Source organism: Nerophis ophidion, linkage group LG03 (genome assembly GCF_033978795.1).
Source record: "Nerophis ophidion isolate RoL-2023_Sa linkage group LG03, RoL_Noph_v1.0, whole genome shotgun sequence".
In the NCBI taxonomy this organism is placed as follows: domain Eukaryota; kingdom Metazoa; phylum Chordata; class Actinopteri; order Syngnathiformes; family Syngnathidae; genus Nerophis; species Nerophis ophidion.
The window spans coordinates 4,251,986-4,385,705 of NC_084613.1; the positions used below are offsets into that span (position 1 = coordinate 4,251,986).

The window sequence follows — 133,720 nt, forward strand, 5'->3', positions numbered from 1 at the left end:
CTGGTCTAAAAAGGAGATCTATTTAAAGGCTAGAGTATACAGATGAGTTTTAAGGTGAGACTTAAATGCTTCTACTGAGGTGGCATCTCGAACTGTTACCGGGAGGGCATTCCAGAGTACTGGAGCCCGAACGGAAAACACTCTATAGCCCGCAGACTTTTTTTGGGCTCTAGGAATCACTAATAAGCCGGAGTCCTTTGAAGGCAGATTCTTGCCGGGACATATGGTACAATACAATCGGCAAGATAGGCAACTTAAGTCCTTCAACAGTCCGGGGTCTCCGCTGTCATATTTTACGCTTCATAATGCGCCACACATTTTTCATGGGAGACAGGTCCGGACTACAGGCAGGCCAGTCTAGTACCCGCACTCTTTTACCATGAAGCCAAGCTGTTGTAACACGTGGCTTGGCATTGTCTTGCTGAAATAAGCAGGGGCGTCCATGATAACGTTGCTTAGATGACAACATATGTTGCTCCAAAACCTGTATGGACCTTTCAGCATTAATGGTGCCTTCACAGATGTGTAAGTTACCCATGCCTTGGGCACTAATGCACCCCCATACCATCACACATGCTGGCTTTTACACTTTACACCTATACCACCACAACGACCGGGACGGCGGAAGAAGGCATCCCCACATCCATGTGGGGTTAGTTATGGGGAAATAACGACCCAAGACCGCAACGGTGGAACAGGCGGAGGATGATTGAAAACCCTATGGAGCGTTACAACGGCTGGATGGTAGAAGAAGGCTGCAGCAGAAAAGGGTCCCCAGTCATCTTGGACTCCATGCCACTGGACCGTGACCCGGATCCGTCAAGGATGGTGTGGTGACTGTCTGTGCACCAGTCTCCCCACGTTAAACTAAATCAGACATAAAAGGATACCCCCCTACCAGGAGGATCATCATACTGGCTCCAAGTGGCCGCCGATGATAATGGTGTTCGGGTGTGTGGGACCCGTTTTCATTTTTTATTAAAAGAAAAATGATACAATTAATTAATTTTTCAAACTGTGTATATGTTGGTCCGGATGGTTTTTTTCCTCTTTGTTCCGGAGGACACCGCGTCCACAGTTTCCAAAAACAATTTGAAATGTGGACTCGTCAGAACACTTTTCCACTTTGCATCAGTCCATCTTAGATGAGCTCGGGCCCAGAGAAGCCGGCGGCGTTTCCGGGTGTTGTTGATAAATGGCTTTGTTGAAAGAACAGTTTTCAAAAGCTAACAATCAGTCACTAACGTCCACATTGTGGCTTTTTATCGAGTGACACTCCCTTATTAGCTTTGAGTACCTTAAAGCTGAATTTACCCCAGGGATCAATAAAGTACTTTCTATTCTATTCTATTCTATTCTATTCCAAAGGTATAGTTGAAGGTGGGTGCCATGATTGGCTATAAAAACAGCTTCACAAAAAATGCTCAGTCTTTCACAAGAAAGGATGGGGCGAGGTACACCCCTTTGTCCACAACTGTGTGAGCAAATAGTCAAACAGTTTAAGAACAACCTTTCTCAAAGTGCAATTGTAGGAAATTTAGGGATTTCAACATCTACGCTCCATAATATCATCAAAAGGTTCAGAGAACCTGGAGAAATCACTCCACGTAATGAAACCAACATTGAATGACCGTGACCTTCCATTCCTCAGACGGCACTGTATCAAAAACCAACACAAATCTCTAAAGGATATCACCACATGGGCCCAGGAACACTTCATAAAACCACTGTCACTAAATACAGTTGGTCGCTACATCTGTAAGTGCAAGTTAAAGCTCTACTATGCAAAGCGAAAGCCATTTATCAACAACATCCAGAAATGCCGCCGGCTTCTCTGGGCCCGAGATCATCTAAGATGGACTGATGCAAAGTGGAAAAGTGTTCTGTGGTCTGACGAGTCCACATTTCAAATTGTTTTTGGAAATATTCGACATCGTGTCATCCGGACCAAAGGGGGAAGCGAACCATCCAGACTGTGAAGGCACCATTAATGCTGAAAGGTACATACAGGTTTTGGAACAACATATGCTGCCCTATAAGTGCCGTCTTTTTCATGGACGCCCCTGCTTATTTCAGCAAGACAATACCAAGCCACATTCAGCACGTGTTACAACAGCGTGGCTTCGTAAAAAAAAAGAGTGCGGGTACTTTCCTGGCCCGCCTGCAGTCCAGACCTGTCTCCCATGGAAAATGTGTGGCGCATTATGAAGCGTAAAATACGACAGCGGAGACCCCGGACTGTTGAAGGACTGAAGCTCTACATAAAACAAGAATGGAAAAGAATTCCACTTTCAAAGCTTCAACAATTAGTTTCCTCAGTTCCCAAACGTTTATTGAGTGTTGTTAAAAGAAAAGGTGATGTAACACAGTGGTGAACATGCCCTTTCCCAACTACTTTGGCACGTGTCGCAGCCATGAAATTCTAAGTTAATTATTTTTTGCAAAAAAAAATAAAAATATCTTGTCTTTGTAGTGAATTCAACTGAATATGGCTTGAAAAGGATTTGCAAATCATTGTATTTCATTTATATTTACATCTAACACAATTTCCCAACTCATATGTAAAAAAGCACTATACAAGTGTAACCCATTTACCTTTTATCAGGGCATCCAATGGATCACAACTGGACTGTTTTGGTGTGTCTTAGAAGATGTTTTGCCTCTCACCTGAGTAGGTGTCATCAGTTCATGCTCATAGACTGGGATTAGTCAGAACCGGTCCAGCGGCTGGTGCCAATACCCCAACTATTCATAGTCCAAAATACAGAAAGGTGATCCTGGGTAAGGATGGTTTCGCCCTATTGCAGTGAGAAAAACAACTTTGATGACAGCAACACAAAACCTCAGTGCCAACAAGGGCGTGGCACACAATACCTCAGCGCCAACGAGGGGAAACCACACCCTCTCATTGGTGGCTGATTTGATTTTTTCTCTTTGTAGCTTTGATGTAAGCTACATGGCGACATGGGTCTAAAAGAGGCCTGGGCAATTATTTTGACTCAGGGGCCAAATTTAGATACAAAAAATGTGTCTGGGGGCCGGTATATCTATTTTTAGGAACACTAACACTGTCATGTGTGTGTGATCATGTTTTGTTTTAGTCATGTTCCTGTTTTTGGCACTTCCTTGTTTATTTTGTATCCATGACTACCCATTAGTTTTCACCTGTCCTCATGTCACGCACCTGTCTCACCTTTTGCACTCGCAGACCTGTTTTCTCTGATCATTGTCACTGCTATTTAAGCCAGTCTGTTTCTGTTGTTCGTCCTGGCGACAAAACATGATCACACAGACATGACAAATACAAAACCTCACAATAATGTCTGATTGAATGCTAAAAACGTTATGACAGACCGCCTTAAAAAACGTAATGGAATTTTAAAATATTCTATGAAGGATAAAACACTGAATATTGACACACACACTTTCAATCGACACATTTCTCAACCAAGTAAAACGCAACAAAAATGCAACAAAAAGTTAAATTTGAACGCGAAGGGCACAAAATAAATGTTTAGAACAGGGGTCTCAAACTCAATTTAGCTAGGAACCACTGGATGCACAGTCTGGGTGACGCTGGGCCGCAAGAAAAGATCTCTTTAAAAAAAATGTGCAACGTTCTGGGTTGCCTACCCCTGCATTAGTGGAAAAGCGGCAAATAGTGTGAGAGTCCAGTCCATAGTGGATCTAACATAATAATGTGAGAGTCCAGTCCATAGTGGATCTAACATAATAGTGAGAGTCCAGTCCATAGTGGATCTAACATAATAGTGTGAGAGTCCAGTCCATAGTGGATCTAACATAATAGTGAGAGTCCAGTCCATAGTGGATCTAACATAATAGGGAGAGTCCAGTCCATAGTGGATCTAACATAATAGTGTGAGAGTCCAGTCCATAGTGGATCTAACATAATAGTGAGAGTCCAGTCCATAGTGGATCTAACATAATAGGGAGAGTCCAGTCCATAGTGGATCTTACATAATAGTGTGAGAGTCCAGTCCATAGTGGATCTAACATAATAGTGAGAGTCCAGTCCATAGTGGATCTAACATAATAGGGAGAGTCCAGTCCATAGTGGATCTAACATAATAGTGTGAGAGTCCAGTCCATAGTGGATCTAACATAATAGTGAGAGTCCAGTCCATAGTGGATCTAACATAATAGTGAGAGTTCAGTCCATAGTGGATCCAACATAATGGTGTGAGAGTCCAGTCCATAGTGGATCTAACATAATAGGGAGAGTCCAGTCCATAGTGGATCTAACATAATAGTGTGAGAGTCCAGTCCATAGTGGATCTAACATAATAGTGAGAGTCCAGTCCATAGTGGATCTAACATAATAGGGAGAGTCCAGTCCATAGTGGATCTTACATAATAGTGTGAGAGTCCAGTCCATAGTGGATCTAACATAATAGTGAGAGTCCAGTCCATAGTGGATCTAACATAATAGGGAGAGTCCAGTCCATAGTGGATCTAACATAATAGTGTGAGAGTCCAGTCCATAGTGGATCTAACATAATAGTGAGAGTCCAGTCCATAGTGGATCCAACATAATGGTGTGAGAGTCCAGTCCATAGTGGATCTAACATAATAGGGAGAGTCCAGTCCATAGTGGATCTAACATAATAGTGTGAGAGTCCAGTCCATAGTGGATCTAACATAATAGTGAGAGTCCAGTCCATAGTGGATCTAACATAATAGTGAGAGTCCAGTCCATAGTGGATCTAACATAATAATGTGAGAGTCCAGTCCATAGTGGATCCAACATAATAGGGAGAGTCCAGTCCATAGTGGATCTAACATAATAGTGTGAGAGTCCAGTCCATAGTGGATCTAACATAATAGTGAGAGTCCAGTCCATAGTGCACCTAACATAATAGTGAGAGTCCAGTCCATAGTGGATCTAACATAATAGTAAGAGTCCAGTCCATAGTGGATCTAACATAATAGTGTGAGAGTCCAGTCCATAGTGGATCTAACATAATAGTGAGAGTCCAGTCCATAGTGCACCTAACATAATAGTGAGAGTCCAGTCCATAGTGGATCTAACATAATAGTAAGAGTCCAGTCCATAGTGGATCTAACATAATAGTGATAGTCCAGTCCATAGTGGCTCTAATAGTAAGAGTCCAGTCCATAGTGGATCTAACATAATAGTGATAGTCCAGTCCATAGTGGATCTAACATAATAGTGATAGTCCAGTCCATAGTGGCTCTAACATAATAGTGTGAGTCCAGTCCATAGTGGGGCCAGCAGGAGACCACCCCGAGCGGAGACGGGTCAGCAGCACAGAGAGTAGTGTGTATATATTTAATTTTATTGAATATGATCAAAATCAAGAGTGAGATGACTAATTCCGTGTTATTATTGGCGTGGGCCCCGGCTCCTTCTGTAGTTAAAAAGTTGTGTCCTGCAGTCAAAGAGATGAAGAACCCCTGCAAATGGAAACTAGACTTTGGCTACAATCTGACATATCACCCCGCCTGCTGCCCAACTGTAACTGAGATCGGCTCCAGCGAGCCCGAAGGGAATAAGCGGTAGACAATGGATGGATGTTTACTAATGTGCATTAATGTCCTATCACAAATGGTAATATACATCTATTAACAAGTCGTCGGTGTGTTTAGGCCAAAGTTAAGTTGGAGAAAATGTTTCTATGTGGCTCGGTAGCAAATGGGTCAGGTCCTTGGACCGGTGGTTGGGGACCACTGGACTAGACTACATTCACGCTCACATTATTTGGGTTAATTCGTCAGAACAATCATGTCAAAACCACAACAGTCATGGCGCCTTTGGTCCAGTTAGCCAAGCTTTCTTTATGCAGGACTCTGAGCCAAGTAGGTCGTGGTTGCCCCCTGGTGGCCAGATGGTGATTATTGGCTTTTAAATATCCTTGCGTTTATATTAAATGAATACATTTTTGACATATATTCGCCCTCAAAATGTCACATTTAGTCAAATCAAAAATATAAAACAAGTTACATTGAGATTGTGACGAACCCCAAGATGCAGAGAAGGCGGCAGGCATTGTGCAGGTAAACATTATTTCCTTTAACACTAAAACAATAACAAACAAAAGGCGCGCACAAGGCGGAGAACAAACTTAGCTATGAACAAAAACTAGCACAAAGGCTAGAAACAAAAACACTTACTGAGACACGAAGGAACTATGACATGAGCAGAGTGAAGAGAAGTAGACACAGCTGCAAGGATAATTACTGATGACATTGACAGGCAGTGGTGACGATAATCCAGCACTGACAGGAGGGGAAGGCAGCTTTAAATAGTTACTGGCTGATTGACACCAGGTGTGGCCAGGTGTCAATCAGCCACAGCTAGGGAGACACAGCACTCAGGGAGACAAACAGGAAACAGACCAAATAAGGAAACAAAGGCAGGAAAAACTAAAACATATGTATTGTACTCTGCAATCTACTAATAAAAGTTTCAATCCATCAAAAACAAACAAAAAAAAAAAGGATATCAATTTAAGGGCTTTTGTACTCTTTGTAGTGGATGTCCCTTATGGGACATTATGTAGACCAGGAGTCACCAACGCGGTCGCCCGTAAGGACCAGATGAGTCGCCCGCTGGCCTGTTCTAAAAATAGCTCAAATAGCAGCACTTACCAGTGAGCTGCCTCTATTTTTTAAATTGTATTTATTTACTAGCAAGCTGGTCTCGCTTTGCTGGACATTTTTAATTCTAAGAGAGACAAAACTCAAATAGAATTTGAAAATCCAAGAAAATATTTGAAAGACTTGGTCTTCACTTGTTTAAATAAATTATTTTATTTTTTACTTTGCTTCTTATAACTTTCAGAAAGTGAAGTATATTTATATAGCGCTTTTCTCAAGTGACTCAAAGCGCTTTACATAGTGAAACCCAATATCTAAGTTACATTTAAAGCAGTGTGGGTGGCACTGGGAGCAGGTGAGTAAAGTGTCTTGCCCAAGGACACAACGGCAGTGACTAGAATGGTGGAGGCGGGAATTGAACCTGCAACCCTCAAGTTGCTGGCACGGCCACTCTACCAACTGAGCTATGCCGCCCCCCAATTCAGACAATTTTAGAGAAAAAATACAACCTTAAAAATGATTTTAGGATTTTTAAACACATACCTTTTTACCTTTTAAATTCCTTCCTCTTCTTTCCTGACAATTTAAATCAATGTTCAAGTAAAAAAAAATGTTAATTGTAAAGAATAATAAATTTTAATTTCATTCTTCACTTTAGCTTCTGTTTTTTCGACAAAGATTTGTGAAATATTTCTTCAAACTTATTATGATTAAAGTTAAAAAAAATTATTCTGGCAAATTTAGAAAATCTTTAGAATCAAATTTAAATCTTATTTCAAAGTTTTTTAAATTTCTTTAGTCCTGGAAAATCTAGAAGAAATATTGATTCGTCTTTGTTAGAAATATAACTCGGTCCAATTTGTTATATATTCTAACAAAATGCAGATTGGATTTTAACCTATTTAAAACATGTCATCAAAATTCTAAAATTAATCTTAATCAGGAAAAATTACTAATGATGTTCCATAAATCCATCCATCCATCATCTTCCGCTTATCCGAGGTCGGGTCGCGGGGGCAGCAGCCTAAGCAGGGAAACCCAGACTTCCCTCTCCCCAGCCACTTCGTCTAGCTCTTCCCGGGGGATCCCGAGGCGTTCCCAGGCCAGCCGGGAGACATAGTCTTCCCAACGTGTCCTGGGTCTTCCCCGTGGATGTTCCATAAATTCCATTAAAAAAAAAAAAAAATAATAATAATGTTCTATAAATTATTTTTTTATTTTTTTCAAAATGATTCAAATTAGCTACTTTTTCTCTTTTTTTCCCTGTTGAATTTGGAATTTTAAAAAGTCGAAATTGAAGATAAACTATGTTTCAAAATGTAATTTTCTTTTTTTTCCTGTTTTCTCCTCTTTTAAACCGTTCAATTGTTTTTTTCTACCAAAAAACTTCCGTAAAAGGAAAAAAAATGTACGACGGAATGACAGACAGAAATACCCATTTTTTAAAAATATATATTATTTATTAAAGGTAAATTGAGCAAATCGGCTATTTCTGGCAATTTATTTAAGTGTGTATCAAACTGGTAGCCCTTTGCATTAATCAGTACCCAAGAAGTAGCTCTTGGTGACCCCTGGTCTACACTGAAGTGGACAGCTGGGTGTGTCACTGATTTCTACATTCTTAATGATTCTCCAAGGTTTGATTGATAATTGTAGGCCTCTAAGCCAATTAGAAGATGTAGGCCTTACGTTCATAAATCGACATTCTGAAAATAGCACTTTAGATCCAGTCTGGATACAAAGCTTTGCACAGTACTGAATCTGCACTTTTAAAGGCTTTTTAATGACTTGCTTTTAATGTCTGATTCTGGCAGCTCTGCCATTTTAGTGCTTTTAGATCTTCCAGCTGCCTTTGACACAGTCGACCACACAATTCTTTTAGAGCGCCTGAGAGACTGTGTGGGTGTCAGGTGGACTGCGTTACAGTGGTTCAGATCTTACCTGTCTGAGAGGTCCTTCTCTGTCAGGCTGGGGGACGCCACCTCCTCTTTACTGTGGTGTCCCCCAGGGGTCTATTTTAGGCCCCATCCTGTTCGCTCCTTATCTCCTCCCTTTTGGAGATATTTTTAAGAAACATGGAGTGTTTTATCACTTTTATGCAGATGACTGCCAAATTTATATGCCGATTTCAAAAAGCCACGGCCCCCTGACACCCTTCTTAACTGTCTATGTGACGTCAAGGCTTGGTTAGCACAGAATTTTTAAATAATGAATGAGGGAAAAACGGAAATTTTAGTCTTTGGTCCGGCCCTCACTGACTTGGGACCATTGCAAAATGATGTGCGTCCCAAAGTCACCAGCCTTGGCGTCACTATAGGCAGCCATTTTAAACTAGACAAACAAGTCAATGGCGTTTTAAAATCCTGTTTTTATCACCTTCGTCTTTTAGTGAAGGTTAAACCGTTTTTATCTTTTAACCTTTTTGAACAAGTGGTGCATGCTTTTATTTGAAGTGGCCTGGACTACTGCAATGCACTTTATGCTGGCATTAGCCAAGAAGCTCTCTCCCGGTTGCAGTTAGTCCAGAAGGCGGCAGCAGGACTTTTAACAGGGGCCAGGAAAGGCCAGCATATAACCCCAATTCTTCAGAGTTTGCACTGGCTCCCTGTTCGTTTTAGAATTGATTTTAAAACATTGCTGTTTGTTTTTAAATCTTTACATGGACTGGCACCTCAATAGAATAGAATAGAGTTTTATTGTCATTATTGCAATGAACAGGTTCAAAGAACAACGAAATTGGAGCAGCTCCTCCTAAGGTGCATATACAACATGGTAGTATAAATTTAAAAAAAAATAAATAAATAAATAAATAAATAAAAAATAAATTAAAAAAAAAAGATAGAGATGACAGATGTATATATGTATATGTATCCACACAGATGCATATCTGCATGCATATGAATACATATACACACATACATAAAACATTATTTCACATTGTAGTCCAAAAAAATAGAAAAACATTTAAACATTACACATGAGGACATGATGGACACATGGACACTCAGTGCCTGTTTAGTGCTACTATGGCTCTTGGGTAAAAGCTATTTTTTAGTCTATTGGTGCTCGCTTTTAGCACCCTGTAGCGTCTGCCTGAGGGTAGCAGTTCCAGGTGGCTGTGCCCGGGGTGGAATGGGTCTTTCAGGATGCTCTGTGCTTTCCTGAGACAGCGGGAGCTGTACAGGTCAGCCAGGGAGGGGAGGGGGCATCCGATTAACTTCTGGGCGGTCTTTATGACTCTCTGGAGCGCCGTTCTCTCTGCGGCCGTGCAGCTGCTGAACCACACGCAGATGCAGTAGGTCAGGATGCTCTCAATGGAGCACCGGTAGAAGGACACCAGCAGTTCCTGTGAGAGGTGGTTGTTCCTGAGTATTCTCAAGTGCAGACCTCATCCAAATTTACATTCCTGCGCCCGCTCTGAGGTCCGAGAGCCAGTTCCAGCTCGTGGTGCCCAAGACCAGACTTAAGACCAGGGGAAACAGGGCCTTCTCTGTGGTCGGCCCTAAGCTCTGGAACACTCTGCACCTCCATGTTCAAACTGCTTCCACAGTGGAGTGTTTTAAGTCTCGTCTTAAGACCCACTTTTATTCTTTGGCTTTTAACACTACGTGAGTTGTGTGGTCCTCTGTTGTCCTGTGTTTTTTATACACTTTGATTTCTACTTTACTGTTTTAATTGATTTTACCCTTTAAAATAGTTTTTAATCATATTTGTTTTATATTGTTTTTATTGGTTTTATATTTATTAATTTTTTGTTTTTATTCAGTCATTGGTGGAGCATAATATATATATTTTTATTTTTATTTTTTATTTATTTTTATTTTTTTTTACAATTGTTTTTAACATGGCTGTGCAGCACTTTGGAAACATTATTGTTTAAACCAGGGACGCAGTGGGAGAGTGGCCGTGCGCAACCCGAGGGTCCCTGGTTCAAATCCCACCTAGAACCAACCTCGTCACGTCCGTTGTGTCCTGAGCAAGACACTTCACCCTTGCTCCTGATGGATGCTGGTTGGCGCCTTGCATGGCAGCTCCCTCCATCAGTGTGTGAATGCGTGTGTGAATGTGGAAGTAGTGTCAAAGCGCTTTGAGTACTTTGAAGGTAGAAAAGCGCTATACAAGTACAACCCATTTATCATTTATTTATAAATGTGCTATATAAATAGAGTGGATTGGATTGGATTGGATTCTGTAGAAGAAAGATTTGCCGGGCGGACATAAACAGGCTGATCGACCACTTTAAAACACTCTTTACCTCTAACAACAAAAAAAGCTGTGAAAACGGTGATGCTGTGTTCCAAATTCAAGTTATTTAATGAATCTGAATGAGCCAATGTTTTTGCACCTGGTTTATTTTATATATATATTTATATATATAGTACTCTTTTTGTTAGTTTGAATTCACAACCGCCTGGTGCTGTTTTGTACTGTTTTTATACTGTTTTGTAAGGTTTTATACTGTTGTTGAACCATTTTGATTATTGTTTCTCATCCGTTTGTTATTGTTGAAATATATAAATAAACTTGAAAAAAAAAAAATTAGACAGGCTGACCCAACGACGCGTCCTGATGACGTCACGCGTGAATTAAAGTTGGACAGTCGGGTTCTTGCAGTACTCAAAGAAAAAGGACAACAAAGCGCACTTTAAACAATTAAAACAACGACTGTGCTTAATTGGCGACATTTTATCCAGCGAAGTGAAGATACTTGTCGACAGGTTGACCAGGTCTGTCCATCGAAAGGTATGTTTGTGTTGTGTTTGCTTGATGGCTAATTTCCTTTTTTCCTTCAATTAGCTGTTTAATATAAGCGCTTTTATTTAATATAAGCGCTTTTATTACATGTGTTACATGTCAAGTATACGAGCTATGACATCTTAAACGTGTTTATATAGGAATGTATTTCTGAATGTTGTGTACCAAGTCGAACGGGCAAGGAGATTTGGCCAATCAGCTGGCGTCTTTTATGAACGTCAGACCAAGACGACCAATCACATTGACTTATTCAATATTTTCAACCAATCAGCTTGGCTGTTACTTCGGCACGCCCCGACAACAGACGCTTACATTAAAAATGTTATCCGGGTGTTACCATTTAGTGGTCAAACTGTACGGAGTCTACGGCAATCTATTAATAAAAGTTTAAATCAATTAAAAAACCCAAATCGCACACTGTAGCATCAAAACATTATTATGAACTTGTGCGGCGTCGATTTGAAAAGGTAGATTCCGATTCTATGAAAAAGATATGTCAGAAGTGGGATTCGAACCCACGCCTCCAGGGGAGACTGCGACCTGAACGCAGCGCCTTAGACCGCTCGGCCATCCTGACTGTGCGGTTCAGAGCTCGCAAATTGGCTAAAATCCGTTTAACAAGTTGTGGAATTGGACTGGTATATATGTACACATTCCTACAGTATTCTCTATTGCAGGGGTCAGCAACCTTTTTGAAAGCAAGAGCTACTTCTTGGGTATTAATTAATGCCAAGGGCTACCAGTTTGATACACACTTAAATAAATTGCCAGAAATAGACAATTTAATATATAAATCTCTATATATAAAAAATGGGTATTTCTGTCTGTCATTCCGTCGTACATTTTTTTTCCTTTTACGGAAGGTTTTTTGTAGAGAATAAATGATGAAAAAAACACTTAATTGAACGATTTAAAAGAGGAGAAAACACGAAAAAAAGAAGAAAATTAAATTTTGATATTAAAAATTTAAATTTTTAATATCGACTCTTTAAAATTCAAAATTCAACTGAAAAAAATGGAGGGAAAGACTAGCTAATTCGAGTCTTTTTTTTTTTAATAAAAAAAAGAATTTATGGAACATCATTAGTAAATATTCCTGATTAAGATTAATTTTAGAATTTTGATGACATGTTTTAAATAGGTTAAAATCCAATCTGCACTTTGTTAGAATATATAACAAATTGGACCAAGTTATATTTCCAACAAAGACAAATCATTATTTCTTCTAGATTTTCCACAACAAAAAATTTAAAAGAAATTCAAAATACTTTGAAATAAGATTTAAATTTTGAAACATAGTTTATCTTTAATATCGACTCTTTAAAATTCAAAATTCAACCGGAAAAAATTAAGGGAAAAACTATCTAATCCGAATCTTTTTTTTTTTTTAAATAAAAAAAAGAATTTATGGAACATCATTAGTAATTTTTCCTTATTAAGATTAATTTTAGTATTTTGATGACATGTTTTAAATAGGTTAAAATCCAATCCCACTTTGTTAGAATATATAACAAATTGGACACAATCATTATTTCTTCTAGATTTTCCAGAACAAAAAATTTAAAAGAAATTCAAAAGACTTTGAAATAAGATTTAAATTTTGAAACATAGTTTATCTTTAATATCGACTCTTTAAAATTCAAAATTCAACCGGAAAAAATGAAGGGAAAAACTAGCTAATTCGAATCTCTTTTAAAAAAATGAAAAAAAGAATTTATGGAACATTATTAGTAATTTTTCCTTATTAAGATTAATTTTAGTATTTTGATGACATGTTTTAAATAGGTTAAAATCCAATCTGCACTTTGTTAGAATATATAACAAATTGGACCAAGCTATATTTCTAACAAAGACAAATCATTATTTCTTCTAGATTTTCCAGAACAAAAAATGTAAAAGAAATTCAAAAGACTTTGAAATAAGATTTAAATTTTGAAACATAGTTTATCTTCAATTTGGACTCTTTAGAATTCAAAATTCAACCGTAAAAAATGGAGGGGAAGACTAGCTAATTCGAGTCTTTTTTTTTTTTTAATAAAAAAAAGAATTTATGGAACATAATTAGTAATTTTTCCTTATTAAGATTAATTTTTAGTATTTTGATGACATGTTTTAAATAGGTTAAAATCCAATATGCACTTTGTTAAAATATATAACAAATTGGACCAAGCTATATTTCCAACAAAGACAAATCATTATTTCTTCTAGATTTTCCACAACAAAACATTTAAAAGAAATTCAAAAGACTTTGAAATAAGATTTAAATTTTGAAACATAGTTTATCTTCAATTTCGACTCTATAAAATTCAAAATTCAACCGGAAAAAATGAAGGGAAAAACTATCTAATCCGAATCTTTTTTTTAAAAAATAAAAAAAAGAATTTATGGAACATCATTAGTAATTTTTCCTTATTAAGATTAATTTTTAGTATTTTGATGACATGTTTTAAATAGGTTAAAATCCAATCCCACTTTGTTAGAATATATAACAAATTGGACAAAATTATTATTTCTTCTAGATTTTCCAGAACAAAAAATTTAAAAGAAATTCAAAAGACTTTGAAATAAGATTTAAATTTTGAAACATAGTTTATCTTTAATATCGACTCTTTAAAATTCAAAATTCAACCGGAAAAAATGAAGGGAAAAACTAGCTAATTCGAATCTCTTTTAAAAAAATGAAAAAAAGAATTTATGGAACATTATTAGTCATTTTTCCTTATTAAGATTAATTTTAGTATTTTGATGACATGTTTTAAATAGGTTAAAATCCAATCTGCACTTTGTTAGAATATATAAAAAATTGGACCAAGCTATATTTCTAACAAAGACAAATCATTATTTCTTCTAGATTTTCCAGAACAAAAAATTTAAAAGAAATTCAAAAGACTTTGAAATAAGATTTAAATTTGATTCTAAAGATTTTCTAGATTTGCCAGAAAATTTGTTTTGAATTTTAATCAAAATAAGTTTGAAGAAATATTTCACAAATATTTTTCTTTGAAAAAACAGAAGCTAAAACGAAGAATTCAATTAAAATGTATTTATTATTCTTTACAATAAAATAAAAAAACAATACCTGAACATTGATTTAAATGGTCAGGAAAGAAGAGGAAGGAATTTAAAAGGTAAAAAGGTATATGTGTTTAAAAATCCTAAAATCATTTTTAAGGCTGTATTTTTTCTATAAAATTGTCTTTCTGAAAGTTATAAGAAGCAAAGTAAAAAAATAAATGAATTTATTTAAACAAGTGAAGACCAAGTCTTTCAAATATTTTCTTGGATTTTCAAATTCTATTTGAGTTTTGTCTCTCTTAGAATTAAAAATGTCGAGCAAAGCGAGACCAGCTTGCTTGTAAATAAATACAATTTAAAAAATAGAGGCAGCTCACTGGTAAGTGCTGCTATTTGAGCTATTTTTAGAACAGGCACTGCGTTGACGACCCCTGCTCTATTGTTATGAAGTGTTCTGAAATATTGATCATAATTCCATCTGGCTTGTGTTTTTTATGGTAAACATTCCTCAAAGCTGGCGCTATGTCGCCATTCTTTGACAGTGAGATCACCATGTTAGAAAATTGCCTCGCCTTAAAAAAACAAAAAAAACTAAACGATAGAATGGGTGTATTAATAAAGCAAAACAAACAATAAGCATGCAGAAATAGGGAGTCACTGAATGAATTAAACTCATATGTCCATCTGTTAGTTATATTTCAATATCCATATAAATAGAAAAAATTTGAATGCAGATGTACACGAGACCAGGCGCCATCTTTAATGCAACTGCCAGAACCGTTCAAAGGAATCGAATTGTGTACTTTGCTTCCCATAAAGCTCCGTGTTTGACCTTTGGCAGTTGTTACATAAAACATTCCAGCGGTCTTCCCGTCAGTTGGAGCACTGAACCTTCCTCTTTTGTCGTCGGCTACCACACAAAACAGTAAGTTGCCAAATATCTATGCAGGAAGTTAGTGTTTTTTTTTTAAATGTGAGATTTGACAGCTGCTAATAGCTAGGCTGACCATATTGGGAAATCCCAAAAAAGAGGAGACGTACATGCGTGCCAAGGCGGGACTAGGAGAACATTTGCAAATTATGCTTGAACTTGCTTAATAGATACTCTAGATCAGGGGTGCCCACACTTTTTCTGCAGGCGAGCTACTTTTCAATTGACCAACTCGAGGGGATCTACCTCATTTATATATATCATTTATATTTATTTATTTATGAAAGAGACATTTTTGTAAACAAGTTAAATGTGTTTAATGATAATACAAGCATGTGTAACACATATAGATGTCTTTCTTTCACGAAGACAAGAATATAAGTTGGTGTATTACCTGATTCTGATGACTTGCATTGATTGGAATCAGACAGTAATGATGATAACGCCCACATTTTCAAATGGAGGAGAAAAAAAAGTTGTCCTTTCTGTACAATACCACATGAAAGTGGTTGGTTTTTGGCATCTAATTCATCCAGCTTCCATACACTTTACAAGAAAAACATTGGCGGCAAATTCCGTAGCTTGCTTGATTGACATTCACGGCACCCGAGGGTCTTGTGAGATGACGCTGGCTGCTGCCAGTTCATTATTATGAAAAAATGACAGAGAGGAAGGCGAGAAACACTTTTTATTTCAACAGACTTTCGCGCCGTCCCTTCCGTCAAAACTCTAAAGGCCGACTGCACATTTCCTATCTTCACAATAAAAGCCCTGCTTCATGCTGCCTGCGCTAACAAGTGATGTGCACGCCAGCTTTCTGAGGGATCGCTTGTGCACGCCAGTTTTCCGAGACTCTGTATTTAGTTAGCGCAGGCAGCATGAAGCAGGGCTTTTATTGTGAAGATAGGAAATGTGCAGTCGGCCTTTAGAGTTTTGAAGGAAGGTACGGCGCGAGAGTCTGTTGAAATAAAAAGTGTTTTCTCGCCTTCCTCTCGGTCATATTTTCATAATAATGATCTTGCAGCAGCCAGCGTCATCTCACAAGACCCTCCGGTACCGTGAATGTCATTTAAGTGACGTCTTGGTGAAGATTGATGATCACTCATTTTTAGGTCTAGTTTTTTTAAAAGCCTGGCTGGAGATCGACTGACACACCCCCCGCGGTCGACTGGTAGCTCGCGATCGACGTAATGGGCACCCCTGCTCTAGATGGATAGATAGATAGATAGATAGATAGATAGATAGATAGATAGGTAGGTGGATGGATGGATGGATGGATGGATGGATGGATGGATGGATAGATAGATAGAAATCCCGTTTCCATATGAGTTGGGAAATTGTGTTAGATGTAAATATAAACAGAATACAATGATTTGCAAATCCTTTTCAACCCATATTCAGTTGAATATGCTACAAAGACAACATATTTGATGTTCAAACTGATTTTTTTTTTTTTGTTGCAAATAATCATTAACTTTAGATGCTTTTGATGCCAGCAACACCTGTGATGAGGTGGCGACTTGTCCAGGGTGTACTCCGCCTTCCGCCCGATTGTAGCTGAGATAGGCGCCAGCGCCCCCCGCCACCCCAAAAGGGAATAAGCGGTAGAAAAATGGATGGATGCCAGCAACACGTGACAAAGAAGTTGGGAAAGGTGGCAATAAATACTGATAAAGTTGAGGAATGCTCATAAAACACTTATTTGGAACATCCCACAGGTGTGCAGGCTAATTGGGAACAGGTGGGTGCTAGATAGATATTACTTTATTGATTCCTTCAGGAGAGTTCCCTCAGGAAAATTACAATTCCAGCAGCAATGTACATAATTGAGGTATAATTACCTTTTACCATTAATAAATTAGTCTATATATATTAAATAATGGGGGTCTATTTTATTGATGGAACAGCGTTAAACTCGCAGCACTTGCAGCGAGCTAATTTGTCCAAAAGATGGCGCCGTAGCACAAACCACAACACACATCTTCAGTGTCTATGTGGGGGTTTTATGAAAACTATTTGTTGAATACAAAACATGGCCGGTGGTGATGAAAAATCTATTTAATAGCTGCGTTGTGTTAAAGGGGAACATTATCAGCAGACCTATGTAAGCGTCAATATATACCTTGATGGTGCAGAAAAAAGACCATATATTTTTTTAACCGATTTCCGAACTCTAAATGGGTGAATTTTGGCGAATTAAACGCCTTTCTGTTTATCGCTCTGGAGGCGATGACGTCAGAATGTGACGTTGCCGAGGTAACACACCCACCATTTTCATTTTCAACACATTACAAACACCGGGTCTCAGCTCTGTTATTTTCCGTTTTTTGGACTATTTTTTGGAACCTTGGAGACATCATGCCTCGTGAGTGTGTTGTCGGAGGGTGTAACAACACTAACAGGGAGGGATTCAAGTTGCACCACTGGCCCCAAGATGCCAAAGTGTCTGCCGCCAAACCCCCATTGAATGTGCCAGAGTGTCTCCACATTTGACCGGCGATGCTAAGGCAGACATGGCACAGAGATGTATGGATAACCTGCAGATGCATTTGCAACGATAGTCAACGAAATCACAAAGGTGAGTTTCGTTGATGTTGACTGCCAGCTAATCGATGCTAACATGCTACGCTAATCGATGCTAACATGCTATTTACCGGCGGTGCTAAAGCAGACATGGCACAGAGATGTATGGATAACCTGCAGATGCATTTGCAACGATAGTCAACGGAATCACAAAGGTGAGTTTCGTTGATGTTGACTGCCAGCTAATCGATGCTAACATGCTATGCTAATCGATGCTAACATGCTATTTACCGTCGGTGCTAAAGCAGACATGGCACAGAGATGTATGGATAACCTGCAGATGCATTTGCAACCATAGTCAACGGAATCACAAAGGTGAGTTTCGTTGATGTTGACTGCCAGCTAATCGATGCTAACATGCTACGCTAATCGATGCTAACATGCTATTTACCGGCGGTGCTAAAGCCGACATGGCACAGAGATGTATGGATAACCTGTAGATGCATTTGCAACTATATTACGTTTCCTTCCACCCACATTTAATGCGAAACAAACACTTACCAATCGACGGATTTAAGTTGCTCCAGTGTCAAAAGATGCGAAAGTCCTGATCGTTTGGTCCGCACATTTTACCGGCGATGCGAACGCAGCTATTCGGCCATGCTATGGCTATGAATTCGCTCAATAGCTTCAGTTTCTTCTTAAATAAATGATAAATGGGTTGTACTTGTATAGCGCTTTTCTACCTTCAAGGTACTCAAAGCGCTTTGACACTACTTCCACATTTACCCATTCACACACACATTCACACACTGATGGAGGGAGCTGCCATGCAAGGCGCCAACCAGCACACATCAGGAGCAAGGGTGAAGTGTCTTGCTCAGGACACAACGGACGTGACGAGGTTGGTACTAGGTGGGAATTGAACCAGGGACGCTCGGGTTGCGCACGGCCACTCTCCCCACTGCGCCACGCCGTCCCTCTTCAATACTTTCATGCTCCAACCATCTGTTTCAATACATGCATAATCTGTTGAATCGCTTAAGTCGCTGAAATCCGAGTTTGAATCCGAGCTAATGTCGCTATATCTTGCTGTGGTATTCCCATTGTTTGTTTACATTGGCAGCACTGTGTGACGTCACAGGGAAATGGCCAGTGTCTTCGCAGAGAGCGAAAATAAGGCACTTTAAAGCTTTATTTAGGGATATTCCGAGACCGGTAAAATTTTGAAAAAATCTTCAAAAAATACAACAAGCCACTGGGAACTGATTTTTATCGTTTTTAACCCTTTTGAAATTGTGATAATGTTCCCCTTTAAAGCATAGGAAAAAAATAGCAGCATCCATTCATCCATTTTCTACCGCTTATTCCCTTTTGGGGTCGCGGGGGGCGTTGGCGCCTATCTCAGCTACAATCGGGCGGAAGGCGGGGTACACCCTGGACAAGTCGCCACCTCATCGCAGGGCCAACACAGATAAACAGACAACATTCACACACTAGGGACCATTTAGTGTTGCCAATCAACCTATCCCCAGGTGCATGTCTTTGGAGGTGGGAGGAAGTACCCGGAGGGAACCCACGCATTCACGGGGAGAACATGCAAACTCCACACAGAAAGATGCCGAGCCTAGGCTTGAACCCAGGACTGCAGGACCTTCGTATTGTGAGGCAGACGCACTAACCCCTCTGCCACCGTGAAGCCCAAAAATAGCAGCATATCAGTCAATCAATCAATGTTTACTTATATAGCCCTAAATCACTAGTGTCTCAAAGGGCTGCACAAACCACTACGACATCCTCGGTAGGCCCACATAAGGGCAAGGAAAACTCACACCCAGTGGAACGTCGGTGACAATGATGACTATGAGAACCTTGGAGAGGAGGAAAGCAATGAATGTCGAGCGGGTCTAACATGATACTGTGAAAGTTCAATCCATAATGGATCCAACACAGTCGCGAGAGTCCAGTCCAAAGCGGATCCAACACAGCAGCGAGAGTCCCGTTCACAGCGGAGCCAGCAGGAAACCATCCCAAGCGGAGGCGGATCAGCAGCGCAGAGATGTCCCCAGCCGATACACAGGCGAGCAGTACATGGCCACCGGATCGGACCGGACCCCCTCCACAAAGGAGAGTGGGACATAGAAGAAAAAGAAAAGAAACGGCAGATCAACTGGTCTAAAAAGGGAGTCTATTTAAAGGCCAGAGTATACAAATGAGTTTTAAGGTGAGACTTAAATGCTTCTACTGAGGTGGCATCTCGGACTGTTACCGGGAGGGCATTCCAGAGTACTGGAGCCCGAAATGAAAAAGCTCTATAGCCCGCAGACTTTTTTTGGGCTTTGGGGATCACATATAGTCCGTAATAGTATGCAGTTTAACGTATGTTCGAAAACAAAGTTCTTAGTAAAGCCCCAACTCTGTTCAACCAGTCAGCAGTCGACAGCCCAGCCCAGCCCGTCTAAGCCGGATCTTTTTAAAAGTCCCACCTCTCTGGCAGGAACTAAAAATAGTACCCATGGAACGAAATCTGCCCCGGGTATTTTTAGGTGGATATGCAGAGGGGGACTTTATTTAACCGATTAAATGGGACATGCTTTTACAGCTGGTTTGATCCACATTTGTATGGCTTTTTTATTAGGAGCACAGTGTAAATTTTAGGGTTCAAAACTGCGCTCCTTTTGTTTTTAAACACTTGCACAGAAGTGTGTGGAAATTGCTGGCAGTGTCGAACCCTGTCCCGAAGCCAAACAAAGGTGCAATGATGGCTTGGCGGTAATAATTATCAAGCAACATACTTACAAGAGAGAAGAACTAGTTGCATTGCGGTGAAGATATCTGGGATTGGCAGCGTGATCGAGTTGGACAGTGACCAAGTTATTGTGCAAGAGTTTCTTTTATTCTGTTCTGATATACAAACCCTGTTTCCTTATTAGTTGGGAAATTGTGTTAGATGTAAATATAAACAGAATACAATGATTTGCAAATCCTTTTCAACCCATATTCAGTTGAATATGCTACAAAGACAACATATTTGATGTTCAAACTCATAAACTTTGTTTTTTTTCTTGCAAATAATAATCATTTTAGAATTTCATGGCTGAAACACGTGCCAAAGTAGTTGGGAAAGGGCATGTTCACCACTGTGTTACATCACCTTTTCTTTTTTTGTGCAAATAATCATTAACTTTAGAATTTGATGCCAGCAATACGTGACAAAAAAGTTGGGAAAGGTGGCAATAAATACTGATAAAGTTGAGGAATGCTCATCAAACACTTATTTGGAACATCCCACAGGTGTGCAGGCTAATTGGGAACAGGTGGGTGCCATGATTGGCTATAAAAACAGCTTCCCAAAAAATGCTCAGTCTTTCACAAGAAAGGATGGGGCGAGGTACACCCCTTTGTCCACAACTGTGTGAGCAAATAGTCAAACAGTTTAAGAACAACCTTTCTCAAAGTGACATTGCAAGAAATTTAGGGATTTCAACATCTACGCTCCATAATATCATCAAAAGGTTCAGAGAATCTGGAGAAATCACTCCACGTAAGCGGCATGGCCGGAAACCCACATTGAATGACCGTGACCTTCGATCCCTCAGACGGCACTGTATCAAAAACCGACATCGATCTCTAAAGGATATCACCACATGGGCTCAGGAACACTTCATAAAACCACTGTCACGAAATACAGTTGGTCGCTACATCTGTAAGTACAAGTTAAAGCTATACTATGCAAAGATAAATCTGTTTATCAACAACATCCAGAAGCGCCGCCGGCTTCTCTGGGCCCAAAATCATCTAAGATGGACTGATGCAAAGTGGGAAAGTGTTCTGTGGTCTGACGAGTCCACATTTCAAATTGTTTTTGGAAGTATTCGACATTGTGTCATTCAGACCAAAAGGGAAGCGAACCATCCAGACTGTTATCGACGCAAAGTGTAAAAGCCAGCATGTGTGATGGTATGGGGGTGCATTAGTGCCCAAGGCATGGGTAACTTACACATCTGTGAAGGCACCATTAATGCTGAAAGGTACATACAGTTTTTGGAACAACATATGCTGCCATCTTTTTCATGGACGCCCCTGCTTATTTCAGCAAGACAATGCCAAGCCACATTCAGCACGTGTTACAACAGCGTGGCTCATAAAAAAAGAGTGCGGGTACTTTCCTGGCCCGCCTGCAGTCCAGACCTGTCTCCCATGGAAAATGTGTGGCGCATTATGAAGCGTAAAATAGGACAGCGGAGATCCTGGACTGTTGAAGGACTGAAGCTCTACATAAAACAAGAATGGGAAAGAATTCCACTTTCAAAGCTTCAACAATTAGTTTCCTCAGTTCCCAAACGTTTATTGAGTGTTGTTAAAAGAAAAGGTGATGTAACACAGTGGTGAACATGCCCTTTCCCAACTACTTTGGCACGTGTTTCAGCCATGAAATTCTAACTTAATTATTTTTTGCAAAGAAAAATAAAAATATGTTGTCTTTGTAGCATATTCAACTGAATATGGGTTGAAAAGGATTTGCAAATCATTGTATTCTGTTTATATTTACATCTAACACAATTTCCCAACTCATATGTAAACGGAGTTTGTAAAAAAGCACTATACAAGGGTAACCCATTTACCTTTTATCAGGGCATCCAATGGATCACAACTGGACTGTTTTGGTGTGTCTTAGAAGACGTTTCGCCTCTCACCTGAGTAGGTGTCATCAGTTCATGCTCATAGACTGGGATTAGTCAGAACCGGTCCAGCGGCTGGTGCCAATACCCCAACTATTCATAGTCCAAAATTCAGAAAGGTGTGCCTGGGTAAGGATGGTTTCGCCCTATTGCAGTGAGAAAAACAAAATACGACAGCGGAGACCCCGGACTGTTGAAGGACTGAAGCTCTACATAAAACAAGAATGGGAAAGAATTCCACTTTCAAAGCTTCAACAATTAGTTTCCTCAGTTCCCAAACGTTTATTGAGCGTTGTTAAAAGAAAAGGTGATGTAACACAGTGGTGAACATGCCCTTTCCCAACTACTTTGGCACGTGTTTCAGCCATGAAATTCTAAAATGATTATTATTTGCAAGAAAAAAAACAAAGTTTATGAGTTTGAACATCAAATATGTTGTCTTTGTAGCATATTCAACTGAATATGGCTTGAAAAGGATTTGCAAATCATTGTATTCTGTTTATATTTACATCTAACACAATTCCCCAACTCATATGGAAACGGGGTTTGTAAATATTTGTACCATGAATTGATTAACGTGGACCCCGACTTAAACAAGTTGAAAAACTCATTCGGGTGTTGCCATTTAGTGGTCAAATGTACGGAATATGTACTGTACTGTGCAATCTACTAATAAAAGTTTGAATTAATCAATCAATAAGAGAATCACTGGACGAACTGGCAAGCGATGCCAAGGATTCGAGGATGTGGTTGTGGCTTCTGCAGCCCTTTAAGACCTTCGTAACTAAGGGCTATGCACATAAAATATGATTTACAGCCTGGTAACCTGTCCTATACCGGTTTTTGGATTCCCCTCCCTAACTAAACAGCAGGTCTACAAAAAGGTGTGGAGGTGTTTCATGCAATGCACATTGTATTGTCCTGTCAAAACCTTCCCCTCCGGTGTTGAGTTTGCAAGACTACAATAGCAAGTTAAGGTAATTCCCATTCATATTGAGTATAATGTTCCTAAACCTTGTGCTGTCAAGTTGTTGCTGTTTGTCTCGCTTTACTCTCAATATGTCGTTTACTTCAATGTGCTTCATTTACCTTTTTATAGCCTCCTTTTATTTTTTAGATACTGTACACGCATGTTAAGTGTTTTTGCTTGGTTGAGTTTGTTCGAGCCCTAATGTCTTGCTGGGTGTGATGGTCGAGTCGTTTTCTCACTTGGACCCAGTTGCTCACTTTTTTTAGTGTTGATGTAACATCACTGAACATATAGACTGTGGTGCCCTAAAAGTTTCTACAAACCCCGTTTCCATATGAGTTGGGAAATTGTGTTAGATGTAAATATAAACAGAATACAATGATTTGCAAATCTTTTTCAAGCCATATTCAGTTGAATATGCTACAAAGACAACATATTTGATAATCAAACTCATAAACTTTATGTTTTTTTTTGCAAATAATAATTAACTTAGAATTTCATGGCTGCAACACGTGCCAAAGTAGTTGGGAAAGGGCATGTTCACCACTGTGTTACATCACCTTTTCTTTTAACAACACTCAATAAATGTTTGGGAACTGAGGAAACTAATTGTTGAAGCTTTGAAAGCGGAATTCTTTCCCATTCTTGTTTTATGTAGAGCTTCAGTCGTTCAACAGTCCGGGGTCTCCGCTGTCCTATTTTACGTTTCATAATGCACCACACATTTTCCATGGGAGACAGGTCTGGACTGCAGGCGGGCCAGGAAAGTACCCGCACTCTTTTTTTTACGAAGCCACGCTGTTGTAACACGTACTGAATGTGGCTTGGCATTGTCTTGCTGAAATAAGCAGGGGCGTCCATGAAAAAGACGGCGCTTAGATGGCAGCATATGTTGTTCCAAAACCTGTATGTACCTTTCAGCATTAATGGTGCCTTCACAGATGTGTAAGTTACCCATGCATTGGGCACTAATGCACCCCCATACCATCACACATGCTGGCTTTTCAACTTTGCGTCGATAACAGTCTGGATGGTTCGCTTCCCCTTTGGTCCGGATGACACAATATTTCCAAAAACAATCTGAAATGTGGACTTGTCAGACCACAGAACACTTTTCCACTTTGCTTCAGTCCATCTTAGATGATCTCGGGCCCAGAGAAGCCGGCGGCGTTTCTGGATGTTGTTGATAAATGGCTTTCGTTATGCATAACAGAGCTTCAACTTGCACTTACAGATGTAGCAACAAACTGTATTTAGTGACGGTGGTTTTCTGAAGTGTTCCTGAGCCCATGTGGTGATATCCTTTAGAGATTGATGTCGGTTTTTGATACAGTGCCGAAGGTCAGGGTCATTCAATGTTGGTTTCCGGCCTTGCCGCTTACGTGGACTGATTTCTCCAGATTCTCTGAACCTTTTGATGATATTATGGAGCGTAGATGTTGAAATCCCTAAATTTCTTGCAATGTCACTTTGAGAAAGGTTGTTCTTAAACTGTTTGACTATTTGCTCACGCAGTTGTGGACAAAGGGGTGTACCTCGCCCCATCCTTTCTTGTGAAAGACTGAGCCTTTTTTGGGAAGCTGTTTTTATAGCCAATCATGGCACCCACCTGTTCCCAATTAGCCTGCACACCCGTGGGATGTTCCACATAAGTGTTTGATGAGCACTCCTCAACTTTATCAGTATTTATTGCCACCTTTCCCAACCTCTTTGTCACGTGTTGCTGGCATCCATCCATCCATCAAATTTCTATCGCTTATTCCCTTTTGGGGTCGCAGGGGGGCGCTGGCGCCTATGTCAGCTACAATCGGGCGGAAGGCGGCGTACACCCTGGACAAGTCGCCACCTCATGGCAGGTGTTGCTGGCATCAAAAGCATCTAAAGTTCATGATTATTTGCAACAACAAAAAAAAATTAATCAGTTTGAACATCAAATATGTTGTCTTTGTAGCATATTCAACTGAATATGGCTTGAAAAGGATTTGCAAATCATTGTATTCTGTTTATATTTACATCTAACACAATTTCCCAACTCATATGGAAACAGGGTTTGTATCTATCTATCTATCTATCTATCTATCTATCTATCTATCTATCTATCTATCTATCTATCTATCTATCTATCTATCTATCTATCTATTTGTCTGTCTCTATGTATCTGTCTTCATACAACATACTTAGTGTGTTTGATGTCAAACAGGAGAGACAACAATATTTTAAAGAAAAGAATGTGTTGACATGTAGGCTTGCATTCTTCTTTCGATGTTGCGACATGACGCCGCCTTACGAGCCCTCTTTGTGTCCAGCGTCTCTCGCCGTTGCGGGTTACCCGGGTCACGCCCATGAGGGGATCATTGTAAGTAAACATGGAGACAACTGGAGGAAGAACTAAGTGAACCCCCACAAACAGCAGAGGCGGAGTCCCAGGACAAACTCCCACTCAAACGAGGAGTAGCTCGTCAGTCTGGCTTTATTTTGGGTTCAAAGCGACGGATTCAGAGCAGAAAACGGCCATATGCAAAGTATGCAAGAAAAGTGTGCCGACGCTAACACAAACATCTTCTTCTATTAAGGTTAATGACTCCAGAGACTACAACTGTTTGCACTTGAGAAACCAAAAGTATTGGTTTAAATTTCATTGTGTTACGGCGCACGCACAGTCTGTTTCTCCCTCATCTGCTGTGAGCTGCACAGGACACGCCCCCGAGCTTGCCGCAGCCGTAGACAATTTGCTATCAGCGCACCTGGGTCTAATCAGACAAGCAGCATAAGGAGCAGTGGACCCAAGGGTCCTTGCAGGAACTTAGTTTCTCAACGGTGTAAATACCCTCCGTCGCCCGGAAAGTGAGCTGTGCGTCTCACTTCTCCCTGGATCTCCCTCTGGACTCTGACCGTGTCCCTCGTACCTCAACTACTCGCCGACGCCTCTCTCTGCCCCATTGACCTCGCGCAAATCTCGGATCCCTTCTGCGTTGCCCTCTTTGGTTTAGTCTGCTCGGTTGGTAGAGTGGCCGTGCCAGCAACTTGAGGGTTTCAGGTTCGATTCCCGCTTGTGCCATCCTAGTTACTGCCGTTGTGTCCTTGGGCAAGACACTTTACCCACCTGCTCCCAGTGCCACCCACACTGGTTTAAATGTAACTTAGATATTGGGTGTCACTATGTAAAGCGCTTTGAGTCACTTGAGAAAAGTGCTATATAAATATAAGTCACTTCACTTCATTCAACATTTACGGTAACACTCAACAGCTAATCTACACACATAGTCACACACATACACTCTTGAATTTTGTCACACACCATTCTATAGTTTATTAGTATTTTTTTGTAGTATTATTATATATATATATATATATATATATATATATATATATATATATATATATATATATATATATATATTGACTATAAAGATAATAAATTATTGTACATTACTTCTCCTGGTGTCTGTTGCCGTCATCTCCCCTCAGCAACATTAACACATTGTAATCTACTACTGTTCTGACTGCACTAAAGGCTAACATTTTTTATTAAAATTGTTTACATCTGATACCAAAAGTATGTGTTCATTTTTAGTTCTGATCCAGCGTTCTGCGGAGAAACTTCAATCAATCAATCAATGTTTATTTATATAGCCCCAAATCACAAATGTCTCAAAGGACTGCACAAATCATTACGACTACGACATCCTCGGAAGAACCCACAAAAGGGCAAGGAAAACTCACACCCAGTGGGCAGGGAGAATTCACATCCAGTGGGACGCCAGTGACAATGCTGACTATGAGAAACCTTGGAGAGGACCTCAGATGTGGGCAACCCCCCCCTCTAGGGGACCGAAAGCAATGGATGTGGAGCGGGTCTAACATGATACTGTGAAAGTTCAATCCATAGTGGCTCCAACACAGCCGCGAGAGTTCAGTTCAAAGCGGATCCAAGACAGCAGCGAGAGTCCCGTCCACAGGAAACCATCTCAAGCGGAGGCGGATCAGCAGCGTAGAGATGTCCCCAACCGATACACAGGCGAGCGGTCCATCCTGGGTCTCGACTCTGGACAGCCAGTACTTCATCGGATAGGACCCCCTCCACAAGGGAGGGGGGGACATAGGAGAAAGAAAAGAAGCGGCAGATCAACTGGTCTAAAAAGGAGGTCTATTTAAAGGCTAGAATATACAGATGAGTTTTAAGGTGAGACTTAAATGCTTCTACTGAGGTGGCATCTCGAACTGTTACCGGGAGGGCATTCCAGAGTACTGGAGCCCGAACGGAAAACGCTCTATAGCCCGCAGACTTTTTTTGGGCTCTAGGAATCACTAATAAGCCGGAGTCTTTTGAAGGCAGATTTCTTGCCGGGACATATGGTACAATACAATCGGCAAGATAGGCTGGAGCTAGACCGTGTAGTATTTTATACGTAAGTAGTAAAACCTTAAAGTCACATCTTAAGTGCACAGGAAGCCAGTGCAGGCTTGAATACTTGAACACTTGTACAACTTTTTCTGTTCAGAATGGTGTCCACTCCTCCAAACAACTTCTCCTGGGTGGACCCGGGCAAAGTGGCCGCACTGGCCCTGCCCCGGATGACTGCAGAGTACCAGTATCTGCTGGACAACGGCATCCGACATCTGGTCTGCCTTTGTGAGCGCAAGCCCAACAACTACGACACGTGTCCACGGTTGCAGCTGCACCACATCAAGATCCCAGACTTCACTGCTCCTTCGCCCAGTCAGATTGACAAATTCCTCTCCATTGTGGAAGACGCCAACGCCAAGGGAGAAGTATGTCATATTCCATCCCTGACTACTTTTTTTGAAAAAATATGTTATATGTGTGTGTGTGTGTGTGTATGTATGTACAGTGGGTGCAAAAAAGTATTTAGTCAGCCACCAATTGTGCAAGTTCTCCCACTTAAAATGATGACAAAGTTCTGTAATTTTCATCATAGGTACTCTTCAACTGTGAGAGACAGAATGTAAAAAAACAGTCCAGGAAATCCCATCGTAGGAATTTTAAATAATTTATTTGTGAAATATGGTGGAAAATAAGTATTTGGTCAAGCATTCAAAGCTCTCACTGATGGAAGGAGTTTTTTTTGCTCAAAATCTCACGATACATGGCCCCATTCATTCTTTCCTTAACACGGATCAATCGTCCTGTCCCCTTAGCAGAAAAACAGCCCCAAAGCATGATGTTTCCACCCCCATGCTTCACAGTAGGTGTGGTGTTCTTGGGATGCAGCTCATTATTCTCCTCCCACTTAAAATGATGACTGAGGTCTGTAATTTTCATCATAGGTACACTTCAACTGTGAGAGGCAGAATGTGAAAAAAAATCCAGGAATTTTAAAGAATTTATTTGTAAAATATGGTGGGAAATAAGTATTTGGTCGAGCATTCAAAGCGCTCTTTGATGGAAGGAGGTTTTGGCTCCAAATCTCACGATACATGGCCCCATTCATTCTTTCCTTAACACGGATACAATCGTCCTGTCCCCTTAGCAGAAAAACAGCCCCAAAGCATGATGTTTCCACCCCCATGCTTCACAGTAGGTATGGTGTTCTTGGGATGCAGCTCATTATTCTTCTCCCACTTAAAATGATGACTGAGGTCTGTAATTTTCATCATAGGTACACTTCAACTGTGAGAGACAGAATGTGAAAAAAAATCCAGGAATTTTAAAGAATTTATTTGTAAAATCTGGTGGAAAATAAGTATTTGGTCGAGCATTCAAAGCGCTCTTTGATGGAAGGAGGTTTTGGCTCCAAATCTCACGATACATGGCCCCATTCATTCTTTCCTTAACACGGATCAGTCATCCTGTCCCCTTAGCAGAAAAACAGCCCCAAAGTATGATGTTTCCACCCCCATGCTTCACAGTAGGTGTGGTGTTCTTGGGATGCAGCTCAGTATTCTTCTCCCACTTCAAATGATGACAGAGGTCTGTCATTTTCATCATAGGTACACTTCAACTGTGAGAGGCAGAATGTGAAAAAAAATCCAGGAATTTTAAAGAATTTATTTGTAAAATATGGTGGAAAATAAGTATTTGGTCGAGCATTCAAAGCGCTCTTTGATGGAAGGAGGTTTTGGCTCCAAATCTCACGATACATGGCCCCATTCATTCTTTCCTTAACACGGATCAGTCGTCCTGTCCCCTTAGCAGAAAAACAGCCCCAAAGCATGATGTTTCCACCCCCATGCTTCACAGTAGGTATGGTGTTCTTGGGATGCAACTCAGTATTCTTCTCCCACTTAAAATGATGACAGAGGTCTGTAATTTTCTTCATAGGTACACTTCAACTGTGAGAGGCAGAATGTGAAAAAAAATCCAGGAATTTTAAAGAATTTATTTGTAAAATATGGTGGAAAATAAGTATTTGGTCAAGCATTCAAAGCTCTCACTGATGGAAGGAGGTTTTGGCTCCAAATCTCACGATACATGGCCCCATTCATTCTTTCCTTAACACGGATCAATCGTCCTGTCCCCTTAGCAGAAAAAACTGTGACGTCTCGGTGGCATTATGGTGACAAGTTGTTCTCTCAGCGGAAGATGGGACACAGCGTGAGGGTAAGGATAAGAATTTATTTATATAATGAAAAAAAACCTAAGACCAAAAACACTTGCACAAAGGCACTAACATAAAAAACCAACAGAACTAGCTTGGGAGCTAGAAAGAACAAAGGGCGCTAGCGTGGAAGCTAGGGACATAAACAAACAAAATAGCACATAAGCTAACAAGTATACAAAAATAGATTTAGCACAATGTTGGAAGAGCGGCGTCAGAGACTGAATGTCGAATAAAGGCGGCCATATATAGGGAGATAAATAATCAAGGGCAGGTGTGCGTGATCACACGGGAGGCAGGTGACACAACTGCGTTGCTAGGACAACAGAAAGAAACCAGGAAGTGCCACAAAGAACTGAGGAAGACAAACACTAGACACAATGTGATACCAAACTGAACCAAAACAAAGAATATGCCATGATCCAAGACGTGGATCATGACAAAAGCATGATGTTTCCACCCCCATGCTTCACAGTAGGTGTGGTGTTCTTGGGATGCAACTCAGTATTCTTATTCCTCCAAACACCACGAGTTGAGTTTATACCAAAAAGTTCTATTTTGGTTTCATCTGACCACATGACATTCTCCCAATCCTCTGCTGTATCATCCATGTATCCATTTTGGTATAAACTCAACTGGTGGTGTTTGGAGGAAGAAGAATACTGAGTTGCATCCCAAGAACACCACACCTACTGTGAAGCATGGGGGTGGAAACATCATGCTTTGGGGCTGTTTTTCTGCTAAGGGGACAGGACGATTGATCCGTGTTAAGGAAAGAATGAATGGGGCCATGTATCCTGAGATTTGGAGCCAAAACCTCCTTCCATCAGTGAGAGCTTTGAATGGTTGATCAAATACTTATTTTCCATCTTAATTTACAAATAAATTCTTTAAAATTCCTACAATGTGAATTCCTGGATTTTTTTTTCACATTCTGTCTCTCACAGTTGAAGTGTACCTATGATGAAAATTACAGACCTCAGTCATCATTTTAAGTGGGAGAACTTGCACAATCGCTGGCTGACTAAATACTTTTTTGCCCCACTGTATATATATTTATAGGGGTGTAACGGTACACAAAAAGTTTGGTTCGGTATGTACATCGGTTTAGTGGTCACAGTTCGGTTCATTTTCGGTACAGTAAGAAAACAACAAAATATTAATTTTTTGGGTTATTTATTCACCAAATTTGTAAACAATTGTTTTATCCCTTAAAGGGGAACATTATCAGCAGACCTATGTAAGCGTCAATATATACCTTGATGGTGCAGAAAAAAGACCATCTTTTTTTTTAACCGATTTCCGAACTCTAAATGGGTAAATTTTGGCAAATTAAACGCCTTTCTGTTTATCGCGCTGGAGGCGATGACGTCAGAACGTGACGTCGCCGAGGTAACACACCCGCCATTTTCATTTTCAACACATTACAAACACCGGGTCTCAGCTCTGTTATTTTCCGTTTTTTTGACTATTTTTTGGAACCTTGGAGACATCATGCCTCGTCGGTGTGTTGTCGGAGGGTGTAACAACACTAACAGGGAGGGATTCAAGTTGCACCACTGGCCCCAAGATGCCAAAGTGTCGTGTTGTCGGAGGGTGTAACAACACTAACAGGGAGGGATTCAAGTTGCACCACTGGCAAGAAATCTGCCGCCAGACCCCCATCGAATGTACCAAAGTGTCTCCACATTTGAGCGGCGATGCTAAGACAGACATGGCACAGAGATGTATGGATAACCTGCAGATGCATTTGCAACCATTAAGTCAACTAAATCACAAAGGTGAGTTTTGTTGATGTTGTTGACTTATGTGCTAATCAGACATATTTGGTCGCAGCATGACTGCCAGCTAATTGATGCTAACATCGATGCTAACATGCTATTTACGCTAGCTGTATGTACATTTGAAACTAGATACCCACATTTAATGCGAAACAAACACTTACCAATCGACGTATTTAAGTTGCTCCAGTGTCACAAGATGCGAAAGTCCTGATCGTTTGGTCCGCACATTTTACCGGCGATGCTAACAAGGCAGCCATGCTATGGGCCACTTCATTAGGGACACCCACGCTATGGCCGAATAGCGTCAATAGCTTCAATTTCTTCTTCAATTTCGTTTTCGCTATCTGCCTCCATACTCCGACCATCTGTTTCAATACATGCGTAATCTGTTGAATCGCTTAAGCCGCTGAAATCCGAGTCTGAATCCGAGCTAATGTCGCTATATCTTGCTGTGGTAACCGCCATGTTTGTTTGTATTGGCAGCACTGTGTGACGTCACAGTGGTTTTGAAGACAGCGAAAATAAGGCACTTTAAAGCTTTATTTAAAGATATTCCGGGACCGTTAAAATTTTGAAAAAAACTTCAAAAAATACAACAAGCCACTGGGAACTGATTTTTATTGTTTTTAACCCTTTTGAAATTGTGATAATGTTCCCCTTTTAACATTGGGAACACTATAAGAATTCTGCCTGATACCTGTTTCTAATCATTTGGATGGGTTGCCAGATACTTTTGGCAATATAGCGTATGTCCGCACACACACACAGTTTGAGAGGAAACTAAATTAAAAAAAAACGGCATGTTTGCATGAAGGTCTCTGGAGAGATTTAAGACGTTACAGACGAGTGAAAATGTTGTTCCTTCCCAGGCTGTGGCCGCCCACTGCATGCACGGCCACGGCAGGACTGGGACCATGCTGGCCTGCTACCTGGTCAAGACCATGAGGATCTCCGGCATCGAAGCCATCGAGGAGATCCGCCGACTGCGCCAAGGCTCCATAGAAACCAACGACCAGGAAAAAGCGGTGGTACAGTTTTATCAACGCAATAAATAGTTTAGTGTTTGAGGGCTAAAGTTTACATCCAAAAGTCATATTTTAACAATACATCAAGGACGGGGAGGAAAAATTGATGCTAAAATCCAATGTTGGCTACTTTGCATAAACCTAAACCTAAACAGACGCTGTCGCTCCGTAAACATCAGCTTCCTGCTCAATACTTTTTTTTTTTTTCATGTCTCATCTTCTCAGGAAAGCACTAGATCAGGGGTAGGGAACCTATGGCTCTAGAGCCAGATGTGGCTCTTTTGATGACCGCATCTGGCTCTCGGATAAATCTTAGCTGACATTGCTTGACACGATAATCAGGAATAATTTTTCTGGCAATCACAGTGCTAAAAATAACGTGCAAAATATAAAACATTCTCATGCATTTAAACCCATCCGTCCGTTTTTCTACCACACCTGTTCAAGAAGTCGCGTTAATGGTAGGAAGTATTTTATGTCACAATGGGGGCGTCGTTCCCCCAGGAAGGTTGACGGACTACTCGGGACATGGCATTTAGGTAAAAACATGATTTAATTTAAACCAAAAAAAAAGATACAAACAAAAATCGCTCACAGTGGAGGCACAACTTGAGCTAAGGAACAAAGCTAACGCAAAAACAGACTATGAACATAAATCAAACAAAACTTACTTGGCATGGCATGAAGCACAAAACTATGGCAAGGCATGAAACAAGTCAGGACAGAGTAAGAAAAGATCACATTGACGCCAGGGCGACTGACTGGCAAAGACGAGCTTAAATACTGCCTCTGATTAGTGCTCGGGAAGCAGGTGAGCGGGCATTTTGTCCACCAGAGACAGGTGGACATAATGAGTCACCAAGGAAACCAGACAAGGGAGTGGGAAAAAAACAGGAACTTAAAGAGTCCAAAGGACAAACAGCACATAGCCAAACAAAAACATGATCAACAGACATGACGTTTGATTTATTATTGGTTAGCTTCAAAATAACAATGTTATTAAAAAGAATAAGAGACTTATTATACTCTAAAAATGTTGGTCTTACTTAAAAATTAGTTGTATTCAGTGTTAAAAAATATGATATGGCTCTCACGGAAATACATTTTTGAAATATTTGACTTTCATGGCTCTCTCAGCCAAAAAGGTTCCCGACCCCTGATCTAGCGGGTGACTTTTCAAATGACGCTACGTATTAGCAGTGCTGCTACTTTTTGTAGCAACGCTTTTGCCGCATAAATGTTGAACATATTCCCACTTGGAGCCAAACCGCCGCCGGACGATGGACCCCCTGCTGTTTTTCTTGGGAATGAATTCTTCCTCCTTTTGTTACCACCTTCTTTCTCTCGTATTACCACCGTTAGCATCTCAGCTAACGTTACCATGCCGCTACCTGTCTGCTTTGCGGGAGCGTGCGACGTTGCACACGTTAAAGTATGTAAGAAGGTGAACTTGTTTTAAGTCTCTGTGAGAAGGAGAGACAAGAATGAGCGAGAAGAGCCTGTAGTGTAATGCCCGCAGCTAAAAGCAACTGCGTGAGAAGGTATACTCCAATATCACCATATAGTCATTTTCTGTATCGCACAGAGACAAACCCGCGTTTTTTCGTAGCCACAAATGTGAAATTAATCTCCTTTATTCTTCTCATTAATGGCGGCAAGGATTTTTGTCTGGATTTTTCTGGAGCGGTTCTTCTTGAACACAGGAGTCAAACTCAAGGCCCGGCCAGCCACACATTTTATTTGGCCCTGGAAACCCTGCACATGATATGTGTCAATAAAGTACTGTAACCATTCTTACAAAATGTATTCTTTCTTTAAAAAAATATATGTACTCCATGTAATCGCCAAATGAAGTTAACTTAAATATTGTGTAATTATGCAAAAATATGCTATCAAACATTCAAACCCATCCATCCATTTTCTACCGCTTATTCCCTTTGGGGTGTCACGACTAGGACTTGGGCGTGGATTGTTTTCCTAAGGCAAAGGAAAGTTGGCACGGCAAGACGTGAATGTAAATACACACTTTATTTTAACATTAACAAACTACAAAAAAAGAAAGCAAACAAAAGGCGCGCACAATGGCGGAGAACAAACTTGACTAATGAAAAACAAAAGACTAGCACAAAGGCAATTAACTATGAACACGAAACAAAAACACGTACTGTGGCATGGCATGAAGCATGAACTACAATAAACAGGAATCTCATGGGTAGCAGAGGTAGATAGACCGTGTAAAAGAGGTGATGTTGCCAGGACGAAGAACAGAAACAGACAGGCTTAAATAATATTGTGGTGATTAGTGAAAACAGGTGTGAGACATGAGGTCAGGTGAAAACTAATGGGTAGTCATGGTGACAAAACAAACCAGGAAGTGCAAAAACAAGGAACTGAGTGGCCAAAAAACAAATACAACATGACTAAAACAAAACATGATCACATAAACATGACATGGGGTCGCGGGGGGCTACAATCGGGCGGAAGGTGCGGTACACCCTGGACAAGTCGCCATCTCATCGCAGGGCAACATTCAAACCATTTAAAAAAAAATAGAAATAAATACTAGTAATAATGATTTCAAAGCAAGTTATCCATCAAAGTGTACAATGGAAAAGTAGCAATAGATTTCCATAGTCAAATTGTGAAATTTACTGAGATTTTTAGAGCATTTTTCCATAAATTGAAAAAAAAAAAAAAAAATGTTTACTGTAATAAACTGTGGTGCCATTTTGGCATCTACAGTAATACACCCAAAAAAATCTGTAGTTGTTTATATACGGTAAAAAAAAACAAAAAAAACTTGCAGCTCAGGTGCCAGAATTTTAGTGTAAAATTGCATTTTTTTTACAGTAAAATTATGGCAACTTAGCTGTTTTTAAATCATAAAAACAGCAGTAGGGTTTTTCCATTTACCGCAATATACACTACATTTTGAGGTCAAATTATTGCAACTTTTACATTTTAGTTTAAAAAAAAAATCTACTAATAAAATACTTAAAAAATTGGGTAACACTTTAGTATGGGGAACATATTCAGCATTAATTAGTTGCTTATTAAAGTGACAAAGACTTAATTTAGAGTTATTTGGACACTAGGGGAACATATTAGGGTTAGAGTTACTAATAATCAATAATTCTGAGGTTATTGAGGGAAGACCTAATTAATAGCCTACTGCTCGTATAATAAGACCATGCAGAATAAGTCATTAATAAGTACTTAATAATGACTAATTAAGAGCCAATATGTTACTAATTTACATGTTTATAAGCAAGTAATTAATGGTGAATATGTGATCACCATACTAAAGTGTCACCAAAAATTGTGTAATAAAATATTCACTGAAATAGAACAATATGTATTTTTAACAGTGATGTCAAACCATGACCACATCAAAACAAATCAAAAACAAAACGTCAAATTAAATATTTAAATGTCCTACTGTTGATATGTGAAAATGTGATATCTGAAATTATCGGTATCGGTTTCAAAAAAGTAAAATGTATGACTTTTTAAAACGCCGCTGTATGGAGTGGTACACGACACGGACGTAGAGAGAAGTACAGAGCGCCGATAACTGCCTTTGCGTGCCGACCCACTCACATAATATCTACGTCTGAGTAAATGCACGGCATACTTGGTCAACAGCCCTACAGGTCACACTGAGGGTGCCCGTTTGAATAACTTTAATATGCGCCACACTGTGGACCCACACCAAACGAGAATGACAAACACATTTCAGGAGAACATCCGCGCTGTAACACAACAGAACAAATACCAGGAACCCCTTGCAGCACTAACTCTTCCGGGACCCTACAATATAAACCTCCCCGCTACCTCCTATGGCTTTCGCTTTGCAAAGTAGAGTTTTAACTTGCACTTACATATATAGCGACAAACTGTAGTTACTGACAGTGGTTTTCTAAAGTGTTCCTGAGCCCATGTGGTGATGTCCTTTACACACCGATGTTGCTTTTTGATGCAGTACCGCCTGAGGGATCGAAGGTATGTAATGTCATGGCTTACGTGCAGTGATTTCTCCACATTTTCTGAACCTTTTAAAGATATTACGGAGCGTAGATGGTGAAATCCCTAATTTCCTTGCAATAGCTGGTTGAGAAATGTTGTTCTTAAAGAATTTGCTCAGGCATTTGTTGACAAAGTGATGACCCTCGCCCCGTCCTCGTTTGTGAATGAGGGAGCTTTTCATTGAAGCTGCTTTTATACCCAATCATGGCACCCGCCTGTTCCCAATAAGTCTTTGACGAGCATGCCTAAACTTCTCTCAGTCTTTTTGGCCACTTGTGCCAGCTTTTTTGAAACGTTGCAGGCATCAAATCCCAAATGAGCTAATATTTGCAAAAATAATAAAGTTTTCCAGTTGGAACATGAAATATCTTGTCTTTGCAGTCTATTCAATCGAATATACGTTGAAAAAGGATTTGCAAATCATTATATTCCATTTTTATTTAACATTTACACAACATGACAACTTCACTGGTTTTGGGTTTTGTATACAAAAATGAAAAAACAAGCCTGAAAGATATTTATCGACATGGACACATGGAGCAAAAAACAATGTATATTTACATCATTCCTGACCATGAGTTCATGCGACTTTTGTGTTTGCAGGTAGCAAAAATGAAGGTGCTTTAAAAAATGAAGAAAAACTGTGAATATGTGCTTTATTGTAATATTTATATTTTGTTCGACAGAGTAAAATGTGAAATTAGACTCACACTAAATTTAGATAACTAAAATACATTTCCATCAGAAGACTACGGACCAAAAACCTGCTGTCAAAATGAACACTGGAACCAAATACATATTTACCAAATATTCAGCAGATTTATTAAAGCAAATTTAGTTGAAGCATACATTGCTGACTGCATAGATATGTCATACATACACAACACTCACATAAGCAATAATCATGTTACCATAGGGACAAATAATAGAATATAACACATTTTAAAAAGCAAATTATCTTGTTTAAAACAACTTAAAGGGGAACATTATCAGCAGACCTATGCAAGCGTCAATATATACCTTGATGGTGCAGAAAAAAGACCATCTATTTTTTTAAATGGGTGAATTTTGGCAAATTAAACGCCTTTCTGTTTATCGTCTTTTAGCGATGACGTCATAATGTGACGTCGCCGAGGTAACACACCCGCCATTTTCATTTTCACATTACAAACACCGGGTCTCAGCTCTGTTATTTTCCGTTTTTTTGACTATTTTTTGGAACCTTGGAGACATCATGCCTCGTCGGTGTGTTGTCGGAGGGTGTAACAACACTAACAGGGAGGGATTCAAGTTGCACCACTGGCCCCAAGATGCCAAAGTGTCTGCCGCCAGACCCCCATTGAATGTGCCAGAGTGTCTCCACATTTGACCGGCGATGCTAAGCATTTGCAACTAGTCAACTAAATCACAAAGGTGAGTTTTGTTGATGTTGACTTATGTGCTAATCAGACATATTTGGTCGCGGCGTGACTGCCAGCTAATCGATGCTAACATGCTACGCTAATCGACGCTAACATGCTATTGACCGGCGGTGCTAAAGCAGACATGGCACAGAGATGTATGGATAACCTGCAGATGCATTTGCAACGATAAAGTCAACGAAATCACAAAGGTGAGTTTTGTTGATGTTGACTGCCAGCTAATTGATGCTAACATGCTATTTACCGGTGGTGCTAAAGCAGACATGGCACAGAGATGTATGGATAACCTGCAGATGCATTTGCAACGATAAAGTCAACGAAATCACAAAGGTGAGTTTTGTTGATGTTGTTGACTTATGTGCTAATCAGACATATTTGGTCGCGGCGTGACTGCCAGCTAATCGATGCTAACATGCTACGCTAACATGCTATTTACCGGCAATGCTAAAGCAGACATGGCACAGAGATGTATGGATAACCTGCAGATGCATTTGCAATGATAAAGTCAACGAAATCACAAAGGTGAGTTTTGTTGATGTTGACTTATGTGCTAATCAGACATATTTGGTCGCGGCGTGACTGCCAGCTAATCGACGCTAACATGCTATTTACCGGCGGTGCCAAAGCAGACATGGCACAGAGATGTATGGATAACCTGCAGATGCATTTGCGACGATAAAGTCACAGAAATCACAAAGGTGAGTTTTGTTGATGTTGACTGCCAGATAATCGATGCTAACATGCTACGCTAATCGACGCTAACATGCTATTTACCGGCGGTGCTAAAGCAGACATGGCACAGAGATGTATGGATAACCTGTAGATGCATTTCCAATGATAAAGTCAACGAAATCACAAAGGTGAGTTTTGTTGATGTTGACTTATGTGTTAATCAGACATATTTGGTCGCGGCGTGACTGCCAGCTAATCGATGCTAACATGCTACGCTAATCGACGCAAACATGCTATTTATCGGCGGTGCTAAGACAGACATGGCACAGAGATGTATGGATAACCTGCAAATGCATTTGCAACGATAAAGTCACAGAAATCACAAAGGTGAGTTTTGTTGATGTTGACTGCCAGCTAATCGATGCTAACATGCTATTTACCGGCGGTGCTAAAGCAGACATGGCACAGAGATGTATGGATAACCTGCAGATGTGGAAAAAAAACACTTACCAATCGACGGATTTAAGTTGCTCCCGTGTCACAAGATGCGAAAGTCCTGATCGTTTGGTCCGCACATTTTACCGGCGATGCTAACGCAGCTATTCGGCCATGCTATGGCTATGAATAGCGTCAATAGCTATTCGCTCAATAGCTTCAGTTTCTTCTTCAATACTTTCATACTCCAACCATCTGTTTCAATACATGCGTAATCTGTTGAATCGCTTAAATTGCTGAAATCCAAGTTTGAATCCGAGCTAATGTCGCTATATCTTGCTGTGGTATTCCCATTGTTTGTTTACATTGGCAGCACTGTGTGACGTCACAGGGAAATGGCCAGTGTCTTTGCAGAGAGCCGAAAATCAAGCACTTTAAAGCTTTTTTTAGGGGATATTCGGAGACCGGTAAAATTTTGAAAAAAACTTCAAAAAATACAACAAGCCACTGGGAACTGAGTTTTATTGTTTTTAACCCTTTTGAAATTGTGATAATGTTCCCCTTTAAATGATGTAGATCAGGGGGTCGGCAACCCGTGGCTCCGGAGCCGCATGCGACTCTTGGATCACTCGGATGTGGCCCAGCAGCATACTTACCGACCGCCCCATTTTTACGGGAGCTTTTCCGGATTTCAATGCCTCGCCCAGAAATTTTCCCATGCTGACATTCTCAGATCTTCACTATAGAAGGCGTGCCGTGATGGCAATGTCTTAAACGTCCTCTCGACCATGTCGTCGAGTCCGCTTTAATACTATGCTATCTGAGTGCCGGCCCGCCATCAACGCTCAAACGACTGCAAGGCATACTTGTTCAACAGCCATACAGGTTACACTGAGGGTTGTGATATAAACAACTTTAACACTCTTACTTGCGGTATAGCTCGGTTGGTAGACTGGCCGTGCCAGCAACTTGAGGGTTGCAGGTTCGATTCCCGCTTCCGCCATCCTAGTCACTGCCGTTGTGTCCTTGGGCAAGGCACTTTACCCACCTGCTCCCAGTGCCACCCACACTGGTTTGAATGTAACTTAGATATTGGGTTTCACTATGTAAAGCGCTTTGAGTCACTAGAGAAAAGCGCTATATAAATATAATTCACTTCACTACAAATATGCGCCACACTGTGAACCCACACCACACAAGAATGACAAACATATTTCGGGAGAACATCCGCACTGTAACACTACATAAATACAACAGAACAAATACCCAGAATCCCATGCATCCCTAACTCTTCCGGGCTACATTATACACCCCCTTCCCCCCCACTCCGCGCATCGGTTGAGGTGGGCGGGGTTTTTTGTTTGGTGGTTTCACAGTGTGGCGCATATTAGCAAGAGTGCTAAAGTTGTTTATATCACAACCCTCAGTGTAACCTGTATGGCTGTTGACCAAGTATGCTTTGCAGTCGCTTATGTGTGTCTGCAGAAGTCTCATACAACATGTGAACGGGCTGGTAAGCTGTTTGTTACGGTTGTAGAGGGCGCTAAACGCATTGTCGTCATAGCACGGCCTTATTATTGTTGTTTGGGTGAAAACCAGCAGACAGTCGAGAGAAAGGTTGCTCTGAGACTCGGTAGTCTCCTGGAAAACTTGAGATGGTTGGCAAATGTGATGTTGTCAAGTGGAATTCAAATAAAACTCGCAGGCCGCACTAATATTACATGTTTATATTAAGGTGCGGGCCGCGTGTCTGAGACCCCTGGTTTATAGATAGCACAAAGCAAAAAAAACAACTTTGTACGTTGTGTTATTTCATTTTAAATTTCAAAAGAGTTATGTGGCTCCCATTGGTTTTTTTATTTTGTGAAACAGGTCAAAATGGCTTTGAGTGCTAAAGGTTGCCGACCTCTGGTTTAGAGTAAATAATGATATGCTTCCAGAAGTGGTCCGAAAGATGTGAACTTAAAGGGATGTATTTGTACTCCAAGCCAAAGGTATGAAGAAATGTAAAACATGATATATTTATATTTTATAAAGGAGTTCATCTATGCCAGGGGTTTCAAACTTGCGACCCAAGGGAAGACTTTGCAAAGTATAAACATTTAACCTGAGATTTTTGAATGACAGAAACTGCTGTTCTAAATGTGTCCACTAGATGTCGCAATAGCAAATATTTGTATATTTGTAGATGATGCTACATATGTACAAAATAAACCACATGTTAGTATATCAGTGGGGGGAAATGAGCTAACTACATAAACAACATCCTGTAATTTGATTTTGATATATATTTTTTCTTGATAGATTGAAAATTAACACTGATGATCATTTATTCAGAAAGTGGTTAGAGTGTCTGTCCTGAGATGGGTAGGTTGTGAGTTCAAACCCCGGCCGAGTCATACCAAAGACCATAAAAATGGGAGCCATTACCTCCCTGCTTGGCACTCAGCATCAAGGCTTGGAATTGGGGGTTAAATCACCAAATATCAACAAATAAAGATAAAATACTATTAACCGCAAGATGTAAGTGTAAATAAAAAACATTATGATTTGTACAATTTCAGAATGGGCTTGTTCTATTTCTAAACAAAGATAACAATGTCTTTATTTTTACAAACCCTGTTTCCATGTGGGTGAAGAAATTGTGTTAGATGTAAATATAAACAGAATACAATGATTTGCAAATCCTTTTCAAGCCATATTCAGTTGAATATGCTACAAAGACAACATATTTGATGTTCAAACTCATAAACATTTTTTTTTGTGCAAATAATCATTAACTTTAGAGTTTGATGCCAGCAAGAAGTTGGGAAAAGGTGGCAATAAACACTGATAAATATGAGGAATGCTCATCAAACACTGATTTGGAACATCCCACAGGTGTGCAGGCTAATTGGGAACAGGTGGGTGCCATGATTGGCTATAAAAACAGCTTCCCCAAAAAAATGCTCAGTCTTTCACAAGAAAGGATGGGGCGAGGTACACCCCTTTGTCCACAACTGCGTGAGCAAATAGTCAAACAGTTTAAGAACAACCTTTCTCAAAGTGACATTGCAAGAAATTTAGGGATTTCAACATCTACGCTCCATAATATCATCAAAAGGTTCAGAGAATCTGGAGAAATCACTCCACGTAAGCGGCATGGCCGGAAACCAACATTGAATGACCGTGACCTTCCATCTGTGTCAAAAACCCACGTCAATCTCTAAAGGATATCACCACATGGGCTCAGGAATACTTCATAAAACCACTGTCACAAAATACAGTTGGTCACTACATCTGTAAGTGCAAGTTAAAGCTCTACTATGCAAAGAAAAAGCCATTTATCAACAACATCCGGAAACGCTGCCAGCTTCTCTGGGCCCGAGATCATCTAAGATGGACTGATGCAAAGTGGAAAAGTGTTCTGTGATCTGACGAATCCACATTTCAAATTGTTTTTGGAAATATTCGACATCGTGTCATCCGGACCAAAGGGGAAGCGAACCATCCAGACTGTTATCCACGCAAAGTGTAAAAGCCAGCATGTGTGATGGTATGGGGGTGCATTAGTGCCCAAGGCATGGGTAACTTACACATCTGTGAAGGCACCATTAATGCTGAAAAGTACATACAGGTTTTGGAACAACATATGCTGCCATCTTTTTCATGGACGCCCCTGCTTATTTTAGCAAGACAATGCCAAGCCACATTCAGCACGTGTTACAACAGCGTGGCTTCGGAAAAAAAAGAGTGCGGGTACTTTCCTGGCCCACCTGCAGTCCAGAACTGTCTCCCATGGAAAATGTGTGGCGCATTATGAAGCGTAAAATACGACAGCGGAGACCCCGGACTGTTGAAGGACTGAAGCTCTACATAAAACAAGAAAGGGAAAGAATTCAAAGCTTCAACAATTAGTTTCCTCAGTTCCCAAACGTTTATTGAGTGTTGTTAAAAGAAAAGGTGATGTAACACAGTGGTGAACATGCCCTTTCCCAACTACTTTGGCACGTGTTTCAGCCATGAAATTCAAAGTTAATTATTATTTGCAAAAAAAAAAATAAAGTTTGAGTTTGAACATCAAATATGTTGTCTTTGTAGCATATTCAACTGAATATGGGTTGAAAAGGATTTGCAAATCATTGTATTCTGTTTATATTTACATCTAACACAATTTCCCAACGCATATGGAAACGGGGTTTGTATGTGCTGATTTTCAGCTTCATTTGCTGCTGTTTGTCTGACCAGCACACTTGTGTTTCTGACACTGGTACTTATAAGAGAATCGTTCATCACACACGCTGCAACTCAACACTTTCTCTCCCGTGTGCGTCCTGGTGTGTTTATTAAGCGTCGATCGCCCGGCGAAGCTTTTGTCGCAGCTTGGGCAGGGATATGGTTTTTCACCGGTGTGTCTTCTGGCGTGCACGGTCAAGTTTTCCCTCCGAGAGAATCGTTTACTGCACACGCTGCAACTCAACGCTTTCTCAGTGTGTGTTCTCATGTGCCTCACCAGTGTCGATCGGTCGGCAAAGCCTTTGTCGCAGCTCGGACAAGAATAGGGTTTTTCGCCGGTGTGTATCCTCGTGTGTATTTTCAAATCGCTGTTTTGTATAAAAGCTTTGCCGCAGAACGGACACGAAAAGCGTTTTTCGCCGGTGTGTATCCTCGTGTGTGTTTTCAGATTTTCTTTCAGAGAGAATCTTTTGCAGCAAACCGAGCACATGAATGGTTTCTCTCCGGTGTGCGTTCTCTTGTGCGTTTTCAAATGTTGCCTTTGAGTGAAGTCTTTGCCGCAGATTGAACAGGAATAGGGTTTGTATCCGGTGTGTATTCTGGTGTGTTTTTTCAGATTACGACGGTGACTAAAGGTTTTGTCGCAGTAATAACATTTCATGCGTGCCTTGTCAGCGTTTAAGTCTTCATCATCAGTGTCAGGAGAGTGAGACGTCGTCTCGTCGCTATCTGACAGAGGAGCTAAGAGCTTGTCTGCTGGTGATCCTCCACAGTGGTCCTCATCGGCTTCTGTTGTCATGTGTTGAGTTGAGCTTCTGCTCGGAGGCTCCGCCTCTCTCTTCTCCTCACTTTCACTTTCCTTATCTTCATTCTTTACAATGAGAACAGTTAATGGGAACTCCTCTTTATCCTCCTGTGGCTCCCCATGTTCCTTTGTCACTGTGGGGGGGCTGTGAATCCTCCTGCCCCGTCCTGGAGGTCCAGTCCCGCTGCCCAGAGTAATATTTCTCACGACCGTCTGCAGAGACAAACCACATGCTTAAGAAAAATCCAGCTTTGTCCCATGAGACGTTGTCCTGCAGCCACCGGAGGTTCTGATAAATGTCTCATCAGTCGCCACGCTGACTTTCAAGACGACATAACCATACCGTATGTCAAAGAATCGCAGAAGCAATACAACAAGTCATGAAAAAAAATGAAAATAATCGCAGCACTGAAACCTGACAAAAGGACAACATAGAACAGGATATCCGTTACAAAAATTGTATGTAAATTATCCAAAAACTTCCCACTCTCTGAGTTTCCAGTGAACAGATGAGAGCTGTCTTTGTTGCACCAAGCAAAGTCTTGGAAGATTCCGCTGTGTCCGTTGGAATGAGACGGGAGGAGTTATCTATTGTCCTCAAACACCTGCCGAAGCTGAATTCAGGACGAGCCCAAGCCCGAGGCATCATTTTCTTTTGTCTTCAATGTGACCAAAAACAATGACTGTTTACATAAATGATAAATGGGTTGTACTTGTATAGCGCTTTTCTACCTTCAAGGTACTCAAAGCGCTTTGACACTACTTCCACATTTACCCATTCACACACTAATGGAGGGAGCTGCCATGCAAGGCGCTAACCAGCACCCATCAGGAGCAAGGGTGAAGTGTCTTGCTTAGGACACAACGGACGTGACGAGGTTGGTACTAGGTGGGGATTGAACCAGGGACCCACGGGTTGCGCACGGCAAAACTCCCACTGTGCCACGCCGTCCCCATTTATGTTGTGACGTGCTGTTGCGTAAACAAATTGAATATCTAAATAAAAGAGGAGACGTAAACCTTTTTCGTCAGAGCGTGGTGCAGGACTGTACAGAGAGTACAGTGGCCATGTCTTTCCTCAGATCTGAGTCTAAATTGAATTCTGTCTCTCTTTGATTCCTTGCCTTTTGTCTTGTTTAATAGATGTCATCAGTGTTTGAACCTGGCAATATCCTTCCATTTTCAACTGCTTGTCCCTTTTGGGATCACATGGGCTGCAGGAGGCTATTTCGGCTGAATTCGGGCGGAAGGCGGCGTACACCCTGGACAAGTGGCCACCTCATCACAGGGCCAACACAGATAGACAGACAACATTCACACTCACATTCACACACTAGGGACCATTTAGTGTTGCCAATCAACCTATCCCCAGGTGCATGTCTTTGGAGGTGGGAGGGGCCTATCCCCAGGTGCATGTCTTTGGAGGTGGGAGGGGCCTATCCCCAGGTGCATGTCTTTGGAGGTGGGGGGAAGCCACGCAGTCAAGGGGAGAACATGCAAACTCCACACGGAAAGATCCCGAGCCCGGGATTGAACCCGGGACTACTTCATATTGTGAAGCACATGCACCACCCCCTGTACCACCGTGCTGCCCTCGAACAGGATGATTAAAAATATAATTTTTGAAATGCCATGCAACTCATTTAAGAAGTCAAAAGTGTGAGAAACAAAGACATTTAACTCAACAAAGAGGACAGAGCGAAACCAAAAACAAAAAGCAAATTAGGAAAAATTAAAAAAGGGACATATGTTATATTTTCAACTTTTGACATTGTTGTTCTAAACGTTCTACATCCCGTGGAAGTGTCATGTCGTGAGGCTTTTAACTCGGGTTGTGATTACAGATGCCCGATAATGGCTTTATCGCCGATATTGTCCAACTCTTAATTACCGATTCTGATATCGACCGATATCGATACATACAGTGGTGGAATGAACACATTATCATGCCTAATTTTGTTGAGATGCTCAGCTGGATGCATTAAACATTGTAACAAGGTTTTCCAAAATAAATCAACTCAAAAAATGCCAACATGGCACTGCCATTTTTATTATTGAAGTCACAAAGTGCATTATTTTTTTTAACATGCCTCAAAACAGCAGCTGGGAATTTGGGACATGCTCTCCCTGAGAGAGCATGAGGAGGTTGCCCAGGGAGGTATTTAGGGGCACGTCCGACCGGTAGGAGGACCACGGGGAAAACCCAGGACACGTTGGGAAGACTATGTCTCCCGGCTGGCCTGGGAACGCCTCGGGATCCCCCAGGAGGAGCTGGACCAAGTGGCTGGGGAGAGAAAAGTCTGGGATTCTCTGCTTAGGCTGCTGCCCCCGCGACCCCACCTCGGATAAGCGGAAGAAGATGGATGAAAAGACCTCCAAATTCAGGACAAGCTGTGTTTTAAAATTTTGATTTCTATTTACTGTTTTAGTTGGTTTTACCCTTTAAAATAATTTTTAATCCTATTTATTTTATATTGTTTTTATATGTTTTTGTTTTGTTTTTATTCAGTCATTGGTGGCGCTCAAGATAGTATTGGAATATTCTTTTTAATATTGTTGTGCGGCACTTTGGAAACATTTTGTTGTTTAAATGTGCTATATAAATAAAGTGGATCAGGTTGGGTCTTGGGCGCGGTTCCAACAGGACAATGACCCCAAATCCACCTCAAAAGTGGTAAAGGAATGGCTAAATCAGGCTAGAATGAAGGTTTCAGAATGGCCTTCCCAAAATGTTAGAATCATTATGTATATATTATCACACGACTTTGATGTTTAAGGGCTGTTGCTATAATTATTATCAATTGTGCTGAAGTGTTTTTTTTTCCTTCTTTGTCTGTGCAAAGCTGGCAATCCAAAAGATTGCAAGCCAGTCTGGTATCAGTGTCTGTGTCCAGGAACGGCCTGCTGACTGCCTAGGATGAACACCGCCATGACTGAGACAAGGCGATATCACCAGCGTCAATACATTTGCATTTTTGTATAATCATATATTGTGTCTAACTGGAGTTGTCGAGATTACCCCCCTTCCCTCAGCGACCGCTTTAGTGATATAATAGGGACCTCCCAAATAAATAGAGGAAGCACGCAACCTGGACTTTTAGAAGGTAGTTTGGATCTGTAACTAGAGTACAGCCTCAAAACACGTGTCTCTTCATTGAGCCAAATTGAACTCTTGTCTCTGCGTGATTCCTTGCTTCTCGTCATCAGTGTTTGAACTTCACACACAGCCCTGACTTAAACGTGTGGACAATGCTGAAGAAACAAGTCCATGTCAGAAAACCAACACATTTAGCTGAACTTCACCAATTTTGTCAGGAGGAGTGGTCAACAATTCAAGCAGAAGCTTGTGGACGGCTACCAAAAAGCTACCTTATTGCAGTGAAACATGCCAAGGGACATATTCGATGACATCTGGATGTTGTGCTTACTTGACTGTGATGAAGCTGTGAGCACTCAGGTGGTTTCTCTTCATGGTCTTCCGTCTTCACCGAGACAACAGTCAGTGGAAACTTGGTGAGATCAGCCTCCTCCTGCCCGAGAAGACACTCTTCCTCCTGAGTGATCCAGAGCTCCTCCTCTTCCTCTTTAATGCGGGGGGGCTGTGGGTCCTCCTCTTTCTCTTTCACATGAGGGGGGAGTGGGTCGTCCTCTTTAATATGAAGAGGCTGCTGCAAGTCTGTAAGATAAATAAGAAAATAATGTTAAAGTCCTACTGAAAGCCACTACTAGCCACCACGCAGTCTGATAGTTTATATATCAATGATGAAATATTAACATTGCAACACATTCCGATACTGGTTTTTTAGTTGACTAAATTACAATTTTAAATTCCCCGGGGGTTTCGTCTTGGAAACATCGTGTAATGATGACGTGTACGCAGGACGTCACAGGTTTTTAGGAAGTATGAGCGCTGCACACACACACAGCTAAAAGTCGTCTGCTTTAACGGCATACCGTATTTTCCGCGCTGTAAGCCGCACCTAAAAACCAAACATTTTCTCAAAAGATGACAGTGCGGCTTATAATCCGGTGCGCCTTATATATGTATTAATATAAATATTTATTTTCATAGAGTTTAGGTTTCGCAACTACGGTAAACAGCCCCCATCTTTTTTCCCCGTAGAAGAGGAAGCGCTTCTTCTTCTACGGTAAGCAACCGCCAAGGTAAGCGCCCGCCCCCGTAGAAGAAGAAGCGCGCGGCTAATCCGATTCATTTCATTTGTGTGTTTCTGTAAAGACGACCACAAAATGGCTCCTACTAAAAGACACGCGTACAACGCAGAATTCAAACTCAAGGAAATAAGTCACGCAGAAGAACACGGAAATAGAGCAGCAGCGAGAGAATTGAACATAAATGAATGAATGGTGCTTAGGTGGAGGAAGCAACAAGATGACCTGCGCCAAGTAAAGAAGACAACACAGAGTTTGAGGGAACAAAGCAAGATGGCAACAGTTGGAGGACAAACTGGAACAGTGGGTAGTTGAGCAGAGAGCAGCAAGCAGAAGTGTCAGTAACATCAATATTCCAATGAAGGCAACAGTTGGAGGACAAACTAGAACAGTGGGTAGTTGAGCAGAGAGCAGCCAGCACAAGTGTAAGTAACATCAATATTCCAATGAAGGCAACAGTTGGAGGACAAACTAGAACAGTGGGTAGTTGAGCAGAGAGCACCAAGCAGAAGTGTCAGTAACATCAATATTCCAATGAAGGCAACAGTTGGAGGACAAACTAGAACAGTGGGTAGTTGAGCAGAGAGCAGCCAGCAGAAGTGTCAGTACCATCAATATTCCAATGAAGGCAACAGTTGGAGGACAAACTAGAACAGTGGGTAGTTGAGCAGAGAGCAGCAAGCAGAAGTGTCAGCACCATCAATATTCCAATGAAGGCAACAGTTGGAGGACAAACTAGAACAGTGGGTAGTTGAGCAGAGAGCAGCAAGCAGAAGTGTCAGTAACATCAATATTCCAATGAAGGCAACAGTTGGAGGACAAACTAGAACAGTGGGTAGTTGAGCAGAGAGCAGCCAGCAGAAGTGTCAGTAACATCAATATTCCAATGAAGGCAACAGTTGGAGGACAAACTAGAACAGTGGGTAGTTGAGCAGAGAGCAGCCAGCAGAAGTGTCAGTAACATCAATATTCCAATGAAGGCAACAGTTGGAGGACAAACTAGAACAGTGGGTAGTTGAGCAGAGAGCAGCAGGCAGAAGTGTCAGCACCATCAATATTCCAATGAAGGCAACAGTTGGAGGACAAACTAGAACAGTGGGTAGTTGAGCAGAGAGCAGCAAGCAGAAGTGTCAGTAACATCACTATTCCAATGAAGGCAACAGTTGGAGGACAAACTGGAACAGTGGGTAGTTGAGCAGAGAGCAGCAAGCAGAAGTGTCAGCACCATCAATATTCCAATGAAGGCAACAGTTGGAGGACAAACTGGAACAGTGGGTAGTTGAGCAGAGAGCAGCAAGCAGAAGTGTCAGTAACATCACTATTCCAATGAAGGCAACAGCGCCAGCAAACGAACTTCACTTGGATGATTTTAAAGGTGCTGCTTCTTGGTGTTTCCGGTTCATGAAAAGACGCAATCTCTCCATCCGCACACGGACTACTATTTCACAGCAACTGCCAAAAGACTTTCAAGAAAAGCTGGCTACTTTCCACGCATATCGTAAAAACAAGATAGCTGAAAAAAGATCCGGCCAGGAAGACAGGATTCATGGAACTGCCGGACAACAACAGCGACACTGACTCTGATGACTTCGACGAGACGGATGCCATATTGGCCCAAATTTTTAATTCAGACACCGACAAAGAAGAATTCGAGGGATTTATGGATGAGGAATAACTTCTGAAGGTGAGCTTTAAATGTTTATTTTGTGTGCTGTGACATTAACGTTCGAGCAAAGTTGAGTTATTGATGTTGCTATTGCTCTGCAATATTTTGAGTGTTACTATTGTTTGGTTTGTATTATTAAAGTTTGACTGACCTATCCGACTGTTTTTTTGACATTCCCTTTAGCGCAGCGGGGGCGCGGCTTATGACCCGGTGCGGCTTACAGGTTTACAAAGTTTTTAAATATGCCATTCATTGAAGGTGCGGCTTATAACACGGGGCGGCTTATAACGCGGAAAATACGGTAATTCCACAGTATTTTGGACATCTGTGTTGCTGAATCTTTTGCAATTTGTTCAATTAATATTGGAGAAGTCCAAGTAGAAAGGTGGAGTTGGGAAGCTTTAGCCTTTAGCCACACAAACACACGGGGATTCCTTGTTTAAAATTCCCGGAGCTGAAACTTTACTATGGATCACAGCGGGGTCAAACAGACATGAATCCCAGCCGAATGTCAACCAGCAGGCTTCGGTGAGAAAATTGTGGTTAAAAAGTCGCTTCTTACCGGAGATCAGCTGAGCTTGTGTCGTCCATACGTCAAGACCCCCGTGGACGTACACCTCCGACTATCAGGTACTGTTAAACTCACTAAAACACTAGCAACACAATAGAAAGATAAAGGATTTCCCAGAATTATCCTAGTAAATGTGTTTAAAAAAATCGGAATACGTCCAAATGCTATCGCGTTTTCTTTTTAACTCTTTTTTTTTTTCTAGTCCGTCGCTATCAATATCCTCAAACACAAATCTTTCATCCTCGCTCAAATTAATTGGGAAATTGTCGTTTTCCCTATATTAGTTAAATAATCCATCCAGTCAAACATTTATCAAGCTGTTCTTATTCAATAATAGTTGATCTGCCCTCTGTCAAAATGATGCCTCATTCTGAACAGATCAAGGGCGGTTTAGCTCGGTTGGTAGAGCGGCCGTGCCAGCAACTTGAGGGTTGCAGGTTCGATTCCCGCTTCCGCCATCCTAGTCACTGCCGTTGTGTCCTTGGGCAAGACACTTTACCCACCTGCTCCCAGTGCCACCCACACTGCTTTAAATGTAACTTAGATATTGGGTTTCACTATGTAAAGTGCTTTGAGTCACTAGAGAAAAGCGCTATATAAATATATTTCACTTCACTTCACCTTGTCCGTGGTAATAAGCTGGCTCAATTTTCTCACCGTGTCAGTTCAAGAAAACTCTGGATTTTTTACATTTTACTGCTATATTAGTTAAATAATCCATCCAGTCAAACATTTATCAAACTGTTCTTATTCAATAATAGTTGATCTGCCCTCTGTCAAAATGATGCCTCATTCTGAACAGATCAAGGGCGGTTTAGCTCGGTTGGTAGAGTGGCCGTGCCAGCAACTTGAGGGTTGCAGGTTCGATTCCTGCTTCCGCCATCCTAGTCACTGCCGTTGTGTCCTTGGGCAAGACACTTGACCCACCTGCTCCCAGTGCCACCCACACTGCTTTAAATGTAACTTAGATATTGGGTTTCACTATGTAAAGTGCTTTGAGTCACTAGAGAAAAGCGCTATATAAATATATTTCACTTCACTTCACCTTGTCCGTGGTAATAAGCTGGCTCAATTTTCTCACCGTGTCAGTTCAAGAAAACTCTGGATTTTTTACATTTTACTGCTATATTAGTTAAATAATCCATCCAGTCAAACATTTATCAAGCTGTTCTTATTCAATAATAGTTGATCTGCCCTCTGTCAAAATGATGCCTCATTCTGAACAGATCAAGGGCGGTTTAGCTCGGTTGGTAGAGCGGCCGTGCCAGCAACTTGAGGGTTGCAGGTTCGATTCCCGCTCCCGCCATCCTAGTCACTGCCGTTGTGTCCTTGGGCAAGACACTTTACCCACCTGCTCCCATTGCCACCCACACTGCTTTAAATGGAACTTAGATATTGGGTTTCACTATGTAAAGTGCTTTGAGTCACTAGAGAAAAGCGCTATATAAATATATTTCACTTCACTTCACCTTGTCCGTGGTAATAAGCTGGCTCAATTTTCTCACCGTTTCAGTTCAAGAAAACTCTGGATTTTTTACATTTTACTGCTATATTAGTTAAATAATCCGTCCAGTCAAACATTTATCAAGCTGTTCTTATTCAATAATAGTTGATCTGCCCTCTGTCAAAATGATGCCTCAATCTGAACAGATCAAGGGCGGTTTAGCTCGGTTGGTAGAGCGGCCGTGCCAGCAACTTGAGGGTTGCAGGTTCGATTCCCGCTTCCGCCATCCTAGTCACTGCCGTTGTGTCCTTGGGCAAGACACTTTACCCACCTGCTCCCAGTGTCACCCACACTGCTTTGAATGTAAAAATTAGATATTGGGTTTCACTATGTAAAGCGCTTTGAGTCAATAGAGAAAAGCGCTATATAAATATAATTCACTTCACTTCACCAGCAGCAGCAGTCAGCCCCCAACTCCCCCCCTGCCCCTGAATCAGACCCACTGCCCCCACATAATAATAATACAAAATAGAATACATTTTACTACAGTCTCAAAACAATACAAAGATGAAGGTCATTCATTAATAAAGTCATTTTGAACAATTTTAATGGTTTAAAAATGAAATAGAAGACATGCAGTAAGAACAGAGGACAAGTTAATTGTCGTTTTCCCGGTCCGAATAACTATTTTTGTTGTAGGCTCCTACTAAAAACACACGTGCGACGTCATCGTCTGCGACTTCCAGTAAAAGCGAGGCTTTTTCAGGAAGTACCAAAAGTGGCAAACTTTATCGTGGATGTTCTCTACTAAATCCTTTCAGCAAAAATATGGCGAAATGATCAAGTATGACACATAGAATGGACCTGCTATCCCCGTTTAAATAAGAACATCTCATTTCAGTAGGCCTTTAAGTGATGTAGCTAAGATAGGCTCCAGCGCCCCTGAAGGGAATACGCGAAAGTAAAAGGATGGATGGATAATAGAAAGACTCTTAACTGATTATGTGTGTGTTGTGTATGTAACTAAACTAAAGAACCAATAAAAACAACAAGTTTATTTTGTCCTAGTCCAGGGTTAGGGAACCTATGGCTCACTCTTTTGATGACTGCATCTGGCTCTCGGATAAATCTGAGCTGACATTGCTTAACACGATAAGTAATTAATAATTAGGGTCCTTGGCCCATTGCAAAGGACTCCACAGGAGGGCCAAGGACCCTATTGAAACTGGTGCGTTTTATTATTATTCCGCACCTATGCGCTGTAATTTGACCCCCTTAACATGCTTCAAAACTCACCAAACTTGGCACACACATCAGGACTGGCAACAATTGCGAGCTGATAAAAAAACCAAACCCCAAAACTCAAAATTGTGCTCTAGCGCCCCCTAGGAATACAACACAGACAAACTGCTTCTAGGAAGAAAACAAAGACAAAACTGCTTGTAACTTCCGGTAGGAATGTCAGAGACATGAAACAAAAACCACTATGTAGGTCTGACTTAGACCTACATTTGAATAATTAACATACTTTGGCAAAAATCAACAGGAAGCTAGATATTTTCCCTTCAATACAACAACTGCATTACTTTCACAATGCATTAAATGGTGGCAGAAAGGCGTCTTCAAGAGTGGGTTTTGGGGGCAGCAACCCAAGGCACGCTCGCACCTTCGCACCCTAATTTGACACCCTTAACATGCTTCAAAACTCACCAAATTTGACACACACGTCGGTCTGGCATGCCTTCCCAACCAAACCCCAAAATTGAAAATTGCGCGCTAGCGCCCCCTAGGAAGAAAAAAAAAAAAACAGACTGCTTGTAACTTCCATTAGGAAAGTCGTAGAGACATGAAACAAAAACCTCTATGTAGGACTGACTGTGACCTAGATTTCATAATTTTACTTTCTAGGTCAAAAATCAACAAAAATTTTGCTAAAACCCATTCAAAGCAAAATTTTCGCAAAAAATGCTACTTTTGCCTCTTTGAGCTGTAATTTGACCCCCTTAAAATGCTTCAAAACTCACCAAACTTGGCACACACATCAGGACTGGCGAAAATTGCGATATAATGAAAAAAACAAATCCAATAGCGCAATTTTTGAATAAAACACAGCAAAAACTGCTCCTAGGAAGAAAAAACAAACAAAATTGCTTGTAACTTCCAGTAGGAATGCTGGAAAGACATGAAACAAAAACTTCTATGTAGGTCTCACTTAGACCTACATTTAGATAATTGACATCCTTCGGCAAGAATCAACAGGAAGTTAAAAATCACCCCTTCAAAATAAAAGTTTGGTAAAAACCCGTCACCTTTTTCAAACGTAAACTCCTCCGAGTGCGTTTGTCGTTTCGGCTTCAAACTCGCACAGGAGAGACTTTGAACCCTTCTGATTAAAACTATCCAACAAAGTTTTGATTACTGCTCCAGTTTTTGATTTTACGCGCCTTCAAATAACCCCTGCGCAAAGTTTCCTAAAAAATGTCATTTTTGCCTCTTTGAGCTGTAATTTGACCCCCTTAAAATGCTTCAAAGTGCAAGTTAAAGCTCTACTATGCAAAGCGAAAGCCATTTATCAACAACATCCAGAAACGCTGATCTGTAATTTGACCCCCTTAACATGCTTCAAAACTCAACAAATTTTACACACACATCAGGACTGGCGAAAATTGCCATCTAATAAAAAACCAAACCCCAAAAGTCAAAATTGCGCTCCAGCGCCCCCTAGGAAAAACCCACACAAAACTGCTTGTAACTTCTGTTAGGAATGTCGTAGAGACATGAAACAAAGACCTCTATGTAGGTCTGACTTAGACCAGGGCTTGGCGGCGGCCAAAGGCGGACACGACCAACGCTGCTTGCAGCTTTAATTCCACTTGTATTCACAATGTTAAAAATAATGTTCAAAATATAAAACATTCGCATGCATTTTTATGTTGAAGAAATTGCATTAATGGTAAGAAGTAATTGATCTATTATTGGTTAGTGTGGGTCTTGCCCTCCAGGGGGTTCTTAAGACCACCAAGCACCGACATGAGAGCCTGTTTCAGGGTTACTATATTGTTTTATTATTCAATAAGTCTCTCAGTTGCTTTCCAGCAATTGTCTTTTTCTCTTTGCTTCTCGCTCGCGCTCTGGCTCCAGCCCCAACCCCGTCTCTCCTCCTGGCTGCTGATTATAACATTGCGACGGGTGATTAGATAACAAGGCCCAGGTGGGCCGTCTACGCACCTGTCGCTGATTTCGATTGATTGATTGATTGATACTTTTATTAGTAGATTGCACAGTACAGTACATATTCCGTACAATTGACCACCAAATGGTAACACCCCAATAAGTTTTTCAACTTGTTTAAGTCGGGGTCCACGTTAATCAATTCATGGTACAAATATATACTATCAACATAATACAGTCATCACACAAGTTAATCATCATAGTATGCACATTGAATTATTTACATTATTTACAATCCGGGGGGTGGGATGAGGAGCTTTGGTTGATATCAGTACTTCAGTCATCAAGAGAGAAAAATGGACATTGAAACAGTGTAGGTCTTATTTAGTAGGATATGTACAGCCAGCAGAGAACATAGTGAGTTCACATAGCATAAGAACAAGTATATACATTAGAAGTACATTTGAGTTGTTTATAATCCGGGGAGATGGGATGTGAATGGAGGAGGGTATTAGTAAAGTGTTGAAGTTGCCTGGAGGTGTTGTTTTAGAGCGCTTTTGAAGGAATATAGAGATGCACTTACTTTTATACCTGTTGGGAGTGCATTCCACATTGATGTGGCATAGAAAGAGAATGAGTTAAGACCTTTGTTAGATCGGAATCTGGGTTTAACGTGGTTTGTGGAGCTCCCCCTGGTGTTGTGGTTATGGCGGTCATTTACGTTCTGGCACTAGTTTGACATGTACTTCGGTATCAAGGAGGTGTAGCGGATTTTATAGACTAGGCTCAGTGCAAGTTGTTTGACTCTGTCCTCCACCCTGAGCCAGCCCACTTTGGAGAAGTGGGTTGGATTGAAGTGTGATCTGGGGTGGAGGTCTAAAAGTAACCGGACTAGCTTATTCTGGGATGTTTGGAGTCTAGATTTGAGGGTTTTGGAGGTGCTGGGGTACCAGGAGGTGCAAGCGTCATCGAAGAAGGGTTGAATGAGAGTTCCCGCTAGAATCCTCAAGGTGCTTTTGTTGACCAGAGAGGAGATTCTGTAGAGGAATCTCGTTCTTTGGTTGACCTTTTTGATCGCCTTGGTTGCTATTTTATCACAGGAAAGATTAGCCTCTAGAATGGAAGCTAGGTAGGTGGTCTCATCCTTCCTGGTGATAACAATGTCACCCACTTTTATAGTGAAGTCACTGACTTTAAGAAGGTTGATATGGGACCCAAATAGGATGGATTCCGTTTGACCTAAGTGTATGGATAGCTTGTTGTCAGCGAGCCAGGTGCAAATAGGCCGGTCCTGGCAACACCCCGCTTCGCTGCAGGCCGACAGGACACGCCCCCTCCACAGTTAGCGTCAGGATAACAATGTTATTACAAAGAATAAGAGACCTATTATACTCTACAAATGTTAGTCTTACCTAAAAATGCACGCGTTTAGTTGTGTTCAGTGTTAAAAAAAATATTACATGGCTCTTACGGAAATACATTTTGAAATATTTGGCTTCTTGGCTCTCTCAGCCAAAAAGGTTCCCGACCCCTGTCTTAGTCACTGAAATAGCTTCAAATCAGTCCAGAGAGTAAAAAGATAGGGCTTGGAAGTTTGACGGTAGAAATGAGCAAATATCTGTAAGGCTTTTTTTTCCGTGTACATGTTGGTTTATGGCCCTGCGATGAGGTGGCGACTTGTCCAGGGTGTACCCCGCCTTCCGCCCGATTGTAGCTGAGATAGGCGCCAGCGCCCCCCGCCACCCCAAAAGGGAATAAGCGGTAGAAATGGATGGAGGGATGGATGGATGTTGGTTTATTAGACACAGGCCTTATCTCTAAGCTTAACTTTCAGAATCAGAATAGTTTTTATTGCCATTGTTTGAGACCTCCGAGTCCGAGTCCGTGGTTCTCGCCCGGAAAAGGGTGGAGCACCGGGTTAGGAAGAAGACCCTGCCCTAAGTGGAGGAGTTCAAGTACCTGGGAGTCTTGTTCACGAGTGAGGGAAGAGTGGATGGTGAGATGGACAGGTGCGGCGTCTTCAGTAATGCGGACGCTGTATCGATCTGTTCTGGTGCAGAAGGAGCTTTGCCTTCCGGCTCAGCTCTCTTTCCTCCTCTCTAAGGTTCTCATAGTCATCATTGTCACCGACGTCCCACTGGGTCATTATTGTCACCAATGTCCCACTGGGTGTGAGTTTTCCTACCGAGGATGTCGTGGTGGTTTGTGCAGCCCTTTGAGACACTAGTGATTTAGGGCTATATAAGTAAACATTGATTGATTGATTGATTGATTTACTGGTTGATCTATGTTCCCATCTGTTAGAATTATTGTAGCTAAGTTATCACAAAGCTTTGTGTTTCATTGAGTTCCCGGGGAGAGGACAAAAGCTGTCTTTAATCCTACCAATCAAAAGGCTTGTAAAACTCCACTCTGTAGGATGGGAAGCTACATGAAGATGTTCTGTTTCTTTCATGTATTGTAATCAACAAAAATATATTGTCTGACCCAAGAACTACAAAGGGGAGGGGAAGCAGGGCCTGACTTGTTTGAACTGTTTTACGACCTTTTCTGTTAATTGTTTTATCAATCAATGTTTACTTATATAGCCCTAAATCACTAGTGTCTCAAAGGGCTGCACAAACCACAACACAAACCACTACGACATCCTCGGTAGGCCCACATAAGGGCAAGTAAAACTCACACCCAGTGGGACGTCGGTGACAATGATGACTATGAGAACCTTGGAGAGGAGGAAAGCAATGGATGTCGAGCGGGTCTAACATGATACTGTGAAAGTTCAATCCATAATGGATCAAACACAGCTGTGAGAATCCAGTCCAAAGCGGATCCAACACGGCAGCGAGAGTCCCGTTCACAGCGGAGCCAGCAGGAAACCATCCCAAACGGAGGCGGATCAGCAGGCAAGCAGTACATGGCCACCGGATCGTACCGGACCCCCTCCACAAGGGAGAGTGGGACATAGGAGAAAAAGAAAAGAAAAGGCAGATCAACTGGTTTTACGACCTTTTGTTTTGAACTGTTGTAATCAAAGGCGATGGCTGTTTACGTCCCACAAGCCTTGGAAACAGCTGTTGCCATGTAATCAGGGAAAGTCGAAATAAAAGAGGTGGCGTACAACCTTTCGCCGGAACGTACTAGAGACTGCATAAGAGTACGGCCCAGACGTTTCTCATCAAATTGAGCCAAATTTTAATTCTGTCTCTGTTTAATTCCTTGCTTCTTGTCTCGTTTAATAGATGTCAGGAAGGATTTGAGCCGGAAGGCAGAGCTCTCAATTTACCGCTACATCTACGTTCCCATCCTCACCTATGGTCATGAGCTTTGGGTTACGACCGAAAAGACAAGATCATGGGTACAAGCGGCCCAAATGAGTTTCCAGGTCTCTCCCTTAGAGATAGGATGAGAAGCTCTGCCATTCGGGAGGAACTCAAAGTAAAGCCGCTGCTCCTCCACATGGAGAGGAGCCAGATGAGGTGGTTCGGGCATCTGGTCAGGATGCCACCCGAATGCCTCCCTAGGGAGGTGCTTAGGGTACATCCGACCGGTAGGAGGCCACGGGGAAGACCCAGGACACGTTATCTCCTGGCTAGCCTGGGAACGCCTCGGGATCCCCCGGGAAGAGCTGGACGAAGTGGCTTGGTTGAGGGAAGTCTGGGCTTCCCTGCTTAGGCTGCTGCCCCCGCGACCCGACCTCGGATAGGCGGAAGAAGATGGATGAATGGATAGATATTAGATCCACTATGGACTGGACTCTTACACTATTATGTTAGATTCACTATGGACTGGACTCTCACACTATTATGTTTAATCCACTATGGACTGGACTCTCACTATTATGTTAGATCCACTATGGACTGGACTCTCACTATTATGTTAGATCCACTATGGACTGGACTCTCACTATTATGTTAGATCCACTTTGGACTGGACTCTCACACTATTATGTTAGATCCACTATGGACTGGACTATCACACCATTATGTTAGATCCACTATGGACTGGACTCTCACACTATTATGTTAGATCCACTATGGACTGGACTCTCACACTATTATGTTAGATCCACTATGGACTGGACTCTCACACGATTTTGGTAGATCCACTTTGGACTGGACTATCACACTATTATGTTAGATCCACTATGGACTGGACTCTCACACTATTATGTTAGATCCACTATGGACTGGACTCTCACCGTATTATGTTAGATCCACTATTGACTGGACTCTCACTATTATGTTAGATCCACAATGGACTGGACTCTCACTTTTATGTTAGATCCACTATGGACTGGACTCTCATTATTTTGTTAAATCCACTTTGGACTGGACTCTCACTTTTATGTTAGATCCACTATGGACTGGACTCTCATTATTATGTTGGATCCACATTGGACTGGACTCTCACTATTATGTTAGATCCACTATGGACTGGACTCTCACTATTATGTTAGATCCACTATGGACTGGACTCTCACACGATTATGGTAGATCCACTATGGACTGGACTCTCACTATCATGTTAGATCTACTATGCACTGGACTCTCACTATTATGTTAGATCCACTATGGACTGGACTCTCATTATTATGTTGGAACCACTTTGGACTGGACTCTTACACAATTATGTTAGATCCACTATGGACTGGACTCTCACTATTATGTTAGATCCACTATGGACTGGACTCTCTCACTATTATGTTAGATCCACTATGGACTGGACTCTCACTATTATGTTAGATCCACTATGGACTGGACTCTCACACGATTATGGTAGATCCACTATGGACTGGACTCTCACTATCATGTTAGATCTACTATGCACTGGACTCTCACTATTATGTTAGATCCACTATGGACTGGACTCTCATTATTATGTTAGAACCACTTTGGACTGGACTCTTACACAATTATGTTAGATCCACTATGGACTGGACTCTCACTATTATGTTAGATCCAGTATGGACTGGACTCACACTATTATGTTAGATCCACTATGGACTGGACTCTCTCACTATTATGTTAGATCCACTATGGACTGGACTCTCACTATCATGTTAGATCTACTATGGACTGGACTCTCACTATTATGTTAGATCCACTATGGACTGGACTCTCATTATTATGTTAGATCCACTTTGGACTGGACTCTTACACAATTATGTTAGATCCACTATGGACTGGACTCTCACTATTATGTTAGATCCACTATGGACTGGACTCTCACTATTATGTTAGATCCACTATGGACTGGACTCTCACACTATTATGTTAGATCCACTATGGACTGGACTCCCACTATTATGTTAGATCCACTATGGACTGGACTCTCACACTATTATGTTGGATCCACTATGGACTGGACTCTCACTATTATGTTGGATCCACTATGGACTGGACTCTCACTATTATGTTAGATCCACTATGGACTGGACTCTCACTATTATGTTGGATCCACTATGGACTGGACTCTCACTATTATGTTGGATCCACTATGGACTGGACTCTCACTATTATGTTAGATCCACTATGGACTGGACTCTCACTATTATGTTGGATCCACTATGGACTGGACTCTCACTATTATGTTGGATCCACTATGGACTGGACTCTCACTATTATGTTAGATCCACTATGGACTGGACTTTTACACTATTATGTTAAATCCACTATGGACTGGACTCTCACTATTATGTTAGATCCACTATGGACTGGACTCTCACTATTATGTTAGATCCACTATGGACTGGACTCTCACTATTATGTTAGATACACTATGGACTGGAAGTGGGGTTGTGGTTCCCCACAACTGTGGTCCCCTCCAAGGTTTCTCGTTGTCATCCCATTTGGTTGAGTTTTTCCTTGCCCTGATGTGTGATCTGAACCGAGGATGTCATTGTGTCTTGTGCAGCCCTTTGAGACACTTGTGATTTAGGGCTATATGAATAAACATTGATTGTTTGATTGATTTATGAACAATATTAAATAAAAGCAGTGTGTCATCCTCACAAGACAATTCCCCCTCCCTACAGACAATCTACTTAAAAATAGTGTTAATAATGACATATAAAGTTAGTAAACAAGTGAGAGTAAGAAGTAAACAAACCTGTTCTGTGTGACACAACTTTCTTGAAAACAGCGTCCAGTAGTTGATGTTGTCGCTCCTTCTCCTCTTTTGTTGGTGAAAGTTCCTCCTCGTACTCTGCTGTCGTTCTTTCGCACATTTTCACACAATCCCAACACTTTACACTTAAACTTGTTCTCTGCTTAGCGACGTGTTGATCACTTTTGCGTCTCTTTGTTAGCAGCTAACAAGCTAAGCTAACAAGCTAAACTACGCTAGCAAGAGAAGCAGCAAAGTGCGCCAAGGCCCCAGACAAGTGTGTCCCAATACAAACAATTATTTACGATGTTCACGCTGTCAAACAACAATTATTTGTGCATGTACGCCCTGATTAAGAACACACAAAACTAAACACAAAAGCGTATTATCGATCAGACGCCATCTTGCTTTTCCTCGTCCCGCTTCGTCACGGCGTGATCAGACCATGGAGCGCGCCTGCGTACTGGCGCTGATGAGACGCGGGGCCGCCATCTTGGAGTGGTGATCCACTCCACTCAGTGCAATTCATTTGGCGGGAGCAATGAACTGTCTGCGCATTTAATGCATCTTACCTCACTGAATACCACTCATTTTCACCCCCTTTTTTTGTCACACGTCTAGCTATGATAAAGGACACATGTTTTATTATTCATAGTTTGCTTAACAGTAATAGAATATTCTTATATGCTATCACTCATGCACGTACACGCATTTTGTGTTTGTTAAAGTGCCTTCTACTTTCGACAAATTTTGTTGTCGACAATGTCGACTAGTTGTTGCAGCCCTGGTGTAAATACTTCACCCTTGCTCCTGATGGGTGCTGGTTAGCGCCTTGCATGGCAGCTCCCTCCATCAGTGTGTGAATGTGTGTGTGAATGGGTGAATGTGGAAGTAGTGTCAAAGCGCTTTGAGTAACTTGAAGGTAGAAAAGCGCTATACAAGTACAACTCATTCATCATTCATCTGGGGCGCCGAAAAGAGGGGGTAAGTGGACGGATCTAGGGGCCCATGATGGAGGGGGGGCCGGAGAGGCCCCTAATGATGATGAAATCATAATACAGAAAAAATAATGACACTAAGTTAATAACTAACATATATTCACACATGTTTTATTGTCCATGTCCTGGTAAACAATACCTTTGTTTGTTTTGGAAGCATCAACCCCTGCAGGGCCCTCCCTCCCCCCCCCCCCCCCCCCTATTTACGTAAAATGGTTCAGTCCGACTGGATCATCTGCAGGTAGCGCACCTGCGATTAGTCACAGACACTGGCTGCCTTTAAAAAATCAGGCAGCCAGAAAAGAAAGGAAAAAAAAATAAGAGAGAAGTCAATATTTCCCCCCAAAAAAAGGTGGGTTTGTTAGTTGTGGTGGAAAGTTATGCATATTAACTTTGTCCTTGGCGGCATAGCTCAGTTGGTAGAGCGGCCGTGCCAGCAACTTGAGGGTTGCAGGTTCGATTCCCGCTTCTGCCATCCTAGTCACTGCTGTTGTGTCCTTGGGCAAGACACTTTACCCACCTGCTCCCAGTGCCACCCACACTGCTTTAAATGTAACTCAGATATTGGGTTTCACTATGTAAAGCACTTTGAGTCACTAGAGAAAAGCGCTATATAAATATAATTCACTTCACTTCACCTTGTCCGTGGTAATAAGCTAAGCTCAATTTTCTCACCATGTTAGCTCAAGAAAACTCTGGATTTTTTTACATTTTACTGCTATATTAGTTAAATAATCCATCCAGTCAAACATTTATCAAGCTGTTCTTATTCAATAATAGTTGATCTGCCCTCTGTCAAAATGATGCCTCATTCTGAACAGATCAAGGGTGGTTTAGCTTGGTTGGTAAAGTGGCCGTGCCAGCAACTTGAGGGTTGCAGGTTCGATTCCCGCTTCTGCCAACCTAGTCACTGCCGTTGTGTCCTTGGGCAAGACACTTGACCCACCTGCTCCCAGTGCCACCCACACTGCTTTGAATGTAACTTAGATATTGGGTTTCACTATGTAAAGCGCTTTGAGTCACTAGAGAAAAAACGCTATTTAAATATAATTCACTTCACTTCACCAGCAGCAGCAGTCAGCCCCCAACTCCCCCCCTGCCCCCGAATCAGCCCCACTGCCCCCACATAATAATAATACAAAATAGAATACATTATACTACAGTCTCAAAACAATACAAAGATGAAGGTCATTCATTAATAAAGTCATTTTGAACAATTTTAATGGTTTAAAAAGCATAAACCCTTTTAAAAATGAAATAGAAGACATGCAGTAAGAACAGAGGACAAGTTAATTGTGTCCTGATCTCGCTCGTAGCGTCGGTCCCGGTACGCCCCGCCTCTCCGCTCAGCCGCATTCTCCGCCTCCTCGCCGCCATCTTGGGCCGGGCTCCAGCGTGCCCCGCCCCCGCTGCTCGTTCGCCGGCTCCGCCTCTCCACAGGCTCATTCCCAGAGCAAAGTACGTGTACTTAGTCCGCCATGAATATCAAATGACGCTAGTGCGCATGCGCCTGACTAAAATACATTAATAGATAACGGGTTTTCGGTAATTAAACATTTAGACGGTATTACTAAGCATCTAGGGTTTTATCGCAAATTATCATTATACCGTTTAACCTTAAATATCTAGTCCATTAACAAGTAAAAAGTCAAGAGCGGTCACGGCATGTTCTTGCATATTTTTTTAGGGCATTACGGCAATTTCCGCGGTTAAATTCAAACTTGACTAATATCGCATCTAGAACAAGTTCAGACAATCTTTTTTAAAAGGGGATCTAATTCATATATGTGTTCAAATATGTTGAAATATCTGACAGGGCATTTATCTTTTTTTTTTTTTAGAATTCATCATCACTTCTAGAAGCTGTAAACTACATATAAACAACAAAATATTAAATATTAAACATCTGCAATATTAAACTGAACAAAATACACACAACAAATGTTAACTACATTTATTGTATCCAACTTTTGTTGAAGCAGACATTGCTTATTGAATAAATGTCTGTGGACATACAAATAAAACAATAACAAAAGCAATATTCATATACAAAATAGAGTAACCATGATAATAGAACGGCTTATCAACCGATGAGTCATAAAGTCACATTTGAAAAGGAAATAATCTTGTAGAACACAAATGTGTTGAAATGATGTTTAGAGAACATAATATGCTTCCAGAAGATGTTTCAGATGTGAACCAATACATATGAACCAAGAGTGATTTATGTGTAAAAAAAAAGGAATAAACAAATGTAAAACAAATATGTATATCATATAAAATAATTCACCTATAATCATTTAAAAATAGACATGAAAATATACAGAAACTCCACACATTTAAAACAGATTTGGAAAAACACTGTTTTGTATCAGCATAACACTGAATTAAATGTTTATTGTAAGTAATATGTTTTGTACGGTTTACATTTCTAAAATGAATGAAAAAGTCAAAAATAAAATGCATACAGAATAAACTGTTTCAGTTTCAACCTTTTCCATCAAATGACTTTTTTTTCTTTATAAACATGTTTCACAATGTTGTGTATTAATGCATGTAGTAGACTGAAATAAAATCCCTCATCTAAAACATTCCAGTCTATAAAAGGTAACAACATATTCAACAGGATATCGTCACGCACGACAATGATGTCATGTTATATGTGGAGATGTTGTTACAAAATCTTGACAATTTTCTCAAAATTCTGCAGCTTCATTTGCTGCTTCTGTTCTCACCAGCACACTTGTGTTTGTTACATTGGTCCTTAGAAAGGAATATTTCAGCACACGCACTGCAGCTCAACACTTTCTCAGCGTGCATTTCCATGTGTTCTTTCAAATCTTCACTTTGTACAAAACCTTTACCGCAGACGTAGCAGATAACAGGTTTTTCACCGGTGCGCCGAGTCATGTGTTTTACAAGCGCTGATCGGTCGGCGTAGCTTTTGTCGCAGCATGAACAGGAATATGGTTTTTCACCAGTGTGCGTTCTCGTATGTAATATGAGTTTGGATTTTTCTCCAAAGCTTTTCCAGCACTTGGAACAGGAATATGGTTTTTCGCCAGTGTGTGTTCTGAGGTGAATTTTCAAGTGTTCCTTTCGAGAGAATCTTTTCTTACAAATTATGCACATGAATGGTTTGTCTCCGGTGTGTGGAGTCTTATATGGTTTCAAATCAGTATTTTGTGTAAAAATTTTACCGTGGGTTGAAGATGAAATCTTTTTTGCATGTGCTTTCAAATGCTGCTTTTGAGAGAAACTTTTACCGCAAATTGAGCACATGTACGGTTTTTCAGCGGTGTGCGTTCTCATGTGTAGTACAAGTTTTGCCCTTTCTCCGAAGCTTTTGTTGCAACTTGAACAGGAATAAGGTTTCTCACCAGTGTGTATTTTTGTGTGAGTTTTCAATTGTTCTTTCCGGGAGAATCTTTTGCTACAAATTGAGCACATGAATGGTTTTTCACCGGTGTGTGTTCTGATGTGTATTTTTAAATGACAATGATATTTGAAAGTTTTGCCACAGTGAGAGCATTTATAGTGTGTGATGTCAGCGTGACATGACATGTCATCATCAGTGTCAGGAGAGTGTGACGTTGTGTCCTCACTATCTGACAGTGGAGCTAAGAGCTTGTCTGCTGGTGATCCTCCACAGTGGTCTTCATCAGCTTCTATTTTCATGTGTTGAATTGAGCTGCTGCTTGAAGGCTCCACCTCTCTTTTCTCCTTACTTTCACCTTTGACCTCACCTTCACTCTTCACAGTGACATCAGTCAGTGGCATCTTGGTGACATCGACCTCCTCCAGTCCATTATGCTCTCCTTCTTGAGTGATGCAGTATTCCTCATCTTCCTCTTTAATGTGAGGAGGATGTGACTTCTCTTCCTCTTTAATGTGAGGAGGCTGTGACTCCCCCTCCTCCCCTTTAAAGTGGCGGGGTTGTGGTTTTCCCTGCTCCATCCGGCAGGTCCCCTCCTGCTGCTCAGGGAGAAGATGTTCTTTACAGACATCTGCAGGACACAAGAAGACAAACACATGTTTTAGAAAAGTCCAGCGTTGCTCTGTCCCACTAGACATTGTCCTGCATATGTTCTGACAATGTCTCGGATCAATCACCACGTTGACATTCAAGATGTCACGACCATACCTTAGATCAGAGAATAACAAAAAAAACCCACATAAAACCCAGACTTCCCTCTCCCCAGCCACTTCGTCTAGCTCTTCCCGGGGGATCCCGAGGCGTTCCCAGGCCAGCCGGGAGACATAGTCTTCCCAACGTGTCCTGGGTCTTCCCCGTGGCCTCCTACCGGTCGGATGTGCCCTAAACACCTCCCTAGGGAGGCGTTCGGGTGGCATCCTGACCAGATGCCCGAACCACCTTATCTGGCTCCTCTCCATGTGGAGGAGCAGCGGCTTTATTTTGAGTTCCTCCCGGATGGTAGAGCTTCTCACCCTATCTCTAAGGGAGAGACCCGCCACACGGCGGAGAAAACTCATTTCGGCCGCTAGTACCCATGATCTTGTACTTTCGTTCATAACCCAAAGCTCATGACCACAGGTGAGGTTGGGAACGTAGATTGACCGGTAAATTGAGAGCTTTGCCTTCCGGCTCAGCTCCTTCTTCACCACAACGGATCGATACAGCGCCCGCATTACTGAAGAGCCCTGCATTCCTGTCATATAATGCACCACTTCTCGCAGAAAATTGTAGAAATTACAAATGCTTTGGTATTCACGTGTTTCTTTCTATTGTTTGCATTAGATTACCAATTACCATGAAATGATTAACGTGGACCCCGACTTAAACAAGTTGAAAAACTTATTCGGGTGTTACCATTTAGTAGTCAATTTTATGGAATATGTACTGTACTGTGCAATCTACTAATGAAAGTATCAATCAATCAATCAATCAAAAAACAACACAAACAAAAAACCCCAAAAAGCCAAGTCTGATATTGTTTTACACATAACACCAAAAATGGACTGGACAAAATGATTGGCACCTTTTCAAAATTGTAAGAAATAGCCGTATTCTAAGCATGTGATGCTCCTTTAATTTGTAATCAAACACACCTGTGGCAAGTAACAGGTGCTGGCAATATAGTCATCACACTTGCTGGCAGTTAAAATGGAGAAAAGTTGACTCAACCTTTGTGTTGTGTCTACCACCTACTTTATTGTCATTGAAACTAGTACAACAAAACTATGTTTTCAGCACAAACCCGTTCAAGATGAGACAAACAAACAGTGTTCAGGAGTACAGAACAGGAACGCTGATGGGTCGCCACAAGGCGCCCCGTAAAAGATGAGAAAAGGTAAAAAGCTGGGGAAGAAGATGAGTAAAATAAATGTAGACTGAGCTCCTAAGGGGGCCCAGTCTGGAGTGGGAAAAACCCTCTATGCCATGCACACATAAGGCGTGGCGCAGTGGGAGAGTTGCCGTGCGCAACCCGAGGGTCCCTGGTTCAATCCCCACCTAGTACCAACCACGTCACGTCCGTTGTGTCCTGAGCAAGACACTTCACCCTTGCTCCTGATGGGTGCTGGTTAGCGCCTTGCATGGCAGCTCCCTCCATCAGTGTGTGAATGTGTGTGTGTGAATGGGTAAATGTGGAAGTAGTGTCAAAGCGCTTTGAGTACCTTGAAGGTAGAAAAGCGCTATACAATTAATCTCATTAATAATCACGACAACTCGCAACAGAGGGGCGGGGAGTTGGGGCCCTGGGGAGTTGAGTTGATACCAAAATGGATACATGGATGATACAGCAGAGGTTTGGGAGAATGTCATGTGGTCAGATGAAACCAAAAAAGAACTTTTTGGTATAAACTAAACTGGTCGTGTTTGGAGGAAGAAGAATACTGAGTTGCATCCCAAGAACACCACACCTACTGTGAAGCATGGGGGTGGAAACATCATGCTTTGGGGCTGTTTTTCTGCTAAGGGGACAGGACGATTGATCCGTGTTAAGGAAAGAATGAATGGGGCCATGTATCGTGAGATTTTCAGCCAAAACTTCCTTCCATCAGTGAGAGCTTTGAATGGTTGACCAAATACTTATTTTCCACAAATAAATTCTTTAAAATTCCTACAGTGAGAATTCCTGGATTTTTTTTTCACATTCTGTCTCTCACAGTTGAAGTGTACCTATGATGTAAATTACAGACCTCTGTCATCATTTTAAGTGGGAGAACTTGCACAATCGCTGGCTGACTAAATACTTTTTTGGCCCCACTATATATATATATATATATATATATATATATATATATATATATATATATATATATATATATATATATATATATATATATATATATATACAGTATATATATATATATGCGGAGTCGGGTGCAGAGGCTTCGTTGCTACGTCCACAACCAAGGTTCTGAAAGGATTGGGACTGAGAGGTCAGGCCTTCCAGAGGGCTGTCAAATGGCTGTCGGATGTTGCTGAACAAAGTAGCAGATGGATATGGATCAAGAGAAAGGACCCCAACTGGTCTGCTAAATAACATCTAGGGGTAAAGGCAGAGGGGGGCACACCTGTCACCACTGAGCCCGCCGGAGGTGTCGTGGGTCTATCAACCAAACACCAATGAAGGAGGGTGCCCCCCTGGAGACCCCAGTGAAGCTTTGGCCCCCTTACCCTCCAGCCCTCACTCAACACTAAGTGCTGATCAATCTGAGGGATTGTACAAACCCCGTTTCCATATGAGTTGGGAAATTGTGTTCGATGTAAATATAAACAGAATACAATGATTTGCAAATCCTTTTCAAGCCATATTCAGTTGAATATGCTACAAAGACAACATATTTGATGTTCAAACTCATAAACATGTTTTTTTTTCTTGCAAATAATCATTAACTTAGGAATTTAATGCCAGCAACACGTGACAAAGAAGTTGGGAAAGGTGGCAATAAATACCGATAAAGTTGAGGAATGCTCATCGAACACTTATTTGGAACATCCCACAGGTGTGCAGGCTAATTGGGAACAGGTGGGTGCCATGATTGGCTATAAAAACAGCTTCCCAAAAAAATGCTCAGTCTTTCACAAGAAAGGATGGGGCGAGGTACACCCCTTTGTCCACAACTGTGTGAGCAAATAGTCAAACAGTTTAAGAACAACCTTTCTCAAAGTGACATTGCAAGAAATTTAGGGATTTCAACATCTACGCTCCATAATATCATCAAAAGGTTCAGAGAATCTGGAGAAATCACTCCACGTAAGCGGCATGGCCGGAAACCAACATTGAATGACCGTGACCTTCGATCCCTCAGACGGCACTGTATCAAAAACCGACATCAATCTCTAAAGGATATCACCACATGGGCTCAGGAACACTTCAGAAAACCATTGTCACTAAATACAGTTGGTCGCTACATCTGTAAGTGCAAGTTAAAGCTCTACTATGCAAAGCGAAACCCATTTATCAACAACATCCAGAAACGCCGCCGGCTTCTCTGGGCCCAAGATCATCTAAGATGGACTGATGTAAAGTGGAAAAGTGTTCTGTGGTCTGAAGAGTCCACATTTTAAATTGTTTTTGGAAATATTCGACATTGTGTCATCCGGACTAAATGGGAAGCGAACCATCCAGACTGTTATCGACGCAAAGTTGAAAAGCCAGCATGTGTGATGGTATGGGGGTGCATTAGTGCCCAAGGCATGGGTAACTTACACATTTAGGGAAGGCACCATTAATGCTGAAAGGTACATACAGGTTTTGGAACAACATATGCTGCCATCTAAGCGCCGTCTTTTTCATGGACGCCCCTGCTTATTTCAGCAAGACAATGCCAAGCCACATTCAGCACATGTTACAACAGCGTGGCTTCTTACGTACTTTGCCTTTCCTTTCTTTCAAATTAACATTTTATTAGTCCTTTGGATTCTTGTAACAGCTGAATGAGCAGCACAGCTACAACACACATATTTATGAATGAATGAGTCATATTTGTTGTTCATAAGCAAATGCTTAAAATACCTTAAACTGCATTTAATAAGTCAATGGAAAAATTAGAACCATTAAAGGCCTACTGAAAGCCACTACTAGCGACCACGCAGTCTGATAGTTTATATATCAATGATGAAATATTAACATTGCAACACATGCCAATACGGCCTTTTTAGTTTACTAAATTGCAATTTTAAATTTTGCGCGGAAGTATAATGCTAAAACGACGGGGTATGATGATGCGTGCGCGTGACGTCACGCATTGTAGAGGACATTTTGTTCCAGCCCGATCCCAGCTATAAGTCGTCTGCTTTAATCGCATAATTACACAGTATTCTGGACATCTGTGTTGCTGAATCTTTTGCAATTTGTTTGATTAATAATGGAGACGTCAAAGAAGAAAGATGTAGATGGGAAGCGGTGTATTGTGGCTGCCTTTAGCAACACAAACACAGCCGGTGTTTCTTTGTTTACATTCCCGAAAGATGGCGGTGAAGCTTTACTATGGAACGGAGCGGTCAAGTGAACAGGGTTGGATTGGACCACACACACACAAAGTACAGTGTATTATGCAGCGATCATTTCGAAAGATCGTGTTTCGAAGAGGGTCCCTTGCGAAGGGCAGAGATGGGCATCGCCACCACTCGTCGACTGGTGCTGAAGAAAGATGCGGGGCCGACCCTCAGGTTGTACAGGTACGACCATATAATCTCACTAAAACACTAGTAACACAATAAGCAGATAAGGGATTTTCCAGAATTCCATCCATCCATCCATTTTCTGCCGCTTATTCCCGTTCGGGGTCGCGGGGGGCGCTGGCGCCTATCTCAGCTACAATCGGGCGGAAGGCGGGGCACACCCTGGACAAGTCGCCACCTCATCGCAGGGCCAACACAGATAGACAGACAACATTCACACTCACATTCACACACTAGGGCCAATTTTAGTGTTGCCAATCAACCTATCCCCAGGTGCATGTCTTTGGAAGTGGGAGGAAGCCGGAGTACCCGGAGGGAACCCACGCATTCACGGGGAGAACATGCAAACTCCACACAGAAAGATCCCGAGCCTGGATTTGAACCCAGGACTGCAGGACCTTCGTATTGTGAGGCAGACGCACTAACCCCTCTGCCACCGTGAAGCCCTAGTTAATTATCCAAGTTAATTTGTCTAACAACATCTGAATTGCTCCCACTGTATAGTCTTTTTTTTTCTTTCTAGTCCTTCACTCTCACTTTCCTCATCCACGAATCCTTCATCCATGCTCAAATTAATGGGGAAATCATTGCTTTCTCTGTCTGAATCGCTCTCGCTGCTGGTGGCCATGATTGTAAACAATGTTCAGATGTGAGGAGCTCCACAACCCGTGACGTCACGCGCACATCGTCTGCTACTTCCGGTACAGGCAAAGCTTTTTTTTTTGCGACCAAAAGTTGCAAACTTTATCGTGGATGTTCTCTACTAAATCCTTTCAGCAAAAATATGGCAATATCACGAAATGATGAAGTATGACACATAGAATGGACCTGCTATCCCCGTTTGAATAAGAACATCTCATTTCAGTAGGCCTTTAAGTATGTGTATGCTTTTTAATCGGTCTCGTTTTCTTGAACAATATAAAAACAAGTAAATGCGTTGATAAAAAAAATAATCTCCAAAATCAATTCATGAAAGAATAGTGTTAATAATGACATATAAAGTTAGTAAACATGTGAGAGTAAGAAGTAAACAAACCTGTTCTGTGTGACACAACTTGATGTTCCTTGAAAACTGCGTCCAGTAGTTGATGTTGTCGCTCCTTCTCCTCTTTTATTGGAGAAAGTTCCTCCTCGTACTCTGCTGTCGTTCTTTCGCACATTTTCACACAATCCCAACACTTTACACTCACATGTGATCTCTGCTTAGCGACGTGTTGATCACTTCTGCGTCTCTTTGTTAGCGGCTAACAAGCTAAGCTAACTAGCACGCTAAGCTAGCACGAGAAGCGTCAAAAGTGCGCTCGGACTAATGTATCCGCATGTAAACAATTATTTACGCTGTTTACTCTATTATACACGACACATAAGAGTACAAGTACGCACAGATTAGGAACATAAAATTATAATGAATATAATAAGGTGTTTATCAAACGCCATTTTGCTGTATCATCTTCCTGTTTTGTTCCCACGCGGCGTTGTCAGATCTCGCGAGAGAAACATCAAAGCGCTCATAGATTTGAACACGCGCCACTTTCTCGTCGTATGGCCCGCACTAAAGTCTACAGTATGGTAGGTAGCGGTATGAAGCTTTCAAGACATGGCTGCAACCTGACAGTAAGAAGAAGAAACATAGAGCTTTTTGTTTAGTTCTCTCGCGAGATACGACTGCCACTACTTGATAGTCCCAGAAGACACAACCGGTTCACGCATGCGCGAAGACAATGCCAACTTGTTTTACGGCAGTAACGTTTATTTCAATAAAAATGTCACAAAAAATATCACATACAAACAATTAAACAAAAACAAACGTAGTCCAAGGAATTAGGGATACTGTATCTGTTTTTGAAAACGTACAGATTAATACAAGGACCCACACGATGTGTGAAGCAAAAAAATGGCAACAAAAATCCGTCTTTTTTACAACTTTATTTACATAAATTACACCAGTTCACAGTACTGACAATTTAAAGGTCAACCTTTTGTTAGATTTAAGTTGACTGCCTTGTTTTGAGAATCACGGATCCGGCCTGCCAGCGTCCAATATATATATATATATATATATATATATATATATATATATATATATATATATATATATATATATATATATATATATATATATATATATATATCCATCCATCCATTTTCTACCGCTTATTCCCTTTTGGGGTCGCGGGGGGCGCTGGCGCCTATCTCAGCTACAATCGGGCGGAAGGCGGGGTACACCCTGGACAAGTCGCCACCTCATCGCAGGGCCAACACAGATAGACAGACAACATTCACACTCACATTCACACACTAGGGCCAATTTAGTGTTGCCAATCAACCTATCCCCAGGTGCATGTCTTTGGAAGTGGGAGGAAGCCGGAGTACCCGGAGGGAACCCACGCATTCACGGGGAGAACATGCAAACTCCACACAGAAAGATCCCGAGCCTGGATTTGAACCCAGGACTGCAGGAACTTCGTATTGTGAGGCAGACGCACTAACCCCTCTGCCACCGTGAAGTGTATATATATATATATATATATATATATATATATATATATATATATATAGAGAGAGAGAGAGAGAGAGAGAGAGAGAGAGAGAGAGAGAGAGAGAGAGAGAGAGAGAGAGAGAGAGAGAGAGAGAGAGAGGATGTGAATGTGGATGTGAATGTTGTCTGTCTATCTGTGTTGGCCCTGCGATGAGGTGGCGACTTGTCCAGGGTGTACCCCGCCTTCCGCCCGATTGTAGCTGAGTTAGGCGCCAGCGCCCCCCGCGACCCCAAAAGGGAATAAGCGGTACAAAATGGATGGATGGATGGATATATATATATATATATATATATATATATATATATATATATACACATATATATATACACACACACGTATATATATATCAATCAATCAATCAATGTTTATTTATATAGCCCCAAATCACAAATGTCTCAAAGGACTGCACAAATCATTACGACTACAACATCCTCGGAAGAACCCACAAAAGGGCAAGGAAAACTCACACCCAGTGGGCAGGGAGAATTCACATTCAGTGGGACGCCAGTGACAATGCTGACTATGAGAAACCTTGGAGAGGACCTCAGATGTGGGCAACCCCCCCCCTCTAGGGGACCGAAAGCAATGGATGTCGAGCGGGTCTAACATGATACTGTGAAAGTTCAATCCATAGTGGCTCCAAGACAGCAGTGAGAGTCCCGTCCACAGGAAACCATCTCAAGCGGATCAGCAGCGTAGAGATGTCCCCAACCGATACAGGCGAGCGGTCCATCCTGGGTCCCGACGAGCGGTCCATCCTGGGTCTCGACTCTGGACAGTCAGTACTTCATCCATGGTCATCGGACCGGACCCCCTCCACAAGGGAGGGGGGGACATAGGAGAAAGAAAAGAAGCGGCAGATCAACTGGTCTAAAAAGGAGGTCTATTTAAAGGCTAGAGTATACAGATGAGTTTTAAGGTGAGACTTAAATGCTTCTACTGAGGTAGCATCTCGAACTGTTACCGGGAGGGCATTCCAGAGTACTGGAGCCCGAACGGAAAACGCTCTATAGCCCGCAGACTTTTTTTGAGCTCTAGGAATCACTAATAAGCCGGAGTCTTTTGAACGCAGATTTCTTGCCGGGACATACGGTACAATACAATCGGCAAGATAGGCTGGAGCTAGACCGTGTAGTATTTTATACGGAAGTAGTAAATATATATACATATATGTACATATATACATGTGTACACATGTATCTATACATATATCTACATATATATTTTTTTCATATATATATATACATATATACATATATGTATATATATATATATGAAAAAATATATATGTACATATATGTTCATATATATGTATACATATCTACACATAGATGTGCATATATATATATGTATGTATATATATATATATTTGTACATATATGTATACATATATACACACATATATGTGTATATATATATATATATATATATATATATACATATATATATATATATATATATATATATATATATATACATATATATGCACATACATGAAAAAACGTTTTTTGTTATTATTTTTTCAAATCTCGGTGTCTCCAAGCCGCTCAGGCAAATCATTTTGTTATAAAAATGCATTTTCTCATCGATAACATGACATCATCACGTTTGGAATATATATATATACATATGCATATGCATGTACATGTATGTGTGTGTATATGTGTGTGTACACACATACATGTACATGCATATGCATATGTATATATATATATATATATATATATATATATATATATATATACATATACATATATATGTATATATATATATGTATATATATATATATACATATACATATATATGTATATATATATATATGTATGTATATATATATATATATATATATATATATATATATATATGTATATATATATAGTTTTGCCCATTTGATTGTAGACTCTTACTGACGATATGAAAATACTATGCTGGATTTGTTTGGGCACTCCTGGGTTGACGATGTCAGTTCAGTTCATGAGCCAATTGAGAAGTAGACAAGTTGTGTTAGCTCTTACAAACCTTGGAAAAGATAAGTCTGTAAGTCAACTGTTTACCTTGTTTATGTAACTCAATATTAAGGTGGAAAGTAGTTCAATTGGATCCTAAGATGTTTATTGATGTTTATTTAATGGCTGTTTTGAGGACTTAAAATGACTGCCAGTGGTATATTTCCACCATCCAAATAGTTTCAACATTCAGAGGTATGTGTTTGATGATAATACTGTATATTTGTGTGAAGCTAATACTTACATAGTCTATGTTACATTTCAGTATATTATTTGAATCACATAACTTATACGTTTGGCATTGTGTTTATTTCAGTTTTACATAAAAGTCCAGCGCAAGACTTAAGTCGAGATAGAAAAAATAAAAAGCAAGATCGACAACAATAAATAGCCTAAATAGATTCATCTGCTTTGGAACTTTATTAGAATGTCTTATTTTTTAGAAAGTCCCATTTGAAAAGTAAATGCTCTTGTAGAACACAAATGTGTTGAAATTATGTTTGGAGTACATAAATTGCTTCCAGAAGTGGTCCGGAAGATGTGAACCAATACATATGAACTAAGAATGATTTATGTGTACACAAAAAAAGGTGTGAACAAATGTAAAACAAATATGTATATCACATAAAATAAAGTATCTATGCAATCATTTAAAATTTAGAAGTGAATATATGGAAACACTCTATTCATTTAAAACAGATTTAAAAAAACACTGTTTTGTATCAGTATAACACTGAATTATAGATATCTTTATAAATGTTTATTGTGAGTAATATGTTTTGTAAGGTTTACATCTCTAAAATGAATGAAATAAAACAAAAATGAAATGGATATAAAATAAACTGATGTTTCAATTTCCACCTTTTCCATCGAATGACTTATTTTTCTTTATAAACATGTTACACAATGTTGTGTATTAATGCATGTAGTAGACTGAAATTAAATCCGTCATCTAAAACATTCCAGTCTATAAATGTTAGCAACTTATTAAACAGGAAATCGTCACACACGACAATGATGTCACATGTTATATGTGGTGATGTTGTTACAAAATCAAAGTTTTGACAATTTTCTCAAAATCCTTCAGCTTCATTTGCTGCTGCTGTTCTGACCAGCACACTTGTGTTTGTTACATTGATATTTACAAGGGAATATTTCACCACAAGCACTGCAGCTCAACACTTTCTCAGCGTGCATTTCCATGTGTTCTTTCAAATATTCACTTTGTACAAAACCTTTACCGCAGACCGAACAGATAACAGGTTTTTTACCGGTGCGTTGATTCATGTGTTTTACAAGCGCCGATCGGTAAGCAAAGCTTTTGTTGCAGCATGAACAGGAATATGGTTTTTCACCAGTGTGCGTTCTCATATGTAATATGAGTTTGGCTTTTTCTCCAAAGCTTTTCCAGCAGTTGGAACAGGAATATGGTTTTTCACCGGTGTGTGTTCTTAGGTGAATTTGCAACTGTTGCTTTCGGGAGAATCTTTTCTTACAAATTATGCACATGAATGGTTTGTCTTCAGTTTGTGGAGTCATATATGGTTTCAAATCAGTCTTTTGTGCATGATCTTCACCGTGGGTTGAAGATGAAAACGTTTTTTCAGCAGTGCTTTTTCTTGTGTGTGCTTTCAAATAATGCTTTTGAGAGAATCTTTTACCACAAATTGAGCACACGTACGGTTTTTCACCGGTGTGCGTTCTCATGTGGAGTAGAAGTGTCGCCTTTAATCCAAAGCTTTTGTTGCAACTTGAACAGGAATAAGGTTTTTCACCAGTGTGTGTTCTTATGTGAATTTTCATATTTTCTTTCCGGGAGAACCTCTTACTACAAATTGAGCACGTGAATGGTTTTTCACCGGTGTGTGTTCTGATGTGTATTTTTAAATGACAATGATATTTGAAAGTTTTGCCACAGTGAGAGCATTTATAGTGTGTGATGTCAGCGTGACATGACATGTCATCATCAGTGTCAGGAGAGTGTGACGTTGTGTCCTCACTATCTGACAGTGGAGCTAAGAGCTTGTCTGCTTGTGATCCTCCACAGTGGTCTTCGTCAGCTTCTATTTTCATGTGTTGAATTGAGCTGCTGCTTGAAGGTTCCACCTCACTCTTTTCCTTACTTTCACTTTTGACCTCACCGTCACTCTTCACAGTGACATCAGTCAATGGCATCTTGGTGACATCAACCTCCTCCAGTCCATTATTCTCTCCTTCTTGACTGATGCAGTATTCCTCCTCTTCCTCTTTAATGTGAGGAGGCTGTGACTCCCCCTCCTCCTCTTTAAAGTGGCGGGGTTGTGGTTTTCCCTGCTCCATCCGGCAGGTCCACTTCTGCTGCTTATGGAGAAGATGTTCTTTACAGACATCTGCAGGACACAAGAAGACAAACACATGTTTTAGAAAAATCCAGCGTTGTTCAGTCCCACTCAACATTGTCCTGCATATATTCTGACAATGTCTCGGATCAATCACCACGTTGACTTTAAAGATGTCTTAACCATGCCATACATCAGAGAATATCAAAAGCAATACAACAAGTCATGAAAAAACACAAAATAAGCAGCTGTAAAATTTCACGTTATTAACAAGTAGGATTGTTAAAGGGGAACATCATCAGCAGACCTATGCAAGCGTCAATATATACCTTGATGATGCAGGAAAAAGACCATATATTTTTTTAACCGATTTCCGAACTCTTAATGGGTGAATTTTGGCGAATTAAACGCCTTTCTGTTTATCGGTCTCTTAGCGATGACGTCAGAATGTGACGTCGCCGAGGTAACACACCCACCATTTTCATTTTCAACACATTACAAACACCGGGTCTCAGCTCTGTTATTTTCCGTTTTTTCGACTATTTTTTGGAACCTTGGAGACATCATGCCTCGTCGGTGTGTTGTCGGAGGGTGTAACAACACTAACAGGGAGGGATTCAAGTTGCACCACTGGCCCCAAGATGCCAAAGTGGCAATAAGTCCGCCGCCAGACCCCCGTTGAATGAGCCGGAGTGTCTCCAAATTTTACCGGCGATGCTAAGACAGACATGGCACAGAGATGTATGGATAACCTGCAGATGCATTTGCAACGATAGTCACAGAAATCACAAAGGTGAGTTTTGTTGATGTTGACTGCCAGCTAATCGATGCTAACATGCTATGCTAATCGATGCTAACATGCTATTTACCGGCGATGCTAAAGCAGACATGGCACAGAGATGTATGGATAACCTGCAGATGCATTTGCAACTATATTACGTTTCCTTCCACCCACATTTAATGCGAAACAAACACTTACCAATCGACGGATTTAAGTTGCTCTAGTGTCACGAGATGCGAAAGTCCTGATCGTTTGGTCCGCACATTTTACCGACGATGCTAACGCAGCTATTCGGCCATGCTATGGCTATGCATTCGCTCAATAGCTTCAGTTTCTTCTTCAATATTTTCATACTCCAACCATCTGTTTCAATACATGCGTAATCTGTTGAATCGCTTAAGTCGCTGAAATCCGAGTTTGAATCCGAGCTAATGTCGCTATATCTTGCTGTGGTATTCCCATTGTTTGTTTACATTGGCAGCACTGTGTGACGTCACAGGGAAATGGCCAGTGTCTTCGCAGAGAGCCGAAAATAAGGCACTTTAAAGCTTTATTTAGGGATATTCCGAGACCGGTAAAATTTTGAAAAAAACTTCAAAAAATACAACAAGCCACTGGGAACCGATTTTTATTGTTTTTAACCCTTTTGAAATTGTGATAATGTTCCCCTTTAAAGGCCTACTGAAAGCCACTACTAGCGACCACACAGTCTGATAGTTTATATATCAATGATGAAATATTAACATTGCAACACATGCCAATACCGCCGGTTTAGTTTACTAAATTGCAATTTTTAATTTTGCGCGAAGTGTCCTGTTGAAAACGTCGCGGTATAACGACGCGTATGATGACGCGTGCGTTTGACGTCACCGGTGGTAGCAAACATTATTTTCCAGCCTGATCCCAGCTATAAGTCGTCTGCTTTAATCGCATAATTCCACAGTATTCTGGACATCTGCGTTTCTGAATCTTTTGCAATTTGTTCAATTAATAACGGAGACGTCAAAGAAGAAAGATGTTGATGGGAAGCGGTGTATTTGCGGCCGCCTTTAACAACACAAACACGGACGGTGTTTCCTTGTTTACATTCCCGAAAGATGACGGTGACGCTTTACTATGGTACAGAGCGGTCAAGCAAACATGGTTCCCTAGCACATGTCAACCGGCAGGTTTCGGTGAGAAAATTGTGGTAATAAGTCGGCTCTTACTGTAGACATGAGCGGAGAGCTTGCGTCGTTCCTCCTGCACCTGTCAAAGAGGCAGCTGCGGACTCTCTTGCCTCCTCCGACCGGCCGCCCCCGAACGTGGGATGCTTCCACCGTGGAGGAGGGGGGGAAAAAAAATCTCAGCCCGGCCCCAACGGCTGCATTCACTTCGCCTCGTTGAGCAACGTGGCTTCCCTCAGAGAAACTGGCGGTCACCACACCTGTGGCCACACCCCTCCGACTTTCAGGTACGACTATATAATCTCACTAAAACATTAGTAACACTATAAGCAGATAAGGGATTTTCCGGAATTATCCTAGTAAATGTGTCTAATAACATCTGAATTGCTCCCACTGTCCTCGTCCTTTTTTTTTCTTCCTAGTCCTTCACTCTCACTTCCCTCATCCACAAATCTTTCATCCTCGCTCAAATTAATGGGGAAATCGTCACTTTTTCGGTCCGAATCGCTGTCGCTGCTGGTGGCCATTATTGTAAACAATGTTCGGATGTGAGGAGCTCCACAACCCGTGACATCACGTGCACATCGTCTGCTACTTCCGGTACAGGCAAGGCTTTTTTATTAGCGACCAAAAGTTGCGAACTTTATCGTGGATGTTCTCTACTAAATCCTTTCAGCAAAAATATGGCGAAATGATGAAGTATGACACATAGAATGGACCTGCTATCCCCGTTTGAATAAGAACATCTCATTTCAGTAGGCCTTTAAGTATGTGTACGCTTAATAATCCGTCTTGTTTTCTTGAACAATATAAAAACAAGTAAATGCATCAATAAACAATTAATCTCCATAATCATATGAAAAAATAATGATCAAATATAAAGTTAGTAAACAAGTGGGAGTAAGAAGTAAACAAACCTGTTCTGTGTGACACAACTTGATGTTCCTTGAAAACTGCGTCCAGTAGTTGATGTTGTCGCTCCTTCTCCTCTTTTGTTGGAGAAAGTTCCTCCTCGTACTCTGCTGTCGTTCTTTCGCACATTTTCACACAATCCCAACACTTTACACTTAAACTTGATCTCTGCTTAGCGACGTGTTGATCACTTCTGCGTCTCTTTGTTAGCGGCTAACAAGCTAAGCTAACTAGCACGCTAAACTAGCACGAGAAGCGTCAAAAGTGCGCTCGGACTAATGTATCCGCATGTCAACAATTATTTACGCTGTTTACTCTATTATACACGACAAATAGGTACAAGTACGCACAGATTATGAACATAAAATTATAATGAATATAATAACGTCTTCATCAAACGCCATTTTGCTGTATCATCTTCCTGTTTTGTTCCCGCGCGACGATGTCAGATCTCGCGAGAGAAACATCACAGACCTCATAGATTTGAACACACGCCACTTTCTCGTCCTATGGCCCGCACTAAAGTCTACAGTATGGTAGGTAGCGGTATGAAGCTTTCAAGACGTGGCTGCAACCTGACAGTAAGAAGAAGAAACATAGAGCTGCTTGTTTAGTTCTCTCGCGAGATACGACTGCCACTACTTGATAGTCCCAGAAGACACAAACGGTTCACGCATGCGCGAAGACAATGCCAACTTGTTTTACGGCAGTCACGTTCGTGCACGCCGTTACTGTTACCATTGTTTTCTTTTTTTGTAGTCTTTATTTCAATAAAAATGTCACAAAAAATATTACTTACACAACAAAACAAAACTATTAAATGAACCTAAAATATGACTTCTCTTATCTTTGTGGAAAATATTGGACACAATACTGCGACACTATTGTTCATTTTTTAGATATTTTTGCTTTATTTTTATAAATGGCTGTGATGATAATGTAGATGTGGGATTTATAATCTGTGCAATGTTAGAATTATTAATATTGCTACTATTACTACTACTTTTGAATTGTTTTGGGTCATGTTTGTGTGTCCTCTCAAATTCTCAATTGCGCGGTTGATTGTTATTCTGGATGTTGCTGGGCGGGGTTTGGTTTTGGAATTGGCATTTTATTAATATGGTATCAATCAATCAATGTTTATTTATATAGCCCTAAATCACAAGTGTCTCAAAGGGCTGCACAAACCACAACGACATCCTCGGTTCAGATCCCACATAAGGGCAAGGAAAAACTAACAGCCCAGTGGGATGTCAAGGTGAATGACTATGAGAAACTTTGGAGAGGACCGCAGATGTGGGTGACCCCTCGTCCCCTCTAGGGGAGATCCGATGCAATGGACGTCGAGTGGGTCTAACATAATATTGTGAAAGTCCAGTCCATAGTGGATCCAACATAATAGTGAGAGTCCAGTTCATAGTGGATCTACCATAATAGTGACAGTCCAGTCCATAGTGGATCAAACGTAAACAGGGCAAGAGTCCAGTCCATAGCGGATCCAACATAATAGTGTGAAAGTCTACTCCATAGTGGATCTAACATAATAGTGGATCTAACGTAAACAGGGTGCGAGTCCAGTCCATAGTGGATCTAACATAATAGTGGGAGTCCAGTCCATAGTGGATCTAACGTAATAGTGAGAGTCCAGTCCATAGTGGATCTAACATAATAGTGAGAGTCCAGTCCATAGTGGATCTAACATAATAGTGAGAGTCCAGTCCATAGTGGATCTAACATAATAGTGAGAGTCCAGTCCATAATGGATCTAACATAATAGTGGATCTAACGTAAACAGGGTGCGAGTCCAGTCCATAGTGGATCTAACATAATAGTGGGAGTCCAGTCCATAGTGGATCTAACGTAATAGTGAGAGTCCAGTCCATAGTGGATCTAACATAATAGTGAGAGTCCAGTCCATAGTGGATCTAACATAATAGTGAGAGTCCAGTCCATAGTGGATCTAACATAATAGTGAGAGTCCAGTCCATAGTGGATCTAACATAATAGTGAGAGTCCAGTCCATAGTGGATCTAACATAATAGTGAGAGTCCAGTCCATAGTGGATCTAACATAATAGTGAGAGTCCAGTCCATAGTGGATCTAACATAATAGTGTGAGAGTCCAGTCCATAGTGGATCTAACATAATAGTGCGAGTCCAGTCCATAGTGGATCTAACATAATAGTGGGAGTCCAGTCCATAGTGGATCTAACGTAATAGTGAGAGTCCAGTCCATAGTGGATCTAACATAATAGTGAGAGTCCAGTCCATAGTGGATCTAACATAATAGTGAGAGTCCAGTCCATAGTGGATCTAACATAATAGTGAGAGTCCAGTCCATAGTGGATCTAACATAATAGTGAGAGTCCAGTCCATAGTGGATCGAACATAATAGCGAGAGTCCAGTCCATAGTGGGGCCAGCAGAAGACCATCAGCACAGGTCAGCAATGGAGAGATGTCCCCAACCGATGCACAGGTGAGCGGTCCACCCCAGGTCCCGACTCTGGACAGCCAGCACTTCATCCATGGAAACCGGACCTGTGTCGCCCCCCCCCCCCCTTGCACAAGGGAAGAGGGAAGAGTAGAAAAGAAAAGAAATGGCAGATCAACTGATCTAAAAAGGGGGTCTATTTATTATTGTGTATTTTGTTGTGTTGATTAATAAAAATCAAAACAAAAAAAACAACAAAACAAAAATAAATATTGTCTAAAGATTTATCTTTATCTTTTTTTTTTAAAAACCGTACGGATACGTACAAAGACCCAAACGATGTGCGCAGCAAATAAATCGCAAAAAAAACAAAACATTTTTTACAACTTTATTTACATAAATTACACCAGTTCACAGTACTGACAATTTAAAGCTCTACTTTTTGTTAGGCCACAGATATACAAACCCTGTTTCCATATGAGTTGGGAAATAGTGTTAGATGTAAATATAAACAGAATACAATGATTTGCAAATCCTTTTCAACCCATATTCAGTTGAATATGCTACAAAGACAACATATTTGATAATCAAACTCATAAACTTTATGTTTTTTTTGCAAATAATAATTAACTTAGAATTTCATGGCTGCAACACGTGCCAAAGTAGTTGGGAAAGGGCATGTTCACCACTGTGTTACATCACCTTTTCTTTTAACAACACTCAATAAACGTTTGGGAACTGAGGAAACTAATTGTTGAAGCTTTGAAAGTGGAATTCTTTCCCATTCTTGTTTTATGTAGAGCTTCAGTCTTTCAACAGTCCGGGGTCTCCGCTGTCGTATTTTACGCTTCATAATGCGCCACACATTTTCCATGGGAGACAGGTCTGGATTGCAGGCGGGCCAGGAAAGTACCCGCACTCTTTTTTTACGAAGCCACGCTGAATGTGGCTTGGCATTGTCTTGCTGACATAAGCAGGGGCGTGCATGAAAAAGACGGCGCTTAGATGGCAGCGTATGTTGCTCCAAAACCTGTATGTACCTTTCAGCATTAATGGTGCCTTCACAGATGTGTAAGTTACCCATGCCTTGGGCACTAATGCACCCCCATACCATCACACATGCTGCCTTTTCAAATTTGCGTCGATAACAGTCTGGATGGTTCGCTTCCCCTTTGGTCCGGATGACACGATGTCGAATATTTCCAAAAACAATTTGAATAGTGGACTTGTCAGACCACAGAACACTTTTCCTCTTTGCATCAGTCCATCTTAGATGATTTCGGGCCCAGAGAAGTCGGCGGCGTTTCTGGGTGTTGTTGATAAATGGCTTTTGCTTTGCATAGTAGAGCTTTAACTTGTACTTAGAGATGTAGCGACGAACTGTATTTAGTGACAGTGGTTTTCTGAAGTTTTCCTGAGCCCATGTGGTGATATCCTTTAGAGATTGATGACGGTTTTTGATACAGTGCCGTCTGAGGGATGGAAGGTCACGGTCATTCAATGTTGGTTTCTGGCCATGCCGCTTACGTGGAGTGATTTTTCCAGATTCTCTGAACCTTTTGATGATATTATGGAGCGTAGATGTTGAAATCCCTAAATTTCTTGCAATGTCACTTTGAGAAAGGTTGTTCTTAAACTGTTTGACTATTTGCTCACGCAGTTGTGGACAAAGGGGTGTACCTCGCCCCATCCTTTCTTGTGAAAGACTGAGCATTTTTTGGGAAGCTGTTTTTATAGCCAATCATGGCACCCACCTGTTCCCAATTAGCCTGCACACCTGTGGGATGTTCCAAATAAGTGTTTGATGAGCATTCCTCAACTTAATCAGTATTCATTGCCACCTTTCCCAACGTCTTTGTCACATGTTTCTGGCATCAAATTCTGAAGTTAATGATTATTTGCAGAAAAAAAAAAGTTTATGAGTTTGAACATCAAATATGTTGTCTTTGTAGCATATTCAACTGAATATGGCTTGAAAAGGATTTGCAAATCATTGTATTCTGTTTATATTTACATCTAACACAATTTCCCAACTCATATGGAAACGGGGTTTGTAGAACACAAATGTGTTGAAATGCTGTATAGAGAACAGAAGATGTTTCAGATGTGAACCAGTACATATGAACTAAAAGTGATTTATGTGTACACAAAAAAAAGGGTATGAACAAATATGTATATCACTTAAAATAAATCATCCATCCAATCATTTAAAAGCAGAAATTAAAATATATAGATACTCCATTCATTTAAAACCGATTTCGAAAAACACTGAAATGAAATTCACCCATCCATCCATCCATTTTCTACCGCTTATTCCCTTTGGAGTCACGGGGGGCGCTGGTGTCTATCTCAGCTACAACCGGACGGAAGGCTCATCTAAAATATTTTAATCTCTAAATGTTAGCAACATATTAAACAGGATATCGTCACACACGATATCCCACAGCTTTAGCGGTCGCGGAGGCAAAAACTCGGACATGGGAAGAGTTCGGGGAAGCCATGGAAAACGACTTCCGGACGGCTTCGAAGCGATTCTGGACCACCATACGGCGCCTCAGGAAGGGGAAGCAGTGCACTATCAACACCGTGTATGGTGCGGATGGTGTTCTGCTGACTTCGACTGCGGATGTTGTGGATCGGTGGAGGGAATACTTCGAAGACCTCCTCAATCCCACCAACACGTCTTTCTTTGAGGAAGCGGTGCCTGGGGAATCTGTAGTGGACTCTCCTATTTCTGGGGCTGAGGTCGCTGAGGTAGTTAAAAAGCTCCTCGGCGGCAAGGCCCCGGGGGTGGATGAGATCCGCCCGGAGTTCCTTAAGGCTCTGGATGCTGTGGGGCTGTCTTGGTTGACAAGACTCTGCAGCATCGCGTGGACATCGGGGGCGGTACCTCTGGACTGGCAGACCGGGGTGGTGGTCCCTCTCTTTAAGAAGGGGGACCGGAGGGTGTGTTCCAACTATCGTGGGATCACACTCCTCAGCCTTCCCGGTAAGGTTTATTCAGGTGTACTGGAGAGGAGGCTTCGCCGGATAGTCGAACCTCGGATTCAGGAGGAACAGTGTGGTTTTCGTCCTGGTCGTGGAACTGTGGACCAGCTCTATACTCTCGGCAGGGTTCTTGAGGGTGCATGGGAGTTTGCCCAACCAGTCTACATGTGCTTTGTGGACTTGGAGAAGGCATTCGACCGTGCCCCTCGGGAAGTCCTGTGGGGAGTGCTCAGAGAGTATGGGGTATCGGAATGTCTTATTGTGGCAGTCCGCTCCCTGTACGATCAGTGTCAGAGCTTGGTCCGCATTGCTGGCAGTAAGTCGGACACGTTTCCAGTGAAGGTTGGACTCCGCCAAGGCTGTCCTTTGTCACCGATTCTGTTCATAACTTTTATGGACAGAATTTCTAGGCGCAGTCAAGGCGTTGAGGGGTTCCGGTTTGGTGGCCACGGGATTAGGTCTCTGCTTTTTGCAGATGATGTAGTCCTGATGGCTTCATCTGGCCGGGATCTTCAGCTCTCACTGGATCGGTTCGCAGCCGAGTGTGAAGCGACCGGAATGAGAATCAGCACCTCCAAGTCCGAGTCCATGGTTCTCGCCCGGAAAAGGGTGGAGTGCCATCTCCGGGTTGGGGAGGAGACCCTGCCCCAAGTGGAGGAGTTCAAGTACCTAGGAGTCTTGTTCACGAGTGGGGGAAGAGTGGATCGTGAGATCGACAGGCGGATCGGTGCGGCGTCTTCAGTAATGCGGACGTTGTATCGATCCGTTGTGGTGAAGAAGGAGCTGAGCCGGAAGGCAAAGCTCTCAATTTACCGGTCGATCTACGTTCCCATCCTCACCTATGGTCATGAGCTTTGGGTCATGACCGAAAGGATAAGATCACGGGTACAAGCGGCCGAAATGAGTTTCCTCCGCCGGGTGGCGGGTCTCTCCCTTAGAGATAGGGTGAGAAGCTCTGCCATCCGGGAGGAGCTCAACGTAAAGCCGCTGCTCCTCCACATCGAGAGGAGCCAGATGAGGTGGTTCGGGCATCTGGTCAGGATGCCACCCGAACGCCTCCCTAGGGATGTGTTTAGGGCACGTCCAGCTGGTAGGAGGCCACGGGGAAGACCCAGGACACGTTGGAAAGACTATGTCTCCCGGCTGGCCTGGGAACGCCTCGGGATCCCCCGGGAAGAGCTAGACGAAGTGGCTAGAGATAGGGAAGTCTGGGCTTCCCTGCTTAGGCTGCTGCCCCCGCGACCCGACCTCGGATAAGCGGAAGATGATGGATGGATGGATGGATCGTCACACACGACAATGATGTCACATGTTATATGTGGTGATGATGTTACAAAATGAAAGTATGGACCATTTATTCCAAATTCTGCAGCTTCATTTGCTGCTGCTGTTCTCACCAGCACACTTGTGTTTGTTACATTGATATTTACAAGGGAATATTTCAGCACACGCACTGCAACTCAACACTTTCTCAGCGTGCATTTTCATGTGTTCTTTCAAATATTCACTTCGTTCAAAACCTTTACCGCAGACCGGACAGATAACAGGTTTTTCACCGGTGCGCCGAGTCATGTGTTTTACAAGCGCTGATCGGTCGGCATAGCTTTTGTTGCAGCATGAACAGGAATATGGTTTTTCTCCAGTGTGCGTTCTCATATGTAATATGAGTTTGGCTTTTTCTCCAAAGCTTTTCCAGCAGTTGGAACAGGAATATGGTTTTTCACCAGTGTGTGTTCTATGGTGAATTTCCAATTGTTGCTTTCGGGAGAATCTTTTCTTACAAATTATGCACATGAATGGTTTGTGTCCAGTGTGTGGAGTCATATATGGTTTCAAATCAGTATTTTGTGTTATTTGTTTACTGTGGGTTGAGGATGAACATGTTTTTTCAGCAGTGCTTTTTCTTGTGTGGGCTTTCAAATGTTGCTTTTGAGAGAATCTTTTACCGCAAATTGAGCACATGTACGGTTTTTCACCGGTGTGCGTTCTCATGTGGAGTACAAGCTTTGTCCTTTCTCCGAAGCTTTTGTTGCAACTTGAACAAGAATAAGGTTTTTCACCAGTGTGTGTTCTTATGTGAATTTTCAATTGTTCCTTACGGGAATAGCTTTTACTACAAAATGAGCACACGAATGGTTTGTCCCCGGTGTGTGTTCTGATGTGTATTTTTAAATGACAATGATATTTGAAAGTTTTGCCACAGTGAGAGCATTTATAGTGTGTGATGTCAGCGTGACATGACATGTCATCATCAGTGTCAGGAGAGTGTGACGTTGTGTCCTCACTATCTGACAGTGGAGCTAAGAGCTTGTCTGCTTGTGATCCTCCACAGTGGTCTTCATCAGCTTCTGTTTTCATGTGTTGAATTGAGCTGCTGCTTGAAGGCTCCACCTTTCTTTTCTCTTTACTTTCACTTTTGACCTCACCTTCACTCTTCACAGTGACAACAGTCAATGGCATCTTGGTGACATCAACCTCCTCCAGTCCATTATTATGCTCTCCTTCTTGAGTGATGCAGTATTCCTCCTCTTCCTCTTTAATGTGAGGGGTCTGTTTCTCCGCCTCTTCCTCTTTAATGTGAGGAGGCTGTGACCCCTCCTCCTCCTCCTCCTCTTTAAAGTGGCGGGGTTGTGGTTTTCCCTGCTCCATCCGGCAGGTCCACTCCTGCTGCTCAGGGAGAAGATGTTCTTTACAGACATCTGCAGGACACAAGAAGACAAACACATGTTTTAGAAAAGTCCAGCGTTGTTCAGTCCCACTCGACATAGTCCATATGTTCTGACAATGTCTCGGATCAATCACCACGTTGACAATCAAGATGTCACGACCATACCGTATATCAGAGAATAACAAAAAGCAATACAACAAGTCATGAAAAAACACAAAATCAACAAAGAAACAAGTCCATGTCAGAAATAGGGCTGTAGCGATCTCACGATACGATACTTGATATTCAGCTCACGATACAATATATATCACAATATTCAGTCAACGATACAATTCGATATTCTTACATAATTTTCTGAAAGATTTAAAAACGTGGAGTGTGATATTTGTGACATTTTGCGAGTGTTCCATTTACGTGGATTGAATTAGTTGAAGTGAAAACTAAAAACATCAAATAATGTGAAATAGCATTTAATTTTACATGTATGCAATACCATTGAAATATAATTGTAGATAATAATAGTAATAAATACTGTGTAGTGTTGTAAATAGTCAACGGGAAGGATTTTAGTAAGATATAAGCCATGAGCACCACACAGCCAGAAAAAAACCTAGGCAGGACCAGGGGCGGTTCTAGGCATGCTTATATGAGGGGGCAGTCAGAAATGTGAAGGGGGCATCATGTGTACACATCATGCTCCAGCACTTTTTTTGTGTGCTTCTAGTAACGATGCTTTCTTCATTGAAATGGGTCTTTAGCTATGTGTCCAACCCCAACCTGGAGTAGTGGATTGCATTTTGTCAGGCCTCTACCTTCAGACCTGTCCAACTTGGGTGTCCCACCTGAAGACTAAGCTCCTGCTGACAAACCCCCTGACCACAATAAGGTGGCAATCCCTCAGGGGGGGAAACTGAAAAATAAAAATACAAATAAATGAATAAAATAAAATAAGACATCCTTCATCCAGATTTTATCAACCAACAACATAACATTTATCCTAACTGGATGGCCTAACTCTCAAATAAATTTTGACCCAAAGTAGGACTTTACACACTACAGTCAATATTTACAAAACTGAAAGGTAGTCTGATGAATAATGATTAAAAAAGAATCTCAAACTAATTTATAAAACAGAACGTGGGCACTCATTTGGGCACAAAATTCATTCACTCCAATGTATGTGTGTTGCCCACTTGCTTGTAAATTGATGAAAACGGCTGTGTTTTTGTTTTTAGGTGTCTTGGTCATATCAAATGAAACTTATAATTTGTTTATTACAAAATGTAGAAGAAACATTAAAGATTGACTATGTAGAATTACAAGAAAAACAACAGGGGGGCGGTGTAGCTCGGTTGGTAGAGCGGCCGTGCCAGCAATTTGAGGGTTGCAGGTTCAATTCCCGCTTCCGCCATCCTAGTCACTGCCGTTGTGTCCTTGGGCAAGTCACTTTACCCACCTGCTCCCAGTGCCACCCACACTGGTTTAAATGTAACTTAGATATTGGGTTTCACTATGTAAAGCGCTTTGAGTCACTAGAGAAAAGCGCTATATAAATGTAATTCACTTCACTTCAGAAAAAGAATTCCAGCAGTCGATTGCCAGACCGTTGCTAAGTACAACGGGCCGTTGCTAGGGACTCCGCTCTGAACAGAGGACAGCAGAGGACTGCTAAGCAGGATATATACCTTATGTTTCATTTTTACCCTCATTAACAGCATCATAAATGACTTGTAGCTTGTTACAGGGACAGTGGAGGCTCTCTGCCTTCCAAACCACTGCTGCTCAGAGCCTCCGCTGTCACTGCTCTCGTCAAGTTGTAGAAAAAAAGGAACTCCGTAGCACCGAAAGTCCGCGACGATAAACGTGTTTATGACAGATAAGACTACACAAATACACCCATCCTAACAGGTATATGATAAATGTAGACAACTTTTCCTTTTCTTTTACTTTCATAATGCAACAGTGATTGGATGTTTCCTGAGGGCTGAGGGGTGTATGCGGGTGTGTGTCTGCTGCGCAGCCTGTGGAATGTTGAATACACGCACAGCGGAGGGAGGAATGAGAGGGAAGCCGACACTACTATATCGTGTGTGTCCCTTTTTCGGCGGATTTTTCCGCTAGTGCAGATAATTTTGTCAACTTGTAATGTAGTAATTTTGTGAGTTTATTAAAATTTACTTTCTCAAATTTTGATTTGAGGGGGCAAGACATTTATTTAAGGGGGCTCTGCCCCCTCTTGCCCCTGCGTAGAGCCGGCCATGGGCAGGACAAGTAAAAATATTGCGGCAAGTAGATTTGAGAAGTCGGGCAAGTAGAAAAAACAAAGGGTGCAAATTCTGCAGGCAGTAGGAGACACATGGTTAAGTGTAGGGAGTAAAACTGATGGCAGTCTAAATTTCAAGATTTTTGGAGTGGGCTTTAAGAGACATTTTAGCTTTTGTATTTTATAAGATTATATAATGTGGTGAGAACCACAATTAATAAATATATTTCAGTGAATAACTAATTAATCTGTATATAAATATGTACATAAGGTGTAATTATATTCCAACTCCACGTTCTTCTAGGCCAGGGGTAGGGAACCTATGGCTCTAGAGCCAGATGTGGCTCTTTTGATAACTGCATCTGGCTCTCAGATTAATCTTAGATGTCATTGCTTAACACAATAAATAATGAATAATTCCCCTGGTAATCAGTGTTAAAAATAACCTTCAAAATATAAAAAATTCTCATGCATTTTTATCCATCCATCCGTTTTTTACCGCACCTGTTCAAGAAGTCAAGAATGGTAAGAAATATTTTATTCATTATTAGTTAGCTTCAGAATAAAAATGTTATTAAAAATAATAATAGACGTGTTCTACCCTAATGTTGGTTTTACATAAAAATGCACACATTTAGTTGTATTCAGTGTTAAAAAAATATTATATGGCTCTCACAGAAATACATTTTAAAATATTTGGCTTCAATGGCTCTCTCAGCCAAAAAGGTTCCCGACCCCTGTTCTAGGTCATCGCCGCTGCCGCTGCCACCGCTGCCATTTGCTTACGACACAACTGTGGTGGGCCTGATTTCCGGAAACGGTTAGACGGCCTACCTGAGTGAAGTGAAGAACCTGACACTGTGGTGTCAGGAAAACCACCTCGCCCTAAACGTCAGCAAGACCAAGGAGATCATAGTGGATTTTAGGAGACGGGTTGGGAAAGGAACTACAGTTCCCTCAGCATAGACGGGACGCCGGTCGAGATAGTGACCAACTTCAAATACCTTGGAGTGACAATATCAGAAAAACTGTCCTGGACCACTCACACAGTGGTGAAAAAGGCACGACAGCGTCTGTACTTCCTCAGGAGACTGCTAGCGAGGTGTATAAAATAGTCAGGGCGTGTCATGAATACAAAGGATTATGGGTATTTGTTGTGTTGTGTTTATGTTTATGAGGATGTTCTTCCGAAATGTGTTTGTCGTTCTTATTTGGTGTGGCTTCACAGCGTGGCGCATATTACTAAGAATGTTAAAATTGTTTATTTCACAACCATTAGTGTACTCTGTGTCACCCAGTATGCCTTGCAGTCGTGTGCGTGTTGCCGTGGAAGCCACACACAACATGATGCTGGATTGTCAAGCAGATCGTACATGTTGTAGTAGGCGACAAACCCAATGGCTTCATAGCACGCCCTAATACTTATTATCTGGGAGCCAACCAGCAGTAATTCAGGAGAATAATAGCGTCTCTTATTGTCTTTGCTTCATGACACGGGTCTCAAATGGCACTTTGAATGGCAAAGGATACCGATCACAGAACCATGCATATCAAATATTTATCCACCACCAGCCCGAATCTAATTAAAATCAATTTTTTCGTCATGTCAACCGCCCGACCCCCGGTTTGTCCGCGGACTCTGCGGATGAGACCGCAAACTGCGCATCTCTAGTCACTACTCAACTGCCAAAGAACTGTAGACACCTTCATATTTGATGCTTCCTATAATGTACATACTGTATATACTGTTAAACTATTTGATCTTGCACTGGTACTGTATTTGACTACTGTATTTCTACTTGTACTGATACTTCTACCATAACCTCTGTGACTTATTGTGCAACTTAATTGTCTTGTAATTAATGTAAATCAAAGCTATTCAATTTTGAATTATTTTTATGTATTTAGTGTACTAGATTCTGCAACTAGTGTTTGGATCCCACTGTAAGCAATATCTGAAGAGCATGGAAAACAGCATTTCACTGTGGTGTACTCTGCATGTGATAAATTACCTTGAACTTTGAATAACCAGAGGTGGGTAGAGTAGCCAGAAATTGTACTTAAGTAAGAGTACTGTTACTTTAGAGATTTATTACTCAAGTAAAAGTAAGGAGTAGTCACCCAAATATTTACTTGAGTAAAAGTAAAAAGTATGTTGTGAAAAAACTACTCAAGTACTGAGTAACTGATGAGTAACCTGTTTGTTTAATGATTACGGCAACAAATAATGCACAAAAACATAAAAATAGCAACGAGCAAATTCATAGCCAGGAATATCTCTTAAGCAACTAAAACAATAATATATATTAAATAATAGTACATTAAAATAAAATAAAAAAAATGGCACATTGAGCCACAATAACTTAACAGCACCATAGCCTCAGTAGGCATTGATTGATTGATTGATTGATTGATTGATTGATACTTTTATTAGTAGATTGCACAGTACAGTACATATTCCCTACAGTTGACCACTAAATGGTAACACCCCAATAAGTTTTTCAACATGTCGGGTTCCACGTGTGACGGTCACGTGACCACCTGGCTCTGTTTGATTGGTCCAACGTCACCAGTGACTGCATGTGATTGGTGAAACGCAGGCATGCGTAGATTCTACTTTGAATGCGTGTCTGACAATATCAAAACAAACAAAGCGTGCATTAACACATCGATAAAAAAAAGTAACGAGTAGCGAGCTGAATGCAGATAAATGGAGCGGAGTAAAAGTAGCGTTTCTTCTCTATAAATATACTCAAGTAAAAGTAAAAGTATGTTGCAGAAAAACTACTCGTAGAAGTACAATTTATCCCAAAAGTTACTCAAGTAGATGTAACGGAGTAAATGTAGCGCGTTACTACCCACCTCTGTGAATAACGGATAATGCTCTCCAAAATAATCTCTCTCTTTTTGAAGAAATAAAGTTACAGGAAGTCCTGTGACATGTAAATGGGACAAAATAACCAACATGTTTGTTTGACCCACTTCCTGGGAAACTTATCAAGGAGCTGTTAGTTTGTAATATAAGGACCATCAGTGCTAAATATTAACTTATCACACCCCACTGTTATACATACATAAACAGCACAGTTATAGTACAAATATTTATGAATGAATTAGTCATCTTTGTTGTTCATAAGCAAATGTTCAAAATAACAAACTGAGTAGTTTATGGACGAATTAGATAACCTGTCTCGTTTTCTTTAACAATGTAAAAACAAAGAAATGCATCGTCCTTGCTACTTATTTAATCTTCATTATCAATGTATTAAAGAATAGTTTTAATGATCAAATATAAAGTTAGTAAACATGTGAGCGTAAGAAGTAAACAAACCTGTTCTGTGTGACACAACTTTCTTGAAAACTGCGTCCAGTAGTTGATGTTGTCGCTCCTTCTCCTCTTTTGTTGGGGAAAGTTCCTCCTCGTACTTTGCTGTCGTTCTTTCGCACATTTTCACACAATCCCAACACTTTACACTTAAACTTGATCTCTGCTTAGCGACGTGTTGATAACTTCTGCGTCTCTTTGTTAGCAGCTAACAAGCTAAGCTAACTAGCACGAGAAGCGTCAAAGTGCGCTCAGACTTATGTATCCGCATGTAAACAATTATTAACGCTGTTTACTCCGTTACACAACACATAAGGATACACGTACGCACAGATTAGGAACAGAAAACGAGAAAAAACACAACAATGTGTTTATCAAACGCCATTTTGCTGTATCATCTTCCTGTTTTGTTCCCGCGCGGCGTTGTCAGATCTCGCGAGAGAAAAACATCGAGACCTCGTAGAAGGCCCTAACGGTTCACGCATGCGCGAAGACGATGCCAACTTGTTTTGCGGCAGTAATATTGAAACAGTACGTTTTCATAAATAGATACAGTATCCTTAAATCCTTTGACAACCTTTGTTTTTGTTTAGTTGTTTTGTATGTAATATTTTTTGTGAAATTTTTACTGAAATAAAGACTACAAACAAGAAAACAATGGTAACAGTAACGGCGTGCACGAACGTTACTGCCGTAAAACTAGTGGGCTTGTTTTTTTTTACATACATGTATCTTCGTGCACATGTACATTTTGTCAGGGTACGCAGCATGGCACTGGCGCTGACGAGACGTGGGGCCGCCATCTTGGAGTGGTGATCCGCTCCACCCAGTGCAATTCATTTGTCAGGAGCAATGAACTGTCAGCGCATTTAATGCGTCTTACCTCACTGAATACCACTCATTTTCACCCCCTTTTTTATCATACCTGTAGCTATGATAAAGGACACATGTTTTATTATCCATAGTTTGCTTAACACACAAACACACACACACTCACGCACACACACACAACCTGGACTGTGGTCCTAACTTTTACCCCTGTTGGCTTTTACAATCTTTATCTTCATCATTTGTTTCAACTTTATGTTATTCAAGTATGACATTTTGAAATGTAATTAATTTCATTGACAATCAATTCCGTTATAGTCCCACTCTTGTTTGCTAGCGGCTACGATTTCAGTACTATCGAAGATCTTTGCTCCTTCTCAACTCTGTGGTAATATTCTTTTCACAAAATACAACCAATGGTACGCTAACAATTATACTGTTAAGAAAGTATTGTCTTTTACTTTGCCTAAAATGAGAATGCATCCTCTGCGATGAGGGGCGACTTGTCCAGGGTGTACCCCGCCTTCCGCCCGATTGTAGCTGAGATAGGCGCCAGCGCCCCCCGCGAGCCCAAAAGGGAATAAGCGGTAGGAAATGGATGGATGGATGGAGAATGCATCATAATCAGTGGCGGCTGGTGAATTTTCACATCCATCCATCCATCCATTTTCTACCGCTTATTCCCTTTTGGGGTCGCGGGGCGCATTGGCGCCTATCTCAGCTACAATCGGGCGGAAGGCGGGGTGCACCCTGGACAAGTCGCCACCTCATCGCAGGGCCAACACAGATAGACAGACAACATTCACGGGGAGAACATGCAAACTCCACACAGAAAGATCCCGAGCCTGGATTTGAACCCAGGACTGCAGGACCTTCGTATTGTGAGGCAGACGCACTAACCCCTCTGCCACCGTGAATTTTCACAAAATACAACAAATAATATGTTATTGTTAAATTTTACATGTGAAAGGTAATCCACCGATTCCTATTTTCAACAGTCCGCTCATTTAAGCAGGAAAACGCTGAACACCATATTTGTTTGCTACCTGTCAACTGTCAGTTTAGGCTGCTCGTGGTTCCTTATCACCACTTCAAGATGGCGGCTCATTTCTCGCGTCAAAGCAGCCAATGCTGCGTTTACTTATAACGTGTCTATGTTCGCGCATGCGTGAACTGTTTGTGTCTTCTGGGACCTATCAAGTAGTGGCAGTCGTATCTCGCGAGAGAACTAAACAAGCAGCTCTATGTTTCTTCTTCTTACTGTCAGGTTGCAGCCATGTCTTGAAAGCTTCATACCGCTACCTACCATACTGTAGACTTTAGTGCGGGCCATAGGACGAGAAAGTGGCGCGTGTTCAAATCTATGAGCTCTTTGATGTTTCTCTCGCGAGATCTGACAACGCCGCGTTGGAAGAAAACGGGAAGATGATACAGCAAAATGGCGTTTGATAAACACCTTATTATATTCATTATAATTTTATGTTCCTAATCTGTGCGTACTTGTACTCTTATGTGTCGTGTATAATAGAGTAAACAGCGTAAGTAATTGTTTACATGCGGATACATTAGTCCGAGCGCACTTTTGACGCTTCTCGTGCTAGCTTAGCGTGCTAGTTAGCTTAGCTTGTTAGCTGCTAACAAAGAGACGCAGAAGTGATCAACACGTCGCTAAGCAGAGATCAAGTTTAAGTGTCAAGTGTTGGGATTGTGTGAAAATGTGCGAAAAAACGACAGCAGAGTACGAGGAGGAACTTTCTCCAATAAAAGAGGAGAAGGAGCGACAACATCAACTACTGGACGCAGTTTTCAAGGAACATCAAGTTGTGTCACACAGAACAGGTTTGTTTACTTCTTACTCTCACATGTTTACTAACTTTATATGTCATTATTAACACTGTTTTTAAGTATATTGATTATGAAGAAATCTAGCTGGGCTGATGCATTTCTTTGTTTTCGTATTGATCAAGAAAACGAGACGGATTATAAATAGTACACATATTTAATGGCTCTCATTTTTCCATAAACTTATTAAATGCAGTTAAAGTTATTTTGAACAACAAAGATGACTAATTTATTTATAAATATTTGTACGGTAACTGGTGCTGCTTATACAGCTGTAACAACAAGTAAAATGACTAATAAAATGTTAATTTGAAAGAAAAGAGAGGCCATCTATCCATTTTTTTCCCACTTGTCCCTTTTTGGGGGTCGCGGGGGAGTGCTGGAGCCTATCTCAGCTGCATTCTGTTGGAGGGCAGCGTACACCCTGGACAAGTTGCCTCCTCATCGCAGGGCCAACACAGATAGACAGACAACATTCACACACTAGGGACCATTTAGTGTTGCCAATCAACCTATCCCCAGGTGCATGTCTTTGGAGGTGGGAGGGGCCTATCCCCAGGTGCATGTCTTTGGAGGTGGGAGGGGCCTATCAATCAATCAATCAATCAATGTTTATTTATATAGCCCCAAATCACAAATGTCTCAAAGGACTGCACAAATCATTACGACTACAACATCCTCGGAAGAACCCACAAAAGGGCAAAGAAAACTCACACCCAGTGGGCAGGGAGAATTCACATCCAGTGGGACGCCAGTGACAATGCTGACTATGAGAAACCTTGGAGAGGACCTCAGATGTGGGCAACCCCCCCCCCCCCCCCCCTCTATCCCCAGGTGCATGTCTTTGGAGGTGGGAGGGGCCTATCCCTAGGTGCATGTCTTTGGAGGTGGGAGTAAGCCGGAGTACCTGGAGGGAACCCACGCAGTCACGGGGAGAACATGCAAAGTCCACACAGAAAGATCCCGAGCCCGGGATTGAACTAAGTACTACTCAGAACCTTCGTATTGTGAGGTACATGCACTAACCCCTGTTCCACCGTGCTGCCTAGAAAGGAAAGTGATAAAAAACTATCACCCTTGTGACAAGTTAATATTTCGCACTGATGGTCCTAATATTACAAACAAACAGCTCCAAACAGACCCCTGGGATACACTTAGTTATGGCTGGTTTACTAAGCTGTATGTCCCGGGTGAGGGAGTCCCTTATGACTAAGAGGTGTTAGAAAGATAGTGACAGAGAATATAACAAGGATGGACAATAAAAAAAAAAAAAAAAAAAAAAAAATATATATATATATATATATATATATATATGTTAGGGCTGGGCAACGATTAAACATTTTAATCGAAGTAAATCGCATTATTTCTCCGATTAATCGCGATTAACTGCATTGTATACGCAAAGCCCAATAATGAATTCAAAAGTAGTGTGTAGTGCACTTTTATTGGAATTTTCTCCCACATGAACAAAAGCGCCAAAACATTTGTTGTGCAAACACAATTTAAATCAGTCCTTGTTAAACAGTAGCAGTTGAATAGCATATTTTATGAAAATCAACTCAAAAAATGTAAATACAAACATTTAAGCTTATTGCCACTGCCAGGGTATTTAAGTTATCCTGTTTGTTATGGAAAATAAATATAATCTACATACAAATCTCTGAGCCACAATCATAACATCTGAACAGGCAATTTCTGAGGTAACAGCAGAAACATTTTTTTTTATCAGGGATCTTATGTTTAAAAAACCTATATTATAGGTAGTGGGCTGTTTTAGGGAATTTTTGATCAAATTATCCGTAGTAGCAATATTAATAATGTTGTGTTTATTATGCGTAGTGCACTTAAAATAATTATGACCATATCTAGGAATTGATATGATGGGAATTTTCCGATTGTTTGCTTGGTGCTTTGATAAACTGAAGGCATCATATACATGGTACTATATTGTGATGTTATGAGCCAGGGAAAAAAAGAACTACCCTACCCAGCATGCAACAGGAGTGACGAGCATGCGCGGTAGCCCGGTATAGGTTGTGTCGCCATGACGGCATCTTGTATGTTGTGATATGCACGCTCTGAAAGTAAACGTTAAGAACTCAGCCAACACTCCTGGTCTGCATTATTCATAAATAGACAGACAACACATATACTCCGCTGCTTCACAGGCCGCTGGATGTAGCCGGCAAAGTATTCCCATGCTAGCTAGCCGGTCTAGCAAGCACGCGTCATTCAGTCCAAAACGGCCCGATCTATCCACATTCAGAATTGTCTGGCGGTCGTAAGTGATCCCGGAGTGACCACGCTGTAAGCCAGCCAGGAAATTCGCAGAATTGTCCGGTATTTTTGCCAAATGTTCCATCTTTACCAAGAGCCCCTTCACGCCGAAGCCCGTCCGGGCGCCGCCATCTTTATAAGAAAAGGTGTTAACAAAATAAAAGCATGTAAACAACATACGCAAATGTGCGATAAAATAATTGTCGGCGTTAATAGATTGAGGAGTTAACTCGTAATTAACGCATTAATTTGCCCACCCCTAATATATATATATATATATATATATATATATATATATATATATATATATATATATATATATATATATATATAAAATACATAGAGCTATACTTCCCCTTGGTGTCTGAGCCGTCATCTCCCTTTGTTATATATATATATATATATATATATATATATATATATATATATATATATATATATATATATATATATATATCCATCCATCCATTTACTACCGCTTATTCCCTCTTGGGGTCGGAGGGGGCGCTGGCGCCTATCTCAGCTACAATCGGGCGGGAGGCGGGGTACACCCTGGACAAGTCGCCACCTCATCGCAGGGCCAACACAGATAGACAGACAACATTCACACACTAGGGACCATTTAGTGTTGCCAATCAACCTATCCCCAGGTGCATGTCTTTGGAGGTGGGAGGGGCCTATCCCCAGGTGCATGTCTTTGGAGTTGGGAGGGGCCTATCCCCAGGTGCAAGTATTTGGAGATGGGAGGGGCCTATCCCCAGGTGCATGTCTTTGAAAGTGGGAGGAAGCCGGAGTACCCGGAGGGAACCCACGCATTCACGGGGAGAACATGCAAACTCCACACAGAAAGATCCCCAGCCTGGATTTGAACCCAGGACTGCAGGACCCTCGTATTGTGAGGCAGACGCACTAACCCCTCCTTCACCGTGAAGCCCTATATATATATATATGTATATATATATATATGTATATATATATATATATATATATATATATATATATATATATATATATATATATATATATATATATATATATATATATATATATATATATATATATATATATATGTGTATATATATGTATGTATGTATACATGTATGTATGTATACATATATGTATGTATGTATACATGTATGTATGTATACATATATGTATGTATATATACATATATGTATGTATATATATATGTATGTATACATGTATGTATGTATATATATATATGTATGTATGTATGTATGTATGTATATATATATATATGTATGTATATATGTATGTATATATATATATGTATGTATGTATATATATGTATGTATATATATATATGTATGTATGTATATATATGTATGTATATATATATATATGTATGTATATATATATATGTATGTATGTATGTATATATGTATATATATATGTATATATGTATGTATATATATATATATATATATATATATATATATGTGTGTGTGTGTGTGTGTATATATATAGCTAGAATTCACTGAAAGTCAAGTATTTCATATAAATATATATATAGATTTTTTAAATCGATTTTTTAAATTTATTTTTCAGTATTTTTTTATCAATCCAACAAAACATTACACAGAAATACCATAACAATGCAATCCAATTCCAAAACCAAACCTGACCCAGCAACACTCAGAACTGCAATAAACAGAGCAATTGAGAGAAGACACAAACACCACACAGAACAAACCAAAAGTAGGGAAACAAAAATGAATATTATCAACAACAGTATCAATATTAGTTATAATTTCAGCATAGCAGTGATTAAAAATCCCTCATTGACATTATCATTAGACATTTATAAAAAATAAAAAAAAAGAACAACAGTGTCACAGTGGCTTACACTTGCATGGCATCTCATAAGCTGGACAACACACTGTGTCCAATGTTTTCACAAAGATAAGATGAATCATATTTTTAGTTAGTTTAATAGTTAAAACAAATTACATTATTGCAATCAGTTGATAAAACATTGTCCTTTACAATTATAAAAGTTTTTTACAAAAATCTACTACTCTGCTTGCATGTCAGCAGACTGGGGTAGATCCTGCTGAAATCTATGTATTGAATGAATACAGAATCCTTTTGAATCGGGGAAAAATCCTTTTTGAATCGGGAATCGTGTTGAATTGGAAAAAAATCAATTTTGAATCGAATCGTGACCCAATAATCGATATTGAATCGAATCGTGGGACACTCAAAGATTCGCAGCCCTAATACACATATATATATATATATATATATATATTAGGGGTGGGCAAATTCATGCGTTAATTACGAGTTAACTCATCAATCTATTAACGCCGACAATTATTTTATCGCACATTTGCGTATGTTGTTTACATGCTTTTATTTTGTTAACGCCTTTTCTTATAAAGATGGCGGCGCCCGGACGGGCTTCGGCGTGGAGGGGCTCTTGGTAAAGATGGAACATTTGGCAAAAATAGCGGACAATTCTGCGAATTTCCTGGCTGGCTTACAGCGTGGTCACTCCGGGATCACTTACGACCGCCAGACAATTCTGGATGTGGATAGATCGGGCCGTTTTGGACTGAATGACGCGTGCTTGCTAGACCGGCTAGCTAGCATGGGAATACTTTGCCGGCTACATCCAGCGGCCTGTGAAGCAGCGGAGTATATGTGTTGTCTGTCTATTTATGAATAATGCAGACCAGGAGTGTTGGCTGAGTTCTTAACGTTTACTTTCAGAGCGTGCATATCACAACATACAAGATGCCGTCATGGCGACACAACCTATACCGGGCTACCGCGCATGCTCCTCACTCCTGTTGCATGCTGAGTAGGGTAGTTCTTTTTTTCCCTGGCTCATAACATCACAATATAGTACCATGTATATGATGCCTTCAGTTTATCAAAGCACCAAGCAAACAATCGGAAAATTCCCATCATATCAATTCCTAGATATGGTCATAATTATTTTAAGTGCACTACGCAGAATAAACACAACATTATTAATATTGCTACTACGGATAATTTGATTAAAAATTCCCTAAAACAGCCCACTACCTATAATATAGGTTTTTTAAACATAAGATCCCTGATAAAAAAAAAAATGTTCCTGCTGTTTCCTCAGAAATTGCCTGTTCGGATGTTATGATTGTGGCTCAGAGATTTGTATGTAGATTATATTTATTTTCCATAACAAACAGGATAACTTAAATACCCTGGCAGTGGCAATAAGCTCAAATGTTTGTATTTACATTTTTTGAGTTGATTTTCATCAAATATGCTATTTAACTGCTACTGTTTAACAAGGACTGATTTAAATTGTGTTTGCACAACAAATGTTTTGGCGCTTTTGTTCATGTGGGAGAATATTCCAATAAAGGTGCACTACACACTACTTTTGAATTCATTATTGGGCTTTGCGTATACAATGCAGTTAATCGCGATTAATCGGAGAAATAGTGCGATTAACTTCGATCAAAATTTTTAATTGTTGCCCAGCCCTAATATATATATATATATATATATATATATATATATATATATATATATATATATATATATATATATATATATATATATATATATATTTACGTGTATCAGGGCTGGGCGGTTATGATTGTGTTCGTGATAAACATTGTTTAATCAGACTTTGTGTTTGTGTCTGCAAAGTTTCAACTCCTTTGATTTAATATGTACTAAAAACTGTTTGTTGAAATAATTTTTTAGTTTGTTTGTGCACATGTAATTAAAGGATATAAATTATAATATACCATATGAAAGTTTTGGTTAGTAATTGTTAAAGGGGAACATTATCACAATTTCAAAAGGGTTAAAAACAATTAAAAATCAGTTCCCAGTGGCTTGTTGTATGTTCTGAAGTTTTTTTCAAAATTTTACCGGTCTCGGAATACCCCTAAATAAAGTGCCTTATTTTCGGCTCTCTGCAAAGACACTGGCCATTTCCCTGTGACGTCACACAGTGCTGCCAATGTAAACAAACAATGGGAATACCACAGCAAGATATAGCGACATTAGCTCGGATTCAAACTCGGATTTCAGCGACTTAAGTGATTCAACAGATTACGCATGTATTGAAACAGATGGTTGGAGTATGAAAATATTGAAGAAGAAACTGAAGCCATTGAGCGAATAGCTATTGACGCTATTCATAGCCATAGCATGGCCGAATAGCTGCGTTAGCATCGCCGGTAAAATGTGCGGACCAAACGATCAGGACTTTCGCAACTTTTGACACTGGAGCAACTTGAATCCGTCGATTGGTAAGTGTTTGTTTCGCATTAAATGTGGGTGGAAGGAAACGTAATATAGTTGCAAATGCATCTGCAGGTTATCCATACATCTCTGTGCCATGTCTGCCTTAGCATCGCCGGTCAAATGTGGAGACACTCTGGCACATTCAATGGGGGTCTGGCGGCAGACACTTTGGCATCTTGGGGCCAGTGGTGCAACTTGAATCCCTCCCTGTTAGTGTTGTTACACCCTCCGACAACACACCGACGAGGCATGATGTCTCCAAGGTTCCAAAAAATAGTCGAAAAAACGGAAAATAACAGAGCTGAGACCCGGTGTTTGTAATGTGTTGAAAATGAAAATGGTGGGTGTGTTACCTCGGCAACGTCACATTCTGACGTCATCGCCTCCAGCGCGATAAACAGAAAGGCGTTTAATTCGCCAAAATTCACCAATTTAGAGTCCGTAAATCGGTTAAAAAAATAGATGGTCTTTTTTCTGCACCATCAAGGTATATATTGACGCTTACATAGGTCTGCTGATAATGTTCCCCTTTAAGTTGAAATAAAAGTGTTATAATATTTAGTACACCACTGATACTTGGTTTACGGCTGAATGTTTGTGACGACAAGCAAATAAACAAATTAACTTTGAGAGTAATAATAGTTTTTCTGTTTACCCCAACAAAACGTACCGAAAAAGAAGGAAAACCGTGGCACTAAAACCAAGTATGGACCGTAGCGCGGGTTACCTGTGCTTTTGCATCTCTAGTAAGCACAATTACATGTACTGTATCAACAAAATGACAGTAGTCAGCTGTTGGCATCCATCCAGCCATTTTCTACCGCTTATTCCATATGGGGTCGCTGGCGCCTATCTCAGCTACAATCGGGCGGAAGGCGGCGTACACCCTGGACAAGTCGCCACCTCATTGCAGGGCCAACACAGATTGACAGTCAACATTCACACACTAGGGACCATTTAGTGTTGCCAATCAACCTGTTGGCATATTTGACCTCAATTAAACCTGGCAGAAATGTTTGATACAGTAGTACTGTGGTAGTAAACAGTAGGAGTGCGGTACTTGGTGTAATCCTGCACTGGACAATCCGCTTTATTAAAACATTTCAGAAATCATTATAGTCTGAGATCGAGATCGGATGCGATGAAATAAAATATTAATTGTGATAATTTTTGTACCCATTTTGATTAACCTAAATATTCACAACTGAACTTTATGGACGGGGGGCGGGACTGTAACTGGCATAGCCGAACCGGCCAATTCTCGAACCAGAATCTAGTTGCATCGGTTTATCGTTAACAATCCTACTTGTTAGTACGTGAGATTTTTCTGCTGTTTATTTTGTGTTTTTTCATGACTTGTTGTATTGCTTTTGTTATTCTCTGATATACGGTATGGTCGTGACAGCTTGAATGTCAACGTGGTGATTGATCCTAGACATTGTCAGAACATATGCAGGACAATGTCCAGTGGGACTGGACTTTTCTAAAACATGTGTTTGTATTCTTGTGTCCTGCAGATGTCTGTAAAGAACATCTTCTCCCTGAGCAGCAGGAGTGGACCTGCCGAATGGAGCAGGGAAAACCACAACCCCGCCACTTTAAAGAGGAAGAGGAGCCACCGCCTCCTCACATTAAAGAGGAAGAGAAGTCACGTCCTCCTCATATTAAGGAAGAAGTGGTGGAGAAACAGACCCCTCACATTAAAGAGGAAGAGGAGCCAAAGCCTCCTCACATTAAAGAGGAAGAGAAGTCACACATTCCTCATATTAAGGAAGAAGTGGAGGAGAAACAGACCCCTCACATTAAAGAGGAAGAGGAGGAATACCGCATCAGTCAAGAAGGAGAGCATAAAAGAGTGGAAGAGGTTGATGTCACCAAAATGCCATTCACTGTTGTCATTGTGAAGAGTGAAGATGAGGTCAAAAGTGAAAGTAAGGAGAAGAGTGAGGTGGAGCCTTCAAGCAGCAGCTCAATTCAACACATGAAAACAGAAGCTGATGAAGACCACTGTGGAGGATCACCAGCAGACAAGCTCTTAGCTCCACTGTCAGATAGTGAGGACATAACGTCACACTCTTCTGACACTGATGATGACATGTCATGTCACGCTGACATCACACACTATAAATGCTCTCACTGTGGCAAAACTTTCAAATATCATTGTCATTTAAAAACACACATGAGAACGCACACCGGTGAAAAACCATTCACGTGCTCATTTTGTAGTAAAAGATTCTCCCGGAAAGAACAACTGAAAGTGCACATAAGAACACACACTGGTGAAAAACCTTATGCCTGTTCAAGTTGCAACAAAAGCTTCGGAGAAAAGGCAACACTTGTACTCCACATGAGAACGCACACCGGCGAAAAACCGTACATGTGCTCAATTTGTGGTAAAAGATTCTCCCAAAAGCATCATTTGAAAGCACACGCAAGAAAAAGCGCTGCTGAAAAAACGTGTTCATCTTCAACCCACGGTGAAGATTTTACACGAAATACCGATTTCAAACAGGATATGACTCCTCACACTGAAGACAAACCATTCAAGTGCTCAATTTGTGAGAAAAGATTCTCCCGAAAGGAACATTTGAAAATTCACATAAGAACACACACTGGTGAAAAACCGTACATGTGCTCAATTTGTGGTAAAAGATTCGCTCAAAAACATCACTTGAAAGCACACGCAAGTAAAAGCAGCGCTGAAAAAACATGCTCATCTAAAACCCACAGTGACGATTACGCACAAAAGACTGATTTGAAACCACATAGGACTCCACAAACTGGAGACAAACCATTCATGTGCATAATTTGTAAGAAAAGATTCCCCCGAAAACAACAATTGGAAATTCACCGTAGAACACACACTGGTGAAAAACCGTACATGTGCTCAACTTGTGGTAAAAGATTCGCTCAAAAACATCACTTGAAAGCACACGCAAGTAAAAGCAGCGCTGAAAAAACATGCTCATCTTCAACCCACGGTGAAGATCATGCACAAAAGACTGATTTGAAACCACGTATGACTCCACACACTGAAGACAAACCATTCATGTGCATAATTTGTAAGAAAAGATTCCCCCGAAAACAACAATTGGAAAATCACCATAGAACACACACTGGTGAAAAACCATATTCCTGTTCCAACTGCAGGAAAAGCTTTGCTGAAAAATCCAAACTCACATTGCACATGAGAACGCACACTGGTGAAAAACCATATTCCTGTTCATGCTGCAACAAAAGCTATGCCGACCGATCAGCGCTTGTAAGACACATTACTCGGCGCACCGGTGAAAAACCTGTTATCTGCTACATCTGCGGTAAAGGTTTTGAACGAAGTGAATATTTGAAAGAACACATGAAAATGCACGCTGAGAAAGTGTTGAGCTGCAGTGCGTGTGCTGAAATATTCCTTTCTAAGGACCAATGTAACAAACACAAGTGTGCTGGTGAGAACAGCAGCAGCAAATGAAGCTGCAGGATTTGGAATAAATCAGGGGTCGGGAACCTTTTTGGCTGAGAGAGCCATGAAAGCCAAATATTTAAAAATGTATTTCCGTGAGAGCCATATCATATTTTTTTTATACTGAATACAACTAAATGCATGCATTTTTAAGTAAGACCAACATTTTTAGAGTATAATAAGTCTCTTATTCTTTTTCATAGCATTGTTATTCTGAAGTTAACCAATAATAAATAAAACGTCATGTCTGTTGATCATGTTTTTGCTTGGCCATGTGCTGTTTGTCTTTTGGACTATTTAAGTTCCTGTTTTTTTCCCACTCCCTTGTCTGGTTTCCTTGGTGACTCATTATGTCCACCTGTCTCTGGTGGACAAAATGCCCGCTCACCTGCTTCCCGAGCACTAATCAGAGGCAGTATTTAAGCTTGTCTTTGCCAGTCAGTCGCCCTGGCGTCAATGTGATCTTTTCTTGCTCTGTGCTGACTTGTTTCGTGCCTTGCCATAGTTTCGCGCTTCATGCCATGCCAAGTAAGTTTTGTTTGATTTATGTTCATAGTCTGTTTATGCGTTAGCTTTGTTCCTTAGCCCAAGTTGTGCCTCCACTGTGAGCGATTTTTGTTTGTATCTTTTTTAAGTTTAAATTAAGTCATGTTTTTACCTAAATGCCATGTCCCGAGAAGTCTGTCTTACCATTAATGCGACTTCTTGAACAGGTGCGGTAGGAAACGGATGGATGGATTTAAATGCATGATAATGTTTTGTATTTTGAACGTTATTTTTAGCACTGTGAATTCCAGCGGAATTATTCATAATTATCGTGTTAAACAATGTAGGCTAAGATTTATCTGAGAGCCAGATGCAGTCATCAAAAGAGCCACATCTGGCTCTAGAGCCATAGGTTCCCTACCCTTGGAATAAATGGTCAAAACTTTGATTTTGTAACATCTCCACATATAACATGACATCATTGTCGTGTGTGACACTATCCTGTTGAATAAGTTGCTACTATTTGTAGACTGGAATGTTTTAGATGAGGGATTTTATTTCAGTCTACTACATGCATTAATATACAACATTGTGTAACATGTTTATAAAAGAAAAATATGTAATTTGATGGAAAATGTTGAAACTGAAACCTCAGTTTATTTTATATCCATTTTATTTTTGACTATTTCATTCATTTTAGAAATGTAAACCGTACAAAACATATTACTTGTTGTGATCCTCTTCCGGGATCACACTTTGATTTCGTTTTTTGAGTCCTTTTGTGTTTTCTGTTTGTTTTGGACTCGTCTGGTTCCTAGTTTTGCACTTCCTGATTTATCTTGTTACCATGGTTGCTTATTTCTTTCACCTGCTCCTTGTTTCCGGACTCTCGCCTGTTTGTTGATTACCATCCTTATTTAAGCCTGCCTTTTCTGTGACTCGTTCTCGCATCCTAGATTTGTTCCACGCAACAAGTGACAACGCTGATCCCCGTTTCTGGTAAACCAGTTTTTGTATTTTACTAGCTTCCACGCTAGGCTTCGTGTTTTCTAGCTCACATGCTAGCTCTTTGTTTTGCCTTTTCATGCCTAGTGCAAGTTTTCTGTTTGTAGCAAGTTCTTAGTTGAATAAATCATTATTTTCTTACCTTCACGCTGTGTCCGAGCCCGATCTGGGTCCTTGGAAGAATGAACCACCATCACCATGCCCAGCAAACATCACATTACTTACAATAAACATTTCTAAGGATATCCATAATTCAGTGTTATGCTGATACAAAACAGTGTTTTTCAAATCTGTTTTAAATGTATGGAGTTTCTGTATATTTTAGTGTCTATTTTTAAATGATTATAGGTGAATTATTTTATATGATATACGTATTTGTTTTACATTTGTTCATACCTTTTTTGTGTACATATAAATGTATTGGTTCACATCTAAAGTATATCATGTTTTCTAAACATCATTTCAACACATTTGTGTTCTACAAGATCATTTCCTTTTCAAATGTGACTTTATGACTCATCGGTTGAGTCACGATAAGCCATTTTGTTATCATTGTTACTCTCTTTTGTGTATTTATGTTGCTTTTGTGATGGTTTTTGTACTGTATGTCCCCAGACATTTATTCAATATATGCTTCAACAAAAGTTGAATACAATAAATGTAGTTAACACATGTTGTGTGTATTTATTTCAGTTTACTATTGCAGATGTTTATTATTTTATATTTTATATATGTAGAGACGGCAGGAAAGTGCAAACAATATTTCCTCTACATTAGGGAGACACAGATGGGCAACAATGGAAAACAGCGATGTGATGCATTGAAGTACAAACAAACAAATCCACTACCGAAAAACATCTTGATTAGCAACCAGGGCCAGTTGTTCCTTAATTGCATATTGGATGGATTTAACATAATAGTGAGAGTCCAGTCCATAGTGGATCTAACATAATAGTGAGAGTCCAGTCCATAGTGGATCTAACATAATAGTGTGAGAGTCCAGTCCATAGTGGATCTAACATAATAGTGAGAGTCCAGTCCATAGTGCATCTAACATAATAGTGAGAGTCCAGTCCATAGTGTATCTAACATAATAGTGAGAGTCCAGTCCATAGTGGATCTAACATAATAGTGATAGTCCAGTCCATAGTGGATCTAACATAATAGTGACAGTCCAGTCCATAGTGGATCTAACATAATAGTGAGAGAGTCCAGTCCATAGTGGATCTAACATAATAGTGTGAGAGTCCAGTCCATAGTGGATCTAACATAATAGTGAGAGTCCAGTCCATAGTGGATCTAACATAATAGTGAGAGTCCAGTCCATAGTGGATCTAACATAATAGTGAGAGTCCAGTCCATAGTGGATCTAACATAATAGTGTGAGAGTCCAGTCCATAGTGGATCTAACATAATAGTGTGAGTCCAGTCCATAGTGGATCTAACATAATAGTGAGAGTCCAGTCCATAGTGAATCTAACATAATAGTGAGAGTCCAGTCCATAGTGGATCTAACATAATAGTGAGAGTCCAGTCCATAGTGGATCCAACATAATAGTGAGAGTCCAGTCCATAGTGGATTTAACATAATAGTGAGAGTCCAGTCCATAGTGGATCTAACATAATAGTGAGATTCCAGTCCATATTGGATCTAACATAATAGTGAGAGTCCAGTCCATATTGGATCTAACATAATAGTGAGAGTCCAGTCCATAGTGGATCTAACATAATAGTGAGAGTCCAGTCCATAGTGGATCTAGCATAATAGTGAGAGTCCAGTCCATAGTGGATCTAATATAATAATGAGAGTCCATTCCATAGTGGATCTAACATAATAGTGAGAGTCCAGTCCATAGTGGATCTAACATAATAGTGAGAGTCCAGTCCATATTGGATCTAACATAATAGTGAGAGTCCAGTCCATATTGGATCTAACATAATAGTGAGAGTCCAGTCCATAGTGGATTTAACATAATAGTGAGAGTCCAGTCCATAGTGGATCTAACATAATAGTGAGAGTCCAGTCCATAGTGGATCTAACTTAATAGTGAGAGTCCAGTCCACAGTAGGTCTAACACAATATAGTGAGAGTCCAGTCCATAGTGGATCTAACTTAATAGTGAGAGTCCAGTCCATAGTGGATCTAACATAATAGTGAGAGTCCAGTCCATAGTGGATCTAACATAATAGTGAGAGTCCAGTCCACAGTAGGTCTAACACAATATAGTGAGAGTCCAGTCCATAGTGGATCTAACATAATAGTGAGAGTCCAGTCCACAGTAGGTCTAACATAAGGCTGACTTCCTGGCAACTTTCGGTTAAAATAACACAGGTGATTGAACAGGTGCACGAGTCAAAACAAATCAGGTGCGTGACATGACAGGTGAAACTAATTGGTTGGCATGGTAACAAAGCAAACAAGGAAGTGCAAAAACAGGAAACAATGGAGTCTTAAGCAAAACAGAACATAACTAATCAAAACATGATCACAGGACATGACAATATTATATTATACTATATTATATTATATTATAAAGGGAATAAGCGGTAGAAAATGGATGGATGGATATATTATATTATGGGCAGCACGGTGAAACGGGTTAGTGCGTCTGCCTCACAATACGAAGGTTCTGAGTAATCCTGAGTTCAATCCCGGGCTCGGGATCTTTCTGTGTGGAGTTTGCATGTTCTCCCCGTGACTGCGTGGGTTCGCTCCGGGTACTCCGGCTTCCTCCCACCTACAAAGACATACACCTGGGGATAGGCCCCTCCCACCTCCAAAGACATGCACCTGGGGATAGGCCCCTCCCACCTCCAAAGACCTGCACCTGGGGATAGGCCCCTCCCACCTCCAAAGACATGCACCTGGGGATAGGCCCCTCCCACCTCCAAAGACATGCACCTGGGGATAGGCCCCTCCCACCTCCAAAGACATGCACCTGGGGATAGGCCCCTCCCACCTCCAAAGACATGCACCTGGGGATTGGCCCCTCCCACCTCGAAAGACCTGCACCTGGGGATAGGCCCCTCCCACCTCCAAAGACATGCACCTAGGGATAGGCCCCTCCCACCTCCAAAGACACGCACCTGGGGATAGGCCCCTCCCACCTCCAAAGACATGCACCTGGGGATAGGCCCCTCCCACCTCCAAAGACATGCACCTGGGGATAGGCCCCTCCCACCTCCAAAGACATGCACCTGGGGATTGGCCCCTCCCACCTCGAAAGACCTGCACCTGGGGATAGGCCCCTCCCACCTCCAAAGACATGCACCTGGGGATTGGCCCCTCCCACCTCGAAAGACCTGCACCTGGGGATAGGCCCCTCCCACCTCCAAAGATACGCACCTGGGGATAGGTTGATTGGCAACACTGAAGGATCCCTAGTGTGTGAATGTTGTCTGTCTATCTGTGTTGGCCCTGTGATGAGGTGGCGACTTGTCCAGGGTCTACCCCGCCTTCCGCCTGAGTGCAGCAGAGATAGGCTCCAGCACCCCCCGCGACCCCAAAAAAGGGGCAAGCGGTAGTAAATGGATGGATGGACAGTCCGCTCATTTGAGCAGGAAAATGCTGAACACCATCTTTGTTTTCTACCTGTCAACTGTCAGTTTAGGCCAGGGGTGTCCAAAGTGCCGCCCGGGGGCCTTTTGCGGCCCGCAGGTCATTTTTTAACGGCCCCATGCCACATTTTAAAAATAGGATTGAAAAATTTTTAAAACCTAAAAAGAGATATAAAGGAGCAAACGGGTGAAATGTGACAAGAAAATGTTGCAATGTTTACTCTAATAACCCAAAGCTGCCATGCAGGCTGTTTCTTTCTTTAAAAAATAATAATGAATCAAAATCAATGTTATTATGAATTGTTGACCTATTCAAGGCTCCACTTATGTCACTTTAAATTTTCCACTTTGAGATATTTTTTGGGGGAAAATGTTGCATATTTTGGGTTTGCCATATAAAAAACTGAGCTGTTTTTTTTTAAAGAAGGGCCTAAAATGAACAAACAAAAAACATAAACAAAAATAAATAGATAGATCTGAAGTTGATCTCGAGATTATTGTGTTAAAAGTAAATAGTAAAAAATGTATAATTTATTTTGTAACACTTTAATGAGTAGAACCCTTTTGGATCCCATATAATTTTAGTGTGATTTGTTTTTAAGTGTCCATCCATCCATCCATTTTCTACCGCTTATTCCCTTTCGGGGCCGTGGGGGGCGCTGGCGCCTATCTCAGCTACAATCGGGCGGAAGGCAGGGTACACCCTGGACAAGTCGCCACCTCATCGCAGGTTTTTAAGTGTCATTCCTCAAAAAATAATAATGAATTAGAATCACTGGTGTTGTTAGTTATTAACTTTTTTAAGGCTCCAGTTATTATATAATCTCAAATATTCTACTTAAAAAATATTGGGTGATAATATTGCATATTTTGTGTGGGGTTTTTTTCCATCAAAAAAACGGGTTTTGTTTGACAAAAAAGAGCATACAACTTAAATATTCAAAATCATTATATTGACAGAGAGATTTAAAACTTCAATAATAATAAAACAAAATAATACTGAATAATGACACATTTTTTATATTTCTTTGACCAAAACCCTTTGGGGTCCCCGGGATTAGGCCTGAGTGGAGTCCTAAATGTATATTGGTTATATACATATTGTATTGTTTTTAAAATGAAAAAAAATTGTCAAAATGACCCCCGCTTGCTTTGATTTTTCAGTCTGCGGCCCTAAGTGGAAAAAGTTTGGACACCCCTGGTTTAGGCTGCTCGCCGGCTCCTCATCACCACTCCAAGATGGCGGCCCAATTTCTCGCGTCACAGCAGCCAATGCAGCGTCTACTTATAATATGTCTATGGCAGCGACGACAACAACAATAGAGCGTCGTGGCTTTGAAGTCTGCGTTAAATCCTTAATTTCTGCATTTTTACTTATTAGCATATTGTGTGATAAATGTAGTTTTTGCGTCAGGATGAACGCGACTCGTCTCAGTGAACTTTTAAAGCTTATCAGGCTAGTTTAGCCTGCTAGTTAGCTTAGCCTGCGCGCTACTAAGAAAGAGACACGGAAGTTATCAACACATCGTTAAACAGAGAGCAAGTCTTCGTGTAAAACGTGTATAAATGTCGAAACTATGTCGGTAAATTAGCCACTAATCGCGGCTGTTGAGGAGATATTTCTAGTGTAACGATAGAAGATTACAAGGAGGAACTTTCTCCAATAGAAGAGGAGAAGGAGCGACAACATCAACTACTGGACGCTGTTTTCAAGGAACATCAAGTTGTGTCACACAGAACAGGTTTGTTTACTTCTTACTCTCACATGTTTACTAACTTTATGTTCGTATTGCACCTTTAAAGGCCTACTGAAATGAGATGTTCTTATTTAAACGGGGATAGCAGCTCCATTCTATGTGTCATACTTCATCATTTCGCCATATTTTTGCTGAAAGGATTTAGTAGAGAACATCGAGGATAAAGTTCGCAACTTTTGGTCGCTAATAAAAAAGCCTTGCCTGTACCGGAAGTAGCAGACGATGTGCGCGTGACGTCACGGGTTGTGGAGCTCCTCACATCTGAACATTGTTTACAATCATGGCCACCAGCAGCAAGAGCGATTCGGACCGAGAAAGCGACGATTTCCCCATTAATTTGAGCGAGGATGAAAGATTTGTGGATGAGGAAAGTGAGAGTGAAGGACTAGAAAGAAAGAAAAAAAGACGAGGGTAGTGGGAGCGATTCAGATGTTATTAGACACATTTACTAAGAAATCTGCGTTCAAAGGACTGCGGCTTATTAGTGATTCCCAAAGCCCCCAAAAAGTCTGCGGGCTATAGAGCGTTTTCCATTCTGGCTCCAGTACTCTGGAATGCCTTCCCAGTAACAGTTCGAGATGCTACCTCAGTAGAAGCATTAAGTCTCACCTTAAAACTCATTTGTATACGCTAGCCTTTAAATAGACTCCCTTTTTAGACCAGTTGATCTGCCGTTTCTTTTCTTTTACTCCTATATCCCACCCTCCCCTTGTGGAGGGGGTCCGGTCCGATGGCCATGGATGACGCACTGGCTGTCCAGAGTCGGGACCCAGGATGGACCGCTTGCCTGTGTATCGGCTTGGGACATCCCTGCGCTGCTGATCCGCCTCCGCTTGGGATGGTTTCCTGCTGGCTCCGGTTTGGACTGGACTCTCCTGACTGTGTTGGATCCATTATGGATTGAACTTTCACAGTATCATGTTAGACCCGCTCGACATCCATTGCTTTCCTCCTCTCCAAGGTTCTCATAGTCATCATTGTCACCGACGTCCCACTGGGTGTGAGTTTTCCTTGCCCTTATGTGGGCCTACCGAGGATGTCGTGGTGGTTTGTGCAGCCCTTTGAGACACTAGTGATTTAGGGCTATATAAGTAAACATTGATTGGTTGATTGATTACTAGGATCATTCTGGAAAATCCCCTATCTGCTTATTGTGTTAGTATTGTTTTAGTGAGATTATATAGTCGTACCTGAAAGTTGGAAGGGTGTGGCCACGGGTGTGGTGACCGCCAGTGTCTCTGAGGGAAGCCACGTTTCTCGACAAGGCAAGGATTTTTTATTTTTTTCCCTCCACGGAGTAAGCATCCGACGGTCGGTGGCGGCCGGTGGGAGGAGGCAAGAGAGTCCACAACTGCAGGTGGAACGACGCAAACTCTCCGCTCATGTCTACAGTAAGAGCCGAATGTAAACAAGGAAACACCGGCTGTGTTTGTGTTGCTAAAGGCGGCCGCAATTCACCGCTTCCCACCTACATCTTTCTTCTTTGACGTCTCCATTATTAATTGAACAAATTGCAAAAGGTTCAGCAACACCGATGTCCAGAATACTGTGTAATTATGCGATTAAAGCAGACGACTTATAGCTGGGATTGGACTGGATCAAAATGTCCGCTACAATCCGTGCCGTCATGCGCCCGCGTCATCATACCTTGACATTTTCAACAGGATACTTTACGGGAAATTTAAAATTGCAATTTACTAAACTAAAGCGGCCGTATTGGCATGTGTTGCAATGTTAATATTTCATCATTGATATATAAACTATCAGACTGTGTGGTCGCTAGTAGTGGCTTTCAGTAGGCCTTTAATGACCACACACCATAAAACCCCCCAACACATTTCTATTACATCTAAGATGTCCGGGTCCACTGGACCCGGGGCTAATAGAAGTGTGGAAATTGATATTCTGTGTAAACACCCCCCCCCCCCCCCTTTACACACACACACACACACACACACACACACACACACACACACACACACACACACACACACACACACACACACACACACAGCAGGCCTAGACAGGAGGAGGACAAAGTTTAGGTACACAGAACATCAGAGGGTCAAATGTGCGAGAAAATGAGAGCAGACAGTGTTGTCAAACAATGTTGCAACCTTGTGTGGGGAACCGCAGGTGCAGAAACACAAAATAAGAATCCAGGTATGGGGGTGTATTAGTGCCTGAGACATGGGTAACTTACACATCTGTGAAGAAAGGCGAAAGGTCCATGCAGGTTTTGGAGCAACTTTTGTTGCCATCCAAGCAACGGTATCATGGACGCCCCTGCTTATTTCAGCAAGACAATGCCAAGCTACAACAGTGGGGCTTCATAGTAAAAGAGTGCGGGTACTAGACTGGCCTGCCTGTAGTCCAGATGTGTCTCCCATTGAGAATGTGTGGTGCATTATGAAGCCTGAAATACCACAACGGAGACCCCGGAATGTTGAACAACTCAAAGGGGAACATTATCACAATTTCAAAAGGGTTAAAAACAATAAAAAATCAGTTCCCAGTGGCTTGTTGTATTTTTTGAAGTTTTTTTCAAAATTTTACCGGTCCCGGAATATCCCTAAATAAAGCTTTAAAGTTCCTTATTTTCGCTATCTGCGAAACCACTATCCATTTCCCTGTGATGTCATACAGTGCTGCCAATACAAACATGGCGGTTACCACAGCAAGATATAGCGACATTAGCTCGGATTCAGACTCGGATTTCAGCGGCTTAAGCGATTCAACAGAATACGGTATGGAGGCAGATAGCGAAAACGAAATTGAAGAAGAAATTGAAGCTATTGAGCGAATAGCTATTGACGCTATTCGGCCATAGCGTGGGTGTACCTAATGAAGTGGCCCATAGCACGGCTGCCTTATTAGCATCGGCGGTAAAATGTGCGGACCAAAAGATCAGGACTTTCGCATCTTGTGACACTGGAGCAACTTAAATCCGTCGATTGGTAAGTGTTTGTTTCGCATTAAATGTGGGTATCTAGTTTCAAATGTACATACAGCTAGCGTAAATAGCATGTTAGCATCGATTAGCGTAGCATGTTAGCATCGATTAGCTGGCAGTCATGCCGTGACCAAATATGTCTGATTAGCACATAAGTCAATAACATCAACAAAACTCACCTTTGTGATTTTGTTGACTTTATGGTTGCAAATGCATCTGCAGGTTATCCATACATCTCTGTGCCATGTCTGTCTTAGCATCGCCGGTCAAATGTGAAGACACTTTGGTACATTCAATGGGGGTCTGGCGGCAGATTTCTTGCCAGTGGTGCAACTTGAATCCCTCCCTGTTAGTGTTGTTACACCCTCCGACAACACACCCACCAGGCATGATGTCTCCAAGGTTCCAAAAAATAGTCGAAAAAAACGGAAAATAACAGAGCTGAGACCCGGTGTTTGTAATGTGAAAATGAAAATGGCGGGTGTGTTACCTCGGTGACGTCACGTTCTGACGTCATCGCTAAAAGACCGATAAACAGAAAGGCGTTTAATTTGCCAAAATTCACCCATTTAGAGTTCGGAAATTTGTTAAAAAAATACATGGATCCGCTTTGGACTGAACTCTCGCGGCTGTGTTGGAGCCACTATGGATTGAACTTTCACAGTATCATGTTAGACCCGCTCCGCATCCATTGCTTTCGGTCACCTAGAGGGGGGGGGGTTGCCCACATCTGAGGTCCTCTCCAAGGTTTCTCATAGTCAGCATTGTCACTGGCGTCCCACTGGATGTGAATTCTCCCTGCCCACTGGGTGTGAGTTTTCCTTGCCCTTTTGTGGGTTCTTCCGAGGATGTTGTAGTCGTAATGATTTGTGCAGCCCTTTGAGACATTTGTGATTTGGGGCTATATAAATAAACATTGATTGATTGATTGATTGATTGATGGATGGTCTTTTTTCTGCAACATCAAGGTATATATTGACGCTTACATAGGTCTGCTGATAATGTTCCTCTTTAAGCTGTACATCAAGCAAGAATTTGAAAGAATTCCACCTGAAAAGCTTCAAAAATGTGTCTCCTCAGTTCCCAAACGTTTATTGATTGTTGTTAAAAGGAAAGGCCATGTAACACAGTGGTAAAAATGCCCCCTGTGACCACTTTTTTTTGCAATGTGTTGCCGCCATTAAATTCTAAGATAATGATTATTTGCAACAAATATGCGGTCCTCTCCAAGGTTTCTCATAGTCATCATTGTCACCGTCACCGACGTCCCACTGGGTGTGAGTTTTTCCTCGCCCTTATGTGGGCTCTGTACCGAGGATGTGGTTGTGATTTGTGCAGCCCTTTGAGACACTTGTGATTTGGGGTTATATTAATAAACATTGATTGATGATTGATTGATTGAAAAGAGCAAAGTGAGACTTTTTTTTAACGCCTGTGTTTGTCCTTTTTTGTGTCCTGCAAACCTCCTCTGAAGAACATATTGGACCTCCATGATGGAGCGGGAAGAGCCACAGCCGCCCTACCTTAAAGAGAAAGAAGAGGAGCCGCAGCTTCACTATATTAAAGAGGAAGAGGAAGAGCCAGAGTCCACCCACATCAAAGAGGAAGAGCCACATCCTCCACATATTAAAGAGGAAGAGAAGTCGCAGCCGCCTCACTTTAAAGAGGAAGAGGTGGAACGCCGCATCAGTCCGGAGGGAGAGCATCTTGAAGGACGAGAGGAGTTCCCGTTGACGGTCATTGTGAAGAGTGAAGATGAGGAGGTTGAAAGTGAAAGTGAGGAGAAGAGAGAGGCGGAGCCTCCGAGCAGCAGCTCAACTCAACACATGACAACAGAAGCTGCTGGAGACCACGGTGGAGGATCACAAGCAGACAAGCTCTTAGCTCCACTGTCTGATAGTGACGAGACGACGTCTCACTCTCCTGACACTGGCGATGAAAACCCTGAAATTGGTACGACTTTACACGCTGACAACACACACTTCAAATGTTCTCACTGTGACAAAACCTTCAATTACCATTGTCATTTGAAAAGACACACGAGAACGCACACCGGAGAAAAACCTTTCATGTGCTCATTTTGCAGTAAACGCTTCGCTCTGAAGCAACATTTGACAATACACTTGAGAATGCACACCGGAGAGAAACCATTTTCTTGTTCCGTATGCAGAAAAGGTTTTGTGCAAAGAGACAAGATCGCAAGACACATGAGACTGCACACCGGAGAGAAACCGTTCACGTGTTCATTCTGCGACAAAAGTTTCGTACAGAGTCAACACTTGAAAGTGCACTTGAGAACGCACACTGGCGAGAAACCCTTCGCCTGTTCGAGCTGCAACAGGAGCTTCTGTGACCAATCCACACTTGTGAGACACACGAGGACACACACGGGTGAGAAAGTGTTCGGCTGCAGCGTTTGTGACGAAAGATTCTCTTACAAGTACCAGTGGAAGAAGCACAAATGTGCTGGTGAGAGCTGCAGCGGCAAATGAAGCTGCAGCATTTCCCACAATAGGGAAATTATGCGGTTGCAGTGCAAATACAAAAAAAAAAAAACTTGAGGGACACATCAAAAAACATAAAGGACATAAAATAAACCAGAAGAGCACGGAGTTTACGCAACGAGCCGCCATCTCAGCAGCGCCGTTTTATACAGCTTTAAAAGTAAAACAGAAATGAACAATAAATTATCAAGCATTGACCGGTCCGCAGCTACAAAAAGGTTGGAGACCACTTAACCCTTGTATTATGTTGGAAAAAAATGGCATTGATTATGTTGCGGGTCGTTTTGACCCGTACTGTGTAAATGCACTCAAAACAGTCAAGAAAACAGGTTAAACCAATAACAATTTTATTTTGGGTTGTATAAACATTTAGAAAAGTGACATACAATACATTTTTTATTCCAATTGTATTATGTTAAGGGTCAATTTGACCCTTTTCAGTTTTTGTGTTGCTCAAAGTACTGGTTATCCTTTCTTTTTCTTGCTGAAATCTGGTGACTTTTCCTCATCTAGGGTCATGAACTGGTGTGTAAATCTGGACTCTTTGTTGTGTAGTGGAATGTTTCTGCAGAGTTTGTATAAAAAGATGATGTTGCGAGTCATTTTGACCCAGGCGCTTTAATGTGGGTAAATAGCTGTTCAGATCCAAAAATAAACATGTTTCCTTGATGTACTTTTTACTTTGATGTACAATTGTTTGTATTTTGATTGTCTCTGAGACCCAGAGCCAGGTGTGTGAAGAGAGGGAACTTTCTCACACTTGTCCCCTCAGATGTCATCCTTCTGGAGCTCATTTTTGGTGAGTTTGTCAAAGAGATGACATGAGAACAGTGACAAGGACAAGTGTGAGAAAGTTCCCTCTCTTCACACACCTGGCTCTGGGTCTCAGAGGCAATCAAAATACAAACAAGTGTACATCAAAGTAAAAAGTACATCAAAGAGACTTGTTTATTTTGGCTATTTACCCACATTAAAGCGACTGGGTCAAAATGACCCACAACATCATCTTTGTATACAAACTCTGCAAGACATTCCACTACACAACAAAGTGTCCAGATTTTACACACCAGTTCATGACCCTAGATGAGGAAAAGTCACCAAATTTCAGCAAGAAAAAGAAAGGATAACCAGTACTTTGATAAACACAAAAACTGAAATGGGTCAGATTGACCCTCAACATAATAGAAGGGTTAATGTAATCAACAGAAAGACATTGTCTGCCCCAAGAAATACAAAAGCGAAGAGGAAGAAGGACCAGACTCCCCTCCAGGCACTGCCTCTTTTAACTGTTTTACAACATTTTCTGTGAACTTTTTACGACTCTCGTCCCTTCAGCTGTTGCCATGTGGTCAGAAAAAGTCCAAAAAAAAGGAGGATGCGTACAATCTTTTGCAAGAGTACAGACTACACGTTTCTCCTCAAATTGAGCCGAATTTAATTCTGTCCGTTTGATTATTTGCTTCTTGTCTTGTTTAATAAATGTCATCAGTGTTTGCAATTGTACATCAAAGTAAAAAGTACATCAAAGAGACTTGTTTATTTTGGCTATTTACCCACATTAATGCGTATGGGTCAAAATGACCCACAACATCATCTTTGTATACAAACTCTGCAAGACATTCCACTACACAACAAAGTGTCCAGATTTTACACACCAGTTCATGACCCCAGATGAGGAAAAGTCACCAAATTTCAGCAAGAAAAATAAAGGATAACCAGTACTTTGATAAACACAAAAACTGAAATGGGTCAGATTGACCCTCAACATAATAGAAGGGTTAATGTAATCAACAGAAAGACATTGTCTGCCCCAAGAAATACAAAAGCGAAGAGGAAGAAGGACCAGACTCCCCTCCAGGCACTGCCTCTTTTAACTGTTTTACAACATTTTCTGTGAACTTTTTACGACTCTCGTCCCTTCAGCTGTTGCCATGTGGTCAGAGAAAGTCCAAATAAAGGAGGATGCGTACAATCTTTCGCAGGAGTACAGACTACACGTTTCTCCTCAAATTGAGCCAAATTTAATTCTGTCCCTGTTTGATTCCTTGCTTCTTGTCTTGTTTAATAAATGTCATCAGTGTTTGAGCCTGACGATACATATTGCGTACGTACAATTTCACCATGCATGGACAATTTAATAAACAAAAAACGTATTTCAACACCCTGGTGACGTCTGCGATGCTGTCAGCTGCACGGCCAGAGAAAGGAAAAAACTTAACAAAGTAACCGAGAGAGTTGAACGTCCAAGGTTGCCCACTAGTCATTTTAAAATAAAATTAAAAAAATGTACAAATGTAAACAATATGTGTTAAATACGATAACTGTTTTGTGTAAACTATAGTCTTCTTGTATGAATTTTAAAGTGTATGAAGTGTGTTACCGATGTTCATTTTTAATTGTAAATGATTCCATACACAAACTCCTTTATGTGACATACAGTCGTGGTCAAAAGTGGACATCCACTTGTAAAGGACATCATGTCATGCCTGTCTTGAGTTTCCAATCATTTCTTATATTTTTGTGATGCAGTGATTGGCGCACATACTTGTTGGTCACAAAAAGTCTGCTTCTTTTATGAATTTATTATGGCTCTACTGGGTCAAAAGTATACGTACAGCAATGTTAATATTTGCTCACATGTCCCTTGGCAAGTTTACCTGCAATACGGCGCTTTTTTGCTAGCCATCCACAAGCTTCTAGGTTGAATTTTTGACCACGGAATTGGTGCAGTTCGGCTAAATGTGTTGGTTTTCTGACATGGACTTGTTTCTTCAGCATTGTCCACATGTTTAAGTCAGGATTTTGGGAAGGCCATTCTGAAACCTTCATTCGAACCTGATTTAGCCATTCTTTTACCACTTTTGATATGTGTTTGGGGTCATTGTCCTGTTGGAAAACCCAACTGCGCCCAAGACCTAACCTCCGGGCTGATGGCTTTAGGTTGTCTTGAAGAATTTGGTGGTAATCTTCCTTTTTCATTGTCCCATTTACTCTCTGTAAAGCAGCAGTTCCATTGGCAGGAAAACAGGCCCAGAGTATAATACTACCACCACCATGCTTGACGGTAGGTATGATGTTCCTGGGATTAAAGGCCTCACATTTTCTCCTCCAAACATATTGCTGGGTATTGTGGCCAAACAGCTCCATTTTTGTTTCATCCGACATCACATGGACAAAGATAAGACCTTCCTGGAGGAAAGTTGTGTGGTCAGATGAAACAAAAAATCATTGTCCCATTTAAAGCAGCAAAACAGATCCAGAGCATAATACTACCACCACCATGCTTGACGGTAGGTTTGGTGTTCCTGGGATTAAAGGCCTCACCCTTTTTCCTCCAAACATATTGCTGGGTATTGTGGCCAAACAGCTCATTTTTTGTTTCATCTGACATCACAACTTTCCTCCAGAAGGTCTTATCTTTGTCCATGTGATGCCTGAAACATATTCCAGCCAATTTCTGGAAGCATGTTTATGTTTTACAATTGCCGAACAGTTGTGTATTCTACAAGTGGATTTACTTTTAAAATGTGTCACTTTTATGAACCATTTGGTGAATGTAGATAATCCATTCTAATAATGATCCTTATTACTCTCTTTTGTGATATGATTATTGGTGTTTTAATCTTTTTATATTGCAAAGACATGCAGGTTATGTGTGGTGTTAGTTTTACGATGTCTGACTGTGGTCACGAAAAACAGTTTATGCTTGACGATTGTTTGTAGATGTTGTTTTTGGTGTGGTTACTGCAGGCAATAACCGATCTTACACAATAAAGCAATTGATGGTCACTCCCTTGACCTCTTCATAACATCTTTATCAGATAGGATAGGACTTTATTGTCATTGCACAAGTACAACAAAACTATGTTTTTAGCACAAACCCGTTGAAGTTTAGACAAACAAACAGTGTACATGGTTACAGAACAGGAACGCCACAAGGCACCAAGTAAAAGATGGAAAAAGGTCAACGCTGGGGTAGGATGAGTAAAAAAATATAATCTAGACTGGGATACTAAGGGGGCCTAGTCTGGAGTGGGAAAAAACCTCCATGCCATGCACACACAAATATGTTACATATAATTACGACAACTCGCAACAGAGGGGCGGGGAGTTGGGGCCCTGGAGGTCGACTGCCAACCTTCCATCACCCCGAGGGGGAATCAAGCGGTGGTGAAGGCGTGGTGTGTGTATATGCCCATTGTCTCGGGTGCATTGATGTAGTGTTCATAGGCCTGGGGCCATTCTGCGTGCAAGCAAAAGTTCGACTCCAAGTGTCGTTGATGAGGGAGGGAGGTCAAAAGCGTCCATCATTGAAGAGTCCTCGGGGGTGTTTTCGGAACAGCCTGCTCCTATTGTTTACAGCGTCAAGGCCATTCAAGGGAGTCAAATCATAGATTAAGATGTTTGTTTTCCGCGAGCAGAGGTTACAATGGCTTGTGTGTTCTATTCGTCAATGCTGGCCCTCAGGTAAAAAGGTATGTAACGCTTATGATATAAAATATTTTTGTTAAACATGGACACAATTTTGGACATCAATTATTAGCCGGCTGCAAACGTCTGAACTAGCTTCATTTATATTCGGCAACCAGTAGCAGTAATAGTATAGGACTTTACCGCTACAGGTCAACACTGGGGTAGGATGAGTAAAAAAATACAATCTAGACTGGGCTCCTAAGGGGGCCTAGTCTGGAGTGGGAAAAAACCTCCATGCCATGCACACACAAACATGTTACATATAATTACGACAACTCGCAACAGAGGGGCGGGGAGTTGGGGCCCTGGAGGTCGACTGCCAGCCTTCCATCACCCCGAGGGGGAATCAAGCGGTGGTGAAGGCGTGGTGTGTGTATATGCCCATTGTCTCGGGTGCATTGATGTAGTGTTCATAGGCCTGGGGCCATTCTGCATGCAAGCAAAAGTTCGACTCCAAATGTCGTTGATGAGGGAGGGAGGTCAAAAGCGTCCATCATTGATGAGTCCTCGGGGGTGTTTTCGGAACAGCCTGCTCCTATTGTTTACAGCGTCAAGGCCATTCAAGGGAGTCAAATCTTAGATTAAGATGTTTGTTTTCCGCGAGCAGACGTTACAATGGCTTGTGTGTTCTATTCGTCAATGCTGGCCCTCAGGTAAAAAGCTATGTAACGCTTATGATATAAAATATTTTTGTTAAACATGGACACAATTTTGGACATCAATTATTAGCCGGCTGCACACGTCTGAACTAGCTTCATATATATTCGGCAATCAGTAGCAGTAATATAATAGGACTTTACCGCTACAGGTCAACGCTGGGGTAGGATTAGTAAAAAAATACAATCTAGACTGGGATCCTAAGGGGGCCTAGTCTGGAGTGGGAAAAAACCTCCATGCCATGCACACACAAACATGTTACATATAATTACGACAACTTGCAACAGAGGGGCGGGGAGTTGGGGCCCTGGAGGTCGACTGCCAACCTTCCATCACCCCGAGGGGGAATCAAGCGGTGGTGAAGGCGTGGTGTGTGTATATGCCCATTGTCTCGGGTGCATTGATGTAGTGTTCATAGGCCTGGGGCCATTCTGCATGCAAGCAAAAGTTCGACTCCAAATGTCGTTGATGTGGGAGGGAGGTCAAAAGCGTCCATCATTGAAGAGTCCTCGGGGGTGTTTTCGGAACAGCCTGCTCCTATTGTTTACAGCGTCAAGGCCATTCAAGGGAGTCAAATCTTAGATTAAGATGTTTGTTTTCCGCGAGCAGACGTTACAATGGCTTGTGTGTTCTATTCGTCCATGCTGGCCCTCAGGTAAAAAGGTATGTAACGCTTATGATATAAAATATTTTTGTTAAACATGGACACAATTTTGGACATCAATTATTAGCCGGCTGCACACGTCTGAACTAGCTTCATTTATATTCGGCAATCAGTAGCAGTAATAGTATAGGACTTTACCGCTACAGTCATGAAAAAGGGAGTTTTTTTGGGGTTGGTGCACTAATTGTAAGTGTATCTTGTGTTTTTTATGTTGATTTAACTAAAAAAATAAAATAAAATAAATTAAAAAATAAAAAATTATTCGCGGCCCGGTGGTTGGGGACCACTGTTATAAACGACTTCATCCATGCAATCATTTAGAATTACATATGAAAATATGTAACACTTAATTGTTTTGAAAACCTATAACAAACACTTGTATGAATAAATATAGAAGTGAATGATGAATATCCATATACACATGAAATGTTTATTGCATATAACATGTTTTGTAGTGTTTACTCACCCATTTAGTCAAATTACTCAAGTACATTTAGAAATAAAAGTACACAATATTGCATACTAATTCATGCATGCATTGAAATGACGACAATCACATGATCTATAAATGGTAAAAACATAACAAGATTGTGTTGCAGACATGATATCACAAGTTATGTTGCTCAGCTGGTAGAGCGGCCATGCCAGCAACTTGAGGGTTCCTGCAAGTCCGACTTAAAGAGGAACATGATCACAATTTCAAAAGGGTTAAAAACAATAAAAATCAGTTCCCAGTGGCTTGTTGTATTTTTTGAATTTTGTTTCAAAATTTTACCGGTCTCTGAGTATCCCTAAAAAAAAGCTTTAAAGTGCCTTATTTTCGCTATTTGCGATGCCACTATCCATTTCCCTGTGACGTCACACAGTGCTGCCAATGTAAACAAACAATGGGAATACCACAGCAAGATATAGCGACATTAGCTCGGATTCAAACTCGGATTTCAGCGACTTAAGTGATTCAACAGATTACGCATGTATTGAAACAGATGGTTGGAGTATGAAAATATTGAAGAAGAAACTGAAGCTATTGAGCGAATAGCTATTGACGCTATTCATAGCCATAGCATGGCCGAATAGCTGCGTTAGCATCGCCGGTAAAATGTGCGGACCAAACGATCAGGACTTTCGCATCTTGTGACACTGGAGCAACTTAAATCCGTCGATTGGTAAGTGTTTGTTTTGCATTAAATGCGGGTGGAAGGAAACGTAATATAGTTGCAAATGCATCTGCAGGTTATCCATACATCTCTGTGTCATGTCTGCTTTAGCACCGCCGGTAAATAGCATGTTAGCGTCGATTAGCGTAGCATGTTAGCATCCATTAGCTGGCAGTCAAAATCAACAAAACTCACCTTTGTGATTTCTGTGACTTTATCGTTACAAATGCATCTGCAGGTTATCTATACATCTCTGTGCCATGTCTGCTTTAGCACCGCCGGTAAATAGCATGTTAGCGTCGATTAGCGTAGCATGTTAGCATCGATTAGCTCGCAGTCACGCCGCAACCAAATATGTCTGATTAGCACATAAGTCAACATCAACAAAACTCACCTTTGTGATTTCGTTGACTTAATCGTTGCAAATGCATCTACAGGTTATCCATACATCTCTGTGCCATGTCTGCTTTAGCACCGCCGGTAAATAGCATGTTAGCGTCGATTAGCGTAGCATGTTAGCATCGATTAGCTCGCAGTCACGCCGCGACCAAATATGTCTGATTAGCACATAAGTCAACATCAACAAAACTCACCTTTGTGATTTCGTTGACTTAATCGTTGCAAATGCATCTACAGGTTATCCATACATCTCTGTGCCATGTCTGTCATCGCCGGTCAAATGTGGAGACACTCTGGCACATTCAATGGGGGTCTGGCGGCAGACACTTTGGCATCTTGGGGCCAGTGGTGCAACTTGAATCCCTCCCTGTTAGTGTTGTTACACCCTCCGACAACACACCGACGAGGCATGATGTCTCCAAGGTTCCAAAAAATAGTTGAAAAAACGGAAAATAACAGAGCTGAGACCCGGTGTTTGCAATGTGTTGAAAATGAAAATGGTGGCTGTGTTACCTCGGCGACGTCACATTCTGACGTCATCGCCTCCAGCGCGATAAACAGAAAGGCGTTTAATTCGCCCATTTAGAGTTCGGAAATCGGTTGGAAAAAATATAAGGTCTTTTTTCTGCACCATCAAGGTATATATTGACGCTTGCATAGGTCTGCTGATAATGTTCCCCTTTAAAGCTTTTGCCTGTGTTGTTGTGTCCTTGGGCAAGGCACTTCACCCTTGCTCCCAGTGTTCCCCACACTGGATTAAATGTAGATCACTATGTAAAGCACTTTGATTCTCTATAGAAAAAGCATCATAAAACATAATTCACTTCAATATATGTGGTATGTGGAGGGAGGTGTGGCCAGCGCTGCCTGCAAGAGAGGAGGTCACTCCCCCGGTCCATGGTGCTAAGGACAGAGCGCGATCAGACACGGGCGTGGCAGTGTTGGCGGCGAAACACGGCTGAACAGGTGATTGGATCTCCCAGGTGGTATGAATTATCTAATCACCCGTTGTATTTAACGGTAGCGGCCGGGAACAGCAGAGGAGGAAGGATCAGGAGTTACGACCTGCTGAAAAGCATTTTTTGAATGATCTTGTCAAAAACATTAAAACTTTGTCAACTGGTCATAGATCAGGGGTCAGCAACCTTTTTGAAAGCAAGAGCTACTTCTTGAGTACTGATTAATGCCAAGGGCTACCAGTTTGATACACACTTAAATAAATTGCCAGAAGTAGCCAATTTGCTCAATTTACCTTTGATAAATACATCTATATATATATATATATATATATACATATATATATATATATATATATATATATATATACAAAAATGGGTATTTCTGTCTGTCATTCCATCGTACATTTTTTTTTCCTTTTACGGAAGGTCTTTTGTAGAGAATAAATTATGAAAAAACACTTAATTGAATGGTTTAAAAGAGGAGAAAACAGGGGAAAAAAATAAAATAAAATTTTGAAACAGTTTATCTTCAATTTCGACTCTTTAAAATTCAAAATTCAACCGAAAAAAGGAGGAAAACTAGCTAATTCGAATCTTTAAAAAAAAAAAATAATAATAATTTATGGAACATCATTGGTAATTTTTCCTGATTAAGATTATTTTAAACATTTTGATGAAATGTTTTAAATAGGTTAAAATCCAATCTGCACTTTGTTAGAATATATAACAAATTGGACCAAGCTATATTTCTAACAAAGACAAATCATTATTTCTTCTAGATTTTCCAGAACAAAATTTTTTAAAGAAATTAAAAATAAGATTTAAATTTGATTCTACATATTTTCTAGATTTGCCAGAATATTTTTTGGGAATTTTAATCATAATAACTTTGAAGAAGTATTTCACAAATATTCTCTGTCGAAAAAAAAAAGCTAAAATGAAGAATTAAATTAAAATTTATTTATTATTCTTTACAATAAATTTTTTTTTTTTACTTGAACGTTGATTTAAATTGTCAGGAAAGAAGAGGAAGGAATTTAAAAGGTAAAAAGTTATGTGTGTTTAAAAATCCTAAAATCATTTTTAAGGTTGTAGTTTTTTCTCTAAAATTGTCTTTCTGAAAGTTATAAGAAGCAAAGTTAAAAAAAATAAATTAATTTATTCAAACAAGAGAAAACCAAGTCTTTAAAATACTTTCTTGGATTTTTAAATTCTATTTGAGTTTTGTCTCTCTTAGAATTCAAAATGTCGAGCAAAGCGAGACCAGCTTGCTAGTAAATAAATAAAATAAAAATAAAAATAGAGGCAGCTCACTGGTAAGTGCTGCTATTTGAGCTATTTTTAGAACAGGCCAGCGGGCGACTCATCTGGTCCTTACGGGCACCGCGTTGGTGACCCCTGTCATAGACTAAGTTATCAGAGTCTTGCAAGTTGAATTTAAATCCTTTAACTTAATTTGTTGCTGCACATTTGTGTTTCTTCAACTGGTACTTATAAGAGAATCTTTGGTCACACACACTGCAACTCAACACTTTCTCACCTGTGTGCCTTCTCATGTGTCTTACAAGTTCCGATCGGTCATAAAAGCTTCTGTTGCAGCTCGAGCAGGAATATGTTTTTTCATCGGTGTGTATTCTCATGTGTATTTTCAAATTTTTCACACTTTTACCGCAGATTGAACAAGAAAAAGGTTTTTCTTCGGCGTGCAACTTTGTGTGTCTTTTTAAACACTGACTTTGTGTAAAACCTTTGCCGCACTTTAAACAGATAAAATGTTTTTCGCCAGTGTGCATTTTCATGTGTAATTTTAAATTTTGACTCGTGACAAAACCCTTACCACAGATTGAACAAGGAAAGGGTTTTTCTTTGGTGTGAGTTCTTGTGTGTATATTCAAACTCTGACTTGTTACAAACCCTTTGCCGCAGATTGAACAAGAAAAAGGTTTCTCTCCCGTGTGCGTCCTCACATGCACATTCAGATTTTGACTCGTCACAAAACCTTTACCGCAGACTGAACAAGAGAATGGTTTCTCTCCCGTGTGCGTTCTGGTGTGTACGGTCAAACTTCCGCTCTGTGTAAAACCTAAACCGCAGATTGAGCATGAAAAGGGTTTTTCTCCGGTGTGCATTCTCATGTGTGTTTTCAGATAGAATTGGTATTTAAAGGTTTTGTCGCAGTGAGAGCATTTCAAGCTTGTGTTGTCGGTCTTATCAGCTTCAGAGTCTTCATCATCAGTGTCAGGAGGGTGGGACATGTCCTCACTATCTGACAATGGAGCTAAAAGTGTGTCTGCTTGTGATCCTCCATCAGCTTCTGTTGACATGTGATGAGTTGAGCTGCTGCTTGGAGGCTCCACCTCTCTCTCACCTTTGACCTCACCATCTTCATTCTTAACAGGAACAGTAATCAATGGGAACTTCTCCCGGATGCCGTGTTCTTCCTCCTCGGTGTGAAGGGGCTGCGGCTCCTCCTTTTCATCTTTAATGTGGGTGGACTGTGGCTCATGTTCCTCCTTAATGTGAAGAAGTTGCGGCTCCGCTTCTTTTATAATGTGGCGGGTCCGCGGATCCTTCGGGAGAACATGTTCTCCACTGAGTCCTGCGGAACGCAAGAAGAGAAACGCATGCTTTGGAAAAGTCCATCTTTGTTCAATACCCAGCTTATGACCTCAAAATGACTCAGCAGATGTCATAACGGTCCCTCACAACACTTCCAGTTGACACATGAAGACTGTTAGAATAATTGTTTCTAAATTATCACCAAAAAATTTGTATTACATTGTGTTACTGACAAGAAGACGAAAGTCTGAAATCTACCAAGAATGCTCGTAAAACTCAACTGGGACTACAAAGCGGACGGATGGCAGGATCTGGCCAACTTCCGGAAGAACTCTTTTTGAAGTATTTTACGAACGTTCTTTGAACTATTTTATGAGACTCTCCTTGAACTATTTTATGGAACTCTTTTTGAAGGCAACGCTGTTTACGACCCACTTCCCTGAGGAAGCAGCTGTGGGAAGGAGGGGGGAGAAAGTCAAATAAAGAAGGAGGAGTACAATCTTGGGGCAGAGCAGAGCGTGGTGCAGGACTGTACAGAGAGTACAGTGGCCATGTCTCTCCTCAGATCTGAGTCCAAATTTTATTCCGTCTCTGTTTGATTCTTTGCCTTTTGTCTTGTTTAATAGATGTCATCAGTGTCTGAACCTGACAAAGACCTTCAGGGATTTGCCTTCCCATACCATAATATAAGCCCCTCCCTTTATAGAACACATTGTCCAACATTATTCCTAATAATGTTAATTCAAATTCAGCGAAGTCGTTCTTGAAAGTGCAGTTTGCTCTCTAAATAAGAGGCTATCTCGGGGAACCCAAAGCCATACAAGGATCAAACTGTGAAGAATTGGATAAACTTTAAGTGTGTTTGATCACACAAAGGATCTCCAAAACTGTCTGACACGGGTCTGACCAGTATCAGTGATATTGTGATGATAAGCCCCAATGTAGACAAACTATTTGCAGCGGTGCCTTGATTATAAGTTTGTGTGCCGATGTTGACACGATTGACTGATCAGCTGCTTCCTTGCCCGTCAAACTTTATAGTAGATTATAAATCATGCCTATGAGCGGCGCTCATGAGTTCCATTGCAAGCAGACTTTTAATTGCATTTATTTACTATTTGGAATATACTGAAAAAATGACATCCGTCGCCATGTTTTGTATAATGATTGTGAATGATAGGCAAAATTTAAAAAAAAAAGTGCAATTCTCCATATACGTGTATATATATATATATATATATATATATATATATATATATATATATATATACACACACACACACACATATGTACAAACCCCGTTTCCATATGAGTTGGGAAATTGTGTTAGATGTAAATATAAACAGAATACAATGATTTGCAAATCCTTTTCAACCCATATTCAGTTGAATATGCTACAAAGACAACATATTTGATGTTCAAACTCATAAACTTTTTTTTTTTTTGCAAATAATAATTAACTTAGAATTTCATAGCTGCAACACGTGCCAAAGTAGTTGGGAAAGGGCATGTTCACCACTGTGTTACATCACCTTTTCTTTTAACAACACTCAATAAACGTTTGGGAACTGAGGAAACTAATTGTTGAAGCTTTGAAAGTGGAATTCTTTCCCATTCTTGTTTTATGTAGAGCTTCAGTCCTTCAACAGTCCGGGGTCTCCGCTGTCCTATTTTACGCTTCATAATGCGCCACACATTTTCCATGGGAGACAGGTCTGGACTGCAGGCGGGCCAGGAAAGTACCCGCACTCTTTTTTTTAAACGAAGCCACGCTGTTGTAACATGTGCTAAATGTGGCCTGGCATTGACTTGCTGAAATAAGCAGGGGCATCCATTAAAAAGACGGCGCGTAGATGGCAGCATATGTTGTTCCAAAACCTGTATGTACCTTTCAGCATTAATGGTGCCTTCACAGATGTGTAAGTTACCCATGCCTTGGGCACTAATGCACCCCCATACCATCACACATGCTGGCTTTTCAACTTTGCGTCGATAACAATCTGGATGGTTAGCTTCCCCTTTGGTCCGGATGACACAATGTCGAATATTTCCAAAAACAATTTAAAATGTGGACTCGTCAGACCACAGAACATTTTTCCACTTTGCATCAGTCCATCTTAGATGATCTCGGGCCCAGAGAAGCCGGCGGCGTTTCTGGATATTGTTGATAAATGGCTTTCGCTTTGCATAGTAGAGCTTTAACCTGCACTTACAGATGTAGCGACAAACTGTATTTAGTGACAGTGGTTTTCTGAAGTGTTCCTGAGCCCATGTGGTGATATCCTTTATAGACTGATGTCGGTTTTTGATACAGTGCCGTCTGAGGGATGGAAGGTCACGGTCATTCAATGTTGGTTTCCGGCCATGCCGCTTACGTGGAGTGATTTCTCCAGATTCTCTGAACCTTTTGATGATATTATGGAGCGTAGATGTTGAAATCCCTAAATTTCTTGCAATGTCACTTTGAGAAACGTTGTTCTTAAACTGTTTGACTATTTGCTCACACAGTTGTGGACAAAGGGGTGTACCTCGCCCCATCCTTTCTTGTGAAAGACTGAGCATTTTTTGGGAAGCTGTTTTTATAGCCAATCATGGCACCCACCTGTTCCCAATTAGCCTGCACACCTGTGGGATGTTCCAAATAAATCTTTGATGCGCATTCTGCAACTTTATCAATATATATTGCCACCTTTCCCAACTTTTTTGTCACGTGTTGCTGGCCTCAAATTCTAAAGTTAATGATTATTTGCAAAAAAAAATAATGTTTATCAGTTTGAACATCAAATATGTTGTCTTTGTAGCATATTCAACTGAATATGGGTTGAAAAAGATTTGCAAATCATTGTATTCTGTTTATATTTACATCTAACACAATTTCCAAACTCATATGGAAACGGGGTTTGAACACAAACATCTCTGCTATTCTTCGGTAATATCCGCCGCCAGCTAAACTATGCTGTAACATACACGGCACCGCACCTAATTAGTTTATGCATATAATTAAAACAAAGATATTGTTAATCAGTATTTTAGACCTTTGAAGGATGTATTTGAAACTTTTTATGAGATTTTGATCGAACAATACAAGAATTACTGATTCAAGATTTGAAGTGTTTGAGCTTTGATGAAACCTACTTGGATGAGATGCCAAACGTCTTTTAGACAAACTGAACAGTCCAGTCGTGATCGAATCAATTCCCTGAGAATGAAATATCTGGATGTTCTGCTTACTTGGACCGTGATGAAGCTGGGAGCACTCAGGTGGTTTCTCTTCATGCTCTTCAGTCTTCACCGAGACAACAGTCAGTGGAAACTTGGTGAGATCAGCCTCCTCCTGTC

The 133,720-nt window shown here is 41.0% G+C and overlaps 6 protein-coding genes and 1 non-coding gene across 11 annotated transcripts; 2 read left to right on the top strand and 5 right to left on the bottom strand.

Moving 5' to 3' along the window:
• Window positions 1–11,127: 11,127 nt before the first annotated feature.
• dusp23b (dual specificity phosphatase 23b) lies at window positions 11,128–37,215 on the top strand. 3 transcript variants are annotated; one of them, XM_061893999.1, is made up of 3 exons: window positions 11,128–11,322; window positions 27,958–28,228; window positions 32,669–37,215. In XM_061893999.1, the coding sequence occupies exons 2-3, from the start codon at window positions 27,959–27,961 to the stop codon at window positions 32,852–32,854; spliced, it is 456 nt and encodes a 151-aa protein (XP_061749983.1). In that variant the 5' UTR covers window positions 11,128–11,322; window position 27,958; the 3' UTR covers window positions 32,855–37,215. The 3 variants fall into 3 exon arrangements, with proteins under 3 accessions (XP_061749983.1, XP_061749985.1, XP_061749984.1); XM_061894001.1 differs by lacking the exon at window positions 11,128–11,322 and adding an exon at window positions 15,166–15,274; XM_061894000.1 differs by lacking the exon at window positions 11,128–11,322 and adding an exon at window positions 23,304–23,462.
• On the bottom strand, window positions 11,829–11,911 carry trnal-cag (transfer RNA leucine (anticodon CAG)). Its single transcript has one exon. It is a non-coding gene; the product is annotated as a tRNA-Leu (tRNA).
• LOC133548993 (zinc finger protein 771-like) lies at window positions 33,200–61,966 on the bottom strand. The gene is made up of 3 exons (XM_061893991.1): window positions 61,529–61,966; window positions 47,827–48,074; window positions 33,200–44,611 (listed from the first exon to the last, which is right to left on the bottom strand). Exons 1-3 carry the CDS (start codon window positions 61,644–61,646, stop codon window positions 43,580–43,582), a joined length of 1,398 nt encoding a protein of 465 aa, XP_061749975.1. The 5' UTR covers window positions 61,647–61,966; the 3' UTR covers window positions 33,200–43,579.
• A 2,522-nt stretch (window positions 61,967–64,488) lies between these two features.
• LOC133548996 (zinc finger protein 501-like) lies at window positions 64,489–72,887 on the bottom strand. The gene is made up of 2 exons (XM_061894002.1): window positions 72,213–72,887; window positions 64,489–66,530 (listed from the first exon to the last, which is right to left on the bottom strand). The coding sequence occupies exons 1-2, from the start codon at window positions 72,334–72,336 to the stop codon at window positions 65,236–65,238; spliced, it is 1,419 nt and encodes a 472-aa protein (XP_061749986.1). The 5' UTR covers window positions 72,337–72,887; the 3' UTR covers window positions 64,489–65,235.
• A 3,903-nt stretch (window positions 72,888–76,790) lies between these two features.
• On the bottom strand, window positions 76,791–81,570 carry LOC133548998 (gastrula zinc finger protein XlCGF57.1-like). Its single transcript, XM_061894005.1, has 2 exons — window positions 80,905–81,570; window positions 76,791–78,091 (listed from the first exon to the last, which is right to left on the bottom strand). The coding sequence occupies exons 1-2, from the start codon at window positions 81,026–81,028 to the stop codon at window positions 76,812–76,814; spliced, it is 1,404 nt and encodes a 467-aa protein (XP_061749989.1). The 5' UTR covers window positions 81,029–81,570; the 3' UTR covers window positions 76,791–76,811.
• Window positions 81,571–87,267: 5,697 nt separating this feature from the next.
• Window positions 87,268–94,999, bottom strand: LOC133548997 (gastrula zinc finger protein XlCGF57.1-like). Its single transcript, XM_061894003.1, has 2 exons — window positions 94,581–94,999; window positions 87,268–89,017 (listed from the first exon to the last, which is right to left on the bottom strand). Exons 1-2 carry the CDS (start codon window positions 94,696–94,698, stop codon window positions 87,693–87,695), a joined length of 1,443 nt encoding a protein of 480 aa, XP_061749987.1. The 5' UTR covers window positions 94,699–94,999; the 3' UTR covers window positions 87,268–87,692.
• Window positions 95,000–96,583: 1,584 nt separating this feature from the next.
• On the top strand, window positions 96,584–121,598 carry LOC133549007 (zinc finger protein 271-like). 3 transcript variants are annotated; one of them, XM_061894057.1, is made up of 2 exons: window positions 96,584–97,241; window positions 118,484–121,598. In XM_061894057.1, the coding sequence occupies exon 2, from the start codon at window positions 118,500–118,502 to the stop codon at window positions 119,499–119,501; it is 1,002 nt and encodes a 333-aa protein (XP_061750041.1). In that variant the 5' UTR covers window positions 96,584–97,241; window positions 118,484–118,499; the 3' UTR covers window positions 119,502–121,598. The 3 variants fall into 3 exon arrangements, with proteins under 3 accessions (XP_061750041.1, XP_061750039.1, XP_061750040.1); XM_061894055.1 differs by lacking the exon at window positions 118,484–121,598 and adding an exon at window positions 105,308–109,414; XM_061894056.1 differs by lacking the exon at window positions 96,584–97,241 and adding an exon at window positions 113,607–114,041.
• The last annotated feature ends 12,122 nt before the right edge of the window (window positions 121,599–133,720 follow it).

What these genes read in the sequence shown, in the direction of transcription:
- dusp23b (XM_061893999.1), top strand. Translation starts at nt 27,959, where the DNA reads ATGGTGTCCACTCCTCCAAACAACTTCTCCTGGGTGGACCCGGGCAAA. An exon ending in ACGCCAACGCCAAGGGAGAA is followed by an intron (nt 28,229 to 32,668) that starts GTATGTCATATT and finishes GTTCCTTCCCAG; the next exon opens with GCTGTGGCCGCCCACTGCAT.
- LOC133548993 (XM_061893991.1), bottom strand. Translation starts at nt 61,646, where the DNA reads ATGTGCGAAAGAACGACAGCAGAGTACGAGGAGGAACTTTCACCAACA. An exon ending in AGTTGTGTCACACAGAACAG is followed by an intron (nt 48,075 to 61,528) that starts GTTTGTTTACTT and finishes TTTATCTTACAG; the next exon opens with ACTTGCAGCAGCCTCTTCAT. An exon ending in CACAGCTTCATCACAGTCAA is followed by an intron (nt 44,612 to 47,826) that starts GTAAGCACAACA and finishes TTGTCTCTGCAG; the next exon opens with ACGGTCGTGAGAAATATTAC.
- LOC133548996 (XM_061894002.1), bottom strand. Translation starts at nt 72,336, where the DNA reads ATGTGCGAAAGAACGACAGCAGAGTACGAGGAGGAACTTTCTCCAATA. An exon ending in AGTTGTGTCACACAGAACAG is followed by an intron (nt 66,531 to 72,212) that starts GTTTGTTTACTT and finishes TGTGTCCTGCAG; the next exon opens with ATGTCTGTAAAGAACATCTT.
- LOC133548998 (XM_061894005.1), bottom strand. Translation starts at nt 81,028, where the DNA reads ATGTGCGAAAGAACGACAGCAGAGTACGAGGAGGAACTTTCTCCAACA. An exon ending in AGTTGTGTCACACAGAACAG is followed by an intron (nt 78,092 to 80,904) that starts GTTTGTTTACTT and finishes TGTGTCCTGCAG; the next exon opens with ATGTCTGTAAAGAACATCTT.
- LOC133548997 (XM_061894003.1), bottom strand. Translation starts at nt 94,698, where the DNA reads ATGTGCGAAAGAACGACAGCAAAGTACGAGGAGGAACTTTCCCCAACA. An exon ending in AGTTGTGTCACACAGAACAG is followed by an intron (nt 89,018 to 94,580) that starts GTTTGTTTACTT and finishes TGTGTCCTGCAG; the next exon opens with ATGTCTGTAAAGAACATCTT.
- LOC133549007 (XM_061894055.1), top strand. Translation starts at nt 97,118, where the DNA reads ATGTGCGAAAAAACGACAGCAGAGTACGAGGAGGAACTTTCTCCAATA. An exon ending in AGTTGTGTCACACAGAACAG is followed by an intron (nt 97,242 to 105,307) that starts GTTTGTTTACTT and finishes TGTGTCCTGCAG; the next exon opens with ATGTCTGTAAAGAACATCTT.